This window comes from Equus quagga, chromosome 1 (genome assembly GCF_021613505.1).
Source record: "Equus quagga isolate Etosha38 chromosome 1, UCLA_HA_Equagga_1.0, whole genome shotgun sequence".
Classification (NCBI taxonomy): domain Eukaryota; kingdom Metazoa; phylum Chordata; class Mammalia; order Perissodactyla; family Equidae; genus Equus; species Equus quagga.
Window position 1 is genome coordinate 154,953,034 of NC_060267.1, and position 144,179 is coordinate 155,097,212.

At 36.1% G+C, this 144,179-nt stretch overlaps 2 protein-coding genes across 18 annotated transcripts in view; both read left to right on the forward strand.

Moving 5' to 3' along the window:
- The first annotated feature begins 17,850 nt into the window (after nt 1-17,850).
- Nucleotides 17,851-120,046, forward strand: SLC4A7 (solute carrier family 4 member 7). 9 transcript variants are annotated; one of them, XM_046661377.1, is made up of 26 exons: nt 17,851-18,033; nt 55,718-55,799; nt 60,337-60,483; nt 64,325-64,463; nt 65,014-65,174; nt 67,232-67,420; nt 70,191-70,559; nt 75,367-75,482; nt 77,425-77,582; nt 79,261-79,348; nt 81,026-81,172; nt 85,161-85,267; nt 87,408-87,582; nt 91,241-91,374; nt 92,802-93,047; nt 95,035-95,140; nt 97,267-97,428; nt 97,823-97,936; nt 100,432-100,593; nt 100,779-101,030; nt 104,999-105,067; nt 106,478-106,651; nt 110,880-111,011; nt 113,273-113,370; nt 116,192-116,299; nt 118,275-120,046. In XM_046661377.1, the coding sequence occupies exons 1-26, from the start codon at nt 17,974-17,976 to the stop codon at nt 118,354-118,356; spliced, it is 3,777 nt and encodes a 1,258-aa protein (XP_046517333.1). In that variant the 5' UTR covers nt 17,851-17,973; the 3' UTR covers nt 118,357-120,046. The 9 variants fall into 9 exon arrangements, with proteins under 9 accessions (XP_046517333.1, XP_046517382.1, XP_046517353.1 ...); XM_046661426.1 differs by having other exon boundaries at nt 100,779-100,811; XM_046661397.1 differs by having other exon boundaries at nt 67,232-67,381.
- A 5,348-nt stretch (nt 120,047-125,394) lies between these two features.
- NEK10 (NIMA related kinase 10) overlaps nt 125,395-144,179 on the forward strand; it is a 216,797-nt gene continuing 198,012 nt past the window's right edge. For 8 of the 9 annotated variants that reach the window (XM_046644179.1, XM_046644190.1, XM_046644185.1 and 5 more), the window contains exons 1-3: nt 125,395-125,532; nt 141,339-141,449; nt 141,733-141,793. In XM_046644179.1, the coding sequence (XP_046500135.1) occupies nt 141,376-141,449; nt 141,733-141,793 (135 nt within the window). In that variant the 5' untranslated portion in view covers nt 125,395-125,532; nt 141,339-141,375. The remainder of the gene's footprint in view (nt 125,533-141,338; nt 141,450-141,732; nt 141,794-144,179) is intronic. The other variant, XM_046644204.1, reaches the window with a different exon arrangement.

Sequence of the window (144,179 nt, forward strand, 5' to 3'; positions counted from 1 at the left end):
AAAAAGTTCTGCTCATTTTCACGTCACATCATGCGTAAGGCGTGAAAGACGAGACAACGTGAAGAGGAAGAACGAGAAAAATTTCCCAAGGTCCTTATTTATTTTTATCACAGGACATCAATTATTTCTACCACGTTAGGGAATGTCAGAATCTAAAGTGTTTTGATTCTTTAACTAAATTTTGTTTATTAACCTCATATCTGAGGAAATAACATTTAATCGGCTCACTTCCTGAAGAACTTGTTTCATAGCCTTGACTCAGATTACTGTTGTGTGATTAGGGACAGCTTTACTCTCTCCTCCCACAGACAGCTGAAGAGCAATTCTGTGGCTCCCAATACACGCAATAACACTAGAGCAAGAAAGCTCCTGACCCTGAATGTCCTCTTCTGTTTTTACCAAGAAAATCCCCCTAAAAATTTAATCTGTAAAAACACCCAGCCAGGATCCTATTACCAAAGAGGAAGGTGTTTAATTAATGTCTTTACTTAACAAATATTTATATACTTTATGTACTATGTACCGAGTGCTGAGAGGGAGGTAAAATGAGTAGGCCATGTTCCTAGTCCTTATGGAACTTATTGGTATTCAACCAAGAAGGCATGAAAGCAATTAATTATAACCCAGCATAAAATGAAATAGTGCTCTGAAATCCTGTGAGATGATTAATGGTGCTGATAGCCCTCTCATTAAATCTTATAGCCCTTATACTTCACATCCCTTTATTTAACAGTTTTGAAAAATTCTGCCCTCCATGGTTTCTTCAATGGCTTTCCCAACTCAAGTGATAACCTTCTTAAGGCCAGGAAGGAGATCTTCAGAGCTGTGCTTCCTAAACTTTAAGTGTGTACAAATGCCCTGGATTCTGCATGTCTGACAAGCTCCTCTCATCAGCTCTTGTATTCCCTTTAGCTCTTGCCACAGTGCTCAGCAAGCCAGATTCATGACTGCAAAATTACTTTTGACACTATCAATCACTTTTATTGCACCTGGCAAACAAGTTAGGGGTTCCTAAAATACAGTAGATACTTGATGTACTCAAAAATTGTGGGGCAAATTGAAGGGCTAGGATGCTATCTCCCCAACACTGACCAGCCCATGATGCTATTCTATGTGCACAGGCCTGAAGATTAAACACAGGCACATGGACTATGCTTTTTAAAGGAGATGAATCATGTATCTTCATATTTTACTCCTGGTCCATTCATGGACTTGCTCAGATAACATTTCCCCGGTGTTACTATGTTTGCTTTGCAGAGTAAATTCTTCTGTAAGGAAGGATGTGAGACTGAGTGCTGGTCATGGGCTCCAGGACAACTCTCAGGCCTTGATGCTGTGTAACAGTTTTAGAACAGCGAGTGCCGAGAGCCTGCTGCTAATCTGGTCTAGGCCTCCCAGAGAAGCACACTCAACGCAGAATTCAGCCTGCTCTTTTTGATACTTCTGGTCCCCATCTACCAGGCGAATATTGAAATGAATTCTACACGCCTCAATCTTTGGTATTCTAGGTCTTTCTCATCCCTGTTGTGTGATTAGGGACAGCTTTACTCTCTCCTCCCACAGACAGCTGAAGAGCAATTCTGTGGCTCCCAATACACGCAATAACGCTGGGGACCTAGTGCCCCTGGACATCCCCAAACTGCCCTCTGCTTCCTTTCCTTGGACTCTGACTGCTCACCAAACTTCCCAGGCTTTGAAACTTTTCTTCTTCCCATTTGGGACAATTTGAGTGATTTTACATAACACAGGTCTGATCAAGTCACTCTCTGTCTTAAATTCCTCTAAATGGCTCCCTGTTGTCCTCAGAAAATACTGAACTCCCTGACATAGTGGAGAAAGCTGCCACTCCCCGCTCACCAGCCCTGAAATATGCGTTCCCACTCTCGCCAACTTCTTTTATTTCCTGTAATGCCCCATGTTCTCCACCTCCGGTTCTTCCTGCGCTGTTTCCTCTGCCTGCTTTCTGCCTCTGGTTTTATTCCTCCCATGCATCAGGTCTCACTTGGCAATTTCTGTGTTTGGGACGCCTTCCTTGGACCCCAGGACTGAAGTTAGCAGGCTCTGTATCTACCACATCAACGCAATTATACGCTGCAGGGTAATTTCCTTTTTCCTTGTCTGCTCACTCTGTTAGGCAGAAAGATTCACGGGACAGGCACTGTCTTTGTCTTGTTCACAGAGGACATTCATGGCCTAGCGCATAGTAGGTTCTCAATAGGGCCAGCTTCATGAGCACTCTGGAGGGAGCTGTGCATTTGGGGTTTAATGCTTGGCAGTTTCTGCTTTGAACTTCTTAACCGTTTATCTTTGGACTTAATGTCCAATGAAACGATGGAGCATGCACGAGGGGCTTGGAGGCTAGGCTCCCATTTGGCCTCAGGTCCCTGGGATTCTCCCCCACCTCTACCCAGTGATATCCTCGCCCTTCCTCCCGCACTCCTCTCCACCACCCTTGTGTGGGCACAAGAGCAGGGAGGAGTCGGTGGGGTTCTTGTGCCCACCTGTGGAGTCGTGAACAACGTCCCAAAGTGCCTGTGAGCATCTGTACTCTCTCTGTGAGTACGCACATGCCCAAGGGAGCAGAACACTGAGTAGCGAATAACAAACACAAAGGCAGGTTGAGGAAGAGATCGCAGAAGAAAGGAAAACACTTTTGTTCTGTTTTTTGAACAAGGGCCCTGCATTTTCATTTTGCACTGGGCTGAGCAAATTATGTAGCTAGCCCTGGCTCTCAATGAGGGTTTGTTGAATAGGTGAATCAAAGAAATTTGATGAGCCAAATGCATGTTTCTTTATAGCATAAAACCTAGGAAAGCACCTGTCATTTCCTAAAACATTTTTGGAAACTCTTTTTGAGAAAGTCACTCATTAGTGTAATAAATATTTTTTAAGTACTTACTACGTGCCAGGTTCTGGCGTACAGCAGTGAACTATTCAGAGAAGGCTGTGGAAAATCTTTATCCTTAGAATTGCTTTGGGGTGGATTTACTTTTTGAAAGAAGCCAAAAGTCTCTGGGGGCCACATCTGGTGAATAAAATGGACCATAAAGCTAAATAATAGCAATAATACCGCTTGGGTCTAAAATAAACTTTATAACTATGTAACTATAAATTAAAAACATTGGGGGCCACCCTTGGTAGCACAGCGGTTAAGTTCGCACGTTCTACTTTGGCGGCCTAGGGTTCGTGGGTTCAGATCCGGGTTGCAGACCTATGCACGGCTTGTCAAGCCATGCTATGGCAGGCGTCCCACATATAAAGTAGAGGAAGATGGGCATGGATGTTAGCTCAGGGCCAATCTTTCTCGGCAAAAAAAGAGGAGGATTGGTGGCAGATATTAGCTCAGGGCTAATCTTTCTCAAAAAAACACCAAAAAAAATTGGGTTACTCATGTGAGTGAACTGGCTCTAAAGATAATTTCTAAATATAAATTTCAAAGGCATTTTGAATTACTTTTTAACAAATGAAGAGTTTCCCAAGATGACTGCCTTGAAGCAGAAATTGCAATTTATATGTAGAAGTTCTGGAGTAAACAAATTCTTTTTGGTAATTTCTATTTTGTCATTTCTATTTTATTAAACATTGCTTTTTTAATCTAACTCCATACACAAAAGGAATCTGTAGCTGATTAGAATATTAATAATAACCTGCTTATGATCACATTGTTTTTATACTCTCTACCATGATTTATTTGCTGCTATATCAGAACTTCCAAATTATGATTTTGTTCACCATTTTTGGAACCCTTGTGATAACCTATTTATTTTGCAACACCTCTTTGTCTAGACCGGCCCTTATTAGCTGTGTTATCTTAACCTCTTTGTGCCTTAGTTTCATCACAGGATTATAATGAGGACTAAATGAATTAACACATGAAAAGACCTTAGAATACTGCCTAGCATATGGTAAATGCTGCATAAGAACTTTATTACAATAATTATTATTATTTGGCCCTATGCATCTAGGCCAAGGGTAGGCAAACTTTTTCTTTAATGGGCCAGATAGTAGATATTTAAGGCTTTGTGGGTAACATGATCTCTGTCATAACTACACAAGTTTGTTGTCATAATGCCCAAATCAGGCTTGGACCATACACAAGTGAATGGGCATGGCTGTGTTCCAATAAAACTTTATTTACGAAAACAGGCGGTTGGTCAGATTTCGCCCATGGGCAGTTCAGGGGCAGACCTCACCTAGGCCTTTTTGATTTGGGTTTGAGTGTGAATGGCTGGTGAAGGCTTAGTCAGGAGTCAAGAGTGGGGAGCAACAGCAACCTCAGGCGTCTGAAGCCCAGGTCCCAGTACTAACAGGCTTCTATAGACATAACGGCTCAAAGTGAGGGTAGAGTTGGCATCTTCCTGGACTGTGCGGCTGCGGCTGGCAGAAGTAGTAAAGAAGATAGGGTACAACTAGAGAACTCCATGTATTTCACTCTCCAGAATTAGTTTTGTTCTGACAAGTTGATTCAGTGAACATTTTATAAACACCTGTTCAGTGCCTAGGCTTACTACATCTCCATACTCTATGTACCTATACAAATGCCATTATTTCAACCAGTTAACATTCAGTAGCCATCTCTAATTTAATCTTTGAAAAACTAGAGAAAAGCTTTTTTGGGGACTTTCAGGCCCTAGATTTCTATAACATTCTTTGCCCTTATAGTTCTTGGTGAACCTAAATATTAGGAGAAAGAGGAAGTCTATTCAGTTATACTGGTTCCTGACCCGTTCGGCAATCATTTCCCACTGAGTGGCCTCAAAGGAACCAGGAAGTTAGGTCGTATATTCTTTTTCCATCTCAGATCAGCATGCAATATGCTTGCCTGAGTAACAGGTATTATTTAGACAGACAGGTAGATATGGACAGGATATTTGTTTTCTCTGTGAACTTGCTGTCTTAATGTGCCTGGAAGTCAGCATGTCCGCTTTAATAATACTCTACCAGTTTCGCATGGGCACGCTCCTTAAGGTGACAAACAGTCCCTGCCAGAGTATAACATGTCTACATTCACATTGTGCTTTCCAGAGGCAGGGATTTGCCTACAATCCTGAGGATGACTCAGACTCAAGTTGGGCTCTTATTAGATACAACAAAAGATATTTTGATTCATTGACTGACTGACTCAGGAAACATCTACTCAGCTCCTAATCACATGTGCCAGGTACCATACTGGTCCTTGGAGGGACAGGAATGAATACACACCATCTATGTTCTCACGGAACTTATTGTTTGGTGGTAGAGGCAGACATTAAGCGAGTCATCAAACATGTAAGGACAGTATGTAATTAGCACTAGCAAGAAGAACTAGAAAGGAAATGAAACTTTATCATAATGTTTCTCAAACTTGCTGGTCACAAGAATCATCTAGGGCCCTTGTTCAAATTATGGATTCCTTGGCTCCATGCCAGACCCACTAAATCATAATCTCTAGTCCACATATTTCAGAAGTACTTCAGATGAACTCATGAACAAGCAAATTTGGGCAACCCTGGTCTAACAAACAAAGATAAAAACTAGCTTCCAACCAGGCAGTAATCCTAGAAGCTTTCATTCTAAAGTAGGATTATTTGGCAAGACTTTCAAGATTTGTTATAATAATTGGCAGAAAACTTCCAATTCAAATTGGTGTTTGCTGATGCTGATGACCTATGACTTAAATGCCACCTTTACGAAACCCCTCATTAGGTTGCTAGGCAATGGGCTACTCTACCAACTGGGTTTAGTTTCCTAGACATGAGACTCTCTGAAACTCCTGCAGTTTTTCTTTCTCTTTGTTAAAATATATTTTTTTCTTATCTAGAAAATATGCCACTGAAAATGTTTAACAACTTAACATTCTCCTTTTGGATCCTCGTAGCATACTCCACAGACCTCATGGGAGGCTTTAGTTTAACCCATTCAGTTTTTGTCTTGGCCTCAATGAGAGAAGTGGTTCCTCTTAACAGGTTATGAATATCCTTATACTGTAATTACAATGTTTACTTTTAGTTTCCATTAATATGTTTGGCTTTTTTTTTTTTTAAGATTTTATTTTTCCTTTTTCTCCTCAAAGTCCCCTAGTACATAGTTGTATATTTTTTAGTTGTGGGCCCTTCTAGTTGTGGCATCTAGGACACCGCCTCAGAATGACTTGATGAGCGGTGCCATGTCAGCACCCAGGATCCGAACCGGTGAAACCCTGGGCCACGGCAGCGGAGCTTGCGAACTTAACCACTTGGTCACTGGGCTGACCCCCTATGTTTGGCTTTTTTAAAGAAGTATTTGACTGATATGTTTCTATTGTAAAACATTGTAAAATTTTCCATTTGTATTTTATACTATTTTGCCTTAAAAATAGTTTACAGCTTTCTTCTCAATATAAAAGTAATTTATTCATTGTAGAAATTTGTAGAAACCTATAAAGAATAAAGTTTAAAAATCACCTGTACTCCTACTACTCAGAAATAATAACTGTTAGCATTTTAGTCTATTTCTTTTTAATAATTTTATTAATTTTTAATACATTACTTTCAATTGATCATTCATAGATAGTTATAACTGGGATTATACTTATATCAAGTTTGTATCCAGATTGGTTTTTTTTAAGACTTTATTTTTTTTTTTCCTTTTTCTCCCCAAAACCCCCCAGTACATAGTTGTACACTCTTTGTTGTGGGTCCTTCTAGTTGTGGCATGTGGGACACTGCCTCAGCATGGTTTGATGAGCAGTGCCATGTCCGCGCCCAGGATTCGAACCAAGGAAACACTGGGCCACCTGCAGGAGCGCACGAACTTAACCACTTGGCCATGAGGGCAGCCCCTGTATCCAGACCTTTTAACAAAACTTGACACCATGAGCATTTCTCCATTAAAATTTAGAATGTCTTTTTGATGAGTACGTTATATTCCAACATATGGACATGGAAATACTTATTTAATAATTTTTCATTGCTTCCATTTTAGATTTTTTCACTTTTTATATAATATTGGCATACACCCCTTTGTATATAAAATTTATGGTCATCTTTATGACTCATCTTACAAGGTGGTCCTAGTCACAAAATTACTTGGGTTGAGGGATATCTTTTTTGTGATTATTAATATACACTGCCAAATTGCTTTTCAGGAAGATTGTACCAATTTAGGCAAGAGAGTGTCTTCAGAGGGAGAGACTAGAAATTATCCTTGACTAGATGGGTCCACTGGGACCAATAAACACTAGGAAATGGATGTGATTTATGAATATACCAAGTAGCCTGCTCGTGTTCTGTGATCTCAGACTTGTATTTCTAGCTATGACAATATATTTTCACAAATGAATAGCATAAGTAGGACATTAAAAGAACCATATCAACTTATTCCTGCTATTACACCAAAGTCTTGAAGATCATGTGCTACTGATAGCAAATAGTCATGCCATCTTCATATACAAAGGGCAGCTTACAACTGGAACCGTGGTCTGTTTCTCTACTCACATTATTAGCTCTATTGTTAACTGGCATTTAAAGGGGAGATACAGCTAGTGAGTCACTGGTGAATAATAATACTAGTATTCCCATTTGCATGGGATATATTCTCAGTCCTCAAATGGATACATTTCCAAATCCTTAGTGCTTTTCCTGGTTAATTGTCTTTAAGAAAAGATGAAATGCTGGTGTTTGTAGCTTCATACTCTGTAAAATATATTTTTCATCTTTCCCTTCCAATTCTCAACTTTCAATTGTGCAGAATGTCTCAATGGACCTCAGCTACGAAAAATATGTAAAAAGAAAGCTTACCACTTCTCACTCTTAGTTAACCCCAAGTCATAAGGACACACTTATTATATGTAAGTGGAGTTGTCATGTGGTTCAACATGCCCACTGACATGTGCTGAACTTGGAATTCCCACCAAATGAATCAGCTGGTATGAGAAAGGAGCTATAATTTATTTGCATAGACCAGGGCCTATGTTGTGCTGTGTGTGTGTGTGTATGTGAGAGAGAGAGAGAGAGAGAACGGTGCACTGTTTTACATACAGGCACAGGTTGTACCATACACTTGGCTTTAAGCAGTGAAGGTTACAGAAGTCTCCAGGATGCCTAGAGAGCATTCAGAAGCACCCCAGGGGCTTAAGTTCCTACTTGACCTGGTTCCTCTCCACTCTGTGCTGGCAATTCATAACCAGCATGAGTTTAGCAAAGCTACAGAGCAACAAGAGACACCCAGGCTGACCCTGGCTTGGAAGGAACCCCTAATCATAGGGAGGTGTCTTTAAGAGGGATCTTTAAGGAGAGGGACAGCATGGGCGGGGACAGGAAAAGAAGATGTAAGACAGGTGGAAGCTGGAAGGTGCTTCTAGCAGGAGGAGGGAGCCTCCGCACCAAGGGAGTTCTGGAAAGTAGGATCCTCAGGGCTCCCTATGGTTAAAGTAGGTATATCACCCTTTATTTTGCCAAGTATTCTCTTCTGTTTTGCTTTATTTGGTCTTTGCAACATCTTTGAAATAAACAGAACAAATATCACAGGTCTGTGACCCTTTATTTGAACTCTTTAGGGGCAGATATTTTAGATTTCATCATTTTTCAGAATGTAGACAGGTGTTATAATGCCAGTTATGTATGTTATGCTACGCATGTATGTATGTTACACCCCCAACAGAGTCTGGGACAACATCTTGTTATCAGACACATTAACATTTCAGCAATGAGACATATGGATATTCACAATAAGGAGATAAAGACTATCAAGAGCCTCATGTCAGTTCAAGTTTTTGTAGCCAAATGAGTTATGAAAAGCCATTAGTTTTTCAGAGATACATGGAGTTTGCAATTGAGGATAAGGGATTATGGCCTTGATTATCCCCATTTTACAGATGAGGATACAGAAGTCCAGAGTCAATAAGTAACATGTCCAACGTCATGCAGAACCCAGTCGCCTTTTTTTGTCAGTTTTAGATTATCTTAAAATGGAATGATTATGAATATTCCAAGATCATCTAAACCAATTCGAACACTTATTGTAACATTAATGCATGGTGACACTTTCTTATGAGAATTTTGATTTCACAACAAGCAATGTTTTCTTTCATCTCTAGCTCCCTAAAAGTCTCTGTCTTAGTCTATGTTTCTTAGAATGGCGCCTTGAGATTTTAGATTTCCCTTTAGTTCAGATGGGTTCTTCTACAAAACTCATTGCTGTCCAGTCATGACCCAGTTGCAGGGATCACTTTCATAAAAGAGGTAAATGTTTATTGAAAGTTAACTATATATAAAGAGAGGTTCTGAGAAGAAAAATAAGAGAGCAACAGGGATCTTTCTAATGCTGCCCTAGCCTAAGTACTAAGAGGAACAGTTTTTGGAAAGCACTCAAAACGTAAACCACACCCAGGTGTGTACCTAGGTGCGACCAAAATGGACTCCAACTTTAAAGAACATTGCCTAAATCAAAATGCGTGACAATCTTTAAAAGAAGTTTGCTGGTATATCTCTGAGCCCTAATGTACACTATTCTGCACAGTAGTCTCCCTTTACCCATCGGGGATGCTTTCCAAGACCCCCAGGGCACACTTGAAATCTCAGACAGTCTACATATACTGTTTTTTCCTATACATACACACATATAATAAAGTTTAATTTATAAATTAGGCACAGTAAGAAATTAATAGCAATGAATAATAACAGAACAATTATAACAACATACTGTAATAAAAGTTACTGTAGATCTTAGCAACCTCAGAATACAATTTTTTTTCTTTCTTTATTAAGTGGAGAACTTTCACCTTTTCACTTTAAGGAAGCACTTTACTGCTTCTCTTTGGCATATCAGAACTGCCAGCATCACTACTCCTGTGCTTTGGGGCCATTATTAAGTAAAACAAGTGTTGCTGGAACACAAGCACTGTGATAGTGCCACAGTCAATTTGATAAGTGAACAGGTTACTGAGTGACTAATGTGTGGGTACTGTAAACAGTGTGGATATGTTGGACAAAGGGATGAATCAGGTCCTGAGTAAGATGGAGCTGGTTGGTTCATCACGCTACTCAGAATGGCCCGCAATTTAAAATTTATGAATTGTTTATTTCTGGAATTTTCCATTTAATATCTTTGGACTGTGGTTGCCTGTGGTTAATCGTGGGTAACTGAAACCTGGGAAAAGCATGGATAAGGAGAACTACTGTATTCACTTGCCACCTGTTACTCGGTAGATTACAGCAATTCTAGTCAATGCCTGAGCAAACTAGATGGTGACCAATGACTTGAAATTGACTCAGAAAAAGTCAGCATTGTTAAAGAAATGGTGAACTGAGTGTTAGCCAGTCCAGAACGCAGTTCCAGGCCCTTCCTAATTTGCTGTGTTGTTTGACCATGATAGTGCTCACAGTCTTCAGTTTCAATAAGTGTAGTTCCTTCTGAATGTGTATGTGCATGTATGGGCAAGAAACCAAAATAATTGAAAAGGATCCATTGAAGGTCTAAAATTATTATTTTATTAAGGATGCTGTGATATACTCTTTTAAAGCACAACAACATAGAATTACTGTATGATAGTAAATACATAAAGTCAAGTTGATGGAAAAACAATCCACTAATCCCAGATTTTAAAATGTGTGTGTATATACACATAATATATTGCATATATGTTTCTTTTTGCTTTATGTCAGGTTTATTGAGGTATTATTTACATACATATTACATAAAATTCATCCTTTTTAGTGTACAATACTGAGTTTTGACAAATGCATAATACAGTTGTGTAAATACCACCATGATCAAGAAATAGAGCAGTTCTATCACCCCAAAAAGTTCCCTTATGCCTCTTTGTATTCGATACCCAACCCCGAGCCCCAAATCCTGGCAACCACTAATTTGTTTTCTATCTCTTTTGCTTTTCTCAAGAATGTCATATAAAAGGAATCAGACGGAATGTAGCCTTTTGAGGCTGGCTTCTTTCACTTTAGCAAAATTCATTTTGGATTCATCTACACTGTTGTTTGTGTCGGTAGTTTTTTCTTTTTTTTGCAGATTGGTATTACATTGTATGGATGTACCATAATTTGTTTATCCATTCACTCTCATTTATCTATAACACTCATTATTCATAATTTATTCATAAATGACATTAGCATTGTTTTCATTTATCTATAACACTCATTATTCATAATTTATTCATAAACGACATTAGCATTGTTTTCACTTGGGCCATTATGAATAAAGTTACTATGAACACTTGTGTGTAGGTTTTTTCTGTGAACCTAAGTTTTATTTCTCTTGGGTAAATACTCAGGAGTGGGACTATATTTCTTTCTTTAACATACCTCCATTAATTTATCAAATTTAATGAGCTTGTATCTATACATATAAAGTAATGGGGAAGGACTGATATAATTATCTATGAAACTGAAACCAAAGAAAATGCTTGGCTTAAATTATCCTGGTATTTCAAGTTAACGTGCTATTTTGTATTATTGGGATATAAAAAATTTTCTATTTCACTTAAGTGAGAACCTTGTGGATCAGACAGTACACTGGGAAATATGATAAAAAGGAAATTTTTGAAATACCAATTCAGGATTCTTTCAAATAGGTTATCTCTAAAGATGTGTGGGTAAGGATAAATCAAATATCAGCCAATCTGAAAAGGCTACATATCATATGATTACAATTATATTACATTCTGGAAAAAGCAAAACTATTAAGATAGTAAAAGATCAGAGGTTGCCAGGGGTGCGGGGCGGTCAGGATTTTTTTTTTCCGGAATGTAATATAATTGTAATCATACGGCATGCTGCCTTTTCAGATTGGCTTTTTTCACTTAGTAATATGCATTTAAGGTTTTTCTTTGTCTTTTCATGGTTTGATAACTCATTTCTTTTTAGTGTTGAATAATATTCCATTGTCTGGATGTACCACAGTTTTTTTATCCGTTTACCTACTGAAGGACATCTTGGTTGTTTCAAAGTTTTGGCAGTTCCAAATAAAGTTGCTATACACATCCTTGTGCAGGTTTGTGTGTGGACTTAAGCTTTCAGCTCCTTCGGGTAAATACCAAGGAGCACAATTGCTGGATCGTACGGTAAGAGTAAGTTTAGTTTTGTAAGAAACCACCAAACTGTCTTCTAAAGTGGCTGCATCATCTTGCATTCCCACCAGCAATGAAGGAGAGTTTCTGTGGGTTCCACATGCTTACCAGCATTTGGTGTTGTCAGTGTTCCAGATTTTGGCCACTCTAATAGGTGTATAGTGGTATCTCATTGTTGTTTTAATGTGCATTTCCCTGATGACATATGATATGAAGCATCTTTTCATATGCTTAACTGCCATTTGTATATCATCTTTGGTGTGGTATCTGTTAAGGTCTTTGGTTCATTTTTTAATTGGGTGTTTGTTTTCTTATTGTTGAGTTTCAAGAATTCTTTATTTTGGATAACAGTCCTTTATCAGATGTCTCATCTGCAAATATTTTCTCCCTTAAATTGCTTTTTAAGTCTTAAAGGGTAAGTATCCCTATCAAGGAAGAGGTATCCAGGGCCAGCCTGTGGCCGAGCCGTTAAGTTCTCATGTTCCCCTTTGGCAGCACAGGGTTCTGTCAGACATGGCACTGCTCATCAGGCCATGCTGAGGCAACAGCCCACATAGCAGAACCAGAAGCACGCACTCACAACTATAATATACAACTATATGCCAGGGGGCTTTGGGGAGAAAAAAGAAAAAAAAAAAGAAGAAGATTGGCAACAGATGTTAGCTCAGGTGCCAATCTTTAAAAAAAAGAAAAGAAAAGAAAAGGAAGAGGTACTCAGAAGAATGGTGGTAGTGTTACACTGTAGGTGAACTGTATATGTACATATAGACTTCAAGGCATATTTGGCTTGATCTTAGTGATCTGTATCCCTCTCTCCCTCTCTCTGGATGACTCTTCCAGTAATAACAGCCTCTCAAAGTGTATGGGAGGATACTGGCCTGAGATTTTGTTGCTTAAGTGAAGACAAGTTGCTTGGACTATATACCTCTAGCTCAGAGCTCAGATTTCAGTTCCAGACATGTGTATCCGTCACCAGCTGGATGTCCCTGAGCCATGGACATGGGGTCATCTTTGATTTTTCCTCCTGCAGCTTCTATATCTAAGGAATCACTATGTTCCATCAATTTTGCTTCCAAACTATCTCTTGCATATGACTTACACTTTCTATTTCCTTTGTCATTGCCTTAGTCCATGCTTTGTAACCCAGGGCCATCCAATAGAAATATACTGTGAGCCATATATGTAATTTCAAATTTTCTAGTAGCCACATTAAAAAGGGTGAAGAAATAGGTGAAATTAATTTTAAGAATGTTTGTTTTAGCAATATATCCAAAATATTATCAATATGTAATCAATATATGATTTCAACATGTAATCAATATATGATTATTAACAAGATTCCTTTTTTTTTGCATGTGTTTCAAATCCATTAAACTTGCAGCACATCTCAATTAAGATTAGCCATATTTCCAGTACAAAGTAGTCACTGTATTAAGGAGTGCAGTTCGAACCTATCTTGCTCTTGGCATTTCTCCTTTTCATTCTTTCACATGGTTGTCTTTATAACATAGTCATATCACTTCCCTCCTTAATACCCTCTGATGGTGAGTCTGCAATTGCACATAGAAAAAAGTCCAATTTCCTTAGTGTTCATGCATTCATTCAATATTTTTTAAGTGCCCACCAGGTGCCAGGCACTCTAGGATGTTCCAAGTGACGTTCCCAGTGACAAGACAGATATGATCCCTTCACCTGCGGAGTCTTCATTCTAATGGGAATGTAAGCTTCTCAGGAGCCTGGTATATAAGGCCCTACCTCTTGTATGAGTTTGAGTCCACCTTTTCCCCACTTCCTGGTTTCCCAAACAGATAATAATAATATACATGTAATGAGTATTTCTTATATTTAGGTGCTGTGCTCGATGCTCTCTTTTAATCTTCATTGCAAACCCATGAGGAGAGTACCACTATTATCCCAATTTACAGTTTTAAAAAAGAGGCTGGCAAGGTGAGGTCACTAGCCTAAAGACTCAAAAACTAGCACAAAGGGAATGAGCCCCAGGCAGTTTGCCTCCAGAGCCAGTGGTTAGCCCTGCTTCTTCAGATCTATGCTGTTGATCTTGCTGTTATCTCTGCCTGTAATGCCCTTCTCTTCCTCCTCCCCACTTATACCACTATCAGTCATGACTCAGTTTAAATCTACTGTATGTCTCTGTAGCTTTTTCAAACACCTGCATAGATGTCCTTTTCCCACAGCTGGCAGCCCCCATTCCCTTCCATCCCTAGTGAAAGTCATTCTATTCTCCTTCATCGAGTTCCCACGACTGTATTAGAGCTATACACATTGCATTGCTGGCATTTGTTTATATATCAGTGTCTTCCATTCTGAATTCCATGAGATCAGGCACCAAGTCTGTTTTTTCTTTCTTTCTTTTTTTAAAGAAATTTATCTGTAGGCATAGCCTACAGAAATAAAGAGCAACAATCTTTTCAATCATTTTCCTTTTGTCTTTCCCCTATTGAGGCTGCCCTGGTGCTCTTATAAACACCATTCCAAGGATTTTAGTTTTCCTTATAAAGTCAGATGATTGGGAGCATTTAAATTTCAACTATGACCAAGAAGAGGCAATGAAGAGATACATAATTGTTAAAGGATCCTTTGCAAAAGGTTAAGGATGGTTCCAGGCTTTTCAAAATGACAAAGAAGCTGCTATTTGTCTTTACAAAATATGCCCTGGCTCATAGAGAACTGTTGAGGGAAGATTATTCGCTTCTCAGGATGAAGATCTTGCCAAGAGATTGTATTCAAGTCCCTACTAGTATTACCTACTGTTCCAGAAACCTGGGAAGTGTCCTGAATTTGGGATACAGCTAAATGTCATCAATTTTAGGTGCTACCAGTTCATTGTAAGTGATGAATTTAGGTTCACATTCACCTTTGTTCAGCAAATGGTTCCCAGTGCTACATTTTGGATGAATATTTAAAACACTTAAGAGAACAATTTGCCTTTCAGCATCTTGGAACATTTTATAGCCATCTCCATTTGCATGAAACCAATTTTAACACATTATCTTCTTTACTCACTACAACTATCACCTCAGGATGAACCCTAGCTGAGCCTGAATTAAGTGGGCAATTGAGAGCAATAAATTCTATAATTCAGATCTTTACAACATTATTTTTCTAGCAGTTGGGATAAAGTGAGGAGTGGAAAAAGTGCCTGGCAACACGGAAGTCACTCAAAAAGTAATTGTGGGGGGCCCAGTGTTTCGATGGTTCAAATCCTGGGCATGGACATGGTACCACTCAACAAGCCACGCTGAGGCGGCGTCCCACATGCCACAACTAGAAGGACCCACAACTAGGAATATACAACTATGTACTGGGGGGCTTTGGGGAGAAAAAGGAAAAAAAATAAAATCTTTCAAAAAACAAAAAAAATTGTGGACTAACTAAACCAAAGGCCTATTTCTTTCTTTTTGCAAGATGAATGGAGAGAGATTCATTTTTTAGCACGGTCTCCTGAGCATATATTTTTAAGCCCTTCTTGAAGTTGACGACTTAGCTCCTTCAACTCTGGCACCAAATGTCTTGGCTCCTAGCTTGTTCCTGTTACTACTTTGGCCACAGCCTCAGCCATTTATTACTCAGGATGCTCTTAGGTGTTTTTTTTTTTTTTTTTTTTGTAAGATTGGCACCTGAGCTAACAACTCTTGCCAATCTTTTTTTTTTCCTGCTTTATCTCCCCCAATCCCCCCAGTACACAGTTGTATATCTTAGCTGCAGGTCCTTCTAGTTGTGGCATGTGGGACGCCGCCTCAACGTGGCCTTACCAGCGGTGTCTTGTCTGCGCCCAGGATCCGAACCGGCGAAGCCGTGGGCCACTGCAGACAAGCGTGCAAACTTAACCACTTGGCCACCAGGCCGGCCACTGCTCTTAGGTCTTAAAAGGATGTTGCTCTCTCCCCTCCCATTCCCCCACATGCATTCAGTTAACACAGGTACTGAGAACTTACAAGGGTTATGCACTCTTCTAGGCATGCTAGGAATATAACAACAAACAAAGCAGACCAAAAAATCACTGCTGCATGGAGCTAACATGGAGCACACATAAGTGTGTGTGTACAGACAATAAGCACAATAAAGTGTAAAATATATAAAATGTTAAAAGAGGATAAATGCTATATAGAAAAACAAAGCAGAGAAAGGGGATAGAAGGTGTTCTGTATATAATAATTATAGTGTTATGGTAGGGGAGCTGCAATGTAAGAGAGCTCAGAAGGAATTCTCCAATATAAATCATATTTGCCTTAGAGAGTGATGGTATGGGCACAGTGATTGATGCTTTAAACCACTTTAGGAAGCATTTTAAAAATTTTACTCCAATTCCCCTCTTTCTCCGTATTCTTTCCCTTTCATCTTGTTTCATCTTTTCTTTTTTTTCCCTTATTTCCTTGTTCAACTTTCTTTAGTGAAGCATTAGAATGAATAGTGCAATAGAAAGAGCAGTTCCACGAACTGGGACCTAAAACCAGTCATCCCTGAGAGCCTCAGCTTCCTCGTCTGTAAAAGGGAGATAATAAAACATGTTTTGTTTTGTTGTGTTGTGAGGATTAGAGAAGAAGCATGTTTGCAAAACGTCATAGTCTCTAATTTAGGCCTGTTTAAATGGTAGCCATTATTAGTAGAAGCACATTTGCTCTTATACAAATGAATAATGTGTGCCAGCCTCTAAGTAGCTCTCTGGGAAGTTTAGAACAAAAGAGGACTAGGACCCAGACCAGGAACGAGTCATCCAGCATCCTTATCTATCTATTTCTGACAAAGGGTTTTATTAATATCCTATTGGAAATGGATAGGATGTACTCTCCAGACCGACTGTAATACAAAGTTTCCTTCCATAGCACTAACTTAGCTTTTCTCAACTAACCCTTTTTATCTTTATTAAACATGCAAAACAACACTGTTAACAATAATGCCTATAATAAGCACGCTATGTGTGCAGGCACGTTTATGGATAGAAAGTCATTTAATCCTTCAATGACCCTGTGTACTATCATCACCTCCAGTTGGAGCTGGGGATATCTGACAGGGGGCGTAGAGGGTGAACTCAAGAGGGTGGGAGCTGCCCTTGTGTCCCATCAAGGGGGCAAGCACACGAGGATACCTGGTCAGGGGTACTCCGTCTTTCACAGCCCCGACTTGGGGTTCATGCTTACTGAACTGAGAGAAGAAAACCTGTAGGAGTCGTGAAGACCCGTTAGCTCCTTTGGGGTTCCCTTAAGCGTCCTTTAAAAAGGTGGCGTCCTCTTTCCCTCCTGCCTCTAAAGAGCCTGGTTAAGCGCTAGGGGCAGTGGTGACCTCCAACCCACTTCCGAACTTCAGGGGAAACTCCGACCTAAAAAACGAGTTACACACTTAGTCTCAGTCACTTACGATTTTACAAAGAGGGGCGGGGCCTCCTGAAGAGGCGGCTGGGGGGGAGTGCGCGAGGGACTCCGGGAGCCGCCGATTGGCTGGTACAAATGCCCGTCCCGCCTCCCTCCCGCCCCACCTCCGGCTGGCCCCGCGGCGGGGCCTGCGGGGGCGCTGAGGAGACTGGCGGTGCCAAACTGGCAGGGGGCGTGGTGCGAGGAGGCGTGACGAGGGGCGTGTCGGGGCGGGGGCCGGGCGCCGCGCGCGTCATGGCCTGCGGCCCCGCCCCGAGCTCCTACGCGGCTCCCTCCTCCTCCCCCGCCCCGTTCTCCCGCTCGCTCAGTTCTCGCTCCACGTTCCACACCGCGGCCTCGCTGCCCTGCGAGAGCCAGCCCCGCGGCCGCCGCGCGCACACGCGCGCCCCGCGCCCCGCGTGCCCGGCTCCCCCACGCGCGCCCGCGCCTCGCGCACGGACGCACGCTCATTTCCCCTCGCGCGCCCGGGTCTCGGCGGCGGCGGCGGCGGGCGGACCGCGCGGGGCAGCACCGTAGCGGCCGCCGCGGGGTGGCCAGCGGGCCATGGAGGCGGATGGGGCCGGCGAGCAGATGAGACCGCTACTCACCCGGGTAACGAGAAGGGTGAGGGCGCCGCGGTCGGTGGGGCTCCTCGGCGGGGGGCGCAGAGCCAGGCAGACAAAGGCGGGGGCGCGGCGGGCGTCGCGGTCCGGCCGCCTCGTCCCGGGGCCCCTCCAGCGCCCGGCGCGCCTCGCCGTCCCCTTTGTGTGGCCGCCCCGGGCGCGGGTGCGAGGGGGCGGGCGGCGGCGGCGCCGAGGAGGCCCGAGTTGGGGCAGCCGGCAGCGCGCCGCGGGCATCCCTCGGCGCCGGCATCCTCGGCACGGCTCCGACCGGACCCTGGGCCCCCCCGAGGGGCCGCTCCCCGTGACTCCGACCATCTTTTCCTTTCTTTTCGCAGTGCTTGCTTCCCTTATTCCCAGGCGTTCTCCCCAGCCGGGGTCTCGGTTCCGGTTGCCTGGGCGCTGGAGTTCAGATTAGCCCCTCGAAAACCCATCTTTCTTCTCCCCCTAAGGAGGAGCGCGGCTCCACCTGTCTCTAGCCCCGGGCAGTGGTGAAGAGCTGGGCTGAATCTGCCCCCTTCTTTCCCGTCTCCCCACCCGCTCCGCGCTGTGCTTTGTTCGGTGAGTTCTCCGGCCGCGTGGACAAGCCGCTTTCCTTTGCGGCCAAGGCTTCTTTTCGCTGCTGACTCTGCCTGGTCCGCCTCCTCCTCTTTTGGCGAGAACCGGAGGAGTAGCCTGCCGCAGGCCAAGTAGAAGGAGGAAGGTGTCCGGGTCCTCCGTGCTGCTCCTTTTTTCGCCTTTCCCGGTGAGCCTGGCTTTGGCTTCAGGGTTAGAGGGGACTGTGGGTTGGCTTTCAGAAGGCCAGTGTTCCCATGTGGGATGCTGGACGGGCGGCTCATGCTCAAGAAAAGTGACTTCTTGCGTTCACGCAGAACACATGTGTCCCTACAGTTGTGATTCTCTTCTCCCTTGGTAAGTTCGTGACTCAAGGGGCATGGAGGTGTTATAAATTTTCCTACTTCCAATTCTTAACACTGGAGTGAAAATTTTCCAGTCTTTCACAAGTAACAGGAAAATAGCTTTTCACGTGTTTTTGTTCAATAATTTTCATTAAACTCCCCCCCTCCGCATCTTTTTCAAGATTGTTATAAGGCCCTGGAGAGTAGTCATTCATTATTTTAGGATGTTCACCTATAAATTCTCAAAACATGGAGGAAAAAATTGAGTCTCTAGACATGAAGTCATTTAGCAGTGGTTTTTGGGAAGATCATTCGCAGCGATGGTAATGGAATTCTGGAAACCTGTCCTGAGGAATCTTCTGTAATTCTTTCTGTGGCCTTTGAATAAAATCTACTTTGGAGGTGTTTTTTAGCACCTTCTCTGCTAGTGTGTGTCACGTGCAGTGTTGTCTGTTCTTAAGTTTATTATTTGTAAAATTTCAATTCAGAGCAGTAAAGAGGGTCCAAGTTTTCATAAAGCTGGTGGAAACCATGCTGTGCTCTCAAATATTGCCTACTTAGCTAGAAGAAGCATATGATACTGCCATTGCCTCCCAAATCATTCATTCATTCATTGTAATAACACTTACTTAGAGTCTCTTCTACAGTGTCCAACAAGGCAGAACCAGCTCTGCTCTAATAGAACTTACATTCAAGTGAAGCAGACAGATGACAAAGGAATTATCAAACACTGTTATTAATGGTTTGGCAGGGGAGCACTTTGGAAGGGTGTACCTTCTAAATCTTGGGGAAGATAAGACTTGGCTACTGTAGTCAAATCAGTATAGAAATCAAATACAGTAGGCTATCATACAGTTTAAAAATAGAATGGGAGAACAGGAAAACTAGGTTTAAGTAGTAGAGAAGAGCATGGCTTGAAAACTGGGAAGAGAGGAACTGTTGGCGTTGACAAAGTTAAATCTTTCCTCAGCCATTTTCCCCTGCTAATGAAAGTCATACAAATGGATGATTATGATATGTCATAACTTTTCTCTCACTCACAGCTGACTGCTTAGCATAGCCAAAAAAGTAGAATAAAATTAATATTCATAAAATGTTCTCTTGGGTTTGTAATTATGCACAAATTTTTGAATAAATTGGTGGCAGTTTATATTATTCTGAGACTGGAGCCCATCTGTTTCGTAATTGAGGCTCTAAGGTTTCTTCTAAAATTCTGTAATTTTCATTGATCATGGAGATAGAGAAAAGTCATTTATCTTATTAAAAATGCAATTTTTGTTTGCTTCCTTACAAAAACTCATCAGTGTAGGTCTCTCTTACAATTGATTTGGACTTAGTCTTATTTTCTGGTGTCAGTTAAATCCTCTTACAACAAATAGCACTGTTTAGAAGGTTCCCAAGTTTGGGCAAATGTTCTTCTTTCCTTTAAGCTATACATGATTTAACACAATTCTGTTACCCTTGAAATTTTGAGGCTGTTCCATGGATTTTGTTCTATGATTTCATTCATTTTACGGATGCTTATTAAGTATCGCCTAGGTACCACACTGGGGCTACAGGCAGACAAGGTAGACCGAGTCCTAACCTCTCCGAGTTTATTTTGGCGTGTGTAGTGAACACAGTGATAGCATCTGCATTCCTGCTGATTCCCTGTGTGAATGCCAGTTAAAACATTTTCATGAGTCTTAGAAATACTTAAAAAAGTAATTAGAATAAGTGAAAGATATTAACAACCCAGTATGAAGTTAGTGGTGGTTGGCAAATAGAAAGTTCTTTGGTAGGTGAGTAAGAATTCTTCGGGGATCTCTGGTTGAGTGTTGATAGTCCTAGAGATAATGTGCACCCCAGGCATATTATCAGGATTTTAGTTACCTTTTTGCCTTATAGTTGGCATCTGGGCCACAATCTGTGGAGTTGTAATAAAGGGAGAGACAGCAAATCTGTCTTCTGTCCAAATGAAACTGTAGGACAATTGAGTTGGATTGAAAATTACTTTATCTGGTAATTAAGACTGGGAAGTACACAGGTTTTTTTCCTAAGAGAGCTTAGGGTATGAAAATTAGAGTATTTTGTTACACCAGGTTTCTGTTACTTGTTAAAATCGAAAGTAACCTGGTGTTGGAGGAACCTGCTGTATTATTTTTAGTAGTATGTGGGGTGCTAACCAATATATTCTAAAACCTTGGTAGTTATACTTGTCAACATCCTGTAATGGGTTGTTTTTCTTCTTTCCTTCCCCTTCTTTCTTAACTGTGTTTTACCACAGATATAATCTTAAAGTTGATAGGATCTGCAGCTGACAAAATGGGCCATTTATATGAAGGAGCATACAGGTGATTCATAGGGTTAATGTTATATAGATTAGTTAGTGTGGCTTTTGATTTATATTATAGCTTTCTCGTATTGGTTATGGATTCTTCTTTAGTTATCACTTTTTATGCATACGATATTTTCAATTTTGCAGTAAGAGTGTATCACTAATAAAGATCAGTGTTTGAATATGTAAAGGTGCAATTAGTCCCCACCACTTTAACCCCCTTTTTGGTTTTTTTTTTAAGGAAGATTAGCTCTGAGCTAACTACTGCCAATCCTCCTCTTTTTGCTGAGGAAGACTGGCCCTGAGCTAACATCCATGCCCATCTTCCTCTGCTTTATACGTGGGATGCCTACCACAGCATGGCTTTTTGCCTAGCGGTGCCATGTCTGCACCCTGGATCTGAACCGGCAAACCCCGGGCCACTGAGAATCGGAATGTGCGAACTTAACCGCTGTGCCACCGGGCCAGCCCTCTAAGCCCCTTTTTGAATGAGAGAGTTTTTGATTTCTGTACAAAGCAGGTACCTATTCCAACATTCTAGCTTACAATGAAGTTTGCCTCTGTTTTTGTTTAGCAGACAGCTTGTGTATTTTGTTGAGTGATACTCATTGCATTTTATGACTTGGGGAGACTTTCACAATTATTTGTAATTATAATAATAAATAGTGAAGGGATCTGTGGTTGGCATAGCGTCATGATAATGTTTAGCAGTGCAACTGTTAACAGTCTTCCTAGGGACACAGGGCTAGCAGACAGGTGTAGTGCTGGATTTCCAAATTAGTGATTGCTTCCATGGGCTGGACATTTTTAAATGACTGCTATGAGAGTGGCCAAAGACTTTTTTTCAGTGCTTGGTTTAGGAAGAGAATGTGATTATGACGTAGATTTGCATTTTTATCTGGAGCCTAATATGCCAGTCCAGAAAGGTTCTAGTTTGGCTATTTTAAGCAGATTTTTCAAATTGCCTCCAAAGAGGATTTTTAAAAATACTATAATTTTTCCCAAGCCATGGTTTGGATTTTAATGTTTATTTAAGCAGTTTTTTGGGGACAGTATCAAAGTGAAGGGTAAGACACAATCCACCTTTCATAATGAAATAGAAAAGATGCTTTAATATTTTGATATCCTTTTTTGGTAGAGAATGCTAAGGAGACTAATGTCATTTGGTTCTCATTCTTTTCGCATGTCAGGCAGTATAGAATCGTCCATTCTCTCTGGATTCCAGGACTGTCTTGCTTCTTTTTTGTCAGCTTGCTGAATGTAGAGAGGTTGTTGAGTTGTATCATCTCTGATTAGGAGCTTGGGAAGTGGATATACCCTTAAATGAGTTCACAGGTGCGAGATGCCTGTACAGTCGTCCCTCGGTATCCCTGGGGCTCGGTTCCTAGACCCCCACAGATGTCCAAATCTGGATGCTCTAGTCTCTATGTACAAAGGGGTAGTATTTGCATATAAGCTACATACATCCTCCCATATAGGTGCTTTAAGTCATCTCTAGATTACTTATGATACCTAATACAATGTAAATGCTTTGTAAATGGCTGTTATACTGGATTGTTTAGGGAATAATGACAAGAAAAAAAGTCTGTACATGTTGAGTACAGATGCAACCATCAAAGGCCTTTCCGTCCAGCTGGTTGAATCTGCTGATAGGGAATGCCAACTGTACTCTGTTATAGGAGGGAGTGTGGAATGGTTTCTCAAAGGAGCATGAGAAGGGCAAGGATGATACTTAGAATCTTTTTTCCCCTCATAATTTGCCATAACATATAATTAGCACTTGGTGCATTTGTGTTTAGTGCATGTTCTTTGACATATAGAATGTTTCTGCTAAAATAGTAGTCTTTATTCTGGAAAAATACTGAAAGTACTTATGCAAAACTCCTCTTAGGAATTGAAGTATTCAACAAAAAATACGAATAAAGCAAATTTATATTTAGTAGACTCTCTTCCCGTTGAGTTCCATAGTAGTATTGGAGATGTTTCTGTTAAAAAAAAAAAAAAAAAGGTCCTCTGAAGAAACAATTTTTTGATAAGAATTTAAATTAGAAATTTCCATTCTATTATACTTTGGCCACCGGGATATTATCTTCATCTAGAAAACAAATTTTCGTTTTTAAAATTTTAGCAATTTTTAATATTTGCCATTGGTAGATGGGGTTTGGGGGTGCGGGGAATTGTGTCAGGGAAGGGAGGGAAGAATGGAGTTCAGGGCTGCCTTTGTCTGAATTACAACAGACGCCCTCTCTAGGCAGATTCAAACTTTAGCACAAGGCTTGATGAGAGAAGCCTGAGCTGGGCTTCAGCCCCCACTGGCCCTCGCTTCTGAATGCCCTTTTGTAGGGTACCACCCCCAAAACCAGAAGTGGTAGCCTGCATCTGTCACCTTTTCAATTTAATATCTCTTCTCTCCTAATAATTTCCCCTGCTAGACTATAATCATCATTGGGGATTCTTTCATCTACATTTAAAACTCAGACTTTTTTTCCTTTCTCTTGGGCATTCACATTGTCACATTCAAACATGCAGCAGAATTGTATTTCTAGTAGATACTGCCGTCTAACGTGAAATGTATTGCGTTCTAAAAATCCTAAATGTTAAGACTTCATATTGTATAAAATGAATTAAAGACCAACTTCCTTAATCCTGTAAGAGTCTAATTGATTTATTTAAAATGAGAGACACCTGTGTAAAAATCAGACTACAATTCCCACAGTTATTTAATGTAATTCACTTTGCTTGGTATCATTGATTGTTAAACATGATCCCTTTGAGAATGCTTTGTTCGCTTGGCACTAGGGTACACCTCCTGGTGAATTCTCTGCTGTTTTTTCATTAGTTTTGCATGAAAAGCACTCTGGGTTCTGTCTTAGCATTTGGAGTATTAATGGTGCGATAGATAGTATAGCACTGTGTTTTTAAAATTGCTTCTAAAATAGACAGGAACATAGGGACTGTGGATGGGCCTCAGGGGTATGTGATTCCCCAGAAACTGAAAAATTTTATGCTTGTATGCCTTCTTTCCAGTAGAGGGTCAAATCGCTTTACATTCAGATCTCAAAGGGGTTTATAATCCAAGAAACAGCTTGGTTATGCCTAGTCTAAAACTAAGCTCAGCTTAGTTTCATATCTTCTTAAAAGTTCATAGTCTTTTATTCAGATAACAATAATTATTACATCCATCCAGTATTTGCTAAAGTTTGTTTTGCAGAATGCTACATCTCTAGGATGTTTTGCCAAAGAACCATTTTGTAGCCAAATAAGTTTGAGGAAGGTCACATGCTATACTTCTTGGAGATTCATGATGTATAACTATACTGAAGGGTCTGAGGAATCCTGTAATAAATACATTAAACTTTGATGAAGAGAGAATGCGGTCATGTAGGGTGGAAATTTCTGATGGTTCTTACAAAGTATAAACACTAGGTCACTAATATGTTGCATTATTATAGGTCTAAGAAGGCAAATCCTGTGATAGCGGTAATTTTGTTACAGTAACAGGAGATATTTGAAAGATGTATCATTTAAGAAGATGCTTTGGAAGCAATCTCATATGGCACTGGTTGAATAAATTATGGTATATCCACACAGTGGGATAGTATAGCTATAAAAAAAGAATGAGGAAGATCTCTTTGTATTGATGTGAGAGTGCTTTAGGATGAATTGATTAAATAAAGCAAGGTGTGGGACAGAGGAGTTTATGTACTAGTTCCTTTTCTCTAAGGGAGAAGAATAAGAATTTATATTTGTATTTACTAGTATTTGTATAAATATACTGGAAGGATAAACAGGAAACTAATAAAATGGTTTCCATAGGGAGTGTAAGAGAACAGGAATTGCGACGGGAGTGGGAGCAAAATTTCAGTGTATACCCTTCTGTGTACAGTTTTGATTTTTGAACTATGCAAACATATGATCCATTCAGTAAAATAGAGAACATGATTTCTTATATTGCTTTATGTCTTGGGTTAGCATATCTAGCTATTTCATGAGAGAGATATGTATGACTGTGGATGGAGTCTAATATATTATGAACTGCTTAGTTTATCATGTTTTAAAGGTACCCCATAAATACCGAAGTTGTTAATATGTATCTGTCACATGCTACATGCCTAATTATGACTGAACACTTGAGTCCTTTGGAAGTTTTGTGTTTGCCTATTACTGATGTCCTGCCCTTGTCTCACTTCCAGTTCCTTTCTCTCCAGGGATTTAGATTAGTGAGGAGTAATAGAAGGCAGGATGTGGGAAGAGATGAAGAGTGTTGTCCTTAGACATGAAGTGCTGTAGGCATAAGGAAATAACTGGTTGCATGTTTTTAAATTTAGATTTTTCCTTTATGATTTTTATACTTACCTTTGATTGAGGATCATAAATATGTAAAAAAGTTATTCAGATAAATTACAGTTGAGATTATGGTGGCATGGTTGCAGAGGACAGCATTCACATTGTTTTCCTGTCTTTGCTCCAGAAGGGACCATTTACCTTGAGTTCAGCGTGAATGTTTTCTTTGAGAGTTGTGCAACACGGCAAAACTTTGGGAAGACATCACTGTAATTATTAGATTCCTCATGTTGTTATATGTATTCCATATGAAATGTCCATCCCTACATTTAAAAAAATTAGTAAAAAATAAGCTAAAGAAATTATTTCCCTTTACCCAGTCTTTAGAAGCCAGTAATTTGGAAAAGATAATCACTTTTTCCTCTCTTGAAAGAATTTCTTATTTGTATTTCAGTGTAAACCTTAGTGGCATTCTGAGACTTTACAGCACCTCAGATGATATAGTGAACCTCCACTGAAGATTCTGCCTCACTCCTTCTCTAATCATAGTGCTGGCAGGAAGAGGAATGTCATCTTTCTCGCATTGGTAGGAATCAGTAATCTAGAATCTATGGTTTTGTCTTCTGCTATGGGGCAAGTTAGTGCACAGGTAACTGACTTTCTAGAGAAAGCCTGCTTTGAGCCATGCATTTATTAGGCATCTTTTAATCACTTATTAGCCCTGTTACAGACGTGCACTCACAGGCGGAGAGGTTTTCAAACATTTCCCAGGCCATATAGTTAGTAAGAGGCTGAGCTGAGATTTGAACTCCTGGTTGATGCCAAATCACTGCTCACCCCTCTTCTTTCATTTCTCATTAGTCTGGAGTAATCACAGATCCCTGTTTGTCAGTACTATGCAACATTAACCATATTAGTTTTACTCGTATGATACTTGAAAGCTCTATTGGCCTCAGATAATTAACTGTAGTTTTCTTCTATATTTAAAAGCTTTTATTACTGTAACTTTTGTGAATTAGTTGACATTATAGAAATTAAATATTTCTATGAAATTTGCCTCTTTGCCTCCAGATTCCCTGAGGGCTGGGATAAAATTTCTCTGGATCATTTCTGAATTCTTAATTAGGTCTATTCCAGGGTTTAACACATAGAAAGCATTCAGTGAATGTTTGTTCAGTGAACGAATGTTAGCATGATATCATGAACTCATAAGATTTGAAGTTGAGTATGCTTCTAGTTGTTTAATCAGTCAGTTAATAAATTATATAGCTTTTATTTGTGTTGTTACCATTAAGAAAAATTCCTACTTTACATGACATAACTGCTAGTAGAAGAGAATGTTTCTTGCTTTCGTTCTATTGAGGGAGCATATTGAATAAGTACAGTTTGGATTGATCCCAAAGTAAGAGTACTTAACATTTTTTTAACCTGAGATCTTAGGCAAGTGAGTATTAGTCACCATTAAAATGAAAATTTTATGACTCTTAAGATATTTTCACAAGTTTTAAATACATTTAAATTGATTGTTGGAAAACAGTGGATATTTTACTTACGTATTAATACTTGTGTAATATTTGCTTTATAAAAGTCAGAGACTTATAATGTATATGATTATAAGAGGACCAGTGGCAAGAAAAGGGATCTCAAACCCCATATATGATGTCAGCTGTTAGATATATTGGTTTGAAATTGTGCTATTTCTATTAATTCTTTAGACTTATTTACATAATAGAATTTTTTCTATTCATCTGCTTTTAATTTTATGATTTTGAGGTTTGTGGGCTCTCTTTGGTCCAGGACCTCCTTCCTTCCTGGTCTCTGCTTCCCAGTCCCTGCATCCGTGTTTGCACAGGTGCTATAACTAGCCAGTGCACTGACTCAGTGGAGTCCTTTCAGTAATCTTCTGTACTTACTTTTGTTTTGCTTATAATTGTTCCCAGATGACCTCATAATATGTTAAGGAGGAACTTCCTTATCCATTTTTGCACATGCCATTAGCTCTATCCTCAGGATGAGGTCCTGTTATGAGCCTGTTTATATCTGGCCAAGTTGGTCTCCCTTTTGTTAGGAATAAAGGATTCATTCAGACTGAAATTGGCCTTCATCTGGTCTTACATTTTGTTTTATTGAGCTGTTTTAATCAGTAATAAGAAATTTACTAAATACCCACAAGCCCAAAACCTCATTTTCAAAATGGTAAAATTTGGGAGGTAGCTTAACCTTAACCTCTGGGTAGCAAATATACGTTTGGGTTTCGGACACACCTGGGTTCCTTGTCTCTCATCTGCCACCAGGTGGCCTTGGGCAGCTAACATCTTTGAATCTCATTTTTCTCAACTGTTAAATTGAAATTATGATAATTATAGGGCTTTATCAGGATCAGGGAAAAGAGTATACTGTGTATAAAATGTTAAATGTGGGGCTGGCTTGGTGGTGTAGTGGTTAAGTTGGAACACTCCTCTTTGGCAGCCTGGGGCTCTCAGATTTGGATCCTGGGTGCGGATGTACATACTGCTCATCAAGGCATGCTGTGGTGGCTTCCCACATGCAAAAATAGAGGAAGCTTGGCACAGATATTAGCTCAGTGACAATCTTCCTCAAGTGAAAAAGAGGAAAATTGGCAACAGATGTTAGCTCAGGGCCAATCTTCCTCACCAAAAAAAAGTTAAGTGTGCCCTCGGGAACTTGTTATTAGTAATCATCCTATGTTCTTATGAAATATCTCATATAACAAAATTCTTAGAGTTAGTGTACATATTGATTGAAGTAATAGGTAGAAAACAGAAGGTCTTGGCTATCCTTACACCCCAACATTGAGATATTCTGCATAGCTCTGTGGGGAGGGGGTATGCATTAGAAAAAATAGTCTTTCTCCTTTACTCCCATAGCACTGCCACACTCTCATCATAATACTTCTGATCCCAGATGTGTGGAATTTTTCCCCATACCAAGCAGTTCTGAGACACCAGCTGGGTGTCCTACAGTTTGACTCAATTCTGACACTATCTACCTGGAGATAGCGTCCGATCCCACAGGTTAAGGACTCAATCCCACAAGCTGCTCCCTGGTCCCCACCCCCTTCAGATGCCACTTGCAAGTCCAGGTCGTCAACCTGTCTTTCTGACTCATTGGCTGTAAACCGGAGAGTCCCACAACCACCTCTTTGGATTTGATTAATTTGCTAGAGCAGCTCACAGAACTAAGGAAAAAAAGTTTACTTACTGTTTGCCAGTTTATCCTTTATTACATCCTTTTATTATACAGATGAACATCCAGGTAGAAGAGATGCATAGGGCAAGGTATGTGGGAAGGGACATGAAGCTTCCTTGCCTTCTGGGAGAGCCACTCTCCCAGCAGCGTGCCACCCAGAAGCTCTCCCACAAGTATGGGATTTTTATGGAGGCTGCATCACTCAGGCATGACAATCATTAACTCCGTTTCCAGCCCCTCTCCCCTCTCTGGAGAATGGGAGTTAGGGCTGAAAATTCCAAGCTTCTAATCATGACTTGGTCTTTCTGGTGACCAGCCCCCATCCAGGAGCCCACCAGGAGCCACCTCATTAGAGCAAAAGACGCTTCTATCACCCAGGAAGTTCCAAGGGATTTAGGAGTTCTGTGTCAGGAACTGGTGTCAAAGAGAAAATACGAGAACAAAAGATGCACCTTGTGCTCTTATCACGGAGGAAATTACAAGGGTTTTGGTTCTGTGCCAGGAACTAGGGACAGAGACCAAGATGTATGCTGTTATCTTACAGGTTAGATAGTGGTTTTATTGTCTTAAGCATCAAATTTAAAGGAATATATTTATATTTTGACAAAATGTTTAAAAGTTTAAAGCATAGTATAATTAGCTTCCTTTAAGTAATTTTAAGCATTTGACAAAACATTTAAAATATGATACATGTTTCTCCTTTTAAAAACAATACTGATCACTAGCTTGTTTTAGATAGTTGTGGGTTTTTTGAATCTTACCTTATTGTAATTACCTTCTTTTGTCTTCAAATTTCTTATCTTCCAGAGATTTGTTATGGATAACAAATGAAATCACATAGTTATTAAATGGGATTGGGGGATCTTTTGTTAAGTCACTCTGTGTCACAAATTTTACCTCCTAAGATAGTCTTCTGATTGTTGGCTTGTTGCAGATAGCTGAGGTTGCTAGACAGCTTCATTCTGTTTTGATGAGCTCTCACTGTATCTTCTTGGAACTGAGGCTTGCAGAATGTAGTCTGCAGGCTGTTACAATGCAGAAGAGTTTAGCACACTGCTTGGCAGAGTAGTTATAAGATAGTCCCTAGTTGTTTTGCTAAGGCTTGATGATAAGAAATTATACTTTATAAAAAAGAGTTCATAGTTTCACTTAAATTTGTCATTTATGTTATTTTTTCTGTATTCTGAAATAAGAATTACCTTGTATTGGATAAAATGAGTCTTCTGAATTTTGTATTGTATATACGCATATGTGTACACATCACTCACTCGTTTTATATAGATTACATGTTTATTTGAATTATTGGATGGTTAAACAACATAGAAATACTTAGGAATTTTTAGGTTAACTATGTAGCATTGACTTTCATTGGGTTAAAATAGTCAAGCACAAAATGTAGTTTCTCAGAAAGGTCATTATTGTAGGAATTTTAAGGTAATGCAGTTTGTTTGAAGGAGGTCATATAATGATTTAACTGCATTCTTTTGAGATTGATATTTTCTTGCATTTTTCAAGCTACTGCAAATCTTTTTTAAAGACAATTTTGATAGAGGTTAAGATATAAATAAAAAACTAATTTTATTAGAAATCAAAATAGATTATTTTAATACAATTATCTCATAGCATAGTATGGGCCCCCCAGAATTAGAATTCATATTGGAGGTGTGATGGGGAAAGGTGAGATATAAGATTGTAAAGGAGTTGAGGGAAAGGATTTTTAGGTTAAATTTCATCATTTCTGATCATAGTTGAAAAATACCAACTGTGTGTTTTGCATAATTGCATTTACTCGATTTTTATATGCTAACTTATTTTTCTATCATCTCCTAATTGCATTGATTTAGCAGCAAATGGTTTTAAAAGGTTAAGTGATGAATATTGAGTGGATTAGCCACGAGGGATTGTTTTATACTTACGGTGCCAGTGTTTCCTCAGTTATGGTTGTGAACTTCAAATAGTCAGGGACAGTTTGAGATTATAAATTGGGGGCAGTGAATTTCACATCATTGGGGATTGCTGCATCTCCACTAGGTAGAGGCATGTGATCAGAGGAGTAAATCATGTTCACTGAGAAGATTTTTGCAGAAAGCCAAAATGGTACCATTTTCAGCTTTATTTTTCAAGCTGTCTCAAGAGAATGGCATGTACATCATAATAAATGAGCATTGGTAGACTGGCTGTGGTTGGGCCTGTTAGGTAGGAACATTTACCATTTAATGCCTTGAGTTACTCTAGAGTCACAGCTTTTGCTTTTTCTCCGCTGACATAAATGAACTTGACCTGTCGTTTGTAGAATGCAGGTAGGGCCTTTAATCAGAACTTTTTACTCATTGTATTGATTGTGCATTAAAGCTTTAACTTTGCCCTTTTTCACTTTGTCCTCCATTGTTCAAAGTAGCTATGGAGCTAAAACCCTGATTAGCCCCTGCCCAGCTTTTAAAGTAGTTATTGTTAAATAAAATTCAGGAAGGGTTACCCCAGATAGTCTTTCTCCAAATCCTCTCACTGTTTCCTAAACTTCAGGTTGTGACTTACTAGTGATTTGCAAACACAATTTAGTGGATTATCACTGAAAAATGATAATCCACTAAAAAACGAGCATTAAAAAATGAAAGAGAGGAAACAGAGTAGAAAATAATGGAATACATTGCAGGTAGTAAGGACAAATATTGTTTTGGGAAACTTTTTTTTATATATATACATACATAGCCATGTAAACAGATATGTATGTACTGGTTTTTGATGTAAAATATATTTCTTCCCAGGGATTGCCATTAAAAAAAAAACATTGGAAATCCATTTCTATAGATTAATGTTTGATTACATTCTTTTGGGAATTATATATGTATTCTTTTTTTCATTTAAAATTTTAACATATCCAAATGGGTATTTAGATTAAACACTGTATTTGACTTATAAGTTAATGCTATATCAACAGGTTCTTGTATTGGAGAATTTAACTTCATATTTCATGAACAGTAGCCTTACTGGTTCCATGTATAATAAATGAGGTGTAATGAGAAGGAAGAACTGCCTTTACTTGATTTCAAACTTTGTCAACTGTTGAAACAACAGTTTTAGGTGCTTGGCCAAAAAAAAGGTTGTGGGGCTGGCCCCGTGGCCAAGTGGTTAAGTTCGCACGCTCCACTTCGGTGGCCCAGGGTGTGGCTAGTTCGGATCCTGAGCGCAGACTTTGGTACCACTCATCAGGCCATGTTGAGGCAGCGTCCCACATGCCACACCTAGAAGGACCCACAGCTAAAATATACAACTATATACTGGGGGGATTCGGGGAGAAAAAAGCAGGAAAAAAAAAAAAAACGATTGGCAACGGTTGTTAGCTCAGGTGCCAATCTTTAAAAAATAAAAAAGTTGTAATATCTACACTTGGAAAGGCTTTGTTTAGTTTGACCCAGAAGTACCTGAAATATTGTAATATTTTTAATGAGATGATCGTTTGGAAAGGACTTATGTGGAAAACTATAAAGAAAATCCTACACGCAGAATCTTTCCCGTATGATCCTAGTTTTTTCTTTTTGTGTAGTTAATGGAAGGAAATTTAATATTGAATATTATTATGAATACTGAATATCAAAATAGATCAACACTTAATATTGAATATCTCTTGGAGGTGAAATGTAAGCATAAATAGATTATTATGTTTTAGTTTTCAAAATTTTTACAAAGTGCATGAATTATTTTTGTAATAAAAATACTTTTAAGTGTCTGAGGTTATTTTCTTTAGCCATTTCCCACACAGATCATTAGAATGATTATCCCCAAAAGAGTTAAATTATTTTGTAGAGATTGGACAAATAGTCATGTTCTTCTGAGACTAATCGACCAGATCATTATCTTACTTAGCACTTCAGCAATGGCTTTAATTATTGATCCCTGTGTTTAGTTTTTAACTGTAAAGATGGTTGTAGCAAAAATCATTTTCACATAATTGAGATTTAGGCTCTTGAAGAGTTTAAGTGTGTTTAGCCATTGCTCTCATCTTACCAAAAGTCATCTTACTATTCTGGAACTGAGTTGCTTTAAGAGGTTTTCAAGCGTAGGCAACATTTGAGCTTTTGATGCTTGTTAGAGAGGTCTTCAATGAAACCATTATGGGAATTTGTGCTTCTTTCTATTTTGCAGTATCACTATTTCCTTTTTTCCTTTTTCTTTCTTTCTTTCTTTTTTTTTTTTTGCTGAGGAGGATTGCTAATACCTGTGCACATCTTCCTCTACTTTATATGTGGGACGCCTGCCACAGCATGGCTTGATAAGCAGTATGTAGATCCGTGCCCGGGATCTCAGAGCATAAGAACTTAACCGCTGCACTACCAGGCTGGCCCCTCCAGTGTCATTAATGTGACTTGGTAACCAGTAGACTCCTGTAATTCTTATTCTTTGAACTTGGAAGCTCTCTAGTTGCTTATCCTCTTTTTTTTCTTGTCCGCTCTTTGCACTTTTTTTCATATCTGGTTTAGAGTCCGTGGCCCATATCTGTTTCATTTAAACACTTAAGCTGTTATGTATTTTTTTTCAAAATCATTTTTGAAAGGCATTCACACAGAGACTTTACAGGCTTTTTAAAATAAAATCATTAAGGTGATGGTTTTTCTTACTTTTTCTCTCTATGTTCTTAACTGCCTGCCTGGAACCCCTTGATATCTCCATGTATGTGGTAGTCGACTTGCCCCACTCTGAACAGCAGTCACTACATTTCTCTTTCTTTACGTTTAAACATTCATGGCTGCGAAATGCTGCCTGAAAAATTGTTTGAGATGGGCATTTCATAAAGACTTGCTCTTTATAGGATTCAGTTACTTCACAGGATATAATATTTGTAAAAAGTAAAAAAGTAACAGTTGTATAGAGGTATCTGAAAGTATTAGTCACTTTGTAAAGTAAATTGATTTTTTGTAATTTTCAGTTTTTATTATAAATGAGAGTGATGTGCACGTTTCTGATATTGCTAGTTAACTGAACAGTTATTCTTGTGATTAATGTTGAGAGCGTAGTATAATGGTAGAACATAACCTAGTCAGGACAAGTAGCCGTTTATATCCAGGAAGCAGGGGTTGGGGTCAGTGGATAGGAAATTACGAAGAGGAAGCATCAGAGGTAAGGGGGATTCTTGTTAGTCCACCTCAGCGGGATTGCTGAAGGCAGGACAGGGTGATAAGATATCCCGAGTGGTCAGATACTGAGGATGGGGGGATTTTCCTTAAACTGACTTAGCAGGATTCTTGCTCAGACTGGATTCTACAAGGACAGAGAGGGAAGCCCAAGGTCAGTTCAGAGGAGTCTGGTTAAAGGAAAGAGTCTTTGTCATGGTGACGTCATCCTGCATATAATTCCCCGCAGTGTTGCGTAGCTAGAAGAATCTTTGTACTACTGATGATCACTCCCTTGTGTAACGCCCATTCCTCTTGGGATGAGTCTAAAACTTCCCTAGGCTCTGAGAGGTCTGGCCCATTTACCCTTCTCCATCTTTTTCTGTCTTTACTGCTCTTCCCTCCTATTGTGCATTTCAACCATAGTCAACTTATTTTAGATATTTGAACATACTAGATTTTTTCTCATCTCTGTGTCTGGACATACTGTTCCCTACTCCTAGCACAGTGCCTGGCATATGGGCACTTGATAAATATCTGTTAGATGATAAGTGAATAAAGGAACAAATCAAAGTGTCTTGTAGTAGACAGGCTACTCTGAAAATCTCTGAAATATATATATATAGATAATCAAATGATTCGCATAGTGAAAAGATGTGTTTAAGATCTTTTATTCAATTGAAGAATTAGTTGATAATGCAAGGGCACCTTGGATATTTAAATTACTGCATACTGTATTTTCAGTAAGATGTGAATTTGTGTGAAATGAATGGAAAGCCATTTGCATTGAAGAAGGCTTTGACATAAAGGTTGGTGCTAAATCTCCTTAGATTCATGTTTGAATGCTGTTTCTTGGCTACATTCTTGATTGCTCATTCTGTCTGTCTCTTAGAATTCATGAGGAGGTGACGTAAATGAGTATGAAACCATGAACACAATTGGAAAGGCAAGTGACAGTATTTATGTGTCTTACTTACGCTAGGACCTTTTTTCTTTTTAACCTTTTAAAATATCACTGTTTTCAAACGAAAGCAAATAAAAGCTATATGTAAGTTGCTTCGAACCTATCTAGCATGGAATATCGTATTTTGTTTTTATCACTGAGAATCCGTTATATACATACAGAGTTAAAATTCTGCATAAAGTATCTTCAAGGAGCTTGAAATGTGTTGGGAAATGGTGATGAATATATACAGAATAAATTCAACTTCACTTCAATATAAAATGTAAAATTAACACAGGATGACCAGTAAAGATGATCATGTAGTAGGATGGTACTAATACCTAATATTTAATTGAGTGCCTTTTTTATGCCAGGAACTTTTCTGAGCTCATTACATTCATTATCTTGCTTATTACAACCTATCAGTTGTAAGTACGGTTATTATCCACATTCTACAGATGAGGAGACAGATCTAGTGAGATTAAGTAACTTGTCCAGCTAGTGAGCAGTAGAGCGAGGATTTGAATTCAGGCAGTCTGTCTCTAGAATCTGCACTCATTAAGGAGTGTTTTATCTTTGGCCAAAATAAACTGGTCGACAAATTGCGTTATATGTATAGGTACAGTTTTAGTAGTATCGAGTCTTAATTTTATGCTAATATAATTTGTGGAGATAATTTACTAGATTAGGTTGTTAGTTAGAAATTGTTTCTTAATTATATGTAAATTATCTTAATCACTTAATAAAATTTTATGCAATGTCTCATTATTTAAACATGATTTTGCTTTGTTTTCTCCATAGCCACCTATTTTAAGGTTGCCGTTTATTTTCCAAAGGAGATAATCATTCCTGTATCCACTTGGCATCTTCCGAAGATCTTATGCTATCTCTAGTTTGTTGTAGTTTCATCTATTCTCTTTGTCCTTGTCACTTTATCCTTTTAAAAATTACTTTACTCTCCGGGCCGGCCCCGTGGCCGGTGGTTGTTTGCACACTCAGCTTTAGGGGCCCGGGGTTTCGCTGGTTCGGATCCTGGGCGCGCTAGCACCGCTCATCAGGCCATGCTGAGGCAGCATCCCACATATCAGGATCTACAACTAGAGTATACAACTATGTATGGGGGGACTTTGAGGAGAAGACGAAGAAAAAAAAGATTTGCATGTGAGCTAACATCTGTTGCCAATCTTTAAAAAAAATAAAATTACTCTGATGTTAGTGAATATTGGGAGGGAGAAGAGGTAACCCCAAACCCAAATCTTTGATCTGTTATGTTACCTTGAAGACCTCCAGGTTGTTTTTATTTACTCGCCTGCCTTCTGTAAGCATAAAGTGAGTTACTATTGTAAGGAAGCTTTGTATTTTTGCTTGTTTTTTTTTTTTGTCATATTTATTTATTTATTTATTTACTTTTGGGGGGAAGATTAACCCTGAGCTAACATCTGCCACCAATCCTCCTCTTTTTGCTGAGGAAGACTGACCCTGAGCTGACGTCTGTGCCCATCTTCCTCTATTTTGTATGTGGGACGCCCAACTTGCAACAGATTGGTAAAGACCTTCCAGTTTACCTGCCAGACAATTAAATTTGGCAATATTTTAATCTTCAATTCTTAAACCATTACTATTTCATAATTGACAGCTTTGACCTCAGTAAGTAAAAACAAATAGAAGGAATTGTGTGTGTGTCCAGGCAGGGTTCTTTTGGTTGCCTGGAGTCAGAAAGATGTTTAAACTTGCTGTAGTTGAAGAGATACTTACTTATAAGGATATAGAGTTTTTGCTGAGATCCAGGAAAAGCTGAATAAAAGCTTCAGAAAGAGGAAAGATGGCTTCAGATGGCTCTAATCTTTATCTTTCTGATCTCTGACATCAGGCTTCTGTGTCAGGTGCCACATGAAGTCACTTAGATCTTAGGTCTGTATCTGCTTTGATTTCCTGGGGTTTTTTTTTGCTGTCAAGCTGATAGTCTCTGGTATGGATCTCTCTAAACAAGGTTAGGACTATGAATTTTAATTTAGCAGATTAACCAAATAACTGCATCGTGTGAACTATGTACAGGGACAAGTTATAATGATTTTCTGGTGTATTGAGTTGGTCTGGATGAGTTAATGTGGAGGTGGTCTACATTTCAAAAGCCACTTTGAAATGTGAAGATTTAGGCGAATAAATAAGGTCTAGGACTTGTTTTGCAATGTTTTAAAAGTATGCATCTATAAGAAGATTTCCATTCTGCCTTTATTTATCTAAAAGTGTTATGTTAAAACTACAATAGGAATATTTTATAGAGTAAAGTTATCCATATGATGTGATTGAGATTCCTCTACACTGACTCTTACATGCAAGTTCAAGATGCATTTCTGCCTGCAGAGTTCATGTTAAATGCAGCTTTTATAAAAGGCTGAGGACTTTAGTTTATGTTGGCCTGTGTGTGTGTTCAGGCTGACTTTTAACCAAGATCCTGGTAGATTTTTTGTTTGTTTCACAGAATCAGAGATAGTTCCCACTTATTTTGAAAGCAGTGGTTCTCAGTGGGTTTGTGTGTCATGGTGTGTTTTTGCCGCGTGAGGCACATTTGGCAGTTCCTGGAGACATTTTTGTTTGTCACAACTGAAGAGAAGGGGATATATATGCTCCTGGCATCTGGTAGGTAGAGCCAAGACATGCTACTGAACATCCCCCAGTGCACAGGAGCTCACCTACAACAAAGAAGTGTCCATCCTAGAACGTCAACAGTGCTGAAGTTGAGGAGCCTTGTTCTCAACTACTGAACTACTTGATTCTACTTGTAGAATCAAGGATCCTAGAGCAAAAAGATCAAAAGGATCAGAATAGAGAAGACTGTTTTCAGAGAGAGAGAAGTTACCCTTTCCTGGTTTTGAATGCCTTAGAGGAAGTGAGAGAGGAGTTCACTTCTACTGAAAGCCTGAGCTTATATATATATATATGAATTTGCTATGTTAAACCATATTTTCACTTTGGTAATTGTATGTTTAACCAGTTTCAGTTACGTTTTCCTTCTTACCAATCAGGTTATTTTTAGTTTCTTAGATAAATTTTTCCAGCTTACGGTAGCCGGAGACCTACGAGAATGAAAAATTTCTTTGAAATGAACATTTAGGAATACTATAAGTTAACATTTTTTCAATGCAAGTATAAATTGAACTGTATCTTCTTTGTCCCTAGCATTTAAATGTGGAGTGTTATTCTTAAGAAAAATAGAGATCTACTTTGCCAAGTATAAGTCATGCTTCACTTAACACGATATGTTCCGAGAAAGGCGTCTTTACGCAATATCGTCATTGTGCGAACATCACAGAGTGTATTTACACAAACCTGGATGGTATAGCCTACTATCCACTTAGGAGGCTGTATGGTACTAATCTTATGGGACCGTGATCGTATAGGTGGTCTGTTGATACTGAACGGTTGTTATGCAGTGCATGACTGTACAGTTGTTACTTTTTGTCATGATATTTGTTTCTAGAAAGTTTTTGGTAAAACAGTTTTTACCCCATGTGAACAGTATTTTATTTGTGAATTAGATTCGTCAACTATTTAATTCTCATGAAATTATAGATATATCTCAAAATATGTTTAAAAACAAAATTCCTGAAATGGTATGGATATTTGAAACTTAAAAAAAAAAAACCTGTAAATCTATTTCACTGGTAACACTTTGATTATTCAGTCGTACACGTAAAATGCCCATATGAAAAATATAGCTCTACTATATAAATGGGATATTTTTTCAGTAGTTCTTTACCTTCTTAATATTTAAGTTTTTCTGAATGAAATTAAATGGCCATGTTTCTTTAAGCAGCTGCCAGGGGATTTTTTTCGAACCCTGAATTTCTTTGCTTGGAACAGGCATTTAGAGTCTTTCTGTCTTCACATTAGCACAGCTAGAAACATTCCAGATCTAATGATAGCCACCAGATGGCGATCTTATACATTGATGAAGACTAGTAGTAAGTGGTGGAAACTGAATTGGTTGCCTAAACTAAGTAGTGTGAACTCAGCTGCCAAGTTTAGCAATGGTGCAAGGTGTGAACTGGCTGTGCTCCTCTCTGAAAGATATTTTAAAATGAGACTCGTTTTCATTTGTTTTACAGGGGTTTTTCCTTCTTTTCTTGGCTATTTGCTTCAAATTTATCTGTGGAAACCAAATTAAAATAATATCTCCATATATTATAATGTTGATGCTGACTTATTATGCAAGTTTGTGCTTCTTATGGTAGTTATTTTATTGGCTGTTACCAGATTTCTAACAGTTTTAAAGTATTTAGAAATAATTTTTGTGAACATGTTGTGAAAAAATATGAACATTTTTGTGATTGCTAATTAATACTTTACTTATAATTCCCTAAATAAGGTATATGAGCAAATACAATTATATGTAGAGCAAGTAAAATTATTTGTAGTTTAACTTAGGGGGAAGTATGTGGCCTGGTGGAAAGAGCATAGATTTTGAAGTCAGACAGCCCTGGGTTGGAAAATGATCAGCCGTGTCACCTTACAGAGTTCTTGTGAGAATTAAAAATGTTTGTAAGTGACCCACTGAGAAGTGCATGGTCCCTGGAGGAAGACAGACAAGACTTTAAATTCTAGCTTCTCCAAGTACAAGCTGTGAGACTTTGGGAAAATTACGTAACTTTTTAGAGCCCCAGTTTCTTCTTTTATATATTTGGGATAGTAATGCTCCTAGAATTATTTAGGGCAGTAAATGAAAGAAAGTATGTAAAGCATATATGGATTTTAATAAATGCTGTCAGTTATTCGTATCCTTTGATACCATAAAAGCTAGTAATAACCACAGTGGATGTCTATGTGTAGCAAGAAATAGAACTAACTTCCTTGCCATTGTATTAAAGGAGATGGTTCTTCCCACATTTCTATTTCTAAAGAGTTTAGGAAAATAGGAAGAAAGTAAAAATTTTAAATTAGAGATTTTAAAACGTTTTCTCTTAATTAAGAAAATAATGCAACTGAATGCACTCCACCTCCTTTTTCTGGTCGAATAAAGAGAAACTTTCTTGGGTCCTTTGCTTCATGTCAGCAGCACCATCTGCATCATTAGCGCTTATGCCCTGTATCGTGTATTGTGTTCCTGTCTGAAAAAGTGACTTTACGTCTGTGAAGGGAAGGTAAATGGATCCTACATATGCTTTCTTCATCATTTTAATTCCTGTACAGTTCTCCACCTAACTTAAATTTCTAGATTTGGCTGATTGAAATTCGCAATTAGAATTCTAGGCTGTTTCAGTATTTCTTTTTCCTGAATTTAAGATTAAAAAAATCAGTTTATGTGATTATATAATTTTCTGACTGAGAAGCTGAAAGAATGTTAATTTCTTTTCACTGTGCCTACAAATTCACTTTTAGGAAATGGGAATGTGTTGAGGAAAATTTTTAACCATCTTCTGACCTTGTGAAATGCTCTTTCAAAAATGTTATTTGCCCTGTTATCAAAGTTGTATCTATTAAAATGTGACTTGATCATAGTTTTGAAGAATTGATTAAAATGATTTTTCACCTTTAGTGACTTCTTCATGATTATCTGTGATATTAAATCTTATAGAATATATTGAATTAATAGATCCTTAACATCTTTAGAGAAGCCTGGTCTTTGTTGAAACATAGAAGACCAACCTATATATCCTTCTGTACTTTGTGTTCACATAAACATATCCTCACAAATATTTGTCCTTCGTAAAACATAAAAATGTGGTCATATTAAACATACAACTCCACAACTTGCTTTTTTCTTAAGTCTATTAGTGACATCTATTAAGTGTGACCACCTTGTCATTCTGTCTCATTCTTTATATCTTCATAGTATTCCATGGTAATCAGCCATTCTGCCGTTTATTTTCAGGTTGTTTTCTGTTTTTGCCAGTTTGAACAGTATACACGTGTGACCTTATCTTTATATTTTGGTGCTTTTATTTCTGTGGAGTAGATACCCACAAGTGATATTGCTGCACAAAGGGTATTCTTAAAAATTGAAAACATGAATTATCACCAGCTTACTCTCCAAAAAGTTTTGAGCAACTTACATCCCACTAGAAAGTATGAGAGTGTCTGTGTCTCCCCGCCTTTACCAGCTTTAGATGTTAATTAAAAAAATTTTTTTTCTAAGCTGATGGGTAAAATTTGCTGTACCATTAGTAAGAGTGTATATCTTAGCATATGATTATTGCCCATTTGTATTTTCTCTTAAGGGAATAATTGCTTGGTTCATATTTTTTGTCAATTTTTATATTCCCTTTATTTCCCTTTTAAATAAAGAAGTTTCTTGTATTAGAAATATTTAATGCCGTGTCTGTCATACTGCATATATTTCCTCATGTTCTGTTTTGTTTCTTTTTGGTGTTCTTTGCTTTAGAGAAATGTTTGATTTTTTTTTTTTTAGTACAATAAAATAAATCTGTAATCAGTTTTTTTCTCTGTGGCTTCTAGGTTTCTCGTCTTGCCTTAGGATACATCCCAACTCCCATAATATATTATTCTAAATTTTAAATATTACCATTTTAATTATCTGTAATCCATCTAGAATTGCTTTTTACCTGTGGTTTGATGTAGACAACTTCATTTCATCAAATTGGAGAACCAAAACAAGTCTTTTCATTTAATAAGTAAATTACCTTCCTGCAATGTATATAATCTGTTTCTTGACTCCGTTTTGTCTTTCAAATTATTTATTTAATATATTGAATTGTTTCTGTGTTTGTACTATACTGTTTTACTTGCCATAGTTTTTTTCTTTTAATTGAGTTTCTGATAGTTTAAAACATTGTGAAATTTCAGTTGTGAATTATTATTTGTCAGTCATCTTATAGGTGCACCCCTTTACCCTTTGTGCCCACCCCCCACACTTCTTCCCTCTGGTAACCACTAATCTGTTCTCTTTGTCCATGTGTTTGTTTATCTTCCACATATGAGTGGAATCTTACAGAGTTTGTCTTTCTCTATCTGGCTTATTTTGCTTAACATAATACCCTTAAGGTCCATCCATGTTGTGAATGGGACGATTTTATGCCATAGTTTTATACTATATTGGAATATTTGTTAGACAAAGTGTCCCCTTATTTTTTTTCATGATTTTATTGGGAACTAAACTTCAAAATCATTTAGTTCAGTTAAAAAATAAACATAACCTTTGTGATTCTAGTTCACTTTATAGTTTTTATATTAGTTTGGAAAGCTTTATTACTATTTTTCTTGGTATATTTAGAGTCTGCCAATGCAGGAGAATAGTCTGTTTTTACATTATTTGGTGTCCTTCAATAAAATTTTATGATTTCTTTCAGATTAAATTTATTCCTATGTAGTTTATCATTTTGTTCTTATCGGATAGAATTTTATTTCCTACCTTTATCTCTGGTTTGTTATTGCTAATTTAAAGAAAAGTTATTGTTTTTTGTTTATCTTATAACTGGCTGCCATCAAATGAATCTTTTTATTTGTGCTAATTGGTTGAATCTATAATATGCTAGGTACACAGTAATAATCATGTGCAAATAAAGATAATTCTATTTTTTGTTCAATTTCTTTATTACATTAGCTACAGCATACAAATTGATGTGTTATGCTAGATAGTGTCATCTTATGACTCATGTAAATAGTGAAATCTTTAGTATTTTGCACTTTAATATGTTTGCTTTTGGTATCTAGTCAGTAATTTTATCATTTTTATTCCCGTTGTACTTAAGATGCATTGAAAGGGGTCTACTTGACTTTAATGTCTGAAAGAGTCTTTTGAGCAACAGAGGTTTAGTGACATTTTCTAGTGGTCCAATCATAAATCTTGATGCTGAACTAGATAGAATTTAAGTAATCTTACTAATCCAAATGCTTTTTAACATGGCTTTTAAAATTTTAGAATTAACTAGAGGTCACAGAATGTAAATATTATCAATCTTGATATAAAAATAAAAATCTAATCAACACTGAGATGTGGAAGAGAGATTCTAAGTGAAGAGGGTGTGTGTTAGTAGGATGAAAAATTCTTATTTTTCTTTTTGTAGAATAAATAAATGCTGGGTAAAATGGCACATTATTTAAGGTTATGATGCAACTGTAGCTACTAAGAACAATTGTAAGATAGAAACAAAGTAGTTATGTCTTGTGAGTTGAAGTGGAAATAGTTATTTGGGGTGACTTCTGTAAGACTTGGATTTTTCTGTCATATAGAAGTTAATTAATAAATTGCTTTAAAATGTAGTTTCCATCTATTGATACTGAAAAATCTTTATATTTTTAAGTGGAAAGAAGCAAGTTATGTATACAGCAATGAGTTGTAATGTAGCTACCTTTTTGTAAGAATATACATACTTCTGTTTCCATTGTGAAAATGGAGAAAAGGTTAAAAATGGGGCAAGGAGACCAAGGGAATAAATGAAACTTTTTTGATTCATGTAAATATATTAAGTGAAATAAGCCAGATGCAGAAAGACAGATACTGTGTGATCTCACTTATATGTGAAATCTAAAATAGTCATACTCACAGAAGCAGAGTAGAGTAGAGTGGTGGTTGCCAGGGGCTGTGGGGAGGGGGAAATGAGGAGGTGATGGTCACAGGGTATAGAGTTTCAGTGATGCAAGATAAATAGGTTCTGTAGCTCTGTTATGCAGCCTAGTGCCTGTAGCTAACAATACTGGATTGTATACTGACGTTTTTAAAATAGAGTAGATCTTAGGTTAAGTGTTCTTACCACACACACACACAAATAAAGGGGGTGGGAGGAAACTTTCGGAGGTGACAGATATGTCTATGGCCTTGATGGTGGTGATGGTTTCATGGGTGTGTATTTATCCCCAAACTCGCTGAGTTGTATATATTAAAAATGTACAGCTTTTTACACGTCAATTGTAACTCAGTACATTGGTTTAAAAAAGTAAGTGTTGCTATTAAATAAAACTGAAAGGAAATCTTTAAAGAACTAGCCAGATTAAAATTCTTGTGCTTTTATGTTGTTAATACCTTATTTTATCAAGAAACTAGTAGACTAAAACTTATTTTAACTTTCTCTTTAATCTGTAAAACTTGATTTTAAAAATTTTATTTGAATATTCGTTTAGTAGTGCCCAGGATAGTGTCACAACAGGTAAACACGTTGGAGAAATGAATCTTTTGTATTTTGATGAAGAATAACATTTTGTTTTGAAATTCGGGAAATTAAAAATTTGTATGCATCTGATTCCTTTTTTTCCCTCTGTGGCCTCTTCACTTTTCTTTCCTCCATTCTGCCTAAATCCAGTTGCTCAGGGCCTTTATAATCCAGTGGGGGAGACATGCCGGACCCAGAGGTTAAGCTCTTAAATACTAGTGGTGAGGGCCAAGATTTCCTCCAGGAAGTAAATTTCAAGAGGTCATTGTAGAAACTGGTATTGAACCTGATTGTTTGCAGAGGAGCTTCGTTCTGGGCTCGATGTTTGGAGAAGTTTTTTAAAGTCAGCGAATAACGTATCTTTTCTATTTATTTCTTCAGATTTATGTTCATTTACCAAGTATAAATTATAGAAAGGTTGAAGATTTTAAAAATATGATTAATTATATGCTTTATTATAACTCTTGATGTCCTTGAGGTTTCAGATTCTTAGAGAAGTTTAATGAACTAGAAGCTTTAGTTGTATTTGAAGCCTATCGCGTGTCTTTCACCTGGTATCTCTGGTCTCATATAGAGCAGTGGAAGATTAAAACAAAGTATTTTTCCTGTTTGACATATTATTTCAGTTTTAAATTTCTTATTTTGTTATTTATCTGGGTCACGTCATCAGTGAATTCTCCAGGATTAGCTGATAGTAAGACTTTACTTTTGGGATATAGTTCTTTCTATAGAAAATATCATTTATTTGCTTTTACAGACTTTGATGGTACCAGGAAGCAAATTTGTCTATCCAAAGAGCACATTTTTAATTTAATTTAGATTACATTTTATGTGAATTTGGTAGACATTCTGTTTTAGTCATTCATGTTCAGTTAGAATTTTATCTTAATCCTCTATAGTTGGAAGCTTTTTTCCTTAAATTTCATTTTACATGGTTGGAGTAGAGGAAAAGCATGGACTGAGTAAGGCTGGGTTTGAATTGTAAACCTACTGCTTATTAGCTCTGTGACTTTGGAGAAGTGATTTAACCTCTCTGAGCTTTAATAAGAGATAAGAGGATTAAATGAAATATCTGAAGATTAAATGTGCCATATAATAATATATATGATGGTGTTTAGCATAGTTTTGGCACATAATAGGTACTCAGGAAATGTTTTTATTGTCTTCTAGAAAGCCAGAATAACAAAGTAATACTTTTTAATCTTCTCTCTTTCTGTACACATTAAAATATTCATCGAACAAACAACATCATAGAGGAAATAAAAAGAATATAATTCATCCACAACTCTTCAATTCTGTATTTTAAACCTATAGTCTTTTACAGTAGTTCTCAAAGTGCTATCCGTGAACCCTGGCTAGTCCCTGAGATCCTTTCAGGGGGTCTGCAAGGTCAAAACTATTTTCGTAATAATGCTAAGATGTTATTTCCCTTTTTCAGAGTGTAGTGAAATTTGTGCTGATGGTGCAGAAGCAGTGATGGGTGAAACTGCTGGTGCCTTAGCACAAAACAAGGCAGAGGCACCAAACAGCACTAGTAGGCACTCTCAGTTTAAAAAAAAAACAAAAATTTTCACTTAACGTCTTTGATGAAGCAGTAAAAAGTAATAATTATTTTATTAAATTTGAGACTTTGAGTACATGTGACTTTAGTATTCTGAATGACAAAATAGGAAGTATGTATAAAAACATTTCTGCTAATTACCAAAGTACGGTGCTTGTCTGGAGAAAAAGCATTGATGTGATGGCTTGAATTGTGAGCTCAACTAGTTGCTTTTTTCACAGAACACCATTTTTACTTGAAAGAACAACTGACAGACTAACTATGATGATTCAGACTTGACATTTGACAGATGTTTCCTCAAAGAAATGAAGTGAGCTTGTCACTTCAAGAAAAACAACTATTAGTATTTGTTTCCAATGATAGTAAGTCTAACTTTCATGAAAAAATTAGAATTTTGGAAAACTTGTGTCTACTAACCTGACTTCGACAGTTTCTCAACACTCAAACCTAACTTATGAGATTATTTGATGATATTAACAAGTGTGATTTTTTTTTTTTTATTGTATAATGGAATGTGAAATTTGGAAAAGCTCTAACACCCAGTGAATACAGCTTTTACAGATGGGTGAGAGATCCATTCAAAGTGCATGGTAGACCAATGGATTTCAGTATAACAATGTACAAAACATTCATTTGAAGTAGTTTCGGATTCCTCTTTCCAAATTAACCTTTAAAAATGACTACTTGTTCAGTTTGGTGAAGGATCAAAGAGGAGTATCCACAGTTACCTGAAGAGAGTATTAAAGCACTCTTCCCTTTTCCAACAGAGTATTTGTGTAAACCTGGTTTTTTTCATATAATTCAACCAAATAAGTTATATCAGATTGATTAGGAAGTAGTTATGAGCATCTAGTTGTCTTTTATTGAGTCAGGTGTTAGAGATTTGCAAAACTGTAAAAGCCATTCTTCTCACTAAATTTGTTTTTGGAAATGTTGCTTTTCGTTAAAATGTTACTTATGTTAACATGTAATAGTTTAATTATTTTTTAAAATGAATTTAAATATTTTAAAGTTTTCTTAGTTTTACTTCCAATATGATCAGTTCAGATGTTAAACCCTTTGAGTTCTTCAATAATTTTTAAAAAGTGTAAAGAGATCTTGTGTCCAAAAGTTGGAGGAGTGCTGCTCATTTCCTTCTTCTCTTGTAGCTGTTATCCTTATGAATACTTAATTTTTGGTTAAAGTGCTAATTATAAAGCATAATATGATTTATTAATCCTGTTATTAATATAGTTGCAATAAGTTTGTATATAGTAATGACAAAAAAGCAAAATGCTCTTCAGATGAAAACATCTTTGGATCTTTACTGAAATTAAGTAAAAGGGCTAGATTTAACTGATTGTGTTGAAAATTTATTCTCTAAGACACACACACACACACACACACACACACACACATACACATACACACATACATCCATCCACATATATTCTTAGAGTATGCTCTCTTTTGAACTAATGTTACAGAAAGCTTTCAGTTGAAAACTGATTGCTGCATTCCTCTTCTGGTATTTTCAGTTACAACTAAGTGTGTGTATTACTTTCCAAATCTCTTATGCTGTGACCCTGTATAAGTTGTAGTTATTAGCTTGGAAGATTAGGAAACTTAGAAGACAGTGATTGGCTGTACCGTAAAAGCAACTTAGAAGAGTTCATCTGTGTAAAGCACAGTGACCTAAATCAGATATGTACTCACTGTCCCTGGAATCTTCAGGGGACTTTCTGCGTTACATTAGCAAAAACAAGGCATTTATATATTACTATGGAAAGATTTCGCCTGGAGAAGAAGTTACCTGTATGTACCTAATTATGATCTTGTGTTTTATTTACAAACAGATTTGAATCTTTCATAGTTTAATAGTGAAGCTTGAAGAAATGTCAGGCTTATTAGCACTGGCTTAGAATAGTATCATCCTCTGTGTCCTTGGCTATGGAAGTCATCTGCTGAAAAGAGTAGATCCTTATGTAAAGTTAACAATGTTTGTAGCATCTTTATTATTCTACAAAATTGGTTTTATGGTTAGTTAATATTACTTTAAAAAATTCTAGTTGGCTAAGATAATGAGGAAAGAAATCACTTTGTCTTAACGGTTAAGCATGTTTTGCAGCCAAACTCAAGTATATGACAACTGTGAAATTACTCTACATGGTTAGTAACCCTAATTTATGGGAAGTATTGCTTTTGGACTATAGCCGTATGTTTTATATAACGAAGAACTTAATTTGTGATAGAGTCCTCTAATGATGTTTTAATAATGGATTTTGTAAATCTCAGATGTCAAAAAAGAGGATATTAGACTAGGTTCATGAGTATATTGTTAAATAATCTTTTAACACTCTTTTTTCCCTCTAATGTTATGCCTTTTGCATATTAATGTCTCATTTTTGATCATTTGACCACGAAAATACAAACTGTGGATGTTCCTTTTTCAGGCAGGATAAATGACTATGAGCGGAATTAGTAAAATGTGTGTAGTTAGAAAACTTGTTTCAAACAAAACTAGATTTGTTTGATTTTGCTGGGAACTCCTACTTGTGAATTGAACTTTGATTTTATCATGTGTTGATGCTGGGCTTTTTTGTTTATAAACTGATTTATTACATTTCAAAATATTGAGTACCTTTCTATGTTTGAGCTATAATTATGTTCATAAGGAGTCCTTAAGTGGATCCAATATAAATTTTTAGGTGAGTGTCTTGTCCTTTGAAATACTCAACATTCAGCAAGTGTTTATCAGAGAACTTACCAAGGTCCAGGCCCTGCTTGATGCTGAGGATGCAGTGGTGAACGCAACAGACGTGATTCCCCTCCTGGAATTTATTGTTCAGGCTAGAAGACAGTTAAGGAAGTAGTTATGTAAATATGTAATTACAAGTTGTAATAAATACTATAAAGAAAATGTTCTGCGTGTTCTCAGCATGTATTACAGTGACCTTGGTCTGTTGTCTAGTGGATAAAGAATCCGTGTAACTGGGAGTCTATAGAGACCTGGCTTTTTTTTTTTTTAATTGAGTTAATGATAGCTTACAATCTTGTGAAATTTCACTTGTACATTAATTTTTGTCATTCGTGTTGTAGGTGCACCACTTCACCCTTTGTGCCCACCCCCCAGCCCACCTTTTCCCTGGTATCCACTAAACTGTTCTTAGTCCACATTTTTAAATTCCTCATATGAGTGGAGTCATACACAGATTATGCTTCTCTTGCTGGCTTATTTCACTTAACATAATTCCCTATAGAGACCTGGCTTTTAATTTCAGTTCTTTCACCAACTAACAGTGTGATCTTGAGCAAGTCACCTAAGCTCTGTGTGTATGTATGCATATGAGAAAAACGAACAGGGTGTGCATATGAGAAAAACGAACTGGAAATGTAAAAGCTATCCATACCTATGCATCTGTGGGATCTCATTTATTCATTAGGAGTGGAAGAGAGAATTCATTTGCCTCTGGATTTCTTATCATGGGAGCCATATCTTAGCTGTAAATTAACTGATAAGCTGGACATTGGATTATATTACAGTTTTTCATTCACTCATGTATCCCCAGTATCTGAACTAATGCTCGGCATGTAGTATGCACTCGGTAAATATTTGTTGAATGAATGGGTGAGTTCCTTAATTCCTAGTCTTTAAGGAAATGAGACTTCTTTCATGGTTCATTGATTCATGGGGAACAGAGGTATTATCCAGGGAAAGAATAGGCAAACAGACCATATTGCTGATGGATTTCCTGGCTCTCTCTTGTTGGTTTTCAGTAGAAAAAAATACAGCAAAACCCTAAAAATACCCACTAATGCTAACTCTACGCTGACTGAAGATGGGGAATCTTGACAGAACACTTACTGGTCCTTCTTTTGCCGAAAAACATCTACTGGATTTTTGTGTGTGTGTTTTTTCACTTTTGTGCAGAATGCCTGTGCTTTTCTGTACATTTTAATTACTAATAAAATTGAGATAATTTTTAAAAAAGCCTGTTTTGTAAATAGATTTTTATTATCCTAATTTCTATTAATAAGTTTATATATACCTGATAACCCTAAAATAAGTAATTCCTGTATACTTTTTGGTGTGTGTGTACTGAAGTAGAACTTGGAGTGAATGCTTTTCCTCATAGAAATAGTGTAATAAACATTTGTGATTTATAATTGCAGGTAGAATCCTAATGAGGCTTTCCATTTGTCCATGACTTTGGTGCCTTGTAAGGAAGCGTCTGACAATAAAGTGTGTCTCTAACAATCCTCTTGATTATTGGAGGCTATGACTTGCCAGTTTTTATGCCTCCTACCTCTTTGAGTTCTGTTACTCTTACATTCTTTGATTTCTTCACTTTCTTCCTTTGAAACTTTTTTTTAAAACTCAAATTATCTTTAGTTTTAACCATGGTATTTGAAATAAAAATTTCTGAAGCTTTTTGTTCCGATGTCTGAATCTATCCAGTTCCCCGTCTGTCAGGTGACAAAGCATTTTTCCCAAGGCTCTTAAGTTTTTTCTGTGGGAATCACATGATTGCCTGAGTTTAAAATTTACAGTTTTAAATTTGCAGTGATTTTCCATATACCTTTTACGTCTCTTCTGCTTATTTTAGAATAATGAACGGATCGAAAAATGCCAAGTGAGTTCTTTAGAAACTATGAATATCATTCTTTGGTTTTTTCATTTTCTGAAATAGCAGTCATTGATGATTTCTCCCTTTAACTGGATTAGAAAAGATTATTGCCTTATTCTTAATCTTTTTCCCCATAAATTTAAATTTTTCTAATATTTAAGTTCCACTCCTGGTGGTAGGTGGGGATGTGGTTGGGAATTGCAGTTGTTTGGAGAAAACTTGTATTTTGGGGAAACAGCATTGCTATATATTTATATACTTGGATAGATTGCCCTAGGCATCTTGGGGAAAATATTCTGGCCTACAAATCAACTTGTAGAACACTATAGATTTAGTTTCTTATATTAGAGTGAAAGCGTATAGTAGCTTTACAGTATTTTCTTTTATTTATAGTACTGTGGATTGGAATGTACATTTCATTTTCTGAAGAATTAAAACAATGTGAATGAAGTGAGAGCGGTCCCAGGAAGGCCTGCTAAAATGACTAAGGGCATGAAGCAGCCTCTGTTGAAGAGCAGTTTAAATATTTAGGACCTAAGTCTTTAACCTGGTGTTCAAACTTTGATGTGCACCAGAATCATAGAGAGAGGTTAGTAAAAATTTGGATGCTTGGGCTCCACCTTACCCTATTGAATCAGCATCTCTAGCATAGGACAAGGAAAGCTGAATTTTAACACGTTTTCTAGATGTGTCTGAATTTGTAATATACCATAAAATCTCTTAAAGTAATACAGTTTTAGATCTTTATGAAAGTTAGTTGCAACATCTTGGCATTTCATCCTAGATACTATGTTTGCATTTCATATGAATAATTCTACTAGTCAATCATAATATTATTTTAGGATGCATTTTAAATCTTCACATCAGTTTTAATTAGGAAATTAGCAGGGATTTGTTTCTGTACTTGTAAGACTTCTCTAGTTAATCTAGTTTTAAAGCTATATGGTAGATGAGAAAGCCTTCTTATGGAAAAATGAAATAGTTTCCTTACTCAGATTCTGTAAAAAGTGTGGGCATCTTCTGTGGGTTATGCACCTTTACCTAGTGTCTCATCCTACAGCTCTTTCAGGTGGGATTACGCTCTATTTGTGGATTAGGACCAAGTGGCTTTCAAATGATTGCCTTCTTAAGTCTGCCTCTGTATTCACATGGTTAAAATAAAGCAGTATAAAAAATAATAAGTCCAGATGTCTATCTCTACTACCAGAGGTAACCAGTTTTACTATTTTCTTGTATGTCCTTCCAGGGTTTCAGTATGCAAATTCAAATAATCCTATTCTGGGACTTTCTTACACTTAGAAGAAGTAGCATACTATCTATGTGGTTCTCTACCTTGTGTGTATTTTATTTTATAATAGGTGTTAGATATTTTTCATGCCAGTATGTAGAGAATGTCCTCGTTTTTTTCAGTGGCTTCGTATTCCATTGGGTGCATAAGCCATTACTCTATTAAGGGACCCTTTGATTGTTTCTAGTCTTTTCCTATTACAAGCTGCAATAAATAACCTTGTACATGTGTCATTTCATATACAGATAATTTGAACTTTCTTTATGATCTTATGTGGATAGTTCTTAAATCTGTTGTCTTTGTGATAGAGTGGTTGTAATAGTTACCTAGATGGAGTGAGTCAATCTGGTATTGATATACTTTGTGTGCCTTTTTATTCTTGTGTACATTTGAGTTTTCCCGGTGCCTTGGCTTTAGTTCATTTTAGGTAGGCTTTGTAAGCACTGGCTTCTGTCATTCACTCATCTGAGGTTAAGAAGGAAAACATTTTGATGTCAGGGGTTGCTCTTTGCTGTTGCTATTTTTAGTTTTCCAGTATGTTCTTGGAGTTAAAAAATAAGGAATTTTTCCAGATGCAAATTTAAAAATAGCTAACATATTAACATTGAAATTTGAATTTATTCTTCTTTTAAATTACTAAAAGTAAAACATGTTTGTTGTAACCAAAAAATTAAGCACTATGTGTCTATCTCTGTGTTCTTCCCTGTTTTTCCAGTCATCAGAGTGAGACAGTGTGAGCTAGCAATTTGATGTTTAGCCTTCCAAATGCTTAATATGTAATATATTTTTTGTATATACTTTAAAAAAGAACACAAATAAAAATGTACTCTATATAGTCTATTAACTTACTCTATATTTATAAATATGACTTCAAGCATTATCCTAAAATGATAGGCTTTGAACTGAAGTATATTTGTTTCCTAAATGTGTTGCCCCCTTGAAACAGCAATGGCTTTGTTCTAAGGGATTTTCAATATAAAGCCAAATGCACCCTGCACACTTTGTTGAATTACTTGTAATATGTTAAGATCGCCAGTTTGTGTGGCCTACTTAATATTTGCATTTATAGCAGACTGCCTTTCTGATTCATGTTTCACAGTCGTTGAAAAGCTGGGTGAAGTTTTTAAGAGAAGGGAGAGATGCAGACGTTCCCCCACCTCCGTTTTTTAACAATGTTAGTGTTGTCAATTCTTTAGACTTTTAAAATTTTAACTATTTTATTCTGCAAGTTACACATGAAAACTCTCTCGTTGAACCCAAACAGTAACAATAAAATAATATTCTCACTTGGCTTTAAGTTAAATGACTACTTAAGGCTTCACAGATAGTATCTAATGGGAACAAGCCAGGCAGACCATGAGAGGACGTGCTGATGGACATCCTTTTCTTTTAACATGCCACTTTTTTGCATATATTGGAAGTATTTTTCTATGATAGATGTTTAGCGGTCGAAGAGTATGTATATTTTAAATAAATAAATATTGTGAGATTTCCCAATTTAAACTATTTTTGAGTATTAGCTGATTAGTGTTGTTAATACATCTAAACATGCAAGTATATCTGCTTAGAAATAAAAGGGTTTTTTTGTTTAGGGGTGAGAGAGTAAGTGTATTGTTTTGCTTCCTATCTTAGCAGTTGTTCCGGCTAACTGATAGTTTAGAATGGGAGCAGTTAATCCCTTTTAGAATACACAGTATGCTACCCTCTTGGGCTAATGTAACTTTGGCATCTTTCATTTAGGAGACAGCTTGTCTTTTCTACCTGTGCATGCTTAGGGACTAAAAGGCATTAGCTCATTGGAGGAAAGCTAAAGATTTTAGAGTATGACATGCTTAATGCATGGTAGTCATTGATTATTCATTCTTGTACTTTTATATGTGTGTGTTTTTGTTTATTTGTGTCCTACTTTAGCCTTTCCTCATTACTAAGGGCATATGACTACTATGAGGCAGTTTGATTAACCATATATACTATTGTCTGTCTTCTTTCTTAGTCCATCGTATGAAAATGTCTCATGGTCTACACAGCCTTCTTCCCATTCCTTTACATAAGGAGCCTTAGCCAGTCATTTAGCTTCTCTGAGTTTCCTATGTTAGATTGAACACCAGTCCTTCAGTCATATCTGGGTACCTTTCCAAATCTGTTTGATTCTATATGTTGGATATCTAACCTTCAGAAAGAGATCTACATTTCCTTAGCATACTGTGTCTGATTCTGAGTTTTGGGTAGCAAATAGAGTTTAGATAGCAGGGAATTTATTGAAAATTTAATCAAATTGCTTTAGTTCTTGGGTTTTAAGACATGAGAGTCTGGACACTGAGAGCTTGGATAGCAGGGGACAATTATATGTGAATCTCTTTTGTATACACTGAAGTGTGATATTTTAGATTAAGAGTTGGAGGAGACTTAAAAGATCATTTTACTCAACCTCTTATTTGATCCTTTCTGAAACAAACTGGTCCTCTGGTTTATGCATGGACATTGAAAGTGGTCAGAAGCTAAGTGCGCTCCTTGTCATTCTGGTTAATGTTCTAAGTGGTAGAGGACATGTGGGGCAATAAGAGCAACCACAGAGAAGACAGGAATGGACGAAAGTTTGTGTTCCTGCAAAAGTCGAAAAATACTATAATCAGATGGATTAAAAAAAACTTCTTTCTAGAAAAATGATATTCAGTGGAGTATTATTAACAATGTTGTAGTTAATGTTAATATAATTATTTTACTGTTGTTCTTTCACCTCCAGTTGTCTCTGTTGCCTACAAAGGTACCAATTAAAGCATGAGGACCTTCAAGGAGAATTAATTAAATTGTTTGTTTTCTTGAAAGTTTTTTTTCCTCTCCTGCTTTGGAAGGCTTGCCCTGAATGCCTGGTTTCAGGCCATCCACTCCTTCATCAAGCCCCAGGCCCTTCCTGCACCTGTCCTGTTCTTTAGCCTCTTCCTGGGCCGTTCTTTTCCTTGCATTCATCTTTAGCTCTGATTCTTTGACAAAAGCCTTATAGGACAGGACCTCTCTGGTGTGAATGGCTTGCTGAATGAGATTCCATATTCTGGGTTCCTCTGTCTGCTGCCCACACAGCAGACTCTGTGAGCTGATCCATGTCACCTGTGAGGTTCAGTTAGGCCTGTTTAACATCAGCCACCTCTTCCTCAGGACCTTTGTTTATCTTTTCAAAACCTTGAATGTCCTCCTCCAGTATGTCTCCCTGTCCTGGCCTTGGTTGAATAGTGATCCTTGTCCACTATTCCCTGCTCATTGTACACTGCTTTCTAGTCTTTGTCACTTAAATGGAATAGACTTCCCTGAGGAACTGGAAGTGGTGCGTGGTGTCCTCCTTGTTGTTACCCTTGTCCATCCAGTCTGGGTGCACCTGTTGGGACATCTTGTGGTAGTCATGTTGGACAAGGTTCGAGGCCTTATGCTGCCTAGCAGTGGTAAAGTTTGGCGAGGCCGACTCTTTAATTGCACAGCTCCAGCACACCCGTGCTGGGCAAGGGTCCAGAGTGAGCTACAGTTCAAATTGGAGACTTTGAGGAAAGGAAATTTGCTCATCTGTCTGTATCTGTGGCACGGAATCTTGTGCATAATAAATTCATAGTAGGTAGTTAAGGATGATTATAATATTCCTTTGAAAATTGTTAGAAGTTGAGAAGTTAAAGCTAAAATTTTATTCTTTTAAAAATAGGCTGTGTAATATTTTACAATAAATATGTTCAGTCTTTTTGTTGAGCTGAAGAAGGAAACAAAATTATAAAGGTAGACTTTCACAACTCAAAACTGGAATCTCCTTAGAGGTTAAATTTTGGCCTGGCTTTTACTTTGTGGAGGAATAGTAAGTTCTTCTACCCTTGAGTGGCTCTTGCTTAGTGTATGAGTGACAGCGGCACTACATGTTAAGTCTATACACTCATTCTTGACAACTTTATGTTTAACCTCAGTCCAGTCCAATATAGCTGAGTTCAATGTTTCCTTTTAATTAGAGGACCTAAGAGCAAAGAACAGAAAGAAAGCATTCTATATTCACATCTAAGGGTTGCCTTCACCCCAGATATTCTTTAATTTCTGATCTGAAGGGCCCTTCTGTTGAAGTGAATATATTTACCTATTACCTAGTAACTTGCATAGAAGACCAATTAAAAATCTTTGTCACCTTCATTCTTATATGAGATTTTTGAATGGTCTTCTGTGGATTAAAAAAAAACCCCAAAAAGCCTGTAAGCATACTTTAAAAAGAATGCGGTCAGCTAGAATAAGAAATCATTTCTTTGAGAAGAAGGCAATCTTGCTATCTCAAATAATGCGCCTATTAGTAGGTCCTCAGTATATATTGATTTCATGACTGAATGAGAATAATTTATTTTTAGGGTCACGATGAAGAAGCTGTCGTTGATCTTGGCAAAACCAGCTCAACTGTGAACACCAAGTTTGAAAAAGAAGAACTAGAAAGTAAGTTTGTTTAAAATAACGCTTAGGAGGATAAACTACTAATGAATGTTTGTTAGTATCCTTGAAGTTTTACCTACTGTTCGTTGAAACATTTTTTGTTGTTGGGAGGTAGAGCATGCATTTAGAAGAGTGTTCAACTCTTTTCTAAATATAATTTAAAGAATAATAATACAGCCAACACCCATGTAACTACTACCCATACCTGCAAATAGAACATTCCTTAATTATTTACTCTTTGTTGAAAGTTTTGGCATAACATAGATTTCAGGATGCTTTTCAAACTTCACTGATGATTACCGTTACTTAACTTGGAAAATTGAAATGCCGGTTTTAAAATCAGTTAATTCTTTTGTTTTTTTCATTTCTAGCAGGCTGGGTAATTTGTATTATGAGGAAACAAAATTGCCAGACTAATAAGCCACAGTTATTACTAATTGTCATCTAAAGGTTCATTTTCTAGGTCTGTAACATCAGCTTTTAAACTGCTGTCATAACCTCAGCATATGATTACAGAGTTATTTGCCCATCTATCTTCCCTAAGCCAGAAGTAGTCCTGGCAAATGGTTTCTTTTTTTTCTTTTTCTTTTGAAATAATTTTAGATTTACGTAGGAGTTGCAAAGATAGTAAAGAGTGTTCCTATGTACCCTTCACCCAGCTTTTTGTAACATTAACATTTTATATAACCATCGTAAGTTTATAAAAATGAAAAACTTAACATTGGTCTATTACTGTTAACTAAGCTACAGATTTTATTCGGATTTCACCAGTTTTTCCACTGATGTCTTTTTTCTGCCCCAAGATCCAGTTGAACACTTCAGAATCCTGTAGTATATTTAGTTGTCATGTCTCCTTAGTCTCCTCTGTTCTATGACAGTTTCTCAGTCTTTCGTTGTTTTTCGTGACCTTGATATTTTGAAGAGTAGTGGTTAGATGCTTTGTAGAATGTCTCTAAGTTTGAGTTTGGCTAATGTTATAGGAACAGACTGAGATTATGGATATTTGGGGAGCATACCAAACTCTTACATACTCTTACATACTCATACATACTCATACATACTCTTCTCAGTGTATCCTATCTGTGGACATATGATATCAGCATGACTTATTATTGGTGAGGTTAACCTTGAACACTTGATTAAGGTGGTGTTCATGGCAAATGTTTTGATAGACTTATATTTGGGTCTTTTTGAGAACTACATTCTTAAGTTAAAGTCTTCTCTGAAAGCTGGTACCATATGGGGCTATTATTCTTTTGGTTTTAAAAAGGAGGTGAAAAGAGACACACACAAGTATTTTCCGCATTTACTTTCTGAGGTGAAAAAACCTGTGTCTTTTAAAGTTGACTTGAAAAATCTAGGCTTACCAGGGATTCTAGAAAGAACCTCAGTTACCTAGAAGCTTGTGGTTACATTCTGTGAATTACAGGGACTGCGATAGTTAAAATTTTTAGCAATAATTTTATTAATTCAAATATATAATGGTGCATTTAATCTATCACTTACCATTTAATGTCATCCCTCAGATATATGTGACCTAGAATATGAAGAGAGCTGCTTGACAGTGCTCCTCGGCTTCCCTTGGTTACCCCATGGCCCTTAGCTTTGCATGCTTTGTACATATCTAAATTGCAGTATCAAGTTTGAGGGAGAAATTAAATTTATCTCAGAGTTTGACTGAGTAGGCCTTTGGAGTAAAGTAAAGTGAAAGAAGAATGAAAGAAAAAATTAGAACACTAAGGGCAATAATAAAAGCAGAAAAAACAGTAAGGCTTGATCTCCCAGTTCTTTGGATTCTACCACATTCTTATTTATCTAGTCTTTCTAAATTGCAGACTCATAGAATTTATTTTTATCTTGGTGCATTGGGATTTGTGTGCCAAAACCCATTAGTACTAATTGGGGTAACAACTTTGTAATTCCCAGTGCACAGTGATGAGAAATTGACTCTTCAATTTCCACTTTTCTTTTGTGTTCAGAAGAAAATAGTTTCGTTAAAATAAAATTGTAAGATCATTGAGTTTTGTTATAGTTTTTCTTTTTACTTATTGAGATATAATTCACAAAACATAAAATTCACTATTTTCAAGTGTATAATTTATTGTTTTTTGGTATATTTACTATGTTGTGCAACCATCACCATTCTCTAATTCCATCACACCGAAAAGAGACCCTGTATAATTGTATAATTTTTTTTTTAAGTTGTGCTTTTCTTTGGTGAGGAAGATTGGCACTGAGCTAAGATCTGTTGCCAGTCTTCCTCTCTTTCTTTTTCTTTTTTCTCCCCAAAGCCCCAGTACATAATTGTATATCCTAGTTGTAAGTCATTCTAGTTCTTCTGTGTGGGATACCACCACAACATGGCCTGATGAGCAGTGTGTAGGTGCAGCCAGGATCCAAACTGTTGAACCTCGGGCCACTGAAGCAGAGCATGTGAACTTAACCACTTGGCCACAGGGCCACCCCCTCCACCCCCTTTTTTGGGGGATGAGGAAGATTGGCCCTGAGCTAACCTCTGTTGCCAGTCTTCCTCTATTTTGTATGTGGGATGCTGCCGTAGCATGACTTGATGAGCAGTGTAGGTCTGTGCCTGTGAACCCTGGGCTGCTGAGGCAGAGTGTGCAAACCTAACCACTATGCCACTAGGCTGGCCCCTATAATTGGTTTTTAAATTTGGCATTTTCTGGTAAAATTTTTTCAAATAATGGATATTTTATTTCTACAATTTATTTATTTATTTGTTTATTTTTTGAGGAAGGTTAGCCCTGAGAAAAATCTGCTGCCAATTCTCCTCTTTTTGCTGAGGAAGACTGGCCCTGAGCTAACATTCCTGCCCATCTTCCTCTACATTATATGTGGGATGCCTGCCACAGCATGGCTTGCCAAGTGGTGCCATGTCCACACCTGGGATCCCAACTGGTGAACCCCGGGCTGCTGAAGCAGAACATGTGAACTTTTTAACAGCTCTGCCACTGGGCTGGCCCCTAATGTCTACAATTTTTTGTCTGGTACTTATCATGTACTAAGCAGAGTGCAGGGTATTGGGAGATATTTAAACAAATGATTTTAGTTCAGTGTGTTTCCAGAGATCTGGTCCTCTTTTAATTTAAAAGGTAATTGCTTACGTTACTGATATTAACGTACAGTCATGTGTCATTTGATGATGTGGATACTTTCTGAGAATGTCACTAGGTATTTTGTCCTTGTGCGGACACCATATGTTGTACTTACACAAACCTAGATGGTATAGCCTACTACACACCTAGGCTTTATGGCACTAATCTTATGGCACCATCATCCCATGTGCCTCTCCTTTGTTGACTGAAACATTGTTACATGGCACATGACTATTGGCAACTGAAGCAGGAGGTCAGAATGTTACCTTTTTTAACTCAAATTTTTTGCTACTCTTTGCGTGTTTATAAATGACTGTGAAATTGCCAAGAGTATTGACCTTAGGGTTACAAATAAATTTTAGTGAGTTGGCAGATTTGCAAATACAGAATCCGCAAATGAAGATTGACTATGCTTTTTGAATCTCATCTAAATATGAAGATCTCGGGTTTCTTGAGGTATTTATTGTCTGACTCTCCTAGGGAATTTATTAGGAAAAGAATGTCATTAATGCTCTTATTTCAGCATATTAACTTTACAATATGCTCTTATTTCATTATATTAACTTCTTTATGTTGTACATAAGGGCAAGAAAGCAGCTCTAGGCCAAAGGTTTTTCGAATAGTTGCAAATTAGTTATAAACTTGTAGTCCACAACCCCTTTCACTGAACACAAGTTAGATAAGAAGCTCATTTAAACTGTTTAAAAAATCGAGTACATTCCTCTCAGTTTTTGCCACAGTGCTGCTAGCTGTCTAGTTCTCTGATTCAGTTTCATTTAGTGGACAAAAGCAGAGACTGCTTTTCCTGTTTTGTTGATCAAAGTCAAATTGAGGATAATGCAACATCAGCAGTAGCTTTTTCTATTTTAAAAGTATGTCATAACCTTACTGTATTGCTTTTCTCCCCCTAGTCTCACAATTTCTACCCGTTAATTGGAATGTTTGGACCATTTACATGTAATGTAGCCCGCAGTAATTTGGACCTTGCTGATTTGAGATTTTCAAAGCTTTAAAAATTAATAAATATCTATTTGTGAATATTGATTATGAAGTATTTAATCATCATTAAAGCATATCTCTTAAAGACCTTTACTAGCTAGGTTGGCCAAAATGTAGATGGAATAAATTTATGTCTGTATTTGATGATTTCAGGTGGACCAAACTCTTCTTTCTCAGAATATCTTTTTAGACTTACAAACTAATGCTTACAACAGTAACCTGTATATCTAGTGTATTTATCAGTCAATGGTATTAGCCCTTGGTGTAATATTCTGTGTAGTGCTCTGTAAAATAAGAGAAGTAACAGAATGGTAGCACTGTTGATTGTATGAGCTTATTTGTAATTTTTTTTAATCCAAGTAAATTTTAGTATACCTTTTTTCCCTTTTGGAAAACCAGTAATATGTTTTTGAACCTTTTGCCAGGTCATCGAGCTGTATATATTGGTGTTCATGTCCCGTTTAGTAAAGAGAGTCGTCGGCGTCATAGGCATCGTGGACACAAACATCACCACCGGAGAAGAAAAGATAAAGAATCAGATAAAGAAGATGGACGGGAATCTCCTTCTTATGGTGAGAGAAAACAGTGGTTCTTCATTAACTGTTTAAAGTTCTTTTCTGGAAAGCTTTTTTTTTAAACATTGAATATTTCCTTTTATAAATTGTATGTCTGCAATAATTTAGACATATTGTCTGTATTGAGAAATCCTAATTGAAGGAAGACTATTTTTTCTACAAGAAAAATATTTAGTTTATAGGTTAAGATCTACTTGCGATAACTGAAAGAAGTAAGGAGCTTTGCTTTCTTCATTGTATTCCAGCCTTGGCATTGTTAAAGTTGAGTCTTGGCACTTAAACTTCAGTTTAGTAGGGTTTTATTTCCTTTTCTCTATTACATATTTTCTCTTTATGTATTTTATTATTTACGTATGCAGTGAACAAATATCTGGAATCCTCAGCTCCTGGAAAAGATTGAAATTTTTTCTCGTTTTTAAGCACACTTTTTGGCCAGAATATTTTATTTACTAAGTCAGATTACTTGGTTATCTGTGCAAAAAAGAGTGCTCTGATTTGATAGTATTGTCTGTAGAAGGACAAGATTTTCGTTTGAAAGCATAGAAATATAGATATGCCAATAGATAGAGGAAATCAGGAAGAAGAAAAGGCATATAGTAGAGGAAAGAGAATGTTAAACATTGACAGTGCTGATTTAAGTGGCCCTGAGGGATGGGAAAGGCGAGAGCTGGAAAAAAATAGCTGTGTAGCTGAGGAAGATTCTTAGACATTACACTTAGTTGACATATAGGGTGTCATTGTTTTTTTTTTACGATATCATGGGCGCACACAGCTGTCTGTGCACCATGAGTCCTAATAGGTGCATTCTAGCAAAGCTGCACCCTTGTAGGTAGTTGTGTTCTATGCTAAAGGAAAGTTTTTTTGAAGAGCAGCAACAATTCCTGGATTTCACTTAAGACTGGGAATAGCATGTGTTTCCGTCAGTCAGAATGAGAAGAGCTTGTGACATACGGGGCTTTGGATAGAGTTCTGAGAAGGGTATTGCCTTAGTAATGGGTCTTAGTAGTTTTACATTAAAGGTTGCAGTGGATCTGCTATAAAAATTCTTAAAAGCAGGTCTTGAAAGAATTAAAGTGATTTCAAGTATCTGCATGTCACAACAAAGTATACCACTACTAAAAGAAATACAGTAATATCTAGCACTCAACCATGTAAAATTCACAATATCTGACATCCACAAATTATTTGAAATATAAAGAAATAGAAAAATATGAGCTATAACCAAGAGAAAAATAAATCCATAGAAACAGATCCAGAAATGACAGGGTTGATGGAATTAGAAAACAAGCATGTTAAAACAACTATAATACATATGCTTTATGATCAAGAGGATAGAGGAAAATATGGCTGTGATGAAGAGAGAAATTGAAAATATAAGAAAGCCCCAAAGAGAACTTCTGGAGATGAAAAATATACAAAAGATTTGATGCTATGGAAAAAAGATCAGTGATTTTTGAAGATAGAGTGATAGAAACTATCCAAAATGAAACAGAGAAGAAAGATTGAAAATGAATAGAGCATCAGTAATTTGTAGGACAGTATCAGGTAGTCTAACATATGTATAATTGGAGTGCCAGAAAGGAGGGTGGCAGGGATAATATTTGAAGAAATAATTTTTGAAGAATTTCCAAATTTAATAAAAACTCTGGAGTCATGGATCCAAGGAACTCAGCAAAACTCGAGAAGAAACATGAAGAGAACCACACAAAGATGCATAAAAATCAAATTGCTAAAACCAAGCTATAACAATCCTAAGTGTATATGCATGTATAAACAGCTTCAAAATACATGAAGAAACAACTGATAAAATCGAAAGAGGAAAGTGATACATCCCTAATTATAGTTGGAGATTTTAACTCCCCTTTTTCAGTAATTGAGAGAACAAGTAAATAAAAAAATCAATAAGGATTAGAGGACCTGAATAACACTATCAATCAAATTGATATTCACATTCATAGAGCACTGCACCCAACAGTAGCAGGATACACATTCTTTATAAGTGTAAATGGAACATTTACCAAGATAGATTATATTCTAGGCCATAAAATAAGTCTTAATACATTGATCGAAATACATTAAAAGTATATTCTCTGACCACATTAGAATTAAACTAGAATGATATCAAGAAAAATCCCCAGATATTTGCATATTAAACAAGATGCTTCTCAATAACCCATAGGTTAAAGAAGCAATCATAGTGGAAATTAAGAAATATTTTGAACTCATAAAAATAAAATCATAGTATAAGCAGTAACTGAGATAAAATCTTGCGAAGTAAGGACACACTTCTAATATGCAAAGGTTTCATTTAGCATGGTACTGTGCAAAGTGAGGGCCACCTACATACTGAACGTTCTTAGATGCTGCTAAAGCATGCTTAGAGGAAAATTATTTATAGTATAGCAATTCATCCGTATAGTGGAGTACCTAGCCAGTGTAATAAGACAAGAAAGACATTAAAAGCATACAGATTGCAGAAGTAGCAAAATTGTCTTTATTCACAGATATAGGATCATATATATAGCAAATCCTAAGCGATCTACAAAACTACAGAACTCAGTGAGTTTAACAAGGTTTCAGGATACAAAATCAATTATATTTCTATACATTTCTGTATACTAGCAATGAATGATCAGAAATTGAAATAAAAACCACTTACGGTAGCACCAAAAATATTACTTGGGAATAAATCTGACAAAAGAGATGTGCAAGACCTAAATGTTGGAAGGTTCAAAACATTAGGAAATTTACTCATGGTATGTCCTTGTTTGTCCTGCTTAGGTGTCAGGTATTCCTTCAATATGAAGACCCATGTGCTATACACACTGGAAAATTTTCAGATATATTTTTATATTGCCTCTCCCCCCCATTCTTTTTATTTCCTCTTTCTGGAGTTTTTCCTGTTCAGTTTTCTTCTTCTGATCTTTTATGTTTTCTGTCTTCTTATCTGTCATTGATGCATTCTGTCTAATTTCCTCAGATCTGTCTTCTTTAATAATTCCTTCTAACCTACTCTTTAACTTGTTCTAATATCCCTGTTCGTTGCATCTGCAAGCGCCTGGAGGTTTGTTTACTTAGGTGTAAATTTTGGGTTTGACCTTCTCTCTTAGATTCAACAGAATTTGATTTCGTTTTTAATTGATGCTTATAGTTGTTTGTTTTTGTGTTTATCTGGGGACCCTAGGCTTTCAACTGTCCTGGAGTAGAATTTATGTTAATTTCCATGTTTGGGGATCATGCACCACATAGATAGTTTAAATTCAGACGCCACGAGTAGGGTATCTGATCTTTACAGTGACTTGTTCTACCTCCCTGACCTCAGCTGACAGAGTTTTACCTCTCCATGATAGTAGGAAACGTCAGATTCTGTATACCCCTAGCTTTGAGTTTCCTTGTCATTTTTTGGAACTTGGGAATTTTCTTTTTTCACTCTTGGAGTTAGCTACCTATTAATTATGTATTTGTAAATGTTCTATTTTAGCTGACATTTTCATATATTTTTTAGTGAGAGAAATTGCTTGTCTGAGCATAGTGTTCCATGTTTTTGGATGTTGCCTGTTTTTGTTTGTTTTTATGTCACTTAGTTATGAGATTAGTTTGACTTGTTTATTTTCAACATACAATTTTTCTTTTTTGTCTGTGGAGGTGATCATTCTGTGCTATCCTTTTTTTTCTGGATTGTTTGTCCTTGTTTCCTTCCAGAAGTACAGTCTTTGAATAATAAAAGTCTTGATGGAATATCTTTATAACAAAAGCATTTCACTTTCAAAACTGTGAATTTATCTTTGAATGAATTGAGGAGAATTTTGAGTGCATTTAAATTTTTTATTTTGTCAAGACACACCATCCCAGAGAGTTCAGTTCATCCTTGGTACCGAAGATGATGATGAAGAGCACATTCCCCATGATCTCTTCACTGAAATGGATGAACTGTGTTATAGAGATGGAGAAGAGTATGAATGGAAAGAAACTGCCAGGTAATAATACTGAGTCTCAGTGTTTATTTGGCTTTACTTGCTTTCTTTTTGTAATGAGACTATAAAGTTGATTTTGTGCTTTAAAACGATGAGCAGAGAATTTCCTCGTGCATGTCTGGAAATTATCTTTAGTTTTTCTCTTTATTCTCAAATTTGTTTCCTTAAATAATCTTTACTTCTTTAATATAACGCAAAAGGAATTGTGTTATCCTAGATTTTAATGTCTTTAATTACAGAAACAAATTTAAAAAGTCAAAATCTTGCATATTTTATGTTTAAAATAGGATTAGAAGTGGAAACTACGAAGTTCCAAAGTTTGTTTTTGTAGACTTATTGTGATAGCTGGAATAGAAAGAGGAACTATGAAGGTGACTTCTGACTAAAGATATTGCAGACCATTAGCCTAGTTTGTAAAAAGGTGTTTGTGGCCAAATTTTGTTTTGTTGGTGGTGATCTTTGTTTCTCTTTAAAAGAACAAGTTTATATGTATTGTATTATTAGATGAATTTGTCATTATTTCTAAAATATTTTTATATATTATATGTTTCAGATGGCTGAAATTTGAAGAGGATGTTGAAGATGGTGGTGACAGATGGAGTAAACCTTATGTGGCAACTCTCTCTTTGCACAGTCTTTTTGAACTAAGAAGTTGCATCCTAAATGGAACAGTCATGCTGGATATGAGAGCAAGCACTCTAGATGAAATAGCAGGTTATAGCAAATAGACTTTTTTATATTTAAGTTGTACTGAAATTAGAGATACTTAAATAAGGAAATAAAGTGGGATTTTAGACCACTGATTTAACAAGTAATGGTTGAACGTCCATTCTGTTCAGGGCAATATGAGAGTGGACATATAAATAACACTTTTTGTCTTTGATACGTTTGGAGTCTAGAAGATTAAATTAGACAGACATTACAGTATCAAGGAGAAAATGATTAGTGCCATAAGCAAGTTGTGGAGTCTGTTCTCTGGACACGCAGAGGAAAGAGCTTTTTGTTTCTTCATTTTTTAGACCAAGGTATCTGGGGAAGATCCACAGAACATATTAACTGTACAACTTATTCATAGAATTTGAACACATGGGAACAAGGAGCAGATGGTACAAGAGAAAAGAAAGTATTCTAAGAAGGAGGAGGAGAAGGAAAAAAGTCTAGAAGGTATAGACAGGTATGAATCTCAGGAAAGTCAGTTCCATGTGAGTATACAGATTTCTTAAATAGTAGCAGGAGATATGTTGGGAAAATAAATTAGAGATGGATTGTGACTAGCCTTGAGTTACTGGGTTAAGAAATTGGATTTTATTGGTAGGCATTTTGGCTCTCAGTGATTTTTAAGTTGGAGGGTAGTGTGATCTACATATGTGTTGGGAAGATCATTCTGGCAAGAATATGTAGGGTAGCTTTGGATTAAGAAGAGGTTAGAAGCAAGTAGGCCACTTACTCTCTTAGGATAGTCTAAGCAAGAAATGATGGTGACCTGAACTGTGGTAGGAAGTAGCAATGGAAATGAAAGAGAGAGAAACCTGAAGGATAATGTGGAGGTAGAAAGTGGAAAAAGACAGCTATGGTAAAGCTATTTAGCATTGACTAAAATTGCTCAAAACTAAAATCAGGTTCACTGGTAATGAATTTGATAGTGTGACTACCATTATAGGTTGCTCCCATGGAAAACCCAAAAATCTATAGTATTTGATCTCCAAGAGAAGCATAAATTAGAATTTTTTGGGTTAGAAATACTTTGATATTTCCAGATTGTTTGATTTGACTAGGAGCTGCAGATCTTCAGATTATCAAAGTCTTTACTTTCTTGTCTTATACAAATGACTGAAAAATTGAGTTGGGGTTAGGAATATTGAATTTGGACATTTGAGTCTTTGGCTATGCGGTTATCACATAATACAATGTAACATTTTAGTAAATGTTATATAATCTGCCATTCACTTTTATGGTAGCCTGTAGTCTTTGTGTTAATGTTATAGTTTACCTGCTAAATTGATCCCTTCCAGTTTTCTTTCAGAGTAATCTTATCATAGGTTTGAAAGCTTGACTCTTATCTCAAGTTCGTAACACTGTTTAAAAATATTTATATATACTTTATAAATTAACAATATTACTGTCACCACAATAATCTATAAAATGGCGTTGCCACCCATCTCCCAATTCCCCACACCCACCTCACAGCCTGATATATTGATCTTCCTAGAACTTACTACTTCATGATATTTTATCTATTCATTTGCTCATTGGTTTTTCTGCCTCTGGAAGGGTGAGAGCAGAAACTGATCTGCCTACTTGACTGCTGTATTCCCAACACATAGTAGGTACTCAGTAAATAGTGAATGACTGAATGAATGAGTCCAGATACTCATCTACAGTTTTGGCGAAAAATATAAGGTGAAGCAATAAAATACTTAGAAATAAAATTCTTAGAAAGCTAATATTATTGAATATTCAGTTTAGTAGAATTTGTTGCATCCATATCAGGAAAGCACATTCAACTACAGGAAGGCTATTAGTGTATAATGGTAGCCTCTTTATAAATAATGATATTTATTAAAATAAGAATCTCTCTGTAATTTGTTCATTTTTGTTGGATAATGTTTACATTTATGCATACCTTGTTCAATATTAGAAGTACTTTCTAGAGCTATTTAAATATCTTATTTTTGGGGGAAGATTTCACTTAGAGATTATCCTGTGTTATAGTTATCCAAGTATTAGTTTATTTAATAAAAACGACTGATGTATTTTTTTCCTTTGAATAGATATGGTGTTGGACAACATGATAGCCTCTGGCCAGTTGGATGAGTCCATAAGAGAGAATGTCAGAGAAGCTCTTCTGAAGAGACATCATCATCAGAATGAGAAAAGATTCACCAGTCGGATTCCCCTTGTTCGATCTTTTGCAGATATAGGCAAGAAACATTCTGACCCTCACTTGCTTGAAAGGAATGGTGAGATAAGTTATGGCATCCAATTTTTGCTAACACTTCTACTCTTAACAGCATTCCAGTGTGTTACAATTAGCATTTGGGGAAAGAAAGGTATTTTTTCCAGATAATTACATAGGTCATTTTATCATCTTTTTTATTCTTTTTTTTCAAATAATAGTGTTATTTGTGCATTTAAAAATATTTCTAGGGGCTGGCCCAGTCACATAGTGATTAAGTTCACACACTATGCTTCAGCAGCCTGAGGTTCGCAAGTTTGGATCCCAGGCACGGACCCAGCACCGCTCGTCAATGCTGGCATCCCATATAAAATAGCAGAAGATTGGCACAGGTGTTAGCTCAGCGACAGTCTTCCTCAAGCAGAAAGAGGAAGATTGGCCAACAGATGTTAGCTCAGGGCTAATCTTCTTCACACAAAAATCTAAAATGTCTTTACAACATGACAGAATTATCTATAGAAATCATTTCGATGAAAAAATTAAGCATTCACTCTGTTGAAATGGCACATTTAACTATTGTAATATTTAAACACTGTCACTATACCTAACCCTAATTCTTTTTCCTTCCTGCTTTTTTGTTTTTGTTTAAGAATTTTTATAGAATTGATTAAAGAGGCATAAATTATCATCTGTAAATTCAGTTTAATCTTTTTAAAGTTCTGAAACTTGGGTTTGAATCTTTATTATCTGTATTAGATTTTTCCTGGTTTTTTTTTTTTGTCTCAAATGCACTTTATTTGCTGGGCATTAACAAGTGTTTGCTGGTTGGTTTGCTGATTACACAGCCCTTTATTTATACAGTTTGTGAAAGGTTTTTATGATTGTTCCTATTTATGCTAAGGATGACCTAGTTGATGTCTTCCAAGCTATTAAGAATGACATACATATTCCAGCTCTCCACTCATTCTCGGTCTAGCGGTGGGTTATGTGGGACATGGGGAGACAGGGTTTTTCTAGCCATTTACTTCTCTCACTGTCTTAAGGCTGGCACACTTGGAGTTTTGCCTTTCCTCTTTCTAAAGTAGAGGAATGCATCATTGGGGTTCTCTTTTGGCCCCTAGAGAGCTCTGATGACAGTGACTCTAGAAAACCCAAGTGCAAAAGATTGGAGTTGCTTATGAAGATCACTGTTGCCTCTAGCTATTACCACTACCCAAGGCTTATGAGGATTAATGTGAAGAAACGTGGAGGATGGGTCACAGTGTCATTCAGCTTTTCTGTCCCTGAAATAATAGCATGGCTTTTAAGTGTTCTACAGGCAAATAGCCATAGGTGATAGGGTTTAATATATCTAAAGTTAACTCTAATAGTCTTTTGCAGCTCAGTGTAAGATACTTAAGTCCATTTCTTCTGAGCATGTGACCGTTAAAACTCTTTTTAATCTTTAAAATTTATGCCTTTATGTTTAAAATTATGTCTTGGTATATTTCAAGAACCTTAAGAATAAAAGAAATCTCTTATAGACCTAAGTTCAATTTAAAAGCAAGTCATTTATATCACATTTTACTTCTCTTTTCATCTGTCATGTATATTCTTTACTTTAGTTAAATGGGTTCATTTACCCCGAGAGACCCTATTAAATCTTTATTCGTCACATGCAGTGGTTCCTGATTATTCTCCAATTATCATTTAGTTCCTTTCAATCATAAAACAATGGCTATTTTCTTTTAAATGCCATTTTAGCGTGGGCATTCTGTTATTTTGTTGTATTATAGTAATTTAACAGTTTTTCTGCATGAAGCTTATTTTTTAACTAAATGATGGTTGTTTAGAGATTAGAGGTCAATCTTCATTTTTAATGTTTCTGGAATCTCTTGAGCATGTAGCTTTGATTACTTCGACTTAGATCATATGAGATTGACTGTTAAATTTGATGTTTTTCCTAAAAAACAATGTTACTCCATTAAGCTACATCTAAGGTGTTTGAAGTATAAGTATACATGACCTTTTGAAATATTCTAGACTTACTTTGTTATTGCTATTGATGAGAAATGCTTTATTCTTATCTAGTTGAATTAAAGATTGTATTTGTTTAAATATATCTGCTGTATTAGAAATGGAGGCATATTTTAGGATATTTATTAATATCTTTAGAGAGCTCAAGAATATGTATCCTTTAAAATTGACATTACATTTCTCTTTTTAAAAAATCTTCTTATAACTTGTCTTAGGTTTTTAAGTTTGACTTGAGAGCACTGCCAGTAGGTGATGCCCTATTGACTTAATGTTATAGAGATTTGATACCGATTTTAGGTTAGGAATTATTAGATCATGTTAATGTGGACTTTTCTTGTGAGAGATAATTATCTGTAGTGGTTTGGTATAATGTAGGAAAAATATGCTAAATAAGCTTTCAGTACTGCTATGTTTTATATTGGGTTCTATTTCTTACATTATTTTGGTATTATTTCTCATTTGCAATTTATCATTTATTAAAGAGCAACTTTGTATTGATATTGTTCTTTTTTTAAAAATCCTCACTATTGGGCATTCTAATTACTAACAGAATTTGTCCCCCACCGTCTGTCGTTAACATTGTATTTTACTTTTTATTTTGTTTTTTTTGATATACCTTCCAGAAACTAATTACAGTTTAAGCAACTTTTCAATGACTTTCTAACATTTGAAAATCTGATTGCCATGCTAACCTTGACAGCATGAATTTGAATTTTGAGCCTTTAAGCTTGCAATTTACAATGTAAATTGATTTTTTGTGTCTCTTTTTGCCTTCTGCAGTGAACTTCATTGTTTTCCATTTATTTGTTTTATCTCAGGGGAAGGCCTTTCAGCCTCCCGCCACTCTTTGCGAACAGGTCTCTCTGCCTCAAACCTTTCATTGAGAGGAGAATCGCCTTTATCTCTTCTTCTCAGTCATCTTCTTCCTTCTTCAAGAGCTGGAACCCCTGCAGGCTCAAGGTGTACAACCCCAGTACCCACCCCTCAAAACAGTCCTCCTTCCAGCCCTAGCATCAGTCGCCTGACCTTCAGAAGTTCCCAACAGAGTCAGCTTCAGGCCCCAGAACTACTGGTTTCACCTGCCAGTGATGATATTCCCACAGTAGTAATTCATCCGCCTGAGGAAGACTTAGAAGCACTGAAAGGCCAGGAGCAGAAGAATGAGGAAAATGTTGACATAACTCCAGGCAACTATCCAAAATCCTCCATGTGTGGTGCTTTCTGCCTCTGGATCACTTGCACTTGGAATGCCTTTCAGCACAGAGCTTTAGCAGCATATGTAGATAATGCTTATAATTTATTTTGACTTCTGCATGTTTTTTTTTCTTTATAGTATATTATAGAAGGGGATAGAATTTTTAAAAACTTTAAGTTATGAAGACTACAAAGAAGAGTACACATAATTTAAGCCCTTTCAAAAATTTTTACTGAGATTTTACAGGTCAGGGCATTTGAATGGTTCAAAAAAAGTAGAAATTTTTATAAGTAATCTTTTAATTTGCCATGATTTTTTAAAAATGATGGCTTCTTGTGCATTTCATTCATAGGGCAAATGAACACATATTGTACATAAATTATAATGAGATGATGTACCTTTTGTTGGTTATTTGCTGTGTCCAAAGAGTACAGTATGTTTCAGCTTCCTAACAAAAATAGAATTGAGTGTTCTTTTTCTCATTTTGTCTCTGAGAAGATTGAAGTTCTCTAGTGACTGCCTGGAATTGTCCTTATTTCAAGACTAGTATTATATTTCGAATAGACTTTGGTTGTCCTTTATTTAATGCCGTATCTATCTTTAATCCAAATTCACCTTGAAATTTTCAGAACCAGAGTTTCTATAGTTGTGGCTAGGATATATTTTTGTATGTGAATTAGAAAAGTTATTTCTTAGTGGATAAAAGGTGGGTAACTTGTTTAAGGGTTATATAATATGACAGTTTTGGATCTTATATATTAGTTGTATGTACATTTATACATGTGTATCTTTCCACCCAATTCATATAAAGAAGTATTCTTTAATGACTTTTTTACTGACGGCTAAGTATCAATGTGACGTATATAAATGCTAACTAGTGGTTTTAATCACATTAAGTATTATCACATTTCTCCATAATACTGATAAAATCTAACACTTCAGTGGTAGTTTACAGTTACTAAATTAGCCTATTGAATATGTATTGTGAAAGTTGAATAGATACACCCATTTTCAGAAACTGAGACTCCGAAAAATTAGGTAACTTCCGCTGGATCATACAAGTAGTAAGTGGCAGCCTAAGCCACCTGACTGAAGACCCTGGTCCTCCTCCCGCCATGTGACAGCCTGCTCCCTCCTTTATTGGCTTCACCCAAACTTACAAGTACATCCATCAAAGTGCATTATAGTTGCCAAAAAGGATATACTTTTAGAAGTGAAAAATGGAAATTTTGTAGCTAGATCATTGTAACATTATGATCAGAGTTACAGCTACCATTGTTTTATAGTTTGTTCCACACACAGTAATATGTGCTTTTCAAATATCATATTTCTAATTCTTCTAACAATTTGATGAGGTTCGTATTATCCGTATTTTTACAAATGAAGAAAACTCAGAGATGTTAAGATTGTACTGTGAATGACCAGACCAAGGAATTGAACTAAGATCTACCTATGACAATCCATAGGCTAGTATTTCGTTGTAAATTTTATTACTTCATGAAAAAATAGTATAATAATGAGGTAACTGAACAAAAAGGAGAAAAAATACCTCGAAATAATTACTCAGAAGTAATCAACACTCATTTTAATTGAAAAGAACCGGCAAGATTTACTGTTTTTCCTCAAACAAAAGTGATTTTAAAGTTACTTCCTTCCATTTGTTTTACCTATATTTGTCAGTAACACTGAACATTTCTTATTTTACCAGCTTCTATGTTATTAATAATAAGTGACTAAATATGGATTCACAATGGCTTGTTAGGCCCTGTTGTTAAGGGGATAAAAGGAGCAATTAACTGAGAATTGAGGAACACAGTTAAGTTTGTTTTCTCCCCTCTGCGGTAAGAATGCCATGAGAGTTATCAGCCTTTCTGAAGAAAAGAAATTAGAATGGAGGAAAGAGAAGGAATTTCTAAAGACAAGAAAAAGCTCATAATTATTGTTTAAGAAGGTATCTATAGAAGGTATGTAATTAAAATAATAGGGACAGCTATATATTATTCCCTGTTTAGTTACTTTTGGTGCTTAAAGCACCTAGAAGATCTAGTTGAGTTTCCTTGAAGTCTGATGTTATGTTAGTGGAAGAAAGTGGCCTCAGCATCATTTTTGAGAGGGTAGTGTCATAGATTTTTGTGTCATTGGGTCATGATTTGTCCATACCCATAGTAAAAAAGAAACTAGTGTTTCCCATTAGTTATTTTTTGGAGAATAATTCTATGTAAAAGACGTGAACTCATTTTTTAGTGTTTGTAACTGTATTCTCAGTGTTTCTGAGCCTTGGCACTACTGACATTTTTGGCTGGACAATTCTTTGTTGTAGGGGGCTATGTTGTGCAGTATGGGATATTTAGTAGCATCCCTGGTCTCTGTCCACTAGCTGCCAGTAGCACTCCCCAGTTGTGACAACCGAAAATGTCTCTTGGAGGACAAAATCTTCCCAGGTTGAGAACCAGTGCTCCAACTACATCTACTTTGAAACTTTCAATGACAGAAAACTCTGATATCTTTGATTTATCTTTCTCTAGTTAGATTTGCTATTTTGAGAAAAAAAGATGTGAGGGCAAAATTATAGATTTACCACAGTATGGTTTTTAAATCCCAGTATTTTATATATACACATGTTCACTTTTGTTTTTTTCTTTTTCTGAGTTATCAGTGCTAATGATAGTTTTAATTTGGGGGAACTTATTTAATTCTAAGCACTAGGACTTTATTATAGGTGCAGGGAGACTTCCTTGACTGGTTGAGAAAACAGGTTTAACTTAGCTGAGGTTGAGAAGGACTGCATAGAGAAGATGATGGTGGAAAACTCTAACATGTACCTGGCGTGCTAGTTTTAATAGGTCCAAGATGACCAGGTTAGCCAAGTGACTTCAGGTCATATCTTCTAGCTTTGTCAGTGTTGAGTTCCACATCATTTCTTCTTCCCATTCCTACCATATCCTTACTTTCTCCCATAGCCTTCTCCTTACTCCATTCTTCTCCCCAAAATCTGGTGGCTGGGACTATCCTGGGAAACGGTGCATAGGTGTTCTTTGGATTCTGCATCTACAGATGGAATACAGGTAGTAGTTAGGAGGATCTGTATTGGTGCTCAGTTGCAGTTACCTCCAGGGCCTTAATAATACTCCTCATTTTCTTGTGTGAGAGTTGTTGGAAGCCACTGAAAAATACTGGTTAACTTTTTTCCATTTTGGTATATATTTTAATAAAGGAATGGACTCTGTTCTGGAAGTTTAGGGACAAAGGTCAAAGAAGAGGAATCTTAACTTTTCTGTGCTAAGCTAAAATGGTAAAAAATGAATTGAGTTTTCTGAAATAGTTTTTATTTCAGAATTAACACTTCCAGAGAGCACATCGCTAAGTAGATTGCGTGTGCTTTTCATACTGAGATTTTTGGATCACGGTGACATCCTAGTTTAGGTATTTAACAGAGAAGTGGGTATCACAAAGGTCTTCTGTCGTTGAGTTTAAGCAATAAAGCCAAATGACTTAGTTTCAGTTCTTAGTGATATTCTACAACAGTGTATTCTACAACAGTGCGAGCTGCCTTAGATGCATCACGTATATCTGATGTGCGTAAAATTCTGGAACTTAATTACCAATATTAACTTTAAAGTTTATAGGATCTAACCACAAACAGTTTAATTCAGTTTCTCTGGGTCACTAGATTATCATGAATGACACAAACTAAATGTAAAGTCTCTTGTTCAGCCTAGTGCTTTTTCTCCTTTGATACTCAGTGTTTTGGGTCATAGTGATTTCTATTCTTGAACTAGAAAATCTTGAGTGTTTTGAAAAGATGAGATACATTTAATGGTAGAAATCTGTGGTTATGTACTTTTAAAATTTTTGAGATTTGAACTTTTTGTAAAAGTTCATAGTGGTAACGATGGTCACATGCTACAGGGTGTTTTTAGGTTATTTGATTCTTCTGAAATGTTGCTGTTGAATGTCACTTGAAAAGAGTGTACTAATGCTTGGACATACATCTACCATTTGTAATCCAAACAACTCATTTTGTAGAACATACATCTATCATTTCTAATCCAAACAAACTAATTTTAGATAATTGTCTGAATCTTAGAGGTTGAGTGAGTGAGTGAAAGTCACATAGTGACATAGTGGCTGAGAGTGTTTATTTCAACACAGATCTGTTTGATTATAAAACCCTTAGTCTTTGTATTTATGTTGTAAAAGCATTTCTATTGTATTTTAAAGTTGTATTTCTTAGGAGTAATAGTAGGCAGCACATAAATACTACCCAAGAGAAATGAAAATCCTTGAGGAAACTATTACAATTATGGAAGATATGGTAAATTTAACCTACATTAAGTTGATGTAGCTTTTAAATTTTCTGAGTTACACATAGGGTTTATCAGAAAATTTATATTGTTACTGATGTAAGCATGCTAAGTGTAGTTAGGCATCATTAAGCTCTGTAGTTCACGTGTGTATTAGATGAACCAAAAATGTATTACCTAAGTTAAGCATTCGTAGTGGTAATCAGACTCAAGGCTTCCATCTTCTGTGGTTCCTCACCTACTCACTTTTTTTCTTTTTGCAAAAGGCCACCATTTTTGTAAATTCCAATTATTTTAAATATTAAAATTTATAGCTTTGTTATTGCTTAAAATGTTATTCTAGTCTTGCTGGTATGGTACTAACACTTGGCACTTCTTTTTTTTACCTTGCACATTTGCTTTTAATAAATTATCACTTTCAGGATATGAGCAGAGTTAGGTTGCAAAGTGAATTTTCTACTTAGTAATTTGGAATTTGTTTGTTCTTAAATACAGGTATTTTGGCCTCTCCACAGTCTGCACCTGGAAACTTGGACAATAGTAAAAGTGGAGAAATTAAAGGTAATGGAAGTGGAGGAAGCAGAGAAAATAGTACTGTTGACTTCAGCAAGGTAATTCTATCATTAACTATAAATTTTCATAATCGTTCTTAACTGGGAAAATTGCTAGCGATGTGACTTCATTAACATTGATTATAATAATTTTTTAATAGACTGGTGCTTACAAACCATGTGATCCTTGTGATATGTTAATTTAAGATCAGAAATTATGAGAAAGGTAACAATCTCAGAGCACCTGAATAACTTAGATCTTACTAGTTTTAGGAATTCTGACAAAAGAATCTGTGTATAATATGGTCTTTCACCTATACCTACCCGTAGATACCATGAAACTTCGGTACCTTTGAATTACAGTCATTTGCTCTGGAGCTACCACAGGTGGAAAGATTAGTTCTGGGAATGATCTTACAGCAGTTGTGATTCAGCCTTTTCTCAGCTGTAATTCGATCCCAGAATTACTGTCTTATGGTATCATTAGTTTCTGCAATGTCACTGGGAAACGTACTTGTGCTTCCCCATGGGTAGGTAAAGGCATGGATTTAAAAACAACTCACCTATCTCAACTGTGGTTTTTTTATTTTGGTGGATGATTATTTAGGTAAAATAGAAAAAGAAAACTTATAAAACATGGCCAAAACCTGCAAGATCAAATTGCAATCGAATTTAAAGCATCCTTTGAGTACTACTTCTGAATAATTGATTTAATGTGGCCATTGTAATTTTTTGATGGTGTTAATTTGCTATGGGATACTCTTAGTACTTTAATGTTTTTGCATCCAATGTCAGACTTTTAATTAAATGTGATTATTTCAAGTAAGATTCATTTTTGTTAAGCCTTTTATTTTATGATGCAAAGTCTGTAAATCACATTTTGCAGAAAAGGAGTTTAAATGATTTGCGTTATAGCTTTGCTGACCTTCATGCTCTAAAATTAGAAGCAGCGTTGCCTACAAGACATTGACTATACAGAAAGGCTGCTGTGCTTTTAATTCTTCTGTCCTAACTTGATCATATTTTTACTGGTGCTCCTTTATTTCAGATGAGTGAAAAGTGTTCAGTAGTGCAATTGCAACTTATTCTTGTTAATGAGTAAATTAATGTAATTTACATTATAGATCTCCTGTAGACATGGCAGATGCCGTTTATTTTTGTTCCTCTGTCACAGTTTTACTTTTTTTTACTTGGCCTATCCTTGTGTACACCTCCTTGTCTCCTGTTGGGCAGGAGTCTGCCTCCTGGCACTGTAGTTGTGGCACACTGGGTGTGGGACTCAAGAGGCCCGCTGTAAGTGCTGGTTTTATTTTTAATAGATAGCCCTGTAAGTGGTTGTTTAGTGACTTGTGTGAAACTGCATATAAATGAAGAAGTTCCCATACCTTGATACTATGTTTGTAACCTTTTCTTTGTAATTATACACAGACAACTAAATTTGATTATATGGCACTACCATATATCTGTACCAGTAATGGCTATTTATTTTAGTTTTAAATAAAAATTTTTTCTGCTTAATGAAAATACTGGGGAATGCTCAGAGTTCTTTAAAATAACAAGTACTTATAAAAAATATATATAAAATATAAAGGGACTAATTCATTTCTAAGATTAGAATGTTTTTTAGCACTGTGTATAATTTCATGAACCATTGTTAGTTTGTGAATTATATTTTTGTCCTTAGTAGTTTTTAATGAATAGTGCTATATTCATTGCAAATTTTCTCTAGTTTGTATGTTTGATAACTTAGATCTCTGAAATAGTAAAGATTTTGATAGTTAAAACTGTTGGGAATATTATTTGATAGATGTGTTTTGCTTGCTTTTTTTTATATTTGTCTATTGCATTCTTTGTATTTGTGAGAATTTTGGTGTTCATTAGATCACCAGTTTTGATTAGCAAATAGTAGTCTTAAAAGTATCTTTTCTTTCCTATTTCCTTCTAAATAGTCTTATAAATACCATGCAAACTTTATTTTTAAGTATTATTTATTTGTCAATAGGTTGATATGAATTTCATGAGAAAAATTCCATCGGGAGCCGAGGCGTCCAATGTTCTGGTGGGAGAAGTAGACTTTTTGGAAAGACCTATAATTGCGTTTGTGAGACTGGCACCTGCTGTTCTCCTCTCAGGGTTGACTGAGGTCCCTGTTCCTACGAGGTAAAGAGTTCGTTCCATTTAAAATTCTCCCAGCATGTCCATAATCTAAACATTTTTGTCCACTGAATAAACATATTGCTTTATGTAATAAAAAATCATTTTAATTGTTAGTATTGTCATTGCACCAAATGCTTTGACTATTAGAGCGTAAAAGAGTTATTTTTCTTTCTGGAACAAAAAACCCCCAAGCATCCTTTTAAAAACTACTTTGCATTTGTAACTTTTTAAGAAGTTCAGTATCTTAGGAGCTTTGGTTTGACAAACAGTTCGTCATTTTAGATGCATTATGCTTCTAGCAAGCACTGGAGTCAGAAAGAATGGAATTGAATCCTTCTCCGCCACTTTTTTGGGAAGGTCAAACCTGACTTAAATTATTTTTCAAAACAAAACAATGCTTTATTCTGACCTGTGCAAAATCTGCTCAGTATACATTATAAGTAAAAATTAGAATAGGGGTATTAATCAGGGGAATATCTATAAGAATAGTTATCAAGTTGTGTTATAAAAGGTAATGAGTTCGTTAACTATTGACTAAACTTAATTGTAAGTGAGAATAATTTTCAAAATATTTTCTTGTTTTTATAATAGTAAATAAGAATTAATTACAGCTTGATTAGAATTTATATACCTATTTTTAGTATGCTTTACTGAGTTGCATTAATGGTGCAGTATTAAGCTAAGTGAGAAAAATAATTCCATAGATTAATATTTAAATTCTCATAAAGCAGGAAGATGAATATTTCCAGTTTGAATGTGTGAATATTAATATTTTACTGTAGTGTTAATAAGGATATAACTAAGTAGGAAGTTAAATACTTTTTATTTAGTCACTATTAATAAATCAAAAATCAAATAATATGAAGTTAGATGTTAAATTTGGAGTTATAAATAAAAATTCTCTTTCTTTCCAAAGGGATTAGTTCCTTATTTACCACATTAGAGTCTGTCCAGATTCCAGATAGAAGGATTGTGGATCTTTTGTGTATATTCTTCAATTTTTTTTTTTTTTTAAAGATTGACACCGGAGCTAACATCTGTTGCCAGTCGTCTTTTTTTCTTCTTCTTCTCCCCAAAGCTCCCAGTACATGTTGTATATTCTAGTTGTGGGTCCTTCTGGTTGTGCTATGTGGGACGCTGCCTCAGCATGGCCTGATGAGTGGTGCCATGTCCACGCCCAGGGTCCAAACTGGTGAAAGCCTGGGCCTAGCAAAGCAGAGCGTGCGAACCTAACCACTCGGCCACGGGGCTGGCCACACTTCAACTATTTTATTAGGCAAAACAAGTTTGTACTTAAGTACTTAAATGGGATTGATACTCATTTTATTTATTAATTTAGTTTTTTGTCAGTACATACCAGAAAAAATTTATTCAAATTCAAAAGGATACAGATGATGGAACTTTTAATGTAAAACACTCAATTCCTTAATTACTGTTTTCCCCTGAGGAAGATGGGCAGTAGTAACTTGCTAGAAAGTTGACTGTGAATGTGCCTTTCTTAGTTTTGTGGTCTGTTTTATTCTGAATGGAGTTGCCATCTTTCTTCCAGTGATTGGTGTAGGGGATGGGAAAGAGGTCTGAGTGTTGTTTCTGTTTACGTTTGAATGATTTCTTTACGATCACCTAGATTTCTGTGTGTATGTTTTTTATTTTAAATCTTTGTCTTTTAATGTTTCTTTAGGTTTTTGTTTCTGTTATTGGGTCCAGCAGGCAAGGCGCCACAATACCATGAAATTGGAAGATCAATAGCCACTCTCATGACCGATGAGGTAATTAAATACCCTCTGAAGTGGACACTGATTATGAAGCATATAATATATATTAAATCATACTTCTCCTTTCTTTCATGTGAAGCATAGAAATATTTCCTTACTTGTCTGTACTATTTTATCTCATATTCTTTCTTCAACTATTTGCCTTTGTTAAAGTCCTCAAGACCTTTCTGGTTTTTTCCCCCACATTTGAAATTATTGACCACCTTCTTGAAATTTTGAAATTTTCTCAATCGTGCATTTCAGGATATTGTTTCTTTTGGTTTTCCTCAGGGCTTTGTCTTTTCTTCTTTTCCCTTTTTTCTCTGTAATTTCTCTCTTCTTTTTGCGGACCTCATCTTTGACCATGGCCTATATTGGTCAGGACATCAGTCTCTCTTTGGGAGAGAGCTTTGTATTTAGGAGCTAGACATCTCTGCCATTTGTCCCTAAGGATCTGAAACCCTGCCTGTCTGAACCTGGCCCCCTTTTTCTGTCCAGTCTCACCCAGTTAGTCACCGGATTCTATTGATTTTACCTCTTCAGTGTGTGTTGCATTTAATCTGCCCTCTCCTTTCCATCTCCTTTGCCACTCTGGCTTAGACTTTCTTACCTTCTTTTCTTTGGTGATTAAAGTGGATTTTATGGGTCTTTGTTTTAGTATTTTCTTGTACACTATCAGTAACATGCAGATTTGAATAACATGCACATTTCCTTGATCCTGGTGTGTCAGTGACATCCTGTTATATATTTATGTTTAAATTTAAACTCTTTACCATTGTCTGAATAAAGTCTGCCTGATCTAGCCTCTGTATACTTCTTGAAACCTGTATCTTCCTACTGTTCACCTCTTCTCCCTCATTTTGCTCTGGCCACATCAACTTTCCTTTTGTTCCTTACATGTGGTATGCTTGTTTCTACCTCTAGACATTTACAGTTGCTGTTCCCTTTGTCTGAATACCCTTCCACCTCCCCACCACCACCCCTCCCACACACTTTGCATGTTTTTTTCCTCATTTCATTCAGATTTCACCTACAGTGTTATGTCCTCTAAGAGATCTTCCTTGGCCACCCTCTTCTTCCCATCAGCTTTCCTTCCTTTACACTGCTTTATTTTTATCGGAGGATTTATTATTACCTGCAATACGTGTTTGTGTAATTACTTGTCTTACTGTTTTTTCCTACATTCTTGAGTACAGGGACCTTTCCTAATCTGTGTCCATTGCACTATCCACAGTGCTTAGAATTGTGCCTAGCAAGTAGAAGGCACTCAGTAAATATAAGTGATCAAATAAATTAATTATTTAAGTAAAATTGTTTGCATAGCCATGATTATTCCTTTAGGATAAATGACATTAAAATATCATAGAAAGGGAATGACTTACTACAGTATTATTTTATTCTGTGGTGAATTACTGAATATTTCCCATGTAAAATTTTCTTTTTAAAAATTAATTTGTCGTAGCACATCACTATTTTCTTTTGTTGTTTGTTACTGTTAATTCATCTGATAATACAAATAGTGGGTTATTTTTTATACTTGTTACCCAGTGTGGGATGGAGACCTGCCTGGGATAAGAGTTTAGGTGATTATCTTTATTGGAGACTTATTTATGGTATCTAAAGTGGATTTACTATGTGTAGAATTTTCTTTCAACTTTAAAATCCTTTTACTCATTATGTTTTTTTCTTTAGATTTTTCATGATGTAGCTTATAAAGCAAAAGACAGAAATGACCTCTTATCTGGAATTGATGAATTTTTAGATCAAGTAACTGTCCTACCTCCAGGAGAGTGGGATCCTTCTATACGCATAGAGCCACCAAAAAGTGTTCCTTCTCAGGTAAGAATCCACACAGTTCTTCGAGTTACTTTTTCTTTAAATTAAAATTTTTTTTGAGAAGTTAATACATTTTCAAAAATGAAAACTATGTAAAGAGGTACACCCAGAGAAGTTGTATCCCCCCCTGTGTCCCCTTTACTCTTTTACCCCTATACCTAGCTCCTGTGGGTCATGATTTGTTACTAGTTTTTAAATTTTTTGTTCAGTACAAGGAAATATGAACATACAGTCTTATTTCTTCTTCTTTCTTACCAAAAGTTAACATACTATATGTACTGTTTTGCACTTTGCTTTTTTCGTAACAATATATCCTGGAGATCTGATCATAGGAAATCATAGAAATATTCCTTGTTCTTTTTCTCACAGCTTTGTTGTATTCCATTTATGGATATACCGTAGTTTATGCTGTTCCTGGGCTCAGATGGTTTTCAGTCTTTCGGTATTACAAACCGTATCATAGGATTTATGTGCTATTTTAGTCTCGTGCAGATGTATCTGTAGGATAGATTCCCAGAAATAGGATTGCTGGCTCACATGGGAATTTATTTATAATTTTAGTAGATATTACCAGAATCTCCTCTTACTGGACTGAACTCCTACAGTGACAAATGAGAGCGTGTATTTTCCTACAGCCTCACTAACACAGTGTGTTGTCAAACTTGTGATATTTGTGAGTCTGATAGGTATCCTTATCTTGTTATATCAGCTATTTTATTGTGGTTTTATTTGCCTTTCTGTATTTAGTGAGGTTGAATATTTCTGAATATTTTTGTTCATTGCCCTCTACCAGCTTTTTTTTAACATTTAAATCATCCGTTGATTCTTGGGAGTATATCAGGGTGTATTTTGTGGAGTATGCATCCAACTTTATCTTTTTTCTAAATTGTTGACTGGTTGTCCCAATTTTTTAAGAAGTTAAGCATTACTTCCATTGATTGGTGATGTTGCCTTTATCATTTACTAAATTTCCGTATGCATTCAGGTCTGTTTGTGTAATTTCTTTTCCATTCGCCTGTCTATTCATGGGCCAATTCCACACTTTAATTTCTGAGGCTGTTTGGTATGTTTCAATATTCTATAGATCTAGATTCATTCCTTTTTTTGAGGAAGACTAGCCTTGAGCTAACATCTGCCAATCCCCCTCTTTTTGCTGAGGAAGACTGGCCTTGACCTAACATCCCTGCCCATCTTCCTCTATTTTACATTTGGGACGCCTACCACAGCATGGCTTCCCAGGCGGTGTTGTGTCCGCACTGGTCACCCCTGGCCACCAAAGCAGAACATGCGCGCTTAACCACTGTGCCACCAGGCTGGCCTCTAGATTCATTCTTGATCCCTCTCTTTCTCTTGTTTTTCTGAATTTTCTTGGCTATCTTTACATAATTTTTTTCTATGTATGCTTTAAAATAAGCTTTCTATTTATAGAAATAAAACCTTATGTTTAAAAAATTGAGGTAGCAATTAAATTTCTAAATGAATTGAGGGAAAATTGACTTCTTTATAACATTGAATCTATTCAAGAATGTCATATCTTTCCCCACTTATTCTCCTATTTCAAGTTAGTTTTATGTCCTTAAGGAATGTTATAAAGTTCTCCTTATCTACACTTTACATGCTTCCTGGTGTGTGTATTCATAAGTATTTTATCTTTATTATTTCTGTTGTAAATGAGGTCTTTGTTCCATTGTATCCTCCATTTGTTGGTTTTATATATGTGAAGGCTGTTGGTTATTGTATATTTCTTTTTAATCCTGCTACCTTTCTTAATTCTTTTATTGTATATAGTAGTTTTTCAGTCATATCATCTACAATGAGGTAATTTTATCCCTCTTTTTCTAATTCTTATACCTCTTATATATTTTCTGTTGTCTAATTGTATTGACTAAAATCTCTAATACTGGTAAGTAGTAGTTTAAATGGGCATTTTTTAATTTGTTCCTAACTGTAGTCTGTATCTCTAGTGTTCCTCTCCTTAAGTTACTGACATTAGGACCAGAATACACATTTTACCTTGTTAAGAATGTAACCTAGTTTCTGTTATATTGAAATTTTTACTATAAGTTTATGTTGAATTTTCTCAAAAGGCTTTTTAGCATCTCTGGAGATGATCGTATAAATTTTGTTTATCGATTATTATGGTAAATTATATTAATAGATTCTTTAATATGAAAACACTTGCATTGTTGGAATAAACCAAACTTGGGCTTTAAAGTGCTGGTGGTCTGTGTCTAATATTTTATTTAGGTTGTTTGTATCTCTGTTTGTAAGTAGATTGGTCTGTAGATTTTTGTTCAGGCTTCATGTTTTGCTGTCATCATTCTACTTTTTTTATACAAACAAAGTTGTAGGTTTTCCTTTTTCTGTGTTCTTAAAACTTTAAATGGCTTGGAATAATTTGGTTTTAAAAGTTGAAAAGAATTCCTTTGTATAATTATCTGAGCTTGAATCTTTTGTTGTACGGTAGACTTCAGCAACCTGTTTATTTCTTCTGTGGAAATTTGTTTATGCGAGCTTTCTATTTTTTCTGGGGTCAGTTTTGGTAAATTGTGTTTTTCTAGAAAATTGCCTATTTTCCTCTTTTCTGGTGTAAATTTTGGGACATTATGTTTGAGACATTATAAAATGATACCCATTTCATCAAGGTTTTTAACTTATTTGCATAGGGTTGTACAGTTCTCTGTGTGTGTGTGTGTGTGTGTATATATATATATATATATATATATACGTGTGTGTGTGTGTGTATATATATATATAAAATTTCCTTCAGTTTGTGAAGTTGCCTCCTTGTCATATCTTTTGTGTATTACCTAATGGTTTATTATAATTTTCAAATACAGCAGCTTTTAAAATTTATTTCAGTTCTCTTTCTTTAAAAATGTATTGTTTTCTAACTCCATTTCTGCTTTTAGCTGTTTTATTTCATTCCTTTCATTTTCCTACAGGAAATGTTTTTGTTTTCACATTTCCTGAGTTAGATGATTAGTTCATTTATTTTTATTCTTTCATTTTTTCTTAATATAAGTGCTTAGTTTTTCTCGAATGATGCTTTTGCTGTATCCCATAGATTGTAATATGTAGTATTTTCCATTATGTTTGTTTTCTAGGAATTTTTTTATTTTGTTTTCTCTTTCCCCTTTGATCTAAGATGTAAGTTAGTCTTAATTTTGACATTTTCAAATGGCAATCTTATGATTATTGGTAAGTTTTGCTACTCTAGAGTTATGAAACATATAAACCAGGTAGTGTAAGTCTGTAGTTGCGCCAGAGCCCTTGACTCAGGGGACCTCCTGGGATGAACAGCCATCCCATGTTTGTTTCTTTTCCTCTTCCTTTCTCTTTCTCTCTCTCTCTCTCGCTCTCTTTCACACATATGTTCTTTTAGGCCCAGCAACCTCTCAACTCTGGAGGTACCAAATTAAAACCTCACTCTTTTCTCTTCAGGTGAGAGGGAGAAGATCCTTTATCATGAAAATAGTACTCTTGAATTTGTAGTAAAATTTAATGGGAAATTGATTTTTATGAAAATGTGTTTAACAAACGTCTCTTGTGCTACTTATATCTTAAGAGAAGTATTTTAGTAAAAGAAAAATGGCGTGTCCTTTCTTCTTAATGTAAAGTATATTTTCAGTAGGTAATGAGCAATATTTTAAAAATTCTTGTTGCAGAGGTGCTTTTATGGATATGTATGTTCCTATTGCTTAGTAGTAATTTGAAATGCTGTGTATGAATATGTTTCTATTGTGTTTGATATTAGGATACAGAATGGAAAAAGGCAATCATAAATTTAAAATATTAATAGAGACAAATAATACCTTCTGTTCTAAAGTGCAATCTATTTAAAGTAGAAGTTTACATTAGGAAGCATATTTTCTGGGAGCACTGATTAGGTATATAATCAGTATGAGGTCTCATGTTCCCTCTAATTGAAGATGCCATCTCAGCTTTCTTAAAACAGAGTTCTGAAAATGTGTTTTTTTGTGAAATGCAGGAAAAAAGAAAGATTCCTGTATTTCCCAATGGATCTGCCCCTAGTTCTGGTGAGACTCCTAAAGAGGCTGCTCATCATGCTGGGCCTGAGCTACAGAGGACTGGACGGTGGGTACAAATAGTGATACACTGTGGGTATCTTTTTGGCACTAGGGTTTGATTTGATGAGAAAGGCATAAACATTCTTTTTCTTTGCAAGTATTTGGAACCTAATCTTGTCTAGTATTTTTTTCATATTTTAAAAAATATGCACTATTGCATAGATATGTGATGTTAAGGAAAATTAATATACCTTTTAAAATAATTTACACAAGTATATACTTGGATTCTATATACCAAGCTTTAATTTAAAATGTAAATATTATGTACCATATGTTAAGAATATTGCAGTTATATAGTAGGTTAATTTACATTGCCTATACAGAACGTTTTTGAAAAAGATGTGGAGTGCTATTACAATTATCCGTATGAAGTTAGAGAATTATGGGAACAGAGATGAATTATAACCAATGTTTTTTTGTGTGTGTGCATAGATTTAAAACTCTTAAATGAGCATTATATCATGAGATAAAGTAAAATTAGATAAGCATAATTAAACCATGGTAATAATCTCTGGAAATCTAGTTAGAAAAATAGTTGAAGAAGTTAATTTTTGGAATAAAGAATAAAAATATTGCCAGGTGTAAACCTTGTCTTAAAATATTTTGTAGAAGTAGAGAAATGTTTGGGAATTTCCATACTGTAGAAAAGCATGTGGCTATTGATACTGTTTTGTCCACTTGTGGTCTCTGTAGGACTAAAAGATCTTGAATATTTGTTTTAAAAAAACAGGAAATCTTATAAAGACATATTAGGGATATTGATGACATGCCTAAAGAGAACCATATAGAAGAAAAATAAATCACAATGGCGTCCTGAATATATACTTTAGAGGAGCTTAAAATCACAATTAATTCACTGACTAATATTTCAGTCTCTGTGAATGTAATAAAGAATAAGACGGTCCCCATGTGAAAGGTGCTGGTTTAATGTTAGCTCTTACTGTTTTTACTTCTTCAGACTTCAAACTGAGATGGAGTTTATCAGTGAGAAGTACCAAGTCAGGCCCCCATTGATCTCATGGTCACCCGAGAGCCTCACATTAGCTCTTAAATAATCAATTATTGATTTGATGACGTAGTTTTATTTTCTAGATTATCATTGGCACCTTTTAATTGTGAGTTGATTCCCCTTGCTGTCAGATTATTTATAGGATAACTTTCACTTGTCAATGTGTGTTTAGGATTTATTTCAATATTAACTTTCAAAAGGTAGAATAGTAAAGCTTGAAACATCCAAAGCGTTTGAAAGGATAAGATTAATTTTTTTGGTGTATTTTCTAGAGTAGAGATTTGAATGATTATATATTTTATGAGTCACACTAGAGATAATGGTAGTGAGCAAGAAAAACTCCCTGCACCTCACAGAGCTTACATTTTAGTGGAATGCTTTCAAGTTAGATATATCCAAAAGTCTGATTTAAAAAAACATTGACATGATAAGGCTTTGATGTGCAAATACACATTTTAAGTTTACTAATTAAAACCTCTCAGGTTTATTAATATGCACACTAGTTTGACTACAAATACGGTAAATTACATAGACTGAAGTGGTTTTTAGGCTTTTTTCCTAGACCAGAAATTTATTTATGTGATTGAAGTACTGATTTTAAAAGTAATTAAAGTTATGTAATTTAATAATGAGTGTTTCTAAGCACAGCCTACTGTGTATTTCTATAAAAGGGTATTTGGGGACTTAATGATTTATATTATAATTGCCTTCCTGATATTTCTGACTCTCGCCTTTAAGATTTACAGTGTAGATAATAATTAATAGAATTGCTTATTCACATTTTCACGAATGGATTGTTAGGTTTTATTTATTTTTATTGTACATTTACTTGCACATTTGTGTCTGAAATTACATTTACTCATATAAAATCATTTGCCTGCAGTCTTTTCAGTATATAGTCCATAAAATACAGATGTTTATGTCTCTTTTAACTTAATGAGATCTACCTTTCCTCTATCAGTGGATTACATTAAATGAGTATATCTTCTATAATTTATTATACCATGATTTAAATAGGATATTAATTTTTGTTGACAAAACACTAGGCACCAGCAGTTTTATGTAGCCCATAGTTTTAGTTTGAACTAGCTAGAATCCTCTAGTGTACAGTTTGACGAGTTTCATCTCACCTATTTAGGCTTTTTGGTGGTTTGATACTTGACATCAAAAGGAAAGCACCTTTTTTCTTGAGTGACTTCAAGGATGCATTAAGTCTGCAGTGCCTGGCCTCGATTCTTTTCCTATACTGTGCCTGTATGTCTCCTGTAATCACTTTTGGAGGGCTGCTTGGAGAAGCTACAGAAGGCAGAATAGTGAGTACAAAGATTGGTAGTGGCCAGGCTCTTAGCTCTTCAGAGGCAAGTGTCTGTGTGCATTTGTCTCACTATTCATACTTTTATTTGAAGAGTCTACCCACAGCATGATTAACCTGTCCCAAAGCAGACTTCCCCGAAAGGTAATTGCTATGGAAAACATGGGGAAGCCATTTGAACAGGAGAAGATGCACAGTTGAGGTAAAAAAAAAAAAAAAAAAAAAGAAAAAAGAAAAAACGAAAAGAAAAAAAGTTTGTTCTGGCTTGCTGGATGAATGGTTTTATAAATTGAGTAAAAGGCTTGTGTTGTCTTTTTCGGGGGAGGGCTGGGGGGAGACCTGTTGAACTGATGCTGGGTGGGTCATGGGTGGGGGATTTATCAATGGGGCTACTTCATATCCTGTAAGGCACCATAGCATTAGTTAGAGCCACGTGGTTAATGTTAACTCATCAGCCCTGGTGGGTAGGCCTGGACTATACTATTTGGAAGAGAATGTAATTGTGGACAATAATGGATTTTGAAGTGATGTTTACTTTAATTTTACTGTTACTAAGTCTGTGTGAAAGTAGCCAAAGCTTTAATTGGAAAGTATAACTGAAAACTGTATCCTATTTTGATATGACTAAAATGAAACATTTTATGTTTTCCTGTTCTTGGTAATACTGTACTAGGGGCTGTGGGAGGCATGATAACAGAACAGAGTATCTAGTGCTTTGTAAAATCCTGAAAGACATTTTTTTGTTTATATACATTTTAATGGCGTTTAAATGAGATGATCTATAATTCTTAAGTGTATTTTGTTTAATTATACTTACTCTTGGGAGAAAAGTCATTTTTTACAGATAAAATGTTAAAAAATAACCAAATCTCAGTAGTGATAATTATTCAATTGAAGTATTTCATGAGCTGAACATGCGATAAACCTGACAATTGAAATTTCCTTTTAACTCAATTTGTTTTTGATTATTTAGCTTTTTTTCCTTATTCTGTAATCATTGTATCAAAGGTATATATTATTAGTAAGTTGCTTTATGTGCTGTCACAAGTTGTACATGTAACTCTGCTGGCCCCTGTGGAAATGTGTCTTATCTGTCACCATCATGGAAATGCTGCATCTTTGCTCTTGGACTGTCACTCACTGCCTGCCCGTCTCATCCTGCTATTTAATACCATGTGCATGTGATAGTCCTTTAGACACTGGAGAAATATAGACAAGTGTAAGCCGAGCATGTGTCTTCTGTCCTTAAGGATCCTAACCTAAGAGAAAAAATTAAGGTAGTACGTATGTAGTTACTATGTCATGGTGTGCTGTGCCACATATGAGAGAAAGGAAGAGCTGTAGGAGTTGAAATAGTAGAAATAGAGAAATCAGGAGTATTATGGAGGAAAATGACATGGAGGTGACATATTTGTTTTCAGATGCTTTTTTGGAACTTCATGCAGAAATGGAGACTTTAGGAGGAGCAGCTCCAGAGTTTGTAGAATTGTAAGGAGGAAATATAAAGATTGAGAGTGGTTCACTTACAAGTGAGTTGAAACTGAGAACAGATGAGGTTAACAAGGGAGATAATTCATAGGGAGAGAAGAAGAGAAGAGTGGGAAGTTACTCAAACTTATAGAATGGAAGAGAGATGAGAATGAGGAGGAAAACCCCCCAGCAAATTAGAAACTGGCACAATCAGAGCTCTAAAATAGAAGAACCAGGATGATGTAATTTTGCAAAAAAACAAAATAGAGGTTTTTGAGAAGGAGGAAACATTAGCAAGGAATGTGTGATGCCCTACAGTGGAGAGGTATGTGGAGAAGATAAGGGCAGGGCTTCTGATGGGTAAAATGCAAACTCCTGAATGTAGGGCAGGGATGGCAGTGTAGTGGGGCTGTGATTTCTTTAGGGAATGACGCGTTTCAGTTTGGGAGTGAACATAGAAATAGTTTAAAAATTAGGGAAAAATAGGTCTGGGTAGAGGAACCAGTAAATGTGGCAATACTGGGGTGGAGAGTGCTGAAGGGAAGGTCTTCATGTGGCGCTTTCTGCTTTTCAACACAGCATTGGAGAGGGAAACCGTAATTTTGTGCCCTTCTGCCACCTGTTAGCCTTTCTTTATTTGCCGTCTATTTGCTTCTTTACTCAGTTTTTTGCTTTCTCTCTCTAGATACCATTTAGACATTTTTTCCTTTGATTTGAGCTCTGCCTAAATTCATTGCTAAATGTGCACATTCTAATTGAACCAAGGATTTTATAATGGCTTAGCAGTGTCTTCTAGGACAAACCTTTGTTGTCTATGGACAAGAAAAGAAATTTCTCTCACACAGTTAACAAATATATTGTTAATATGGACACTTCTTCATTTTGCCAAAAGACAAGTTTGTATGTGGGTTTGTTCCTATTTTTATACTAATGGTTGAATGATACTCTTACTTCATACTATTGTTTTGTGATTCTGATTTTGGAAGATGCTGTTATTGCTGATGATAAGAACTGCTACCATTTATTGAGTACATTCTGTATGCCACATGCTAGGCTTGCTTACGTGTTTTCACAAACAGTGCTTCATCAAATTCTCCTGGCTATCATCACCCCCATTTAAAAATGAGAAAGGCTGGGCTCGAAAAGTTTGAAATGTGGCCATGGCTTAACACCTAGTAGGAACCAGCCTTCCACTTCAAATCTGGTTCTAAAGCCCTGCTCTTTGCCTGCTGCTGTGCTGCCTCCCGATTCCAGGAGGATTGTTTCTCACAAGCTTCTTCTTTTCCTTGCCTTTACCGATGATGGGCTTTTCCTTTCTTGATAGTGCATTCCAGTTGACCTTGATGTTTGTGAATGGTAAACTATTTTTTCCTTTTCTTTCTGATCCCTCTGTCTAGTGGCATAGCCTATACCCCTTTACCATCTAATAACCTAATCAGTTAGAATGTAATGTTGGTAGTGATACGAAATTGACTTACTAGCTTTGATTTAAAATTTCTCTGAGTCTTTCATTTTCTCATTTTATCTTTCTTACCAAACTTTAATGATAATAAGATACATCCTCATTTATGCTTGCCATGAGTTTTTAAAAGAGATTTTCCATCTATATTATTTATGTTAAACATTTCGTTTTTGGTATCTATTGGTTAAGCCATATTAGATTAATTTCTTTAAAATGCGTGGAAAGTTGCTCTTTAGAAATCAATTTGAGAACGATATTTCTTAGCTATTTGAAGGAGTCTTTTTTGTAGCATACCATACCGAGTATTTAATGTTTTCTCTTTTTTTAAATGAACTATTACAGAAATATTCAAAATAATATATACATCTTTCTGTTCACCGCAGGCTTAAGAAATAAAACATCTGTAGATAAAGTTGAAGCCCTGTCTCTCTTCCATTTACTCCTCCCTTCTTGCCTCCCAGAGTATTGAGTTTTGAATTTGCAAAAGTTTGATTGCAAAAGTTCACTTCTAATATGCAAAAACAAAGCCATTTTCCCTATGTATTTAAAATGTATTTATAATTGTCTATGTTTAAGATTTAAACTTGAGACTCAAAGTTTTGTTTGCTTTATATTTTTAATGACTTGATTAGTATTTTTATTTTCTAGATGTCTTGCATGTATTGTAGTAGGTTAGAGATATGTTTATGATGTATTACTTTTATTCATTTCTTTTTTCCTTAAACAGAGTGCAATAGAGTCTCTTTTTGGAGCATCATTAACTGGGATTGCCTATTCGTTGTTTGCTGGGCAACCTCTAACAATATTGGGGAGCACAGGTCCAGTTTTAGTGTTTGAAAAAATTTTATTTAAATTCTGCAGGTACGTAATAGTTATCTACTTGTCATATGTGTTTACAAATGTGTATAAATTCTATATTGTTTATTAACTTTAGTTAAAAGTGCATTATATTTAAAGCTGAAAGAAACATCTGATCAATATTTATTTTTCAATATTTTTGGGCAACTGTGTGGTTGACCCTGCTCTGGCCCCTACCGTCATCCCTGCCCCAATCACCTTGAATATAAAACCAATGGATTTGAGTACTGATGAGCAAATCATTTGACGGGCAATAAAAATCCTTTGTACTAGCACATTTCAACCCAGTCAGAACGTGTTAATCTGAATTGTTTATTATATGGTTTGTTGATCTTATGGAGGAAGTTTAGGAAGAGGTGCATCTCCAAGGCCCAGGCTGCCTTTAACAAGTGGGCCTGTTTACCAGAGAGGAATTGCAGCAGGTGGAGTGAGATGTCAGTTTTCACTGGCAGGGTTGTTCACAGTGTGGAAGTCGATACAGGGTACTATGGCTTGTAGGCTTGGAATTTGACATCACCGGTGCTGTTCCTTTAGTGAGAGAAGTGTAGTCGAATATGTTAGCCTCAAACAACTTGATGCTATTAAATATTTGATTCATCCAACTCCTTATTTCTTCACTAAACAAACCGATTTTGATTCCAATCTGGCTTGCTGTGTAGACTAATAGCGAATGCTATGACCTGAAGTGTTTTAGACTCTGTGGTAGTAATTTCTTATTTTAAATTGAATTAAAAAATGAAGTCACGGGGCCGGCCCCCTGGCCGAGAAGTTAAGTTCATGCTCTCCGCTGCAGTAGCCCAGGGTTTCGCAGGTTCGAATCCTGGGCGCGGACATGGCACCGCTCATCGGGCCATGCTGAGGGGGCATCCTACATGCCACAACTAGAAGGGCCCACAAATAAGAATATACAACTATGTACTGGGGGGCTTTGGGGAGGAAAAGGAAAAAAAAAAATCTTAAAAAAAAAATGACGTCACTTTCTGCGGTGATACTGGTGGTAGAGTAGATGGTGGTGGTGGTGGCAGTGGGACCTGAGATGTGATTACCTATTGACACTAGAGCATCTGGGGCTTGAGAGAGTCACATCCAGTTGTTTTATAGACTTCGTGCCTGTCATTTACTCCTCATAACTAATTTCTAAAGTGAAGTCTTTGTTTTTGAAATATTTATTGCCTAGTAGATTTTCACTGTAAATCTTCTACATAAATAAAATATAACCATTAAATCTAATATTACGAGGCTAGTCTTCAGCTGAAGCAGAAAAACACAGAGAGCTTTCTTCAGTCATTATTTTGTCATTCTGTAATTTACTCTCTTCCTAGGAATCTCATGTTTTTATACTGTTCTTGTTGCGTGTTATGAAAATTTTAAGTACAAATACTATTGTGCATGCGTATGTTGATCATATCCACATTTTTCTTTCTAAACAGAGATTATCACCTTTCCTATCTGTCTTTAAGAACCAGTATTGGTCTGTGGACTTCTTTCTTGTGCATTGTTTTGGTTGCAACAGATGCAAGCAGCCTTGTGTGTTATATTACTCGATTTACAGAGGAGGCTTTCGCTGCACTCATTTGCATCATATTCATCTATGAGGCTTTGGAGAAGCTCTTTCATTTAAGAGAAATATATGCATTTAATATGCACAACAATTTAGATGAACTGACCAGCTACTCGTAAGTGTTTCTCTTTCCCCCTAATATTAAAATGTATTTTTGCAGAGATGTCTGAGCCTCAGAAAATGGTTTTTTTACAATGTGGTGCTTACTGTGTATCTAGCTGTAACTACCCAACTAGCCATGTGGAGGTTGACTACTTTGTTACTTGTTTGTTACAAAGCTCTCAATGGCTATAAATACAGTTGATTAAATTCAGTCATTCTTATTGAAATAACTTGTGTGTCTATTTTTGGTCTTCTTTTTGCATTGGATTGGCCAAGTTAAGTTTAATCATTAGGCAACTGTATTTGAATATTTTAATCAGGCAATTATATTGGATCCTCTATCCTTTAACCAAATCCTGGATGTAGGATATAATATTTTTATATTTATATATCCCTCATGTTTTACTTTTTTATTAACTTTTTTGAAGTCTGATAATTTTTATTGGAAGTTATTTTAAAATATATTTCAGTACACTCGCAGATGCTATTTAGTGGAGTATTTGTGATAAGAAAAGCATAAAGTGAAAATATTTTAAAACTTTAGAATACAATAGGATTTGAAAACTGTAACGATCACAAAAGGTTGGCAAATATATTCAATAAAAAATCAAATAGGTTATTAAAATTCGACATACCTAGGTAGATGTCTGTATTTGCCGTCTTCACCAGTCGTGCTTAGTGTAAATCTGATCCTGCATTTGCTTGATTTACATGGAGGAATGTTGTTACTGAAAAACAAGGATACAGCTTCCCTACTTGTGCCCACCTAAGCCCCAAATCTGTGTGCTCTCCCCCTTCCCTCCACACCTCTCCTCCTTCTTCCTTCTCTTGCCTGCCTTGTGCGTTCTCAGCTTTGGTGGACAGAGTAGGGAGGGATATGAAAATTCCTAGAAGACACTGACCTATTTGAAACTATCAGTGACACTTTGATGCCAGATCTATTTTGGGCTATCTTCTTTGCTTTTAAACTAGTTAATTTTTTTCATGTTATTTTTTATCTTTTCTCTTTTCCTGCTCCTTTGTCCTTTATGAAGCACGGCTTTTATAGCTAGTGCCATCCAGTTAGAGCAATATCTCCTTCTGGTTAACTGAGTAATTACATGGGAACATCATTTGTTCAGCCTACATTCTGTGACCACTTGCAGGCTCTGAGTAAGGAGTGTTGCATAATTCGTATCATAGTGTTACTTAATTATTCATATCATAGCCCTTTATATATGAAGAAACTGAGATTTGTGAATGTTAAAATTTGCCTTGAGTCAAACAGCTGGTAAATGACAGAGCCTGGAGTGAGTCAAAGTCCAGCTCCTTGCCTTTTCTCAAACAGCTCATAATTTAATTGGGAATATTCTTGTTTGTTTCTTTTCATTTTTTAAATCCACATTTAGAAGTTTCTTTGCTTGTGTGTGTCTTTCTAGCTTTGTTAGGTGAGTTAGTTCTGGATATGAACTGAACTTCTCTGATCTCCTTATGACTTTGCTGTTCCAGTCCTGATGAGAAACTATGTTTTATTTATTTCTTTAAGACTGAATCTTAAGATCAGGACAGGGCGAGCATGAGTTGGTAGGGCGTGTCAGAGTACAAAAAATTTATAGGAGTATAACTTTTACTGGGGACCTGTGCATGTGTTTGTGAGTGGGGAGGCAGCCGCAGCTACTATGGAGGTTAAGTAGGTAAGATTTAGTGGAGAGTGACCTTGCTAAACTGAGTGGTATCTTCTCATATGTTTAAAGAAAATAGTACCCCCCTAAGAACTATATATAACCAGTTTCACTGAGTAAACACTTTACTCATATTTGTATTAGTTAATGTTTTCTTTCTATAAGCCAAACTGTATTCCATTCCATTGTTTCTCATGCGTTTTCACTTTCTAGTCTTCCTGCTTTGCAACATGGGAAAAGGTTAAGACATTAAAAGCTACCATATTGTGTGATTGATTTAATAAAAGGTAAACATGAAATACGGGATCCTTAAAATTTTATCCTATTCTAATTTCTCAGATGTGTATGTAATGAACCTCCTAACCCTAGCAATGAAACTCTGAAGATGTGGAAAGAAAAGAATGTAACAGCACATGATATTTCCTGGGGGAATCTCACGGTTTCTGTGAGTACATTATGAAATAATGGATTTTGCAAATATTAATCTAGTTTTTTAGCTTTTTCTTAGTAGACCCAGATTTTCTTCTTAATTGATGAATATAGTATGTTTTCAGGATATAGTATTGTTTTGACCAAATAAGTTACCACATTTTTATGTATCATGCACTAAAAAGTAAAGGCTGAAAAGAATGAAGCTGGTAAGGGAGGTAAAGATGGACTATATTTGACTTGCAAGATACAGTTATTAAAAAGATGTGACTATACTTTTGGTTTCTAATTCTGCTTAGATTTATAAATTCAAACAAAATGCTTATTAGGACTGTGGTTGCACATACTGGAGTTGACCATTACATCAGCCTATATCCACTTGTCCTGCTGTCTGTTTATCAGTTTATCAGTTCAGAACAGCTTATTTAGAAGATCCTGAATACTCTGCTAATGTCCTAAATGTCAAACTGAACCTTATCTAACTTGGTAGAGAGTAGTCTGACTTAAGCACCAAGGGAAGAGAACAGAAAAAGGGCAAAAACATGTAATGAACACCTACTGTGTACTGAACACTATTACAAATTCTTGTATTTTGTTGGGAAATGTTGTCCGAGCCCTAGAATGTCTGTTTTGGACACCAAGGTTGGGATGTAGGAATAAAGGTGTAAAGTGATGCTAGCAGTATCGGAATTAAAACCACGATCCCCTGAGCTTCTCTGGTTCTCTTTTATATCATGTAAGCAATTATAAGTCATTCTTTTCTCCTAAAGGTGATAGTTAGCTCCTAACTATATAATTTGAAGGATATCATCTGAAATTTTATCCCATTGATAAGTCTGTGTTGCCCAATACAGTAGTTATTGGCCGCGTGTGTCTATTTCAATTTAAATTAAATAAAAGTAATTAAAAGTTCAGTTTCTCAGTTGCAGTAGTCACATTTCAGATGTTCAGTCACCTCATGTGACTACCGGCTGCTGTATTAGACAGTGATGTATTTCTGTAATCCCAGAAAATTCTGTCGGACAGTGCTGATTTAAAGCATTGTATATCAGTAAAGCATTGTAAATCAACTTAGAGTAATGCTTTATTATTTTACATTTAAAAAGTCATTTTTGTTCTGAAAGAACTAAAGTTAATAGGGGTGCTCAAATGAAAGTGATTTGTTAAAAAAAAATTCATTTCATGGTGAGTAGGATGTCTTAATATTATCAACATAGGTCTTTTCAGTGTTTTTTCTTGATATCCAAAAGGGCTGTGTTAGGTTTTTTTTTTAGTTGAAGCTTTTATTTCCATGATCCATGTTGTAAGTTTACTAATCTTAGCACATAGAAATTGAGAATAATGGAAACTGTGACTATTTTTCTTTGGATAAACTTGAGTTGTGTTGCTAAAGTGAGTCTCATTATAATATAAGGAAGATAAAAAGGACTTGAGTGGCATGTGCCTTGTTAATCTCTCATTGCCTTTTTGTTATTTTTTTCCCCTAAAAGGAAGATCTAAGACAGTATATTTCTATACTTGCATTATATTATGCTATATTGTTGATTTTATTAATGGAAATATTATTTCACTGGTCATGTTACTGCTCATAGTCCCATGCTTTAATCTCACAGTCTTGAGTCAAATCAGAAAAGTCAACCACGGTTTTTATTACTGATTTGAATTTAGTACTACAACCATCTCTACTCAGGATCATAAAAAGGCATGGCGGTAATTTTTGTTTGCTTCTTTTGTTTTAAGTGACTTGTTCAGGAGCAAAGGAAAGAGTAAAATTGTGGACCAGCAAGAATGCAGATGAAACATTTGAAAATTAATACTCACTATTAGCCTTTCACTGAAGGGAATATGGAGTTGAAAGGAGCATATGGCGTAACTTGGCAAGAATACTGTATTTCAGTTCAGTGGTTTAAGATGCCTATATTTTTCAAAGCATAATGTCTCTGAACTTAAGATGTATCTTATAATTGGTGGAGTGTTATAGTTAACTTGGCAGTGGTTTTTTCTTTCTAAGTAAACCTTAAAATAATGGTGTGTCTTACAATCAGTAGCATCTTAAGAGTCAGTGAAGTTCGTTAGTAATTTATTACATAACTAAGAATCCCCTTCATCCCCTTTTTCTGTTTTTTTCTCCTTTTTTCCCAGGAATGTAAAACCTTTCATGGTGTATTTGTAGGATCAGCTTGTAGTCTTCATGGACCTTATATTCCAGATGTGCTCTTTTGGTGTGTCATCTTATTTTTTACAACATTTTTTCTGTCTTCATTCCTCAAGCAATTTAAGACCAAGCGCTATTTTCCCACCAAGGTAATTGGAGTGTAATTTTGGAGTTCTGGTAATATTCATGTTTTTAGTTTTCATTTCCTTGGTTTATTTAAAAACAGTAATATATTGTTTGAGGTTAATACTTAATGTCAAATAGTTATAGAAGAATTATTCATAGCCAAAAACATATATTACATGTTTGAGCTAACAATAGGAAGATAACAGTACCATGAGAGATGGTAGGTTAACTGTGAAATATATTTCTTATCTTTTGGAAAAAATACTGGATATAAACATATTTCACTGACACATTGTTACTAATTAAAAACCTCATTCATGCTTTCTAAAGGCATATTTTAATCTGTGAAAGATATGAATTATTTTAAAAAGAACATGTTGTATTTCTGTTTATGTTAACTTAATCCCTTTAACATAGGTGCGATCGACAATCAGTGACTTTGCTGTGTTTCTCACAATAGTAATAATGGTTGCAATTGACTACCTTGTAGGAGTTCCATCTCCTAAACTTCATGTTCCTGAAAAATTCGAGGTAAGGGTAAAAACACTTGGCTATTTGTTACTTGGGTATACTAAACTAAAGTGAGAAACTTCCTCCTAAGTAGTTTTTTTAAGATATGCGTAGTCTCTGAAGATCTGATGCTTTGAAAGGAAAAGTTAATACATCAATTTTTCACATACATAAAAATGACAAGATGAAAAGAGACAAGTGAACCTTTTTGGGAAATAAGCAAGAAGGTATCAAAGCTAGTCCATCAGGCAGAGTAAAAATATCCATGGTGAGGAGTTGGCAGTCGTTGAAAAAAATTTGACCCTGCTCTCATAACAAGTTCATGATCTACTTTCCAGGCAAAAGAAACATTTTTATTCTTTTCTAAAAAAGTAACCAAACTTGAATTTATAAGAGTAGCAAGGAGATCTAGTTAAATTTCTAGAAGGATAGCATATCTGACAGTAATTGGAAAGCTCCATGTAACATTTTCCACCAGGATCAGGAGAGAGTCAAATGTGTTCTTCCACAAGAAAAATGAGCATCCATGAACCCTTTGCTTTTATTAGCAAACTATGGTTCTTTTTTGTACAGTATATCATATGCATAATATAGCATCCATTAATTATTTTCCCTCGTAAGTTGGAGGTCATAGCTTTTGAATAGTTTCTGGAATTTTCTTATAGTTAAGTATTGGTGTCACTGCTTATATTTACATTTAGCAAATTATGTGACTTCTTTTAGAAGCAGAAGTTTTAAAAGGGATTACAAATAAGGAATATATTGAAGATAATTTTAGTCTGTTTTATCTTTCATTAGGATAAAAAAAAATAACATTGTTTTTAAAACCAGTGGTCTCCAGAGTAGAGTGCAGGTGTGGAAAATGACCCACCAAATTATTTAGAAGGTCTATTTATATTTTTATCTAAAATTAAGAACAATTAAGCTTTCTAATATTTACTATATGAATTGTGCTATATGTTGAACCATTAGTAACATAACACACAAATCACTATAGAGCCATTGGGTTTATATACTCAATTTTATTTTTATAATTTTTTAAATTATTTTGCTGCTCAGAGTATATAATTAAAAAGATTTGGAGACTTTCTTTAAAAGCATAGATATTGAGCCTCTGCAGATTTTAGGCCATTAAGAGATGACTATATGAAAGTCATTCTGTTTTTACTAAGTCTTACAAATAAGTGAAACTGTAAACTAATATTGATTCAAAGTGTTGATATAATTTCCTATAATCCTGGCCCCAGTTCCTTATTCTGGTTCTTAAATACATCCTTGTTACTCATTTATTGATTTAGCTTTCAAGAAGCAAACTGATTTCAAGGGGCGTAAAATACACTTGGGGAAACAAATCAGGGAACACTTGCTGTGTGCATTGTATAAGTAAAATATTGCTTATCCCTATGCAGTATGAAGCAGTTTAATGTACATTAGTGTAGGAAAATTGGAATACCTGAATTTGAAAATATTAAATTTTCCTTTTGCATTGGCACATGTTTTCATGGAGAAAAAACAGGCTTAATTGAAGTCTAGGTAATGAAAACGTATGTTTAAATTTCAATATTCTCCAAGAATACTAAACTCTTATGATTTTTTATGGTTTTTTGCTGTAAAACAAATTTTATGTTACAGTATTGAAATGTATTAGTATCTGATAAAGTGCCAGATTTCTGTCAGTAGATGATTTGTCCTGAGGCCCAATTCTGATTTAGTACTGACCTGGCCAAGGTCACTATTCTTGGAGGGTCTCTAAAGCAGTTTAGTTTAGGAGTTGATCTAGTGAGTAGATTGATTTCACTTTATATGAAGAAGATAGGAACATGTTGAAATGACACTCTGCTTCCCTTATCTATTCCTGTATAACAAACCTCCTCAAACATAATGCTTTTAAACAACCACCCTTTATTTGTTCATAAGTCTTTGGCAGTTGGGACTAGGCTTAGCTGGGTAGTGGCCTCGTCTCTTGTTTTGGGATCTTTCATGTGGCTGCAGTCATATGTTGCCATGATGGGGGCAATATGGCCTCATTCACATGTCTGGTACCTCGGTTCAGATGGCTAAAACGGCTAGGGTAGTTGCCTCCCATCCCTCTCTCACCACCTTGTGTCTCATCCTCAAGAAAGCTTATCCAGGCTTGCTTAACAGCTTATCTCAGGATTCCAAGAGGGTTAAAGAAGAAGCTGCAAGGGCTCTTGAGGTCGAGTCAGAAATCACACGGTGTCACTTTGGCCCTCATTCTGTTGGTTACAGTAAACCGTAGGTTCAAGGAGAGGAGACTCTACCTCAAATGGAGAGTGGCTACATCACCTGGACTAGGGACCTCCGTCTAGGGATGGGAAGAATTCCTGTGGCTATCTTTGCAAATAATTCACCATACATCCTAAGATTTATTCCAGTTCTTTCTGATTGATCCCTTGGCATTTCTTGGAATAGACACAGTCTATGCTGTGGAAATTTTGTGCAGTAGGAGAAGGAAACTTTTTTTCTTTTTTTTTTTATGTTTGATTTTGTAACAGCCTACTGATCCAAATAGGGGCTGGATCATAAGCCCATTGGGAGAAAATCCTTGGTGGACCTTATTAATAGCTGCTATTCCAGCTCTGCTTTGTACCATTCTCATCTTTATGGATCAACAAATTACAGCTGTAATCATAAACAGAAAGGAGCACAAATTGAAGGTAATTTTTAAATTTTGTCTCAAGTATTATAATTTCTTCAGGAGTTTGAGGTGTTTTCATAATGACTAGAACGTTAAAAGATGTAACATGGAAGTTAATTTCCTCTCTCTTTATAAGTAGTATAGAATTTTAAACTAAAAGAACGATTTAGACTTATAAATATTGGTGTTCATTTCCCTTTTCAGAAAGGAGCTGGCTATCACCTTGATTTGCTCATGGTTGGTGTTATGTTGGGAGTTTGCTCTGTCATGGGACTTCCATGGTTTGTGGCTGCAACAGTGTTGTCAATAAGTCATGTCAACAGCTTAAAAGTTGAATCTGAATGTTCTGCTCCAGGGGAACAACCTAAGTTTTTGGGAATTCGTGAACAGCGGGTTACAGGGCTAATGATTTTTATTCTAATGGGCCTCTCTGTGTTCATGACTTCAATACTAAAGGTAAAATCTGTTTATTGCAATGTTTTAAAATCTTCTTTACTATAAAATTTATACTTGGTTGTATGAAAATAAAACATTAAAATATCTAAAGTCAGTTTCATTTCCTAGAATTTGCTTGGAAAATAATATTTTGGTATGATTTTCAGTATAGTGGCCATTTTAGTGTTAGATGTATCATTTAAAAAAAAAGAATAGGAGTAAAGACTATAGAGTTTTGGAAGGAGTTAATTCGTAGCTTAGTTATGGTCTAAAAGAAGAATATACCCAGAGGATTTTATAGGCATATTAGAGGAAGTAATATTGAAAGATGGATGAAAACTTAGTTAACTAAAATGTAGAAGTAACATTGCTATTAATTAAATCAGTGCATTCTTCCTGATAAACTAAATGAAACACAAAGTAGTAGCACTCATTAGAAAAACAAATACAGCTAATATTATAAATGAAGCATGTAAGAAATTATCTTTTATGTTAAACATCTTTTAGTCAGTCTGATTTTTACTATACACATCCTATTGAAACTAGTGATTTACAAAAACTCACAGTGACCATAGTAGACATAGTTAAATATCTAATCAGAAGTTTTCTATTCATCATGAAAGAGCTCTCTTTTTTTTTTCCTTGATGTTTTGCTTATTTTGTTGTAAAGAAAATTGTGAAGAGTTGTATACCATTTATAAATTAGGATACAAACTTGGGGTGTTTATGTGTGCATGTGTGTGTTATGTATTAAGTAAGAAAATTATAAATACTAGAATTCTTTGGCCTCTTTGTGGATTTTGTAGAAGCCAGGTATTCACCAAATATCTGTTGAGTACTTACCTGTGCACTGGGGAAACAATAATAAATAGGATACATTATTATCTACTTTTAAGAACTTGCAGTCTAGTTGGTGAAGCAGATAGGTGAGCGGGCAGTTCCCACGTAGTGCTGAGTGTGCTGGAAGAAGCGCTTGCGGCAACGGAGGACTATTGAGTGCGGTCGTACGGGGCTGCCCTCCCTACTGATGAAGACAGTTGCCCTTTAAATTTTGTGAATAGTTTTAAAATTTTTAAAGTATTAACTGCATAGAAGCGGAAAAATTGAAGTAGAATATCAAGAAAGCTCTAAATTGAGAAGTTAGTCTCCATATTTTCCCTCAGTTTCCAAAGGCAGCTCTCCAGAGGTAAACTCTTTTGACTTTGTTTTTTAAGTTATTTTGGTGGTTATCACCATTATGATTTTAAATACTTTTGTAATTTTTTCACTTTATTATCTTTAAACTGAATCTCTTTATCTAAGAGTGATTCTCAAAGTCTGGTCTGAGGACCTCCAGATCCTCCCCTTTCCAGTTACATAACTGTGTGAGGCTGGATTTTCTGCATGTGCCTCAGCCAGAACAACACTGAGCAGATTGAAATGCAGATGCAGATAGGAGAATTCAGTTGTCTTCTGTTAAGCCACCCACTAAAGAGATTTACAGAAATACAAAACAAATCCTACTCTTCTCACTTTATTTTTTTTGAAATTATAGTTTTTCATAAAAAATACATTCTTTATATTAACTTGTAATGGATTTATTATTATTTTTAAATGAATTAAATAAAGTTTTTCTTTTAATTTCTAATATGGTGAATATCTATTTATATCTTATCTATATATATCAATATCAATACATATCAATACATATCGATATATATAATCAACATAAGCAAAAGTATTTGGAGGGAGGGTCCTCAGTACTTTTTAAGAGTGTAAAGGGGTCCAGATCCAGAAAGTTTGAGAGCGAGTGACCTAAGATTATGTCTTTCACGAGATTAAGCATGCTTAAGTGCTCACCTTCCCAACTCTTCCTTCCATCACCTGCCTTTTGTTGGCTATGTTTTTAGTTTTATTATTGTAGAGGTTACCAACATTTACATTCTGTGCTGTAATTACAATTAAATCTTCTATGCTTTTTCTGTAAGTTAAATTATAAAAACGTAAACCCGCTGGGAACACATAAACCATATTATGATGATATAAACATTCGTGAAGGACTAAGCAGTGATATGGGCCTGCATGGAGGCAGAAACATACCCTATTTCAATAAGCTCCTTCTGCTTGAAAAAAACAGCCCAAATCTCAAGACCCAATAAGTTTTCTTAATATCTATTAACTTCCCTTACTTAAAAAAAGAATTGTACATACACGTTCCACTTTTTCTTGTATTTCTTTTTTGTATAGCTAGGGGAATTCCTTGAGTAACTTTTTCGTATGCAGTAACATGGGTGGTCAACTTTCAGAGATCTTGCATGTTTCAAAATTACCCTCACATTTCATTGATAGTTGGATATACATTTCAAGGTTCAAAATTATTATTTTTTGAGTTGTAAAGTCATTGTTTCCTAGAGATCAGTGGTCTTAACAAGAAATCTGATCCCAATTTGGTTTTTGTAACTTCGGAGGCATTTTTTTTCTTTTCTAGAAGCTACCAAAGTTTCCTTTTACTCTTCTTTCTGTTCTGAAATTTCTCTAGGATATTTAGGTAGGTAGGTAGGTAGATAGATAGATAGGTAGGTAGGGACTTTTCATTTACCCTGCTTGTCTCCCTGTGGGTCATTTTACTCTGGAAACTTGTGCCTTCAACTGTGAGAATTTTCTTCTATTGTTTATTTTCTCTTCTGTTGTCTCTGTTAGATATTTCTTCAGTTCCAATTAGACAGATATTAGATCTTCTGGATATGTTCTCACATTCCTGTCCTCTACTCTAATTAATAAAGAAAATTTCCTCCATTTTTCTTACTGATCTCTTTAGTCTTAGCAAAATCATTATTACAAAATTCTTTTTAATTATTTTAATAATGATATTTTTAATTTCCAGAAGCTTTTTTCATTCTGATTATTCCTTTTCTTAGCATTCTGAAGTTGCTTTCTGGATAAAATATTTTCTTGAAATTCCCTGAGGCTATTGATGAGATTTTTTTTTTAAAGATTGGCACCTGAGCTAACAACTGTTGCCAATCTTCTTCTTCTTTCTTTTTTTCCTGCTTTATCTTCCCAAACCCCCCCGTACATAGTTGTATATCTCAGTTGCAGGTCCCTCCAGTTGTGGGATGTGGGACGCCGCCTCAATGTGGCCTGACGAGTGGTGCCATGTCCACTGCCAGGATCCGAACCCTGGGCCGCCTCAGCGGAGCGTGCGAACTTAACCACTCGGCCACAGAGCCAGCCCCTGTTGATGAGATTTTTAACATCTTTTTCCCTTCCTGAATTATTTTTTTCTCCCAGGGTCCTTAGGAAGGACATACTAGGTTGTTTAGTAGAGAGTGGATGTGGTTTTCCTCTGTAGCTCTTAGATCTTTTTCCTTTATAAGCCTCTCCCTTAGGTCAGAGTGCTGCTTGTGGTTTTGAGTAAATGGATGGGGCCTGTTAATAGCTTTCCTGTAGCATGCCTAGGCATGAGCTAGGTGGGCACTTTCAGATCCCCCTAACTGCCAAAGTATTAAGGGCTTTCTTTTGGGGGTGGAGTTCAATTATTATATTCAGTAAGTGGTACTGTGTAATAGTCACTGTAGGGGTAGTGGTAGTAATAATAATACCTAACGTTTTTAGAGTGATTGGTATGTTCCATGTGCTTTTCTGAGTATTTCATGTGTTCGAAAGCCTTTAATGTTCCTGGCAATCTGATATGGAAACCAAAGCACAGAGAGGGTAAGGCTCAAGAGGAGGTTAACTGGGTTTTTGAACCAAGTAGTCTGATTGTAGTGCCCTTGCTCTTGACCACTGGACATACAGTGGTTTTTAGGAAGGAATATGTAGAAGAGATACAATTTTTCAAAGAGGTTATTGTTCACTATTATTTTTCTTATTTACAGAAAAGTTAGGTCTCATCACTGAAGGATCTTTTCATTCTGTCTCCATAGGTATTCACTGACTGTTTTTGTGTATTTATTACTGTGAAATTGTTTTTGTAGCATGGTTTCTAACCGTGGTCATTTTACTTGCAGTTTATTCCAATGCCTGTTCTGTATGGTGTTTTCCTTTACATGGGAGTTTCCTCATTAAAAGGAATCCAGGCAAGTCTTAAGTATTTGTTGGTTTTGTAGAAAAACTTAAAATATTTCAAACTTGCAGAGATTGTTTTTATGATGGTATTGATTTATTCTCAACTCTGACATTTTGGGGACAGGTTAACTGTGGGTGACTTCAAATCTATACCTTCTAAGGTTATTGCTTTCTGCACATTTTTCTCCCCCTGAGAATGAGATCAGGAACTGATATGGTCCTTACCTATCTTTAATTGAAGCCAGTGAAAGGCCCTGTAACTATCTATAAAGAGTGGTATAGTAAGAGGGAGGATCAGAAGGATTGGAATGGGGAAAAAGTGCTGTTTGTGACATGTAGAATAGCAATTGCAGCGCTTACAAAGAAAAAATAGGTATTAGTTTTCTATAAAAATGATAATATCAGCCATTTGTATGGTGCAATACAGTTGATGATAAAGCCTAGTACATAAATTATTTTCTGTGATCCTCAAAACAATGTTGGGAAGCAGGAAAGGAAGGAACACTAATTTCATAAATCAGGAAACAGAAATAGAGGGACTTACTGAAGGTTCTGGACAAAATAAGCAATGGAGCCAAGGCCAGTGATTTCACTTTTCTGTTTTGTCTTATTTATCATACTTCCTAGAAAATGACCTGATGACATTTATTAAGATTTATATGAATCCAATCCTAGTGTAAAACATTGAGCTCATAAAGCACAGTTGGCACCACACGATCACCTCCTGTCATGGAAAGCATGTTGTCTAAAGTTGCCAGCTAAGTGGCTGGCAAGACTCCTCAGAGTCTTTATTTTTTCAGCACAGTCCAGGATCTACTCTCTACTGGTCAAGAAATGATTTCATCAACTCACTTGATTTTTTTTTTACAATTTTGTGAGATGTCTTGTTCCCATTTTATACATCAGGAAAGTAAAGCTCAAAAAGATAAAAGAATTTGCTCACAGTTTCCATTTCAGTGGATGAAAAATTGATAATTTTTACCTCAAGTTGTTTTCATAGAATTGGTAATGTTAGACTTGGAAAGGAACTTAGAAGCTTATTACTTTGTATTGTATATATTAGAAAACAAATTTAAAGAGATTAAATGACTTACGCGTTTGATTACAGCAGATAAATTTATAGAAATATTTTAATCCCCTAAATTAAAACATTTTAGCTTGAGCTTTCTGATTAAATTAATTGCATTAGTTCAAATGATTTCCTTCATTTTTTTTTCTCCTTGGATCTAAATATTCTATACTGAAACATTTTCTTATACTATCAGAACATATCAAGGAAATTATAGTTTAAATCACAAAGTTGATTAGAATTTCTTAAAGTTGAATTATAATTTCTTAAAGTTAAATATAATTTCTTTTCTTAAGTAGCAGAAATGATATTTTTGTTGAAAACTTTGTTTTGTTTTCCATTTGATTCATAGTTTTTTGACCGTATAAAGTTATTTGGGATGCCTGCCAAGCATCAGCCCGATCTGATCTACCTCCGGTATGTGCCTCTCTGGAAGGTGCACATCTTCACAGTCATTCAGCTCACGTGTCTGGTTCTGCTGTGGGTGATAAAAGCTTCAGCTGCAGCAGTAGTTTTTCCCATGATGGTAAGTTTTTTTTCCAGACTTTGTCACTAATTAGTAACATTTTTGTGTTTTCATAGTAATTTTTTTATTAATATTTATAATTGACTTTGAGAAAAGCAATAGCCCATTTTAAGCACATTAGGTGTTTAGAAATATGAATTAGCCCTTTCTAGCTATTAAACCAATCATTTTCAAAACTTGGTTGTCATTTTTTAAATTTTAGTTTTGTTTTTTAGTCCTTCAGCTATATAGAACGCTGTTTTGTATTTTTAAACAACTTTAGAATTTGGAACATTTATAGAATAAATAAGATAGCCAAATGTAAAAAGCAAGCAACTAGAACTACATGGTTCTTTAATAGGATATTTCAATGCATCTTTTTCAGAAATTGACAAATCTAGAAGTTAAAAAGTAATAAAGATTATAGGTAATATTAATAAGACAGTATAATTCACTAAATTATCACAGAATGTTGCATCTTGCAAATAGTGAATATTCTTCCTTTTGTAAATACCATGTAAAAATTAATTATGTACATGGCCACAAAGAAATTCTTAAAAAATTAAAAGGCTATAAAAATTATACAGGTAATATTCCCCGATCACAAATAAATTAAATTACAGATAAATAATTAAAAGTCACTAGAATAATCTGAAACATTTAGACTTTAAATGCTGAAATTATCCCTGGGTAGAAAATTGAGTTAAAAAACCATTGTGGAGGTACTGAAATGGAGAACTTTTTAACAAAGTCTATGGGTTGCAGCTAAAGTTATAATCATAGGAAAATGTATGCCCTTCATTGCCTTTATTATTCAAAAAGACTTAAAAGCAACCAAGTTTTTTATTTGTAAAGATAACTAATGGATAAACTCTTCCCAAGCTTGAGTAAAGAAGAGAATGAGTGAAATCTACAAGACTAAGAAAGAGAAGAAACATAGCCACAGCTGTGGAAGAGATTCTACAGGCTTTATGAAAATATTGCATGAATCTATAGTAGTAAATTTGAACATCTATAGCAGAGGTCAACAAACTTTTTTCCTTAAAGGATCAGTTAGTAAATATTTTAGGCTTTGTAGGCCATGAGAATTTTATATAGGCACTTACATAACAAGAGAAAAATTTCCACAGTTGCTTATTGGTGAAATTCAAAAGTAATTTTATAGTGTTTTAAAATGAAAGACTACTAATGAGAAGAATAGAATTCTTTTTCATTTGGGATAATATTTCACTTAATTGGGATTCAAAGTTACTGTTCCCTATCATCAAATCAATTCCAGATGTTCATATATAAAAACTATTCTTGAATCACAGGCCATACAAAACAGGTGGCATACCAGATTTAACCCAAAGCCTGTTGTCTACCTACCCCTCATCTAAATAAATGCCTTATTTCTATGCTGTACGTACGTTTCCAGAAGTGACCCAAAGAGAAGGTATAAAACCTATGCATATGTATAACCCCATTGCATAGAAGAGACTGGAAAAATGTTTAAAGATCTGCTCCTGGAGTACCAGACCCAGATGGGTTAACAGCTGAATTTTAAAGAACAGTTAATTCCAGTACTCCTTTAATTATTCTAGACCAAAGGAAAATATGAAAACTGCATTTTTTTCTCATGAAACACTAGCAAGATCTTCATATCAAACCCCAAAAAAGTTGAACGAAAGAGCTATAGTGCTTCCTCACCTACTAATATAAATGCAAAATCTTAAGGAATTAACAAATAGATTTTTAGTGTTTCTATAAGTAATATATCATGGTTACATAATAATTCAGCATCAAAAATTATGAACATAATCACAGATACACGTTTTATAAAATTCAGTCATTGTGAATAAAAATTTGTAAATGAGTTTTCATATAATAAAGTTCACTGTTACTACTGTTATTTTATATTGAATTGAAGGTTCTGTAATATAAAGTAAGAATAATATAATTGGTATAAAGAGGAGATAACATTGTTTGTCGATAATGTGATTGTATACCTGTTAACCCAAATGACTCAAACAAAGAAGACTAAAAGCCCTAATAGAATTAATAAGAATTTTGTTAGGTGGCTGGATACAAGAGAACATGAGGATTAAGGTATAGGCTCTGTCTTAGTAGTAATGTTAAAAATGGAAATGGAAAAAAATCGTATTTACAATAGTGACCAAAAACTATAAAATACTGAAGAAAAAATTCAAAAGGAAAAGAACTTAACATTTATTAGTACTTAGGGCTGCTATAACAAAATACCACCAACTCGTTGGCTTAAAGCAGCAGAAATTTTTTCTCTCACAATTCTAGAGGCTACAGATCAGAAATCAAGGTGTAGACGGGGTCATGCTCCCTCTTAAACCTGTGGGGAATCCTTTCTTGTCTCTTCCTAGCTTCTGGTGGTTTGCTGACAATCTTTGGCATTCCTTGGCTTGCAACTGCTGAACTCCAGTCTGCCTTCGTTTGTCACATGGTGTTCTCCCTGTGAGTCACTCTGTCTTCATATGACCATTTTATGAGGACACCAGGCATAGCGTGTTAGGAGCCCACCCTACTCTAGTATGACCTTGTCTTAATTAATTACATCTGCAACAACCCTATTTCCAAATAAGATCATATTCTGAGGTATTAGGGGTTAGGACTTAAATATATCTTTCTTGGGGGACACAAATCGACCCATAACAATATTGAAAGGCATGAAATTAAGACCTGAACAAATAGAAGGATATACCTTACGCTTTGTTTTGCAGAGTTAGTATTATAAAAATATCACTTCCAAGTAGAAATTTTACTAGAGTTTTATTTGTGTCTGTGTTTGGAGGGAGGAGGTTGGTGTCAGTATGAACTGGATAATTTTAAAGCTTATAGAGAAAAATAAATGCCAGAGTCCCAACAACGTGGAGGGTAGAAATGTTCTATATGTTTTTTTGGGTGTGGGTTACATCAGTATTTACATTTGTCAAAAGCATCAATCTGTACACTTGCTGTTTTTGTATTTTGTTATATATAAATTATATGTTAATGAAAAAATAAAGATATAATAAATACCAGAGAATATCAAAACAAAGATAATTATAATTAAGAATTCCTGCCTGGGTCTGGAAGTGAGGGACTTGACTGTTCCTGTGCTGATACCATACTATTTTAGTAACGAAATATTTAAAAATTGGTGTCAAGTACATGTAGCTAACACAATCTGGAATTGGGATGGGAATAGATAAATAGATCAGAAAATAGATTGAGTCCAGAGATTTATCAGAATATATGCGAATTTACCACTTAAATACCATAAGCAGATTATTTCATTAAAGGTGGTAATTCATTTAAGTGGGAAAGTTTAATATATAGTGTTAGAAGATTTAACTCTATACTGCTTGCTAATTAAGGTTGCTCTCCCTAACTGATACCGTATTCAGAAGGAAATCATAAATGAAGTTAGGATTTAAATGTTAAAATAAATTGTAGTAGAAAATTTAGAGGAATGTTTGTGTAATCCAGTGATTGAGGGTAACTTTTCAAAGAAGATAGGGAAAACCCAACTGTAAAAGAAAGATATATTTGACTACATGATGATTAAATGTTTTCTGTGTCCATAGACAGTAAAATCAGATTGTGAATTTGGAGAAAGTATTTGTAACATACAAGGCAGATAAGTATTTCTATCCAAACTCCCCAGAACTCTTTATGAATTCATGAGCAAAAGTCATAACAACCAATTGAAAAGCAGGCAAAGGATAGGAAGTAATAAGTAACAGAAGAGGAAATCCAAACGGCCAGTGAACATTTGAAAACATCTTCAACCTTAGCAGTTAAAGAAAAGCAAATTAAAGTAATAATATGTCTTTTTCAGAAATATGATTGGAAAGTTAAAACCTAATAGGTTCTCTAATGCATTATGTCAGATTTTTAAAGTTCTATCTACTTCTATAATGTGTATAATCCAAAATCATTATAAAAATTAATAATCTTGTTTTACTCAGCATGCTTAATCTGCCTTATAATTTTATTCAGAGTGTAAGGGATTTATATAGGGAAAGATTGAAAATGCCATTTCCTTTATGTCTTTTCTTTGAGCAGAAAGTTCAAAAAAGATAAATAGGTGTCTCAGTTTGTTTGAAATAAGGTGGTGGGGAAATCATTTTAAAATAAAATATATGAAGTATTTTTTTGTTATTTATGCTTTAATAAATAGTCTTTCTCTCTTCAAGTGATATAATTTACATCTTTTTAGATGTTACTTAAATATTCTCTCCCCCACTTTCTTAAGGTTCTTGCATTGGTCTTTGTACGCAAACTCATGGACCTCTGTTTCACAAAGAGGGAACTTAGTTGGCTTGATGATCTCATGCCAGAGAGTAAGAAAAAGAAAGAAGATGACAAAAAGAAAAAAGAAAAAGAGGTAAAATGACAGAGTTTTAAATATACACCATTCACTTGTTGTTTTAATATTTTGTACCAAGTAGTAGGCACTATTACTGTCACTTTACAAGCATGAAGGCCTTTAATTCTCCTAAGAATCTTATTATTATAAAGTGTAAGTACTTTTATTATCCCCAACTTACAAATAAAGAAACTGAGGCAGAGAGAGGTTAGTAGGTAACTTGTTCCAAACAGGCTCTTACCCATTTTTACCAACTTGCCTCCCCACAGCCCTGACACAACACACTTTCTAAAAATTACATGTCGGGTGTACTTAGTCGACACTTAGAAGAGTCTAGCAGTATTAAAACATAGGTAATACGAAATAATTCTACATCATAGTCTACCATCTAATTTAACCTTAAATGTATAAATACATTTAAATTTTAACAGTATTTTAATAATCTGGCATACATGATGGCAACAAGGATTTTAAGTATCTTTTGACAAAAAGTATAATAAAGCTTTAATCTTTATATGCAGTATTATTACCATTAGTTGATTTGTATACTGAGATTTACATTAATACTAGATTCTGAATTTGATTTTGTTTTGTTTTGTTTTTTTTGTAACCAGCTCAATGCTATTACTTAGTAGAAAGGAAAAGTAGGCATTATGTATGAAGCATAGATGATTTTGTTGATTTTAGGCCTCACTCCATTTTCCCATTCAGAACACTGTTTGAAAATCAAAGATAAGAAGAAAGATACACATTTTTAAATGTTGTAGTCCGTTTAAATAGAGATCTTAAAATTACTGGAGTTTTTTCCTAATTTTTGAGAAAAAGCAACATAATTTATACCTTTGCAGGCAAATGTGTTTAAGGCCTGCTGGCATTTTTTCATGGTTTAGATTGATTATTCAGGACTGATTTAAGGCAGAATTACTAGTTTTATGTTTATTCTTCAACAAAAATTATGACTCTTTAATTAGGATACTAATTGGAATACTAATTTGAATTGAGCCTCCAAAAGTTTTAAAAGATTTTTGTTTTCTCCAAAGCTGTATTATTTATGTACATGGTTATGCGCTTTTGATGATTTTTCAAATAGGATACAGTTTATTTGTAAGACACTTAGGTAAAACTGCCTGTTTATTACTTCCGTATCAGTTAGAATAAGGTTCGGTTGTATATAACAGAAAACAAAAGTAAAAGTGGCTGAAACACAAGAGTTGATTCTCATGTAAAAGTCTTGAAAGTAAGTGATCTAGTGTGATGGCTCCTGTGCTGCTTCTCTCCCATCCCCAGCTGACACTTTCCATCCTCAGAATCGCCTCATGGGTCAAAATGGCTGCTGAACTTGAGCTATCATGTGAGCATTAGAGACAGCAGGAAGGAGGAGGGCATGGGGGAGAGAAAGCAAAATGGGTTTTACCCTGTTGTCCTGTTTTAAGGAGTCTTTCCAGAAATGTCACCCAGTACGTTCTGCTTGCATCACATGGCACACTTGAGTTGCTGGGAAATTTAGGTTTTAGTTTTTCATCTTTTTTTTTTTTTGAAGCTGGGCACTCTGCCACTTCCAAATAGTGGGATTTCTGTTAGTAAGAAAGAGGAGTATGATGCTGTCTCAGTCTCTGTTTTACTGCCCTGTGTCTCCCTTCAATGCCCCCAAGTTATTATGATATCATAATTTTGGTTCCTGTCTCGTATCTAAGTTGCTCTTAACCTGGGGAGACTCTTCTCCTTAGGGAACATATTTCAACATCTGAGACATTTTTGAGTGTCAAAACTGGAGGGGCTGCTACTAGCATCTAATGGGTAGAGGCCTAGGATGCTGCTAAACATCCTACATACACAGGATTGCCTCCTACAACAAAGAATTGTTTGACCCTAAATGTCAGTATTACTGAGATTGAGAAACCTTGGCTTATCTAAATGAAGTTTTACTTATATTCTGTTGTAATGAGAACCATGAGATTTCACAAAGTTTTATTTTTCATTATATACTTACATCATAATTGATAATAGGATTTATGTAGCTAAATTGGCTTTATAATAGTATTAATGATTAACTTACAGAAATGAAAGTTATAATCATTTAAAATTAATCTTTACAAGTGGTTATTTTCGTTTTGTACTACAGGTATGTGTTCATAATAGTAAAATGAATTTTTCAGTCATAGCAGATATGTTATATTTATTGCCAGTTTGGGTTTCTAATTCTTTAAGATATTGTATATTAATTGGTCCTCCTGGAAATACTCTGGGAAAAGTAATCTCTTCACATATGTGTTCTATAGGAAGCTGAACGAATGCTGCAAGCTGATGACGATACTGTGCACCTTCCATTTGAAGGGGGTAGTCTCTTGCAAATTCCAGTTAAGGCCCTAAAATATAGGTGAGATAAAACTTTATTTTGTAAAATGTGTTCTATGTACATGTCAAGTGCATGAATAAACCATGTAATGCTTCTTTAAAGTAGTGATATCTATTTTTAAAACGATGACAAAAACTGCATCTGGCACATCAACTAAAGGAGGACTTCATGCAGCATGAAAAGGAAGTCCCTCGATTCTTCCCCACCCAGGTTATAGGCAGGAGTGAAGACAAAGCTGCACTTGGACCAGAGCCTTAAACTGACTTCCATGCCAAGCAGACAAGATGTAATTGTCTTTCATCACTCTGTCTGTTTTAGTGAAGTTTAAAATCAGTACACGAGTCTCATCATATTCCCTTTCTCATAGTAGTACAGCTTTTTCCTTTCTGCTATTCATTACCGCTGGAGTCAGTGTGTGGTGGAAAATAAGCATTTATAATCCATATTTTGATAACCTTCTAATATGTCACTATGTTTAGAGGCCCTGGAACTCTCCCAGTTTCTAGAGGGGCCATTTGACCTTTGGCAGTAAGGGCTTATCTTATGGAAAAATTATTGTTTCGTATTGTTTATCATGTATGATTTTGGTGGTTATTTTTTAAATTTAAGAACTAAAGATAGAGATTGGGAAATGTAAACTTTTTTGTAGTTTTAAAAGATTAAAAACGTTTTTATGCACAGATCTGATTCCTATTTCTGTACGTTTATTCCACTTCCGATTAGCTTTTATGTTAGAAAAATCAGTTTTAGAATGTGTATATGTTCCTTCCCTGACCAGTTAATGAAAAGTGTTTGTTGATATTTAACTAGCTTGCTTCAATCTTTTTCATTTTTAACCTTTATAGTTGTTACAGAGGTCACATTTGGACTTGTACATGTTGATTAGTTTTGATAAATAAATTCATCAAGTAATTTTCCTCTGCTTTTTACTTCTAATTTTCATCATTGGTGTTATTCTGTGTCACATTTCATGATTTTCCTTCAAATCTTTTATACTTTAAATTGAATGTCAATTATCGACATCTTAATATAGCCAACTACAGTGTGCTGCTTCACTAGATTCTGTAAATGTTTGTTAAATGAATTAATAGATTAACTTTGTTAGTTGTACTTGTAAAAAGAGAATAGGAACTGCCATGATGGTTATTGGTGACTCTCACCAGTTTATTGAGATTATTTGCCACTTAATTTCCACAGGTCCTGTGTTACCACTTTCTCAGTGTGATTGCACATGGACCTCGACAAAATTAAGTGGAGGCTATACTTAGACTGTTTGATATTTATCAAAAAGAATGGATGTCTGTATATTTACTTTTTTCTTTTAAGTGATGATTACATGAGCTATGGTTAATGCTGCTGTGCTTAAAATTTAACCATCAAGAGTGCCAGGAATTGGCTGACCTGTTTTGTAGAATTTTAAATCTTAAGTAGCTTTGGATTACTTGTCATGAAAATCAAATGAGATAATATGTGAAAGCATTTGGAAACTGTAAAGCTGTATAAATATGAAAATAATTTATTTAACGTAGACAAATTTTTTCCCATCTAGTTTTATTTTGGGGAAAAACAACTCTTTCTTCAGAAAAGGTCTTAATTTCTACTAATGGGAAAGTTCTGAGAGGAGGACATTTAGAAGCTAGAAAGGGCTTCAAGAATATTTCTCTTCAGTTTTTTGAAGTTGGCAGCCAAGCAAACATTTACTCCGGGTGGGCAGAGCTTCAAGTTGCGTGGCTCTGCCATTGTGAATTTGGGCATTCAAAATTTGTGTACTTGGAAAAAGTTGACTTAGTGAAGCAGCCGTTCCTGTCGACTCGCCAGTGACCATGTCACACTTCTCTACTGTCTTAAATTTTAAAAGACCTTTAGATGTAAAGTATAAACAAAGCTAGCACTTTCTAAATGACTGCTATTTGGTCATTTATAACCTAGCTGCCATCACATTGTTAATTTAACATCTAATTTGATGTTTGTATTTGTCGCTTGTTTGCATGAAATGTTTTTCTTCTAATGAAGGAAAAGAACTTGCAAATATATTTCTGTTAACTTGGTAGTACTTTCATATTACTTGTGACTGACAACCTTAAGCCCAAAATTACTTATGGATATCATCATTATTGGATTTGGGGTCTAGAAATAATTTTTGCAGTATTTCATAGACACATGGAATGGTTACATTTGTCCCTTATAATGAAAAGATAGTATTTGTTCTTTTTATTTTGATTTTGATGAATTTGATATAGTAACAGTTCAACACTGAAAATGTGAATGCCAGCTAAAAGTGGTATTTATCAACATGTGTTTGTTGTTTGTTGAAATATTTTCAGAGTTCTATTTTCGATTTTGAAGTGTCATCTTTCACAGCATTCTTTCTGATGATTTTTAAAAGTTATAAAAGACAAGATTTTTTTAAAAAAATAATAATTTTAATTTTTCCTTACATACTTTGGATATTTATTTGATGAGACTGAAATTTGTGCCAATTATAAAAATATTTTCTAGTTGACTTAAGGCTGTATTTTTTTTATATTTATGAGCATACTAATATATTCTTTTATGTTATTTCAATAGTGTCCTTATAGCCAAGATGATCATCTGTGGGCATCGTTGTCAATTTAATGAATCTCACTCCTAAGTTTTTATTGTAGAGAGAGATGTAATTCCTCCATGAGGCCTTTGAGGGTCACCGAGCTCTAAACTCCTAATACCTTGCTAGACCTTGGTTCAAGTGCGTGGCAGAGTGTTCTCAGTTTAAGTTGATGAAAGCAAACATTGTATAGATAAGGACAACATTAATGCTTTCGCAAGTACTGAATACTAACCAAAAAGTGTATTTGTTCTTCAGTGTTGATCCCTCAGTTGTTAACATATCAGATGAAATGGCCAAAACTGCACAGTGGAAGGCACTTTCCATGAATACTGAGAATGCCAAAGTAACCAGATCTAACACGAGGTAGCTGTAACTATTTATGCATTTTCTAACTATAGCTACTTTTCAATTTACTATGGATAGCTATTCAATAAAACCATTAAATTTAACTCAATTTACGTAATTTATATTCTCCTTACTTAACAAAACCACCCTTCTTTTCTTCCTCTTTTCCTTCCTTCTTCCTTTCATCCATCCATCTATTCATCATTTTACTGCATACTGGAATCAGATATAGGTATTGATTGTTTTGTTATTTTTTAATTTGTAGTTGGCCTATTTCAAAAAAGAATTTGAGCTATTTTATTATAAAAATGAATATATATATATATATATGGTAGTATGGAATAAATAGATAAAAAATCAGAAACCATACAAAGAAAGATAATTACTAGGGATTAAATAAATACTATAATTGAACACTCTCTCCATCATGCTTTCTGGTGGTCCAAGAAAAAAGAAAAAGATAATTGTTTTCTTTTTGTTTTGTTTTGTTTTAGCCTACCATTTCTTCAGGTGAGGTAAATGTTTTCCTAGAAGATATTGGAAGAAATTTAATCTATGGATATAAAGGCCATTGAGTTTTGTAATGGGCCGTGTGTTACATAACTATTTCATAACTCTTATGTTTCTCGTTATGTGACTCTTTTTTCTTTCCTTTGCCCTTCTTTCAAGGCCTGAACATCAGGGGTTCTAGTTTGATAATCATTAGTACTTTGATCCCTTAGGTCTCTGGAGAAATGAGCTATTATCCTAGAGGGTACTCAGTCACTCATAGTCAAGAAATAATAATTTTGTGTACACTTTGTGCCAGACACTATGTTGGGTGTCAGTGTATTATGCTTGGGCATCAGATCAGAACTTTTCCAGGCAAGCAGTCACATAGCTAGTTCTGTTAGTTATTGTCTTTCTGGCCACTATCTTTTGATAATAATTGATTAGGTTTTTGTCATTCTTCCTCAACCTCCTTCTAGAACCTTGCTACTTAATCTCGGTCATCATTTTTTTTTTGTTTTTCTGTCATTTCTTGAGTTCTAACTCTGTAAGCTGGACTGTTTCCTTTCTTCACTTCTAACTTTGATCTCAAAAATTTTTAAGTTAAACTTTTGTCATTTTGGGTTATTCCGTGCAGTGAGAATTTCACTAGATACTCTATTTACTCTTAGTAATTTTTCACACCTTGTCAGCACTTCTGGGCCAGATTGTTAGTATAGTTATGATAAATATAAAGACCTTACAGTAATATTACTATGTCTTTTATACTTACGCCTTTCATTCAGTTTGCTCTTCAATTCAAAATCACATGGGAAGAAAGGGAAGGTTTGGGTTGTGTTTAAAAGAAAAATGTTTGGAGGACCTGCTTTCAGTTTTTTCTGGAGTAGGCAGCAAACTTTAGTGTGTTTTTATACTTTCAAAAATTATTTCCAAAAGCCAGCTATTCATATGTTAGAATTAATCAATTAAATCCTTATATGTGGAATCGTCATATTTGATAGTAACTTGAAAATATAGAACGTGTGTTTTGATCTTAGATTTGTGAACCAGATTTGGGAAACAGAAGTTTATAAATCTGTTACATTTTACAGAAAATTATTTGATGCTTATCTGTATTAACACTGATTATTTTTTAAATAGATTTATCAATGAAATAAATGTCAAATTCTACAACAGTTCTTATTTAAAGTAAAACTAATAAATCAAATATAGTCAATATGCTGACCAGTTTTAAGGAGCTTCCTCTTCAGTTGTAAGAAAAACATAAATTTCAGTGACAAACATATCCATTAAAAAAAAAAAAACAGAACTTTTAATACTTACCTTTCCGATTAAGTTTACTGATAATGAAAAGAGAGTAGTAAAATAACAATAGCAAATCATATGTTTATAGTACTAATAGTCATCTCAAAAGGCTTATTATGGATACTAATTGTTGGCCATGTTTAGAATGTAATATTTGTCCTTTTCAAAATCATTTATTCTCATTCTTTGTTTTAAATAGCCCTGAAAAACCTGTGAGTGGGAAAATAAATTTTGAAGATGAACCAACAAGGAAATACATGGATGCTGAAACTTCGTTGTAGAATTGAACTAAGAGGAATTATATATATAGACATACAGATATATATATATATATATAATATGTGCATTTCATGTCACTGTATGTAACAATATTGTGTGTCATGCTATTTATGCATGACAACTGGGTTTTTTGAAGTAGTGTCTGAAGTTTGTTAGGAGCACCATAGAGACTGTATATAATGAAATGGTCTCTTAGAAGTAAGGTACATGGTACTTACAATTCAGATATTTATTCTGTTGGAAGAATTTTTTCTGTTCTCTAGTAGAAAGTTGTGGGGAAATGTATTCAATCTACTTTAAATCTGTTTGTTCATCAGTGGCAATTCATACCAACTTTATGTGATGTGTACTTTGTCCCTAGATTTATAATTCTTGCTTGAGTTACTAAAAATTTTCACATATTATTTCATTCCTTAATGCTTTATAGGAAGAACAGAGAGTTTTTATGCCAGTGCTGTGGGACAAATGGTAACATGTCATGGCTTTTCTGTGTGTGTGTTTCATTTATGTAGCTGTCCATTATGTTTCACATGCAATGGAAATTTTTTGGCTATAGAGGTAGAACTTTCTAGATAAGAACTATAATTTTGACCTTTATGTTTAAAAAATGTATATCTTAAAACCTTCACATCTGGGTTTCCATTCTGATAGGCAAGTAAAATCGCAGGTGAATTTATAATTTAACCCCTCTATTAGTCATAACTTGATGAATTTTAGAAGCTATAAAATGCCAATTTACAATAGTTAAATTTTATTGCCTTTGTGGAAATTTTTTCTGAATCCTAATAATTTATTAGAGCCCAGAATGCCCACTCTGTTCTCTGCCTTTGCTGTCTTTTACTTAAAATGTGTTTGGTTTGTATCAGGTTCAAGTTCTTGGTTATTTTTCTATTATAAATACTGTGTGTGGTTAAATAATCAAGAGTCAGAATTCTCTTAAATGGCTTTGTGATCAGTATTACTTCATTCTATTAAGAATTACCTTTCATTTTCTATTTACGTTGTTATTTCTATTGTATAGATAATATTTAATAGATTGTTATCCGTGATTTCATTTTAAAATATTTTATTTATTTCAATTGATATGTTGCTTAAATATTATATAAACATTTGAAAAGGTAACAAATATAGAGTAAATTGGTAATGTAAATAGTTGGTGCTCACTTGCATTTATGGTTTATTATCTGAAAGTAGTTGGCATATTTTACATCTTTGATATAAAGCACTGCCATATTTGTATTTTAAAAGGAATTTAGACATTTTATGTGTAGCTCAGATTGATGGCATTCTTCCTATTTTGTATTAGTGTTGGTTATTTAGTTTTTGCTTTTCTGAGCTTTTTTAACTTCTAACAAATTTTTTTAGTCATCTTTTATATACTCTTAGCTCCACATGAAATAAATAAATGTTGTTCTTGTTAAGCCTGTAGGACTGGATGAATGGGGTTGTGAAGCTGATTTGGCAAGAGGATAGTTTATAAAAACCAAATGAGTATTGAGAAGCCACAGAAATAACGAAAGTAGTGACATGAATATTAAAATGAAAATTTTAATGAAATTCTAATGCTTTCTTTAATCATTTATAATTGCATTCCAAAAATATGAAGAATTGATCTTACAGAGGATCATGAGGAATGCCAAAAGCTGATATTTTAGCAATTCTGAAGTGTTTTTAATCCATACTCTCTACTTAATAACTAATGTATTTTCCCCATCTGAGGCCATATTGTCAGATTCTAGTTAAAATAATGGATTCAACTTATGCCTCAGATGGAAGTTTGGAGATGTAGCTACTTTTCTTTAGAAAATAGAGCCGGCGTCGTTTGGTACTGCCTAAAAAAAGAGAGAGACTCTCCAGGCAATTGATAATAGAGTATTACCCACGGTGCTTGTTATTGTTTATGAGCTTCCATTGAAGTGAGTCCTTTTTATTCATAGCAGCACAATCATTTCCAAAGACCCCAGTGTTTGCTGCTATTTTTTGTAAACTCACCTGATGTACCTGAACAAAAGGATTTCCTCACATCATTTCCTTGTGTCTGGACATCATAGGGTTAACAAATATGCTTATTTTACAGGAAATGATTTTAAAATTTAAACTGAAAACTACCTGCGATCATAGTGTTTCTGTGATTTTATTTTAATTATGTATAGTAATTGTCCAGTGCCAGAAAAAACATGACTTGCAAAATACTTTGCACTCAAAATGTTTCTAATTGTTGGTGGTTTCTGCTTTTTTTTGACTACTTGACTTACAAAGTGATCTGATATGACTACTCTATTGAAGAGCGAAGGTAACTCATGTTTAAGTAATTAACGGCTTGTTTTACGTGATTATGATATTTTTCCACTATTTTTGAAAAACAACAATCATGGATAGCATTCATTGCAAGACAGTGAAAAATATAACTTACTACATATATTGATTTTTAAATGTTGCCTTAAACAGGTATCAATGAGCAGTAGTAATCGCTATGTATTGATTTACCTCAAGGTGCAAAATAATGAAACCTGTACATATTCCTTTTACCAAATAAATTCATATAAACAGCCCTGCACTTTCTTAGATGCCTTGGTTTCCAGGATGGAGCTTAGCGCTACTGAATACCCTGGCCACAGAGCCATCTCAGGATATTCTTCTTTCCACCCTATTTTATTTATTTATAGATGTCTGTATACAAAGACTATAATAAATCCTGATGTTGACCATCTGAAATTTACTTTCTTATGAATGCTATTTCACTCTAAAATAGCAGCTTTTGAGAAAACAATGAACTAACTTCCTTATGATAAAAGGATGATTCTGTATTTTCTCTCATAACATTAGGTATGCTGAAGTGAAGCACACAGTCTTTCTAATGGGTACGTTTGTGTGTGTGTGTGTGTTTGTGTGAGTGATGTTATCCGTTTTAAATCTCTTCAGTTTGAAAAGCTGTGGCGTATCAATGTTCACATTTGCCAAGTCTTCTGTAAAATGTGTAGGACAGAATTTTTTATGTGCTAATGCGTATATTTATAAAACAGATTTCTCTACCAGTCAAAATTACTAACTTTTGTTTTCTCCATCCAAAAAACATTTCTGTTTCTTCCACATACTTAAAGTTTATGTATGTATATAGTAGCTTTCTAACTTTTTCCTTTCACAAAGACAGGTTCAAAATTTTGTAAAAAGAAAAATGATTTCTGAAACTGAGGTATGACCGCAGAGCTTGCTGTTTTTCAAGGACTATATCATGTACCTCAGTTCTGTAAATGTGCTCACCAGTGTAACATGTGAATCTTGTTTGAAAGTGCTCAGATTTCGGATGTGGAAGCCATTGATATAACATTGTAATTCAAAAATGTTTAAATTAAATAATTTAATGTTTTAAATTTATTTATGTAGATCACTTCCTTGTTATTGTATGCAGTACAAATATGTGAAATGTCTTTTGATTTAGTCCAACAATTATTTATTTTTTGCAAAGTAAACTTAAAGACTTTAAGGACATTGAAATTTTAAAATAGTGTTCAAAATTCATAATTTGGCAATTTTAATGTAAAGTTTGTTCCTTTCTAACTTTTCAAAAGGTAATATAAGTGTCAATAATAAGAAAACATATGGTTGGAAATAGAATCATTTAAAGATCATTTTTAAAATTTAGTTTAATAAGCACGTACGGACATCTACTAGTTGACTTAGAGTAATTGTTACACATTGTTTTTTAAATCAGATTTTTGTGCATTGATTTATTTTTGTGTTGTGGCTTTTCTTTTGTTGCTTTAGTATTAAAAGTTTTTGGTTTTTTTGTTTTGTAGGGGGGGGTTTATCTTCCATTGTTTACTGTGTTTAAGTAGAAGTTGAATTTTATTGTTCATTTATATAATATTTGATAGCTTGGTATAATTTCACAGTACAGTTCTAATTTTTATGACTTTTATAATTACAATGGTATTTTCTTTTGTAATAAAATCCAAAGTAAATTGAACATTTAAAACCTAGAACTGATATTTTTCATTTATATGAAGTACAAGTCTCTAGCAAGTCTATAATGTGAATGATCCTGCCTTTCAAATTTGTTTCATAATTGTTAGAAGAAAACTATTTTTTTGGAGATGTTATTGAAGTCAAAAGAGCAATAAAAGTCTACTGAATTAGTTGTTGGAAATTGTCTTTAGTTTGGTTATTCGAAGATCTGCTCATCCTTCTCATGGGGAGGGCATAGGAAATGAAGGACAATAAGTGATTTCTGTTTCCTAATGTTTGTATGCTTCAATAAGAAGGAGACCGGAAAGAGGAAACAGTGAGAAAAGATGAAACAAAATAGCGTGTGTTTTAGAATGACTTTTTGATAGTTAAGAAGTGTTGAAATTAAAGCCCTTTAAGATAAGCTTGTCTTCCCTATTCAAGATACGTCTATTTAGAATAGAAGTTTGCAGTGATATGTAAGAACCCACATCACTTTACATGATGTGTAATGAGCATGTTAATACTGAACACTCCCAGACTCAAGCCTGGTTTTTCTTTCTGTTTTTTTAATGGCTAATTTTATTATGAATTTTTTTTTTTTTATAATTTGACAAATGACAAATCTTGGTTTGTTTTTCGTTTGGCATGTATGTAACACCCTCCTGTGTTTTCTGCACTGAAAAGCTTCTGCTGGCCTAGCGTGAATATGATAACGTTTGGGAGTGAGATGGCAAAAGGTGCTTATGGATTTGGAAATTTATTCTGAAAGTTTTGCTTACATTTATTTTAGGAAAAAAATATTTTTGCAAATTTATTATCCCCATCTACGGAACTTTGAGAATTTTTTTAGGAGGGGGGAAGGAAGAAAAGAAATAGTGTTTCTCACTCAGTTTTGTTTGATCTTGCTCATTAAGGCATATCTAATCTGTTGAGTATCACTGCTTTCTGTTGCTGACCTTTACGTTCCTACCTCTGCTTTTAATGAAAACATTGCTGTTTTTTGGAAAAGCTTCCTTGCTGTTTCTCTGCTATTCTTCCAAAGCTCAATATAAGTTCTGCTTTTTCATCACATTGTTCTCAGCCTTCTGCTGTCAGTCATTCTCATTCCTCCACTGAAAGTGTGTATGTGTGTGTTTAAATACCCTGTTCTTGTCCTAGCCAACAAAAGACCAGTGGCCTAGAGGTATTTTAGAAATTTTGGGAAGTGTTTTTGTCTTCTCGTTAAGCCCATCCTGAATATTTATCTATTTCAATACCTATTTAAGTTACTTTTATTTGTTCTTTGTGTTAGTTACATTATACTGTTTTACTTTTCAACTATGTAGTTTATATTTTCTGTGAATTCATTTCAGGATAGTAAAAGGGGTATTAGAAAATAGGGAAATGTTCAGTCTTGGGCCCGTTATCATGTGAGCTGTCAGCTTTGTGCAAGCATGAGCCCTGTGGAGTCATGTCTCTTTCTCACCTTACACAGCGTGCTGTGGACCCTGACCAGGTGGACGTGATTGTGCCCCTCTCCTCTAGAAGCCAGTGTTTTTCATACCTCTTAATCTTCCATGTGGCATTCAGTTATATTCAGGGAAGGCCAAAACATTAGTTTGTTTTATTTTGTTGAGAAGGATGAGAAGCACATTCAGTATTCTGATGAAGAAAAGAAGTCCAGTGGAGTCATTTTGTCTCACTGCTTGATATTTAAAATATCCGTAGAGAATACTTTTTCTTTTCAGCATCAGCCTGTCTACCCCTGTCAGCTTTTTGGTTTGTGATTGGTAACATTAATCGTACTTGTTTTATGTTATCTGAAGTTTAATTAGTTCTGCTCTGTTTACCTGAGTTTGGCTTTCATCTCACCTTTCTATATTTCCAAAATGGGACCTCACTGTTTTAAAATATGTGTATTCCGTTACCCAAACCCAAATGTTGTTACTCTGTTCAGCCTACTTTTATTATTGTTCAAAGCAGAGAAACATCAGGGAAGGGCTCATTGTATTCATTTTAAATCAAGTTTGGGGAGATTAAGTCACCTCACTAATTGCCACACTAGTAGGCATTTAGAGTGATATTAAGATGGGATTCAGGAGGCCCTGTATCTTGAAGAAATTGTCAAGGAAGCATCCTGGTGGGGAAAAGTGGGCTCTGGATTCAAACTGTATAGGTCGCTGCCCTGCCTCCATCACTTACTAGCTCTGCCATCTTGGGCAACTCAGGAAACTTCTTGTGCCTCCATTTTACAACTCTAAACTTGGATGAAAAATAATGACTACAAGATGATGATGTGAAGAGTAAGTGAAATAATGAGGAAAGAGTTTGGAATAGTGCTTGGCACAAAATGAGCACTCAATATTTTTCACTTTTTGAAGCTTCATAATGTGAAGTTAAGTATCTTTAAAGTTCTATCTAATGCAATTCAAGTTTTTTCAGAAAGAAGCTTTAGACTTTCACAAAAGGTGAAGAGACTGGCCCAAAATCACAAAACGAACTAGTGATAGATGTAGCATACAGATCTCTTGAACTCCAGACCACTCTGTTTTCACACCATATTCTCATTCCCTGAGGCATGCCATGCGCTTGCGTAACTGAAAATGTTTTCATGCTGTAGGAAAGCTATTTAGCGTGTTGCATTGATCCTTTTCAAACTAAGTGTGTGGAAGAGAACTAATTTTTAATCCATAGCAATTCTTGAAACTAAACACCCTAAGATGAACCTCTTTCCCACCCATTTTATTTCCAATGCTAAAGGGTTGGGCACACCAAGTTAAGAAAAATCCACAGGGTTTAGGAAACCTGCCCACAGGCAGGTAGCTCTTGGTCGGAGTGTAGCGGCTGCAGCGCAGTCCTAAACCGCCTCCCTCTTCTCCAGCTTGCAGCCTTGGGGCCTGAACCTGCGCGTTCTCTGGTTGCTGCGGCAACCCCGAGGCAGGCGTCACCCGTTGCTATGGCGCTCGGCACGCCGCAGCACGGCTGTTCCTGATTGGCTGAGGCGCCCTGGTGAGGCGGAAGAAGACGTGTTGGCATTGGCTCAGCCGGCGCCGGTTGGTGGCCTAAAGGAGGATTTGATTGAAAAACCAACGGTGCAGCTGGTGGTGGTGCCCCCGAGGTTGAGGGGACCAGGAGTGGGCTGCGGGAGGGCGGGACTGGCCCCTGATCCAGAGCAGCGGGTGACAGCAGCCGAGACGATGAGAAGGGCGATTTAGAGATTGGCCTGAAGGAGGAACCCTCCCTCCTGCGCGGTGAGTGGGGCGGGAACGGGCGTTCCTCTGTTCTGGAGCGCAGCTTCGGGCAGGTTCTCCAGGGAGATGCCCGCCGGTCCTTGTGGAGCAGCTCCGAAGCCTCGGGAGTGAGCTTCACTCGACATGAGGCAGGGGCGGAGAGTGCGGGCTGTCGCGGGTAGGTGAGTCACTGTGAACCTGTCTCGTAGCACATAGGCTGGTGTTGGGCGGACGGATGGTGGGAAAGTGCCATCAACGATGTTTGATGGTCCTTTCAGTTCGATGAAGGAAATATTCTGCTTATATGGAGTCTGAGTGTGTCTCTTCCAATTTACTCCTACACCTCCGAAGGCTCATTCATAAAACCCTTTATGGGCGTCGCTTTTCTGCCTTCCCCGTATTTGATGCTGCTCTGACTGCCCCTCTGCTTGTCTGCTCCACGTGGGTGAGCCTGTCCTCTTCCATGCCTTCAGGCACTATATGTCTACTGATGACTGGAAAGCCTCCACCTGCAGCCTAGGCTGCACCACTGAAGCGACAGACCCCAAAATCCAACTGCCAGTTGACTCCACACATGTGCAACCCTAAACGCCATCTTCCCCCTCCCTCCAGACTGCCTTGCCCTTTGATTCCCTATCTTGGGCAGCACCATCTATTCAGTTACCAAAACCACATTCCGGGCAATATCTTAGACACGTACCGCCTCTTCTGCATTTCCATCAATTGTTAAGGCTGTATCTTCTTAATAGCTGTCAAATCACTTCCCATATGATGTCTCCATTCTCACTATATTACAATTTCCACCAGTCCCCTGGTTAAATCCAACATCCACCCAGCTTCTCTGATTCCAGAGTGGCTCTATCTAATCCATTTTCCCTCTATTGTTAGACTGATCTTTCCAAAAAACATGTAAGGGCATTTCACTTCCTGCAAGGATTCCCCCATTATTCTAATCCACACTGTTTAGTTAGGCCTCCCATCAGCTGTTACATCTTGGTCGTTTCCAGAACATGCTGCATTGTCTCCCATGTGTGGTAATTTCACGTGTTGCTCACACTGCCTGCAGTGCCTCCACTTTAGGTACCTTCCCCAAGCCTGCTCTCACTCCCCAATGCCCGATTACTTTTGGGCTTCCTCCTCTAGACTCTCTGTGTGAGGGCAGAGGCCACGTTTGTCTTACCACTTGTTGTATCTATCTCAGTCTCATGCACATAGCAGGGGCCCAACAAATACTGGTTAAATGAATGAATCTCTAAAATGAGAAGTTACTGTTTTTTCATGGCATCCTTATTAGTTCCAGAAAAGTCAGAAATAACTTTTGGCCAATGAAGCTTTTGCTTATAAAAGCTCAATGTTGAATTTACAGGTTTTGCTTTGATTTCTAGACCCTAAGTAGTTGGAAACTATTTCAATTCACAGTCTATATTTTGTGCCATATCATTGTGATGGTAGTCACTATATGCATAAGTTTAAAATGGGAAAAAGAGAGAGTACAGCATAGTTTGCAAGAGATAAGCTTTGGAGTCTGACATACATGGATTTGATTCCTGGCTCCAGCATTTTGTCTCTGTGACCCACAGCAAATTGCTTAGCTTCTAATCAGTTTCTTTATCTGTATAATGGGCTAATAATAGCACCTACCTCATAGGATTGTTTTAAAGACTAAATGTGCATAAACCATATCAAATGCACACTGCTTTATACTTAGTAAATTTTCACATATTTAAAAAATAAAAACGTTCCTATGGATGATTATAGCAGCTTTATTCACAATTGTCAATGCCTGCAAACAACTGAGATGTCCTTCAGTGGGTGAACGGGTAAACTGTGACACATTCAGACAATGGAATATTGTTCAGTGCTGAAAAAAAAAAAAAGAACTATCAAGCCATGAAAAGACATGGAGGAACTTTAAATGCATATTACTAAGTGAAAGAAGGCCATCTCAAAAGGCTACATACTGTATGGTTCTAACCATATGACGTCCTGGAAAGGGCAAAACGATGGAGACAGTAAAAAGATCAGTGGTTGCCAGTTTTAGGGGTAAGGGAGAAATGAATAAGCAGATAACAGAGGATATTTAGGGCAGTGAAAATACCGTATGATGTTGTGTTGATGGATGCATGTCATTATACGTTTGTCCAAATTCAAAGAATGTACGACAACCAAGAGTGAACCCTAAGGTAAACTGTGGACTTTGGGTGATCATGAAGCACCACTGTAGGCTCATCCTTAGTAAAAAATGTACCATTCTGTTGAGTGATGTTGGTAATGGGGGAGGCTATGAAGATGTGGGGGAAGGGGATATGTGGGAAATCTCCATACTTTCCTCTCAAATTGTCATAAACCTAAAACTGCCCTAAAAGAATAAAGCCTTTTTTTTAAAAAAAGAAACACACTAAAGGTTGGAATTGTAAAATCTCCATGGTCAGCTCACAAAAGGTAAAAATCAATCTTTTAATACAGTCGAGTGCAATTTTTAGGACATCATTCTACTACTTGATCACACTGTACTACTTGATCACAAACATTTGTGTATCAACAGCCCCGATACAGTAAGAGACTCATTCATTCAATAAGTATTGGTTGACTATCTGATGGGTCCAGGGCTCCATGCTGGATAAAGGTGGATCAAAAGAAAATACAGCTAGTGAAGTCTGAAAGAAGGGCCTAGAATGTTACTCTGCCTGTTAGGGCCAGTTAAACTTTGAGGCTGAAGTCAGAGGGAACTGAGTTGAGCACTTGGATAGGTGGAGAGGACCTAGAGGGGCTTTCGATGGTCAACAACCATTTATTGAGCTCCTGGGCATTCAGCAGTGAACAAAGTCACTGTTCCCTTAGAACTTACGTTCCCAGGGGTAGTAGCGCAGAGTCCTTAGGACACAGACTCTCCAGCCAGATTGCTTGGGTTCAAATCCCAGCTCCCAAGTACTGGATATGGGCCCTCTTGCAAGTTACTTCATCTTTGCCCCTCAGTTTCCTCATCTGTAAAGTGGAATTCTTGTGAGTATTACATGAATCAATGTAGAAATCTTAGAACTGTGGTGGGCATATTGGAAGGGCCATGTAAATGTTAGCTATTCGTATTGTGTTCTACTTGGGGGAGAGAGACAAGTAAATAGATAAAAATAAAGCAAGATGGGGGTAGAAAGTGTCAACCTGGGGACAGGGTGTGTGGCATGTTTTCGGAAATGAGTCTTACATTTTTGAAAGAGTTGGTCTTCCATAGGAAAGTGAACTTTAAGTACATTCATGTATATGCCTGACATTCATGATGATAAAAAACATGAAAGTGAGCACTGAATAAAACAGATCATTTCTCATTTGGTAAAATAATTACTCATCCTTATCTAGAGGTCACATTTCCCCTCATCTCAGCTGAAATCTGCATAGTCATAATAAAGCTCATGCACTCGAGTCTGTGGAGTTGGCGTCAACTCAGAGCTTATTAAGTCTTAGATTAGGAATCGTATACTTGACATGGGTTCTAGCTTCACAACCCTCCGCTGAGTCAAAGTGACAGAATGACAATCAACTGGCTCATATCTAGAAAAGAGACTAAAGAACCCTCCTATAAGAATTAAAATAAAAACTAGAGGCAGAGTGGATAAAGCACAGCAGCCGTGACATTGACCCCGGGCCATCAGCAAAAAGTTACACAGTATTTAGTGTATTTTACATAAAAGAGAAGTGTTAATCAATTTCAGAAAACCATGGATGACGTAATATGTGATTATTAAAGGGGTAAACATTTATCTAGAAAATTCATTTAGGTGACTAGAGAGCTGGATAAATGCCACCAATATATGAGAGTTAATAGAGCATTAGATTAACAGGGAGGGCTTCGCCTGGCTATAAGTCCCTGCTCTGCCACTTACCAGCTGTGTGACCTTGACAAATTACTTAGCTTCTCTGAGCCTCAGTTCCCTCATCTCTGAAACGGGGACAGTAATGGTAGCTGCCTTATAGATTTGTTAGGAGAATTGAATGAATGTATGGAAAGCACTGAGAACGACACTGGCACAGGTAAGCACCGTGTAAATGTCTGCCTTTATTGTTGTGATTGTTACTAGATATGAGATCTCGGCCAAGTTCCTTAACTTTTCTGTGCCTCAGTCTCTTCATTTGTGAGTTGGAGATACATCACTACCCACCTTATAGGATTGTTCTGAGGATTAAACAAATACATCAAAGTACTTATAAAAGTAAGCCCTAGAGGCCTGCCGCGTGGCCGAGTGGTTAAGTTTGTGTGTTCTGCTTCAGCCGCCTGGCGTTGGCTGGTTTGGATCCTGGGTCTGGGCCTACACACTGCTCATCAAGCCACACTGTGGCAGCATCCTACATAGAAGAACTAGAAGGACTTGCAACTAGGATATGCACTATATACTGGGGGCTTTGGGGGGAAAAAAAAAAGAGAGAGAGAGGAAGATTGGCAACAGATGTTAGCTCAGGGCCAATCTTCCTCAAAACAAAACAAAACAAAAGTAAGCCCTAAATAATACTAGTTTTAAAAACATTAAAATGAAAACTTTTTGTGACAGTGAAAATAAAACTTTTTTTTTCATTTTATGTCTAGTATTTGTCATCAGTGACTCAAAGTCAGTGAATACAGACAAATGATCTAAAATGAGCATGACAAGCCTGCAAATTGAAGTAATAACAATATTACCAATGATAATATTTGTATGTACAGCTATCATAGACACAAGAACATATTTCTGAAGCTATTGACAGTTTGAAAAGGGTTTCACTTTATTTATTTGCAACTACCATCTTGTAATGAGGATATTGTTATTTTTATTTTTCGGTAAATGAGGAAACTAATAATCAGAGAGGTCCAGGGACTTTCCGAGGTCACTCAGTGGGCAAGTGGACACTAGCTTTCCTCCGCCACTGTTGCTCCTTTTGACCACATCCCCGTGGTGTGACCAAAAGATTTCACATTCCCAAAGCTGCAAACTCTCATCAGTGGAGACCACGGCATTCACATAATGTGCATGTGGATGTCACACTTGACCTAACTGTGAATACGCATCTTTCCTTTAGAAAATTTTATTGTCCTGTTTATGTATACTTGAGGTCGTCCATATTTAACATGAATGTCTTATTTACTTTGTGGCTCCTTATGTTTATAAAGAGATTTTTGTCAAACCAACATTCTGTAATAGCTGGATACTGCTCAGCTGGGACTAACTTCTCATTTGCTGATAGTTTTTTCCATATCTTTATTCTCCATATCAAAACAACGATACCCCAGTTATACTTGGAGCTTCCCAGTCATGTTTCTCTTGGGATGTGTTCATTCATTCATTCATTCAGCAGTCATTTATTGAATACTTCTTTTGTGTTAAACTAGCAATACTGTGCTAGATACTGGGATGAGCAAACTGGCTGTCATCCCTGTCTCTGACTAGTTTACAGTAAATTAAAGGAGACAGACGTGTATTTATTGAATTATTACCTGAATCTGCTTTTTTATTAAGAGCTGCAAGGCAGTGCCTGGTGGAGTTATGACGCCATCAAGGAAGTTGGCAAAATTTTTTTTAAAGAATGGATACTTGAGTTGAGACATGATAGATGAGCCTTCTAGGCCTTTCCATACCAATCTGGCCCCTAAGTCCAGGAGTAAAGTTGCTGGGATGTCCAGGAGAAACAGGTCTGGGGCAGGTATTCAGGGGCCAGATGTGAGTGGAGCTGTCTGGGGGCAGGTGGGGGCAGAGACGTTATCTGGTGGAACACCACAGGCCTTGTTAGTTTTGTTTTTATCCTAAGATAAATGAGAAGCCTATAAAGGCTTAATTGGTCAGATTTGTCCCATACAAAGGGTGCTTTTGTTGCTGTGTGGAGAACAGATTTCTTGTTGTTGGGAGCTGGGAGACATTGGAAGTTGAGGGACCACTTAGGAAGTGACTCCTGTAGTTCAGATGAGCAATGATGTAGACCAGGGTGTTGGCAGTGAGAGGTGAACAGACAGGAACCACATTGAGTAGGAAAACAATCAGGATTTAGTAAACAAATGGCTAAGGGGGTGACAAAGAGGAAGCCGTCATTGTTCTGAGGTTCAAGCCCAACAGCCGCACTTTCTTTGAGACTGACTACTTTGTTCCATAAGTTGGCTGTAGTCTTGGAGGCCACCACTCATTCATCTACCCATCACTCACTGCTCTCCACATTCCTCAGCTCCAGCTCAACTCATCTCCTCACCACTTCCCAAAGCCACTCTCCGGATCTTGGCTTCATCCCTTTGTTCATTCCCCTGGAATATTCTTCACCCACCTGCCTGTTCTTCAAGTGCCCACTTCACAAAGCTTTCCAGTGCTCTTCAGCCCACAGTGATTTTCCTTCCCCTGAATTCATTCAGTTTATAATTTCCTTTGGAAATTAATTTTCTCTGCTTTTTGACATTTCTAGTGTTCTTATTTAGTCCCTTGTATTAGGCTGAAACATAAGAAATTGTCCTTTTTTTTAAAGGCCTAATATCAAGTTTCATATTGTTTAACCTACAGATTTATGATTTCCTACACACACTGAGTTGTGAAGAGATTGTTTTGGCAGTCCCCAGTAGTGTCTTGTGCACAGTTAGAACATTGTAAATAATAAAATGCACTTAAAATGAAATATTATTCAATGAAATTTAATTTTATTTCATGGCTCAGAAAGTACTTCTAGTTTCTTGCGTGCCACCAATTGTCGTGAACATCAGTGTGTTTACCCAGCGTTCTCTTCCTCCTTAGAAGGTCTAGGGGGTTGGGCTGAATCCTTATTCACTTATAACCACTGTGACTCACTTATTATCATGACTTATTCCCATGATGGTTAACTTTTTGGGGAACATGCTTTAGACCATGTCTTATTCAGTGCAGTATCCTCGGTGCCTAGTATATACGAAGGGATCAATAATTATTTCTTAAAGGAATGGGTGAATAACGTTGTCACCTTTCTCTCTCACACAGGAACAGGAAATAGAATGCAATCTTGCTAAGTTTGGGGTCAATGAGAAAAGAGAAATTTAGTGTGCTACTTTAGTTATTTTCATTGACTGGTTAATATAAATTCTTCCTTCACATCGTCTGGCTCTTTTTTCCTTTTTCAATATCCCTACTTAATATATGGGTCTCAGGTTCACTTGTTCTAACACAGTCATGTTATAAACTATGTCCCGAGTAGGCTAGGGTTAGCAGCCGGGTAAGACACCGACACAGACATATCACAAATATCATTATGCAGTGGCAGTTGAGGTGATCCATGGAGTCTACATTCATATTTGCAAGTATTTCCCTTTATCATGAAAAATGTGAATTTGAATGGGAATAAAGGTTGAAAATAAGAATATTCTCATGGTATCTGTTGCCACATATTCTAGTTGATTTTGGAGCAGCACTCTCTGACCAACTTGGGTTACTATCAGCCAGAGGAAAATGAGGCAAACTCTTAAAGGAGTGTCTACCATATAGCAGATGGTCAATAAGTGTTTGGGGAAATGAGTGGGAGACTGTCAGAATACTGTTAGCGTTTTTTATTCCTTTTACTCTCAAGTGCCTGTTTAAATATAAAATAGAGAATTGTTAAGAGTATAAACTATTTGCACAAGGAAGTTGTCCAGTCTACTGACTCAGGAGCAGGGCCATGAGAATACTTGCCCTTAGCTGGCAACACACTCCTGCCAATGGAGGTTCTATAGCAACTGTGTCTTTGTTTTCCACCTTATGATGACATTAAAATACACCACCTACCTATTTCACATGAGTGGACCAGGATGAATGAATGGATGTTTATGAGAACTCCGGGGTCCAGGAGGTGAAGTTATGCAAGCATTGATTGTTATTATTTCACCCTCGCCCTTGGCTAAAGGCTAATGTCAACAAATTCTCTCTTTCCCATCTACCCCAGAGTTTGCCATTGAGATCGAAACCCTGAAAATGAGTGGGCTCTGTTCTTCTTCTACTCCTAAAGGTGCTGTGTGGCCTTGGACACATTTGACCCCTCTGGGCCTCAGTTTCCTCATGCGTTAAATGAAGGACGCCAAATCATAGTCTGCACCTGATGACCTGTAGATCTGTTTTGTGTGTCCTGTGCAGGTGTTTTGTTTTGTTTTGCTTTATTTTTAATGTGATTTTGAATCCCTTTAGAGAAGATGTGCCGCCTTAGGTTTGACTGAAGCCTTGCCACTCTCTATCATCTACCCTACACCTGTCATTCATTTACATTCTGGTCCTGGGCCTGGAAGGTGCTAGACCCTTGATGCTGGATGTTCTCTAAAGTTCTTTCTTGTAATGACTGTCTCTGTTCTTCTAGTCCTAGCATATTTCCCATTGAAGAACAATAACAATGTGATATAAGGGATAGAATCACATCTACGGTTTAGAGGACCAGACTCCCTTTTGAGCTGTGATAGGTCTAAGCAAATCATGTGTCTTACAGGAGTTCCTAGACTTTTTGGTCACTTTACCTTTTTTTTTTTTTTTTTTTTTTTGCTGAGGAAGATTAGCTCTGAGCTAACATCAGTTGCCAATCTTCCTCTTGTTCTGCTTGAGGAAGATTAGCCCTGAGCTAACATCTGTGCCAGGCTTACTCCACTTTATATGTGGGTTGCTCCCATAGCATGGCTGATCAGTGGTATAGGTTTTCGCCCAGGATCCAGACCCATGAACCTGGGCCACTGAAGCCAAGCAGGCCAAACTTCACCACTATGCCATGGAGCCAGCCCCTGATCACTTTACTTTTAAAATGTGTCTGTGTGTGTCTTTTATTTTCCAGTAATTTGTCCAGTTTAACTTGACACTTCCTGTGCAGGATGTATAGTTTTCTAAGACACAACTAATTTGAAAAAACCAATCACTGTATCTGTGAGTTTAAGTGCAATTATTGTTTGTAAAAAGAAACCCTTTCTCTATTCTCAAAGCACTTTACTTAAATAAACTAAAGTGGCCAATGCATTTTTAAGTGTTTATTTTGAAATAATTTTAGACTTATATATAAGCTGCAAAAATAGCACAGTGAGTTCCCATATTCCGTCCGCTCCACTTCCCCTAATGTTAGCATCTTGCATCACCAAGGTACAGTTATCATGGTTAAAAAATTAATGTTTAACCCATGCATTTTAACCCATTTTTCTTAGTTCTGGTTGCTCCAAGTGAATTATATCTTTTTTTAACCACTTTTTTCAAAGAACCACTATTAAAGGAATTTAGAGAGAAAATATCTACAGTAAAGGGATTGGAGAAATGACTTTTCCTTTTGCATTGTCAGCCAGTTCTGAGGCTGAAAGTTCTCTAAGCTTCTGTAATGCTGACTTGAACACAGCCAGAACTGAAACTTGTCAGCTAATATGGAGGTTAACCATAATTCATCAAAGGAAGGAAGGACTCCTGTTGTCGGTACAAGGAAGTTCTAACTTCTTTTTGTGGTAGGGTTCATAGCAGTTTATTTTAGTGCTTTTTCAAATTAATAAACCTGGTGTGGCCATAGTGGTAATTACCTTTGGTCATGCCAAACTCTCTTACTGCGATTACTAAGTGCTTTTTTTTTAACTGTTAGTAAATGTAATAAAAAAAGAGGAATATTTACAAAGATGCAACCTAAGTGATTAGAAGGAAAAAAAAGGAGTTTATGGGGTTTAAAGCTACTTCCCATAATGAATCAAATGACTTTCTGTTTTATCTTTCGTAAACTTGAGGCCATTTAAGGATCTTTTGAGCTGCTAAGGCAACTGTGGAATAAAAAAATTTCTGGGTGGAGAATCTGAAGACCATATCACAAATATTCACCATGTGATTGAGTTAGTGGGTTTATATTGCACAATTTAGATTAATTACAGTCAATTAGGTAATTTTACCATGGCATGGATATCATTCCCTGTCATGTGTGTTTACTCTGCAATTACCAAGAGATCATGAGCAAACGAGGTGTCTGTCTCTGGGGACTTGTTTTAGCATTAACCCAAATTTCAGATGACAATAGAAGAAAGGAATTACTTTTGAGAGTTCCTTTTTTAAAATGGATTTAAAAATTTAACCATGAGTCAACTGTGATCATGCCTGTCCTTGACTAGTGCTGTACACACCAGACCCCTCTGGCTATCCTATCCTGTGAGGTATGCGAAGATCTTTTCTCTCTCATCTGAGACGATCTTTGGGTCCCATGGCTGAGATGTACAAATGAAAGATAGTGAAAGTTTCTTTTTTTAAAGTGACATGCATCTGTGTTTTATATACAGTCTTTCCTTCTGTGCCCACTCCATTTCTTTAAAGAAAAAAATACTCAATTTCAGCTTTCCCATTTAGAATCAAAGGAAAATCCACGTGAGTATGTGTGTAGCAAGTAGTGTAATCTCTTTGGCCTCATCTCATCTGTAAAATAAATGTTAGAAAATGAGTGGTTTTCTATTTTTGTTCTTAGCGGTGGAACCCTTTTCTCAAATGAAACAGGACGCAGAACCCCAGAGAAGTAGGGTGGCTTGGATTTAAGTGGGGAGCCCAGGTTCAGCCCGGGCTGGTACTTGTCTCAGCCTCTCCCAGCTCACTCTCACCCTCTCCTGGTTGTCCGGGAATTGACAACTACTGGGTTAGTCCCTCAGACTCTGTACTCAGAGGAGTGGTTCTCTGACGATCACCTAGAGTTGCCGTGAAAAGAATATTGTTATTTGAAAGTAGACACTTCAATTATTTAGGCTAGTGCTATTCGGATGGTCTTCAGACTGGCATATTACTGGTCCATGAGGAAATAAGTATAAAATCGAGAGTAAGCATTTAGAAATGTTTACAGCAATTCAACATTGCTGAGATATGTGAGCACATGCTCGGTGGACTTATCCTGCTGAACAGGTTGTAGACCGAAAGTATTAGTCCAGAATAGATTGTAAATTTAAAAAAAAAATCTTCATAGATAGCTTGAGAAGCATTGTTCGTGAATACTATCTTATACAGAGCTCTAATTTCCCTCCTAAAGACTGAATCAGTGAGATAATTCTCGAGTGTTTTCATGACAATTATAACATTACAAATGCTCATCAATTGATTTGATTTATAAGGAAACTTTATGAAAGATTTTTGAACTAAAAGAGTAATGAGACGGGTTTTTTTTTTTTTTACATAATTCTTTTATCCATTGTTAAAAAGCAAATAATTCACAAAATTTGGTGAAAAAATACCTGAGCCACTCCTTACAGATTGTGACACAAATATTTTTTGATTCTTATATGGTGCTCACACTGTGCCACGCACTGTTCTAAGTGCTGTGCTGTGGCCTGGGGGTTTGTGGATAAAATGAACACATTCTCTGCCCACATGGGGCTTGTGATCTAGTACAAAGAAACCAGTAAGAGGACAAGAGAATTTCCGATGTTGACAAGCTCCAGAAGAAAGTAAAACAGGGTGATGTGGTAAGGATGAATGTGTGGGGGTGGGTATATCGTACAGGTTCATCAGAGAAACCCTCACTGAGGAGGGGCGATCTGAGCGGAGACCTCAATGACACAAAGAAGCCAGCCTGAGAATATGAGAAGGGAACAACAAGCACTAAGTGCCAAGGCTTTCGGGCAAGAATGAAGCTGGCGTGTTCCTGGGCCGGGGAGAAAACCAGCATGGCTGAAGTGGAGTAAGCAAGAGGGACAGGATAGAAGAGCTCAGAGACATGAAAGTCATGGTTAGAAGCCAAGTGCAGTGGGAGGCCACAGGAAGGTTGTAAACCACTGAGTGGCAGGATCTGATTCACATTTTAAATTAATCCCTTGAGTTCCTGTGGATATAGAGGAGCAAAGGTGGAAGCAGAGAGAACAGTGAGGAGGCGGTGGCAGTGGTCCAGCAAGAGGAAATGGCAGCTCAGAGTAGAGTGATAGCAGTGGGAGTAGAGACGAGTGAAAGCTCACTGATTTTGTTGGTGGCTTAAACATAGGAGGTAAAGGAAAGTGAGGGATTAAGAATGACCCCTCAATTTTTTGTCTAGACTAGCTGGGTGGTGCCAGTGACTGAGACAGGGAGCACCAGGGGAATTTGATACTGGAGGTGGGGGTCAAGAGTTTTGTTTGGGGTATTTTATATTGGGGATGCCCACTAGACGTCCAGCTGGTGGCTGTGAATTCAGTAAGTCAGGATGGGGTTAGGGCTGAACAAATAAATTTGGAATTATGGATGGTACATAAAGCCATGGGACTGTAAGAGATTTCTTAGGGAGAAGGGGCAGAGGGAGAAGAGATGTGGGCCAAAGACCGAGCTAGCTGCTAGGCCATGATGTTATGCTAGCATTTTAGAGGTCAAGTAAAGGAGGAGGGAAACTCCACTCCATAGTTGAGAGCTGCTGTGGTAGACTCTGCTCAGTGGTATCCACAGCAAAGATTCTTGTACCTTCCTCACTCACAGCTCTTCCACTGGAGTGATCAGAGTGGATGACATGAGCATTCCACCCAGAGCCTCTCCCATCCCTTAAGACTGTTTCTGTGACCCAGGTGTTGTCTTCAATGTTCTTTTGCTTCTAACAGCCAGTTCCTATGACTCTTTTTTGTAAGATTCCCCTCAAGCTACTGGAATCTTCTTGCCCCCAGACAGGAATGTCTTGGGGGTTATGACTTCCATTGGTGCCTCTTAACCAATGACTGAAGGCCACAGGAGCACAAAAGCCCAAGTCCCTTCCCTCAGGTCTAGACAGCTCTGAGACATTACCTACACTCCAGAGCTCCCCATGGAATCAGACTGAAGCTACCCCCTGGAGAGTTCTTGCCTTAGGTAGCACCCTTGCTTGACCTCTCTGGGGAACACTTCCTCAGGAAATTGTCTCTGGGCCTATTGACTTAAGATATGAACTACCCTTCCTCCTCCCGCCCTCATTTTAGATTAGAACCAGTGGTATAGTGTGATGATGGTATAGTGGGATTGGATTAAATATTTTAAGCAGTCCTGAATTCTCAAAGTTATTTTCAGAATAGTTTCCATATTAACAGCCATCAAGTAGAAAAGATTTTGTTTTTTAGCCTAAAGGCAATTGTCTGTTTCTACTGATTCTGGTGAATTTGTTTATTGGTTAATTAAGTGAAACATTTCCAGGGAGTTATCTATTTTCACTCTTCCAGCTCACAGAGTAGACGCTAATCTGAAACTGATAAAACTAATAGATGATGATTTCTTGTTCACAGAGCAGGTCAATAAAATTACGGGGATTAAACAGGGGAATAAGACGGTGTGTTTAGCACAGCTGGATTGTGGTAGATGTGATCTCCTTCTAGCAGAAGAAGCCTGTGCTTTTCCACATATTTTTCTGTGCTGATCGTTGTGGCTTTCATTTCTGACTTCCAAAATGGTCTGTAGCTATGGTTTGAGCAGGAGTTTGAAGCCAACAGGCCAGTGTGTCTATGTGGAATTTTCCCTCTGTCCTTGAGGGAAAAGTAAAATTAGATTCAATTTATTTTGACTGGATTTCTATTTATTTTAGAACTTTTGTGGCATTTTAATATCCATATATAAGGCACTTGGATCTTTTGCTTTTAAAAAATTATTTACAGATCTTTCCTCTCTCCCATTCTCTCTCCCTCCCTCTTTCCCTTCCTTTTTTCTTTCTTTCTTTTCAAAGTAAAGCAGATGGTGAATCGAATCTCTATCTGAATATTTCACAGAACATATTTTAAAGTTCCTAAGTAGGTTTCCTTTTCCTGTGATAGAATCACATACCTGTGACAGCCTCTTTTACTTTTAGCAATTTTCAAAATGTTTGTGATTGGACATAGTAAACATCCACTAAATATTTGTTGAATAAATGAGTCTGTGGTGCTATGTCCTAGGCACAATCCTAAAATATTAATATTGTGCTTTTCTTGGGTGTGCATCTGTGTTAAGAGCGTTGGTCCCCAACTCTTATTCCAGTTCATCTCTTTGTCACAAATATGACAACTATAGTGGGAAAATCATTTTTAAATACTTAAACTGTCTTTGTGCATTTCACAAAATTAAATTTTACTGGATTCTGTTGAGTGAAACGCCCATTGGCACATTTCTTTCACCTCTAAATACCTCTGGAACACTTGGATTCTGACCGTTGATTTCGTAAGACATTGAGACATGCAATTATAAGACAATCATGCATGCTTTTTTATGCCTGAAAACACTCTGAAGTCAAGCTGTGGCATTGAAGCACAGTTGGAAAATTTTATATCCAATCAAATTAAACCAATAGTTTATTTCATTTCGTATTTGCTATGTAATTGAATGCATGAGTACCTTCAACTTTCTTTTTATTTTTATTCTGGAAATTAACAATTGAATCAGAAGCGATTAAGGAAAAAAAGGCAAACAAATAAATTGTTTCTCTCCATTGGTGAACTCATACTCCTCTTTTGAGTAGGAGTGGGAAATAGTATTAAAATTTATCCTAGGAAGGGGTGACTGTGATGACTACAAAGCTTAATTCAGAAGATTGAAATGCCTACGGGGCTGTATTCCCAGGCTGGCCAGCCTCATTGTCTGGATTGTCGCAAAACAAAATTCAACGGAATAAATTATAAGATCTTATTGGCTTTTCAGTGATTCATGAATCCAGCAGCATCCAATCTAACAGATAGAAAGGAGCTCTGAGAAGCTGTGCAAAATCAAAGAGTTTATAGGCAGAAGGGAGCAGGAACAAGGAACTTACACTACGCAAAAAGCGGATTGGTTATTATAAGGTTACTGTCAACCTAAATAAGGAGGTAAACTGAGGCAAGCTCTAATTACCAGAAATTGAGTTTATATGGGAATAGCAGAGGAATTGCAATCTTTGAAATGCATGCTATAGCAAGCTACAGGCAAGATCTTTGAGGGTTTGGGTATTTCTGGGCAAGGAGTGCAAAGAGGGGGAGGTCCAGCCAGAGTTCAAGGATCGCAAAGGATTCTTGACGGATGTTCATTGGTCAGTAGACAAGTCTCAATCTTCTACAAATTAGACATTTACAAGAAATCAGTCTCTCAGTTTTTAAGTTCTGTCCTTCTGAGGGTGCATGCATGAGATTCTCCATTTCATATACTCCAGTTTCATTTTAGTTTGAAATCCTTTCACATTGCTTTCCCTAAAGGGGCTGGCAGGGATTTATCGAGCAGATTACCTAACTAATACTGATCAGGTGATTCCTGATTGACTGGTTTAAGTTTCCATTTCTGGGAAAGTTGAAACTGTAATTAAGTTTAGTGACCTGGGACTTAGCATTAGTGACTCCATTTTGGGCTTGTTGTCTTGTTATTAACAGAATGGTTGAGTAAGTTCAGAGGCTGTGCAAGACTGACTCAATTCTTGCAGAAGAGCTTATGAGTGAAGTTAACTCACATGGGGATTCAGGTGGCAGCTCAAAAATTTTAGGAATTCTGGAAATCCAGTGACATCATGTGTTGTCTTCTTTACTGTAAAGCTTATTTGTGAGTCTGTGGGGCTTTCTCTGGGACTCTTAGGGGCATGACCCATGATGAGGGAGGAACCCTGTGAACTAACTGCATATGGTTAAGGATGCTTGTGGAAAAAGACAAATAGGATGTCATAAAGGCATCAGTTGGGCTTTAGGTATTTGCTTATAGATATATATTTTGGAAACCCAAAATGAAGGCCCTTTCCCTGACATGCACAATACTTGGGGTCATTCTATGTGAAATCAAGGATGACTCAGAAAATATGGGCTCCTGGGCTACTCTAATTATAAGCTATGCCCTAAGTATATCCAAAGGCCTTTAAATGATAAATAGTAAATGGAATTCATGTTAGCGTTTTTATTATTGTGTTAGAAATAAGTGTTATAAGAGAATTTTGCCTGTATTAATTGAGAATATTTTGGAGCACACAACCCAACTAAAGTTTTTCCCTCTGGTTTACTTTGAAAGGAATGCGATGTTAATTCTGGGGCATTGATGTTTTACAATGCCTGATCAAGACAAAAAGGTGAAGACCACAGAAAAATCAACTGATAAAAAACAGCAGGGAATCACCACCAGGTAACCCCATACTGAGTCCTTGCTAATTATTAACTTAGGCAATGGCCAGCAACCAGATATAAAGGCTTTTTGAGAAATACAGTAGGCGCTTGACAACTGCTCCTCTGGGTCACAGTGTTTACTGAAACGTGTGATCAATTCTAGAGTTCTAAAGGAAATGTTTAGTGTGTATATGTTTCAGTCTATAAAAGCGAACCTCCACGTGGTAATGCCATCAGTGGGTAATACGCCTAGTTCCCCTGGAGTCTTCTGATGGTTGACACTGTGTTATTCTTTTTCCTAGGGACTATTCAGATCTTAAAAGACTTCGGTGCCTTTTGAACGTTCAATCAAGCAAACAACAGGTAGTGTTTTCAATGAAAGTGCATGTATTAGTAAAGAGAAATCACATATTTCCAAAGGGCTCCATTTGACATCTTTATGAATGATATGTCTACTTTTCTTTGTTCTGTCACGTTTTGTGTTTCTTTATCTGGCTGTTTCTCTCATGCCTGGTCAGGTTCTGCCAAGACTTGGAATCCACAGCCTTTTCATTCTTCTCCTCCCCTTCCTGGGCCCTGCTTTATGCTATCTTCATTGCCACGTGTCCCATTAGCAAAGATCTTCAGTCTAGAAACAGCATACTCTTCTGTTGAACGCCCCGTGTTTGACTCTTCAGAGCTTTATGGAAATTGATTTTTCCAAAACACTATCACATTTCCTTTCTTCTCCCCTCCACCCCTCTTCATTCTTCCCACTTGCTCCAGTATGACTCTTGAGGCCTACTGCAAATTGTATCTCACTGAAAAGAGGGGAGAGGACTGAGATTTGGCCATTTTTATTATAGCATTTTAATATTTTTATTAGGGAAAGAATGGTACTTCTGCTTGAATTTATCTCTAAATGTCTCTTTTTGGTTTTTTCTATAAGACTTTGGAGAGTCATGAGATTAGAGGTCATCCATGGAGGTGTGGGAAACAACACAGCAATGCTAATAATAATGATAATAGCAGATACTTATTTAGCACTGGCAACTAGTAAATGGCAGGGATGGGACTTGAACTCTGGTGGCATGGCTCTCAAATCTACTAAGCTATACTTATTTAAGTAAATTTATTTAGGAGCTCCTGTGCTGGTAATTTAGCCCTGATGGCTTTTGTTAAGTCAGCTGAATTTACCAGGGAGCTACAGTATTTTTATCTATTTATTTATAGTGGAGAATGAGTTTCTAATGATTTGTTGGCATATAAAGGCCAAATAATGATACTTCATATTTAGGAGCACTTGCTATGTTCCTGGTGCTTTACCTGCATCTTACTAACTACAACTCCCACTTTGACAGTTTGGGAAACTGAGGCACAGAGAAGTTAAGTGGCTTATCCAAGACCGTACAGACAGCTAGTGGTGGAATACAGATCTGAACCCAAACACTCCATTTTTTCAATGTGTGCCACTAACCACTGAAGATATCTTCTAAATGACTTGTGTAGTTGAATTACAGTTTAAAAAAATAGTTGAATGAGCATTGATTTGGAGTATGCATGGGCTTAAAATATCTTTTCTCCTGTTAGTTCCTTCTTCTCTGTTATTAGTGCCACCACCTTCCAGGAAATCTTTTCTTCTCATCCATCCATTTCAGCAGTCACGCTTACCCTTTGTCTGTCTCCACACTGCAAAAATAATCTTCCTGGCTCACTGCTCACAAACCTTCCTGAATGATTGGCCCAAGTCAAGTCCATTCTTTCTTAGTAAGGAAAGCCAGATGGCTCAGCACACAGTTTTGGTTATAGTTCCCATTCTGTCTCACTGTACATCCGAAGACGGAACCATAATGTCAAAGACTTCTACCTTTTTCTTTTACTATTCCCTTCTGCCAACTTTACCCTCCTCCCAAATTTTCTTCCTGTAAAACATTATCTGTTTCCAAGACCCAAATCTAAGAACACCCCTTCCAGAAAAAAGCTTTCCTTTATCTTCCGTTCTAGAAGTCAACTGTCTCTTCTCAAAGCACCTTCTTCCACTGTTGTGGCATTATTTTCTTCCTTATTTTGGAAGAACTTGTCTACATGTCTAATTTCCTGACTAGATTGTATATTTCCCAATGCCAGCAACTTTGACTTTGCCTCTGGTTCATGCATCCTCTATTCGATGAGTTTTTGGTCAGTTTTTGCTAAATTGAATTGTGACTTAAGAATTAGGTCACTACATGAGTATGTAGAACCTCCTGGCCAGGGTAAAAGAAACACCAATGGTGGTTTTTTGGCTCTAATTTTCCAATTTTGAAGCTCATGCTGACTAGACCTATTGTGTTCCCTTTCAACACCACTTCCTTGTTAATTAAAGTGAGTTTAATAGTCTCTCCTCCCCCCTAACCAATTTTAGAATTTTCAGTCTGTTTTCTGACAAGTTCACATGGCATATCTCTTTGTAAAATATTTCATGCGTACAAAAATGCATATTTGTAATTCTTGAATTATTCAGAAAGTAGATTGTTCTAAGAAAAAATGAAAATAACTGCCCTCAATTATATGAAGGTCCTGAGGTTCACAGAATTCATTCCTAATTCAGTTTATAAAACTTTCATGCATTTGTAATTTTGAAATAATAAATGTTATTCTGAACACCCTGTTCTTCTTTCTGTAAAATAGTGTGCAGACATTTACAGGAGGAGAAAGATATTGGAAAGAATAAATCAAGAATTTATTTATACCTTGCTTGTTTAAGAAAGAATGTAAGGAGGCTTATAAAAAT

Excerpts from the sequence above, each read along its gene's own strand:
- SLC4A7 (XM_046661377.1), top strand. The coding sequence starts at position 17,974 with ATGGAGGCGGATGGGGCCGGCGAGCAGATGAGACCGCTACTCACCCGG. Across the intron at positions 77,583-79,260 it reads GAGGTCCCTGTTCCTACGAG|GTTTTTGTTTCTGTTATTGG; the intron begins GTAAAGAGTTCG and ends ATGTTTCTTTAG. Across the intron at positions 101,031-104,998 it reads TCATGACTTCAATACTAAAG|TTTATTCCAATGCCTGTTCT; the intron begins GTAAAATCTGTT and ends TTTTACTTGCAG.